The 140,234-nt window shown below is 37.0% G+C and overlaps 15 protein-coding genes and 2 pseudogenes across 22 annotated transcripts in view; 9 read left to right on the forward strand and 8 right to left on the reverse strand.

Annotated features, from left to right (window-relative positions):
- The first annotated feature begins 14,522 nt into the window (after positions 1–14,522).
- Positions 14,523–15,907, forward strand: LOC137727650 (stemmadenine O-acetyltransferase-like). Its single transcript, XM_068466475.1, has one exon. It carries the CDS (start codon positions 14,523–14,525, stop codon positions 15,840–15,842), a length of 1,320 nt encoding a protein of 439 aa, XP_068322576.1. The 3' UTR covers positions 15,843–15,907.
- Positions 15,908–21,752: 5,845 nt separating this feature from the next.
- On the reverse strand, positions 21,753–23,044 carry LOC137728730 (thaumatin-like protein 1). Its single transcript, XM_068467480.1, has 2 exons — positions 22,921–23,044; positions 21,753–22,554 (listed from the first exon to the last, which is right to left on the reverse strand). The coding sequence occupies exons 1-2, from the start codon at positions 22,964–22,966 to the stop codon at positions 21,875–21,877; spliced, it is 726 nt and encodes a 241-aa protein (XP_068323581.1). The 5' UTR covers positions 22,967–23,044; the 3' UTR covers positions 21,753–21,874.
- A 3,742-nt stretch (positions 23,045–26,786) lies between these two features.
- On the forward strand, positions 26,787–32,991 carry LOC137728729 (T-complex protein 1 subunit gamma). The gene is made up of 13 exons (XM_068467479.1): positions 26,787–26,923; positions 27,136–27,197; positions 27,780–27,852; positions 28,324–28,391; positions 28,594–28,663; positions 29,299–29,367; positions 29,511–29,582; positions 30,124–30,197; positions 30,886–31,548; positions 31,652–31,777; positions 31,967–32,071; positions 32,179–32,253; positions 32,486–32,991. Exons 1-13 carry the CDS (start codon positions 26,899–26,901, stop codon positions 32,672–32,674), a joined length of 1,671 nt encoding a protein of 556 aa, XP_068323580.1. The 5' UTR covers positions 26,787–26,898; the 3' UTR covers positions 32,675–32,991.
- Positions 32,992–33,420: 429 nt separating this feature from the next.
- Positions 33,421–34,864, reverse strand: LOC137728432 (putative glycosyltransferase 7; annotated as a pseudogene).
- A 1,521-nt stretch (positions 34,865–36,385) lies between these two features.
- On the reverse strand, positions 36,386–43,340 carry LOC137730238 (galactomannan galactosyltransferase 1-like; annotated as a pseudogene).
- A 3,490-nt stretch (positions 43,341–46,830) lies between these two features.
- On the reverse strand, positions 46,831–48,456 carry LOC137730155 (putative glycosyltransferase 7). Its single transcript, XM_068469221.1, has one exon. It carries the CDS (start codon positions 48,391–48,393, stop codon positions 47,065–47,067), a length of 1,329 nt encoding a protein of 442 aa, XP_068325322.1. The 5' UTR covers positions 48,394–48,456; the 3' UTR covers positions 46,831–47,064.
- A 4,158-nt stretch (positions 48,457–52,614) lies between these two features.
- LOC137727807 (protein PAT1 homolog) lies at positions 52,615–59,662 on the reverse strand. 2 transcript variants are annotated; one of them, XM_068466631.1, is made up of 5 exons: positions 59,142–59,662; positions 58,353–58,483; positions 58,083–58,133; positions 56,305–56,368; positions 52,615–55,801 (listed from the first exon to the last, which is right to left on the reverse strand). In XM_068466631.1, exons 1-5 carry the CDS (start codon positions 59,227–59,229, stop codon positions 53,664–53,666), a joined length of 2,472 nt encoding a protein of 823 aa, XP_068322732.1. In that variant the 5' UTR covers positions 59,230–59,662; the 3' UTR covers positions 52,615–53,663. The 2 variants fall into 2 exon arrangements, with proteins under 2 accessions (XP_068322732.1, XP_068322733.1); XM_068466632.1 differs by lacking the exons at positions 58,353–58,483; positions 59,142–59,662 and adding an exon at positions 56,764–56,803.
- A 2,637-nt stretch (positions 59,663–62,299) lies between these two features.
- On the forward strand, positions 62,300–67,693 carry LOC137729028 (uncharacterized). The gene is made up of 11 exons (XM_068467847.1): positions 62,300–62,591; positions 63,095–63,283; positions 63,399–63,452; positions 64,534–64,644; positions 65,194–65,256; positions 65,400–65,654; positions 65,854–66,000; positions 66,087–66,114; positions 66,385–66,455; positions 66,816–66,875; positions 67,268–67,693. Exons 1-11 carry the CDS (start codon positions 62,379–62,381, stop codon positions 67,334–67,336), a joined length of 1,260 nt encoding a protein of 419 aa, XP_068323948.1. The 5' UTR covers positions 62,300–62,378; the 3' UTR covers positions 67,337–67,693.
- Positions 67,694–69,970: 2,277 nt separating this feature from the next.
- Positions 69,971–70,610, forward strand: LOC137730262 (auxin-responsive protein SAUR78-like). Its single transcript, XM_068469320.1, has one exon. The coding sequence runs from the start codon at positions 70,059–70,061 to the stop codon at positions 70,461–70,463; it is 405 nt and encodes a 134-aa protein (XP_068325421.1). The 5' UTR covers positions 69,971–70,058; the 3' UTR covers positions 70,464–70,610.
- A 1,478-nt stretch (positions 70,611–72,088) lies between these two features.
- LOC137729121 (F-box/kelch-repeat protein At3g06240-like) lies at positions 72,089–74,536 on the forward strand. 6 transcript variants are annotated; one of them, XM_068467954.1, is made up of 3 exons: positions 72,089–72,330; positions 72,418–72,497; positions 73,053–74,536. In XM_068467954.1, the coding sequence occupies exon 3, from the start codon at positions 73,109–73,111 to the stop codon at positions 74,264–74,266; it is 1,158 nt and encodes a 385-aa protein (XP_068324055.1). In that variant the 5' UTR covers positions 72,089–72,330; positions 72,418–72,497; positions 73,053–73,108; the 3' UTR covers positions 74,267–74,536. The 6 variants fall into 6 exon arrangements, with proteins under 6 accessions (XP_068324055.1, XP_068324056.1, XP_068324054.1 ...); XM_068467955.1 differs by having other exon boundaries at positions 73,059–74,536; XM_068467953.1 differs by having other exon boundaries at positions 73,092–74,536.
- Positions 74,537–78,988: 4,452 nt separating this feature from the next.
- On the forward strand, positions 78,989–83,055 carry LOC137728838 (protein NARROW LEAF 1-like). Of its 2 annotated transcripts, none has more exons than XM_068467615.1 (6): positions 78,989–79,260; positions 79,942–80,490; positions 80,633–80,776; positions 81,095–81,335; positions 81,636–82,136; positions 82,323–83,055. In XM_068467615.1, exons 2-6 carry the CDS (start codon positions 79,996–79,998, stop codon positions 82,754–82,756), a joined length of 1,815 nt encoding a protein of 604 aa, XP_068323716.1. In that variant the 5' UTR covers positions 78,989–79,260; positions 79,942–79,995; the 3' UTR covers positions 82,757–83,055. The 2 variants fall into 2 exon arrangements, with proteins under 2 accessions (XP_068323716.1, XP_068323717.1); XM_068467616.1 differs by having other exon boundaries at positions 79,983–80,490.
- A 4,912-nt stretch (positions 83,056–87,967) lies between these two features.
- LOC137730075 (serine/arginine-rich splicing factor SR45-like) lies at positions 87,968–93,679 on the forward strand. Its single transcript, XM_068469140.1, has 13 exons — positions 87,968–88,265; positions 88,849–88,916; positions 89,373–89,470; positions 90,000–90,046; positions 90,127–90,207; positions 90,301–90,460; positions 90,548–90,767; positions 90,865–90,918; positions 91,555–91,668; positions 92,471–92,534; positions 92,615–92,646; positions 92,985–93,048; positions 93,271–93,679. Exons 1-12 carry the CDS (start codon positions 88,056–88,058, stop codon positions 93,046–93,048), a joined length of 1,212 nt encoding a protein of 403 aa, XP_068325241.1. The 5' UTR covers positions 87,968–88,055; the 3' UTR covers positions 93,271–93,679.
- A 1,205-nt stretch (positions 93,680–94,884) lies between these two features.
- On the forward strand, positions 94,885–97,012 carry LOC137728060 (protein Iojap, chloroplastic-like). The gene is made up of 5 exons (XM_068466943.1): positions 94,885–95,142; positions 95,442–95,568; positions 95,714–95,852; positions 95,962–96,050; positions 96,537–97,012. Exons 1-5 carry the CDS (start codon positions 94,894–94,896, stop codon positions 96,656–96,658), a joined length of 726 nt encoding a protein of 241 aa, XP_068323044.1. The 5' UTR covers positions 94,885–94,893; the 3' UTR covers positions 96,659–97,012.
- A 63-nt stretch (positions 97,013–97,075) lies between these two features.
- On the reverse strand, positions 97,076–100,696 carry LOC137728059 (uncharacterized). The gene is made up of 4 exons (XM_068466942.1): positions 100,576–100,696; positions 98,516–99,616; positions 97,684–98,068; positions 97,076–97,572 (listed from the first exon to the last, which is right to left on the reverse strand). The coding sequence occupies exons 2-3, from the start codon at positions 99,558–99,560 to the stop codon at positions 97,716–97,718; spliced, it is 1,398 nt and encodes a 465-aa protein (XP_068323043.1). The 5' UTR covers positions 99,561–99,616; positions 100,576–100,696; the 3' UTR covers positions 97,076–97,572; positions 97,684–97,715.
- A 2,890-nt stretch (positions 100,697–103,586) lies between these two features.
- Positions 103,587–107,017, reverse strand: LOC137727246 (G-type lectin S-receptor-like serine/threonine-protein kinase At4g27290). Its single transcript, XM_068466102.1, has 7 exons — positions 105,709–107,017; positions 105,325–105,477; positions 105,097–105,227; positions 104,765–104,975; positions 104,333–104,570; positions 104,099–104,249; positions 103,587–103,895 (listed from the first exon to the last, which is right to left on the reverse strand). The coding sequence occupies exons 1-7, from the start codon at positions 107,015–107,017 to the stop codon at positions 103,587–103,589; spliced, it is 2,502 nt and encodes an 833-aa protein (XP_068322203.1).
- Positions 107,018–121,184: 14,167 nt separating this feature from the next.
- On the forward strand, positions 121,185–122,822 carry LOC137729163 (probable BOI-related E3 ubiquitin-protein ligase 3). Its single transcript, XM_068468010.1, has 3 exons — positions 121,185–121,498; positions 121,614–121,989; positions 122,123–122,822. Exons 1-3 carry the CDS (start codon positions 121,443–121,445, stop codon positions 122,753–122,755), a joined length of 1,065 nt encoding a protein of 354 aa, XP_068324111.1. The 5' UTR covers positions 121,185–121,442; the 3' UTR covers positions 122,756–122,822.
- Positions 122,823–139,427: 16,605 nt separating this feature from the next.
- LOC137730116 (protein WHAT'S THIS FACTOR 1 homolog, chloroplastic-like) overlaps positions 139,428–140,234 on the reverse strand; it is a 1,539-nt gene continuing 732 nt past the window's right edge. The window contains exon 1 of the mRNA XM_068469180.1: positions 139,428–140,234. This exon is cut by the window's right edge and continues 732 nt beyond it. Within this exon, the coding sequence (XP_068325281.1) occupies positions 139,485–140,234 (750 nt within the window). The 3' untranslated portion in view covers positions 139,428–139,484.

The raw sequence follows: 140,234 nt of genomic DNA on the forward strand, positions 1-140,234 counted from the left end.
ACCCGACCGAAGCCAATATAAGTATTGTCGCCCGTAGGCAGAACAGTGACCACTAGATACGCACAAAACATTGAATATAATATTTCCAAACATACGTACATATATCTCAAAACATCTTTATAGCATATAGTCATCCATCATATATACTACAAAGAACATAAGTTCGATAAAGTATGGTATTCCAAAATATTCTCAATAAAGCATGATAATCACAAAGTGTAAATCTAATTTACTCATAAAACGTTTCATAAAATGTGAATGTATCCATTAAATCTTGTTTTGCATTTCTAACATTAAAATATGCATTTTAGAAGGGGTCTACCCACAAATATTCTATTGTCAAAAAGTCGTACGAAATACGAATGACGGATTCGCCGCTAATAATTGCACCTAAGCACATAAAGAGTGCAATTAATAAAACTATACTCAAACGATTGAATTTCGGAATACGGAAGTCATAAACGAATTCAGGATGTCGAAAAACATAAAGGGGGACCTTGGGTACCTCCACGTGCCCTTACGCACCTCCGTGGGTCGCCGGATAAGTCGTTGGTGCCACCGTGGACTGTGACTCGTGTGTTCCACGAGCCAGCACCGGCAGGCACACACGTGCTGCCCACACACAGGCTCACGTGCGGCTGGGCTTAGGGTTTGGACCAGGTTTTAGCCTGGACTTAGGCTAGGGTCTTGGGTTTAAGTTCCTTGGGCCGAAGGCCCAAGCTACGCACGGCCCGTAGGCTTGGGGTCTAAAGGGTTTTGGATTTCACAAATAGGTTGGGCTCTATCGGGCCTTGGGCTTGAAAGCCCAACCTAAGGGTCTTTGGATTTCAGAAAATAAATAAATAATTTAAATGGGTTTGGGTTTAACAGGCCTAAGGCTCAAGCTCTACACAGTCCAAGGGTCTGCGGTTCTAAAGGGCTTTGGGCTTGAAACCTGGCCTGAGTTCTAATCATGGGTAGCAGGACCCAATAGAAAAAGAAGGTCGAATTCCGGTCGGAAAACTCATCCGAGCTCCGTTCGAGCTCAATTTGCAACCCTAAAGTACGATCTAAGTACCAAAATGAAGATAAAGACAAAATAGAGTGTTTGGTACCTGTCTCTCACCGTGAAGTGGCCAGAGATGGCCGGATTCTTGCTCGAAACCCACAGGTTCACCAGAGGTTCTTAATGTTCCACATAGATGAAGAGGGAGAGAGACTGTGTGTGTGTGTGTGTGCGCGCGCTACCACTGTGGTGAGTGTGGTGGTGTCGTCGCCGATGGTTTTCCTTGGGTGTGGGGGTGTGTGGGATCGGGAATGAAAAAAGGACAAAAGTCTGAGAGAGGAAGAGAGAGATCTGTGAGAGTGAGAAAAAGTGAGAGTTGACTTGGGGAGAAGAGAAAGAATAAGATAGAGATATGGGAATGCCACGTGGCAGATAGAGAGGAGGAAAATCTAGAAAGGGGATCTGGAGTGGGTAGAAAGTAGGGGGTTAATTTCATAATTTCATTAATTTTTTTAATAAAAATTATACAATTGGGGAGGGGTTTTACAACTACTTAGTCCTACAGTTGTGGTATTTTTCTTCACTTGTGAGTGTTTTATGTTCTATTCTCGCCAAAAGCATTCGAACCAAATTATTATGTCTAGCCAACTCCCTCAACAAATTGTGAGGCGTAACTCACTCCCTCTCATTATGAATTCTAGAATGTCTTTGCGCTCGATTTTGCGTCAAGTCTTCGGTTAGATTCAAATATCCATGTTTTTTCTTAGAGTCTCTTTCCAAGTCTTCCTTGGTCTTACTCTATCCCTTTTACTCTAAGTCTATGTCTCATAATTGCATCTCCTAACCGGAGCATTATGTTCCCATATCCACCTTAATCAATTTTCTCTCATAATAGTCTAGATAATATTTTATGTTTTAAATAAACTACCCAAAGGGTATTAATTAGTGCATTGCTAAAGAGGGCATTCGGGCACAAAGGGTCTACGTTTTATTTTATTTTTGGCAAGTAGAGAGAAGGGACGAGCATGGTTGGCCTTGAGAATTTAGAGGCCCTAGACGAGCCTTTGAAGTGGTAGCCCTATAGTTCTCTGATCCCCAACTCCTTGTACATTGATATATATATATATACACACACATATATATATATATATATAAAATAAGGAACTATTATTAGCACTCCAAAAATCTCATTTTACACATCTCTCACAAGTGTATTTTTCTGTCCAATTATAGAAAATTTGGAGTGTAAAATGAGATTTTTGGAGTGTCAATAACAATTTCCTATATATATAAATTTTTCTAAATACATGAAAAAAAAGTCCATTTCTATATCAAATATCATTAAAAATTAGAGTTAATATCAATTTACTACCTTAAGGTTTCTTCATTTTCAACATTTCATGTATCAAATTTTTTTTTTTTTTTTTGATATTTTTGAATTGAGTAAATTGTAGCAATGATCCATTAACTTTAACTCAATTGGAGAAATGATCCCTCAACTAAAAACTATTATTACTGGTCCCTCAACTCGTCAAAACTTGCTACAATTTACTCTTTTGAATTTGTTTAGGCCCGAGTGAACCCTGCAATAAAGGAAGCAATAAGCTGCGAGAGAAAGGAACCCAGCAAGGAGGAGGGTTTTCAATTTTTGAATTTGATGGTGTTGAATTTCGTGGGTTTCCAATTTTTTATGGTTTGAGATGTGGGTTTTTTTTTTTACAGTTTTGGTGAGGTTCTGGAGAAACAGCGGCGGTGGCAGCCACAGAGAACAAGGAGGTTGGCGATGAGGAAATTGGCTAAGGATGATTAGAGGAAGATGGTAAAGAGTTACGGTTTCGAAGCAAGGAAGGAGAGGAGAGAGTTTTAGTTTTTTTAAGTTTAATTTTTAAATTTTTTTAATGTTTTAATGTTTTAATTTTAAATTTTTTAATATTTTTTAATATTTTTTAATTTGCACATAGGTCCAAATTGACTCGTGGCTCCCAATCATTGTCCAGGTGGACACCACATCATAGGTTAACGACTGTTTTAATAGAAAGCTTAATGGATGTATGAAAATGTCACAAAATTATCACTTTAAATACCAGACTACGATGAAAAAAACTTAATGTATGAAATATTGAAAACCAAGAAACTTCATAGTAGTAAACTGAGATTATCAAAATAAGAAAGATATACAAACATTACTTACATATTACCCTTCTCAAGTTTTTAGACGCAAATGCAACAATCAACATTCAACTCAATATTCTGCAAACAACAAATTGACAGAGAAACAAACTGAAAACTCAAATTCCACCCATTACCCATATATAATATGTTAATATAAGCAAAGCAGAAGCAATCAAGCAAACTATATCAAACATTTAGATTCATCAGATTAAAGGATCAAACCACGTTAACCAACCTATTCCACCCATTACGATATTACCTTGAAATTGAATCCATAAACCCCTAAAAGATTGAATCTCTAAATCCCTAAAATATTTCAAATCCTAAATCCATAAAGTAATCCATAAATCCCTAAAATATTTCAAATCCTAAATCCCTAGAAGGAACATTGATTTGAAAACCCTAATTCCATTTACGAACAAGCTTACAAATTCATTACAAGAAAAAGGAAGGACGGAGAAACTAGAGAAGGAATGACCTGACTTGTATGTAGGGAAAGGGCATCGCCTCGCCATGCTCGCCTGCAAGTTGCCGCTAAGCGGGACCAAAAGATGAGCCCTTACCCAGCATGCCAAATTCCAATCATTTTTTAATTGTTACAATATTATTATTATGTTCAATAAATGAATAAACGGTTGGATTAATAGCATCTAATGGCTGGGAAAAATACTAGAGTAAAGAGGACAGTAATTTCGTATACATATAAAACTATAATTATATGTGGGTGGGGGAAAGAAAAAAAGTAAATTTTTTTTTATGAAAATTTATTTTATTGCCTATGATTTTAATTTTTTGATATTTTTATTAAATTTGAATTTTAAAAAAGAAAAAAGAAAGGAAATCTGCACCAATTGCTGCAGTAGTATGGCTCATTTGGATGTGCTTTTAAAAAGTCTGAAAGCACTTTTGGTTAAATTGATTTTGAGTTCCAAAATCACTTTAAGTGATTTTTGGAAGAAGCACCAAATATGTGCTTCTTGCAGGAAGCACTTAAAGTTCTTTTTTAGGATCCACTTGGATTTTTACCAAGGATTGGTATCAAAAACATTTTCACCAAAAGCCCCTTCAATCATTTTAAAAGTGCATCCAAACGAGCCCGTAGAGGCTAGTAGCCGTCAACATCCCCTTTCATAAGGCGTCCATACTATTTGTAAAATTCACTATTGAAATGTTGTGTTTATTTAAAAATTTGTGTTTTGCTGCCACTCAGTATCACGGTCTGGTAGTATTCATCTTCATTTATAAGTGAGAGGTCTTAGGTTCGAATTTCGTGGATGATGAATTCAATACCAAATTAGGTTGTCCATTGTGTAACTTAGCCGAACTCTCCCTCCTCTTAGTGTAAAATATATTGTTGTACTAAAAAAAAAAATTTGTGTTTTGCCATTTAGTACTACGGTCTGATGACATTCCTCTTAAGTGAGAGGTCATTCTCTTTTCTATTTTTTTTTTTTTTTTGTCAAATGATAGATGTTGTTAGAATAGATGTTAGATTAGCCAACGACGGGATTCGAACTCATGCCGTCATGCAATGGCTCAACTCCTTTCTACTACTGTATAAAGGGCCACTTGCATCTTAGGTTTTCTGAGTAACATAGAAGATGATAGTTCTCGAATTTTCCTCGTGCAAAGGAGGGCCTAGACATAAGTGATTATGGACTTTTTTATCCAAGGACGGCATGACACTTGCACAACTTGGGCAGAACCATGAAATGGAGAGTGACATTGTCCGCAACTCAACACAACAAATTGTTTCGATTGTTTTCAACTCATTGATAACTTCGTTCCTTGCCATCTAAAATACCATCACTCCCTGATCAACCCACTGTTGAACAACTCAAATTGTATCAAATCTAGACTGAAAATGATTTTCTCTGCAAGAAATACATCTTAAATGGTGTATGTGATGATTTATATAACTAGCTATTATTCTTCCTGTAGGACTGCTAGAGAGTCGTGGGACGCTCTCCAAATAAATATAATACTGAAGAAGCAGTTTGGTTATTTCTCCTTTCTTCCAGAAGAAATATAATACTGCGGCATGACAGAAACATATGGAATAGGATCGTGCATAAGCAGTTTGGTTGTCTCTTCTTTCTTCCGTTACGTAAGGGGAGCTGAATACATGCGGTTTAACCTTCCATCTTTTTTGGTTTTATGCCCAAAGGAATATCTTCACTCTAAAAAATGGAATCAATTGGTTTACTTTTTTCTTTTATTCTTTGTTAAATATTTAATCAATAGAAAAAAGCAATCATTTTTTTAACAACACAACTTTTTTATATTATGAAAATGGATGAGTTTAGCTTCATAATAGTTTAGTAATAATGTGGTTCAAATTTGTTTTTGACGAAAATCGAATCTAAGATCTTTGACTTACAATTAAAGATAAATATCATCATATCGTAGTACTAAACACACACAATTTTTCCCACGTCAACACATCCTGTGCAATCACGGAAAGTTCGAGTAATTTAGTCTGTTTATCCACTATCATTTCATAATTCATATGCTACCACTAGGCACTAAAAAAATATTATCCGGGATAAGATCTTTAGTGTAAATTAACAATTAGTCAACTTTGAGAATCATCTTGACCGTTAGATCAGTTTTATAAAATGGCACATAAGATTTTCAAAGCAATGATGTCAAGTTCAAGTAATTTATTCAGTTTACTGGATTATCCAATAACATTATTTTAAGTCATGTGGGTAGGTTTTGATACGTAATGGCCGATGGGACGTAGATAGAATCTGCGTATCTATCGGTAATCAATTGACTATGCGCTAAGTGTCCATGTGTTTATTGTTTTTTTTTTCTTTATAGATCTCTAAAGGAGATATAAAAATATCTACATCAACAATAAGTAAAAAAAATAATAATAGTGTTTTTAACCAAAATGTCAATTTTTATGTAGCATGACATTGATTGACAGCAAAAATGGTTAATGTCAAATTTGATAGAAACTTTGAATAATTTTTAATTAATTATTAAATGTTTTTTATTAATTTTGTCATTGGTTTAAAACATTGTCTTTTCATCTTCTTTCATTACCACAATGTTTAAATGTTTTTATATCTTCCGGGTTTATTTCCCTTCATTACCAATGCAAAAAACTAAATATGAATTTTATTTATGTTTGAAATTCGAAATATTAGGTGGAGAGCAAAATCTTAAAAAATGTCAAAGTGCCACATAAGTTATCAAATTTAAATTTATAAGCAAAATTTGAAAGCAGTCAAAGTGACACTTAGTACTACAATCTAGTGGTATTCATAATTACTTGTAAGTAGGAAGTTTTATGTTCATTTCTGGTCAAGAGTAAATTTAAATCACACCATTGTTCAAAAAAAAAAAATTAATAATTTGAAATCTTTCTTGGATATGGTCTTAACAGCCTTTCAGAGTTCAAATTGTATAATTGAATCAATTATTGCGTTTAGTCGTGATTTTAAAAGTGAAGGGAATATTCATCATTACAAATAAATACTTAAATTCAACCCCAAAATTCAATAGACATTAATTAAATCAAATTTATTCAAAGATTTCTCATTTACATTTTTATTTGGGCAAGTGATCATTTACCACAATGATGAAAATGTGTTGAGCCATTGAATGACGGAGTGAGTTCAAATCTCATGAATAACTAATCTAACAAAATCTATTATCTGACAAAAAAAAAAAAAAAAAGGTAAGTTTTCTCATTTCTCAAGATAATAAAAATTAAAAGGGAAATTTCAACTTCTCTACTTCTCATTTTGCTGTTAGAAATTACAGATGGGTGTGGGTGAGGCACCAAATCCTCATCATCAATCAAATCAATCAAGTCAGTTTTTTTAGATATTAAAAATTAAAAAAAAAAATTTTAAAATTTAAAACTTAAAAACCTAAAGAAATTATCCTTCTCGAGATCATCAATCCCGTCCTCATCCAAACTATGCCCAAAATCCAATCCCGACCCTAATCCTAAAAAGAATCAATCAATCAATGATACTCATGTTTGGTCAGTGTGATGTCTTCGCGTTTGGTCACAGTGATGTCTTCGTGTAATTTTACAAAATCAAATTTTGTTATTTTTTATTAAAATTTTACTTATAAGTAATTTTAGCATATATCTCTATTAAAAAATAAAAAATTGAAACAAAAGCCTCTGTTCTGCGTTCTCTCCTCCTTTCTCTTTCTCAATTCAAAAATAAAAATATAAAATATTCATACACACAAAATATGTAGGCATATGCTAGTATAATTTAATCTTATTATCAAGATTTTGGACTAATTTTATGTAAAATTGATCAATAATTTCTCTTACGTTGTCTTCATAGACATCTTCCATATAGTTGATTATACAGCTTAAATTGACATCAACAAGGACATGAAGGTTTGTATATATTCAATTATTCTTGGACGTCTTCCATATAGTTGATTATACACCTTAAATTGACATCAACAAGGACACGAAGGTTTGTCTATATTCAACTAATTATGTACTAGCCTTTATGCACCCGTTCACGTGCATGCAGAATGTATTTTTTGAATCACGGCATGCTGCGAGCGACTTATACGTTTTAAATGTATTTATATGCGTAAATTGACAAAATGAAAGTCAAATATTTGAAGTAAATGAATAATTTTAGATCATGCTTGAAAAAAACCCTTGTAAACCAATTAAAACAGCTGAATTCACATAATAAAATCGGTGTCTATAGAATTTACATTAAGATAAGAGAAAATAATATTTAATAAACAATTGATTGAATCACATTATTGCTAGCCCATTGTGAGGCCCACCCCCGTTCCCCTTAGTGTAGATAATATCGTTTGTTTAAAAAATAACTATCATTTGACAATTAATTTAATTACATTATTATCCGCGTGCGAAATACCCTTTTTATAACCGGCAACGTGGGCACCATCAACTTTCACTCATCCTTCCGTTTTTTTATTCTTTTCTCTCTTCCCACTTATATTTATATATTATATTTTATGATGACCAAATTACCCCTTCGTTATTTGATATATTATATTGGGCTGTTTTTGGATTTTTTGGGTTGAGGGGCAATTTTGTCCTAATATTTTTGTCGAAGCCGCGACACCAAATTGGCACTATTCATTGCCCTATTCGCTTTATATATAATTAGCCTCCATGCATGCACTCATGTGCGTGCATAATGCATTTTTTTAATCATGGCGTGTTATACGCGAATTGCATGTTTTAAATTTATTTATTTATGTAGATGGAAATGAATAATAAATACATTTAATAAAAGCGGTCTTTTAACTAATCAAAGTAGCTGAATCCATATTAATAAAAGCGGTTTTTCAATTTCTATCTACATTTTATTAAATTTACATTAAGATTAGAAAAAATAATATTTAATAAACAACTGATTGCTAGTCCATTGTGAGACTAAACCCACTCCCTCCCCTTAGTGTAGATAACATCGTTTGTTAAAAAATAAAAAAAAAATTATCATTTGACAACTAATTGAATCACATTATTATGTGCGTGCGAGAGACTTTTTTATAACTGGCGCTACATACATCTTAAGTGTTTAAAAATTGATAAATAATATTAATAAACAACCACATGCAAATGGCATTTTTTGAATCACAGCGCTAAACGTAATTTAGACATTTTAAATGTATTTATATGCGTGAATTGCTTCAATATTTTTTTATTTCGTTATTTTCTTTTTTTATCACCGGCACTATGTGACAACCCAATCGTATCGTAGGTGTGAAATGACAGTTTTGCCCCTAGTGATTATGTTTCATTATGTGGTTGTTTTGGGGATTTGGTTGGCTGCATCTGGATCACACACACACACCCACACTTTCATCCTCATCTCCTTCCTTGTCCCGTCTCTCTCTCTCTCTCTCTCTCTCTTTCTCTTCTTCTTCTTCGTATGGACAAGACCCAAACCTGTGAAAACGTTGTAGATCGAGGTGGAAAACTATACCTTTGTGTTTGTTAGGTTCATACAAGTTCAACCATACCCATTTCAGGTAAGAAATCTTTCGATTTCACGTCAAACCATAGAACCCCGATTTTGGTCATTGTTCATGCATACGTGAAATGTTGTTTTTCAGGGAATTTAAAGCTTGTAAGAGCTTAGTGAGGTCCTTAGGAAGCTCGGGGTGGTTCGTTGGAAGGTTTTGGACGTCAGGATCGTGAGTTGCAAGTTTGGCCGGATTTTGTGAAGTTTCTCCGACGTGATTCCGTGAATTTCAGGGCTTGAAAGTGGTAAGATTTGTTCTACTTGTTGTAAGCTTCATTGTGGTGCAAATTTCATGAAATTTGGTTGAAAATTGAGTGAGAAATAAAGGTTTAAAAATTTCCCGATTTTTTGACGACGGCGACGGCACCGGAGGTGTGCCGGAAAAGAAGACGGAATATTCCGTCAGTTTGGACAGAATATTCTTAAAGGCGTTAGGTTAACTTTAACGGAATCTGTCAATTTTAACGGAATATTCCTGACAGCGTTAACTGACGCCGTCAGTGTGCCTGGCACGTGGCCGCGCGTGGCCGGCACGTGGGAGGTCAGAAAATTATTTTAAAAATATGGGGATGTTCGTGAGGTTGAGTAGATCACATTAGTGTATTCATACACTCTATTTGAGTAGGGCTGGAAAAAAATCCCAAAAATCCCAAACCAAACCGAAAAAATCCCGATCCCAAACCAAAATTCCCGAAAATTTCGGTATGTCATCCCGAACCAAACCGAAATTTTCGGTATGGGATTCGGGATTACATCTCCATTTTTTCGGTATTCCCATACCGAATAGAAATAAATATTATATATATATTATTTTTTAATTATAAGAGAATTATTTTTTAATTAATGGTATTGGTAGCCACTAGTGTGATTAATCTTTGTCTCAACTAAATAACTAATGTTTGTTTGTTCAATTTGTTTGTTTTTATATTCCAGTTGTCTCAACTAATGTGATTAATCTTTGGATATTAGTTTCCTGCATACCTAGCCACTAGTGTGATTAATCTTTGGATATTAGTTTACCTAGCCACTAGTGTGATTAATATGTGGATATTAGTTTCCTGCATACCTAGGCAAATCAAGAAAACAAAGGAGCAAAGACCATTATGCATGAATGAACATATCAGTATACATATATTGTATGTATATACACGGACAAGGTGGGTACAGGGCATGCAATTAGTTGAGCTCAAATTTTTTTCTTTTGTTTTCGAGTACACAATATAGTTGTTCTTTCAGACATGGGCGCCGCCAAAATTTTCATTTAATTACAACTATGTGGAGGAGGAATCAAAGTTGGAATGTGGGGTGAGATGGCATTAGCCCAAAAACTTTGTGCACAAATGGGTAGTGGGTAGATTGAAACTTAATTTTAGCCCAAAAACATAATATGTCAAATTTTAGTCCAAAAGCCCAAAAACATTTCGGGATTCCCGATTTGTCCCGAAATCCCGAAATTATTTCGGGATTCCCGAAAATTGGGATTCCCGAAAATTTGGTTTGGGATTGGTATTGAATTTGGGATTCCCAAAAATTTCGGTTTGGGAATCGGGACAAGGGTTTCGGTATGGGATCCCATACCGAACCACCCCTACATTTGAGCATTGTATGAGAAGTTATTACCTAATTTTGGTTATGTGCTTTAAATTAACGTTTTTATAGTTGTTTCGTATATAGGTGAGACCTATCCCGAAGACGAGCGCAGTCACTTGAGACAAGGCAGTTACGACCCTTCCACATACTCTTTTGGTTTTCCATATATACCTATATACTGTGGTTTTTTCCCAGAAAATGAAATGGAATGTTTATATGTTTTAAATGTCATGCATAGCGTTTGCCTATTTATTTATGCATTAGTAGTAGCATATATGTATGTTTGGTGCTGCGGACGCACAGGTAAGTGCCAGGTAAGTTATAGTTTATAGTTGTGACGTAGTGGTTATGTGAGATGCATAGTGAGCTCATAACCTGCACCCCCAGTGTTAGTGCACCCGCCCAAAGTAGGGCACAGTTCTTCACGTGATGTTCACCTCCTGCACCACATGCTCATCTTAGATCCAAGTTAGGTGCACAGTCCTATCGTACAGACCATTATAGGTGGTTCCGACTCGTAGGTGATCCGCGATTATTCGCCTAGTGTTCACATGATCGTAGCACTTGAGCGTATTTATTTACACCCAGTCCTGTCATACAGACCACTTTAGGTGGTTCCGACTCGTGTGCAGGCATAATTAGTGAGTTGGAGATTTGAGTTCTAGATTCAGCCGTACAGGTCACGTTAGGTGACTCCGGCTGACATGTTATTTGCATTGTTTGACATTACCTGAGTTACTTACATTTTATGTGGAGGCATTCGACATGGCATATTTCTGAGCATGTTTTCTATATATGTGTATATTCTATTTTCTGGAAAACTATACAGGTTTTACGGCGAAAGGTTAGAACTTTTGATAAGGAAATGATTTTGAAAAGGTTTGTTTTTGCCCACTCACACTTTCTGTTTTACGCCCTTCCAGGTTCTAGTTTGGATTGCTCTTTTGGTGGCTCACGAGGAATTAACGGCATATCTGACAGATTATCATCAGTGTAGGACCCCCTTTGAGTGTATTTAGTTAGTATTTGTTCCTCTAGACTGCACTAGTTTTTCTGTGCTCTGAATATCGTTTTTTCACACTTACGCTTGCACATGTATGTTAACTACTCTGTGTGTAGTTTGGTTTTTATTTGTTCGTACTTTTATTATTATTCTTAGCTTCTGCACTATGCACATGTTTACGTCACTCTCACGTGGCGGCCAACATGTCCTGATTTCAGTCGGGGTGTGTCACACTACGCATCTCTTAAAATGTTTTGAACACAACATTCATTATTTTTCTTATTTTTTATTATATTTTTCTTTCCCGTGTGCACCATCAACTTTGTCATTTGTTTATTCTTTTCTCTCTTCCTTTTTATTTTTTTATTCTTTTCTCTCTCCTTATTTAGATATATATTTTATTTTATGATGATCAAATTACCAACTTACCCCTGAATGATTTGATATATTATTTTGAGCAGATTTTGAATTTTTTTTATTGAGGGGCAGTTTAGTCCAATTTTTTTGTACATAGATAATAGATAGATATGTACAACAAAGTCATCGGCTTTGATGCAGACTTATATAACTTGAACATTAACTTGGCAAATCAATTTGGTAAGAGCGATCATACAACAGTCACCTTGTTAATATTTCAGATTAGTACGTTGGATTCCATTCCCACTCAAGGAGAGATTTTTCAATGTACCCAAAACATGGGATGCTACATCACATTATACAAGTGATGGGACACCTGAAAAATAAAACTTCCTTCCACATATATAATGACATATGATGTATCACTTTGTATTTCATACACACTTAGAAATTTCGCCAACTAAATAACATAGGGTAGCTTATTCTACATGACGAGTGATTACTACACTCTTCTTCTTATCTTTTACTTAAGGAAAATTAAGAGACATAACTAAATAGAAAGTACATAAAGTCAAAAGTCAAAAGAAAGTGCGAAAATCACTTCCGATTTTATATGTTTGTTCTTACAAAAAAAAATAAAAAATAAAAAAAATAAAAACCTAATTAAATATGTCATATCTAGACAGTCCAATCCAATCCCGACCTTAACCCTAAAAAGAATCAATCTTTGATACTCATGATTTGGTCAGTGTGATGTCTTCACATTTTTCATCTAGGGTGCTGCGGATTCAAACCAAAGAGCTAAATTTCATCAGTCACCATAAAAAATAAAGAACCAACCTCTGTTTGCTCATTGAAACCCCAAGCGATTCAATCCCACCGGCGGTGGACATGGAAGTGGCAGAGGAGCTAGAATTCGGAGGAGGACATGATGAAGTTGTTGGTATAATTATAAAATAATTATAATTAGTACAAACCGCAATACTCACGTGTAATCATATTATCTAAATTACTGATTAATAAAATCTTCTTTGTTAACTAAAAAATGGTGAAAAAATTATTTAGTCTTCTATCACAGGAAAAAAAAAATGACGGTCAATAATGTAATTTTACAAAATCAAAATTTTCTGTTTTTTATTGAATCTTCACTTATGGATGATTTTAGCATATATCTAATATTAGAAAAAATAAAAAATAGAAACACAAACCTCTCTCTACGTTCTCTCTCCTTTTCTCCTTCTCATTTTAAAAACAAAAATAAAAAATACTCACACACACAATGTGTATAGGCATATGCTAGTATAACTTAAAATAGTGCTTATTATCAAACATTTTGGACTAATTTTATGTAAAATTGATCAATAATTTCTATTACGTGGTCCATATAGTTGATTATACACCTTAAATTGACATCGACAAGGACGGTTTGTATATATTCAACTAATTATGTATCTGTAGGATGCAGACTTATATAGCTTGAATATTAACTTAGCTAATCAAAGCTATCATACGACAAAGTCACCTTGTTAATATTCCAGATTAATATATTGGATTCCTCTCCCACTCAAGGAGAAATTTTTCAGTGCACCCATAACGCGGGTTGATACATCACATATTATTATACAAGTAGTAAAACACTTGAAACCACTTCAAAAATAAAACTTCCCTCCACTTATGTAATGACATGTGGTGCACCACCTTGTGTTCCAAACACACTCGGAAATTTTGCCCACTAAAGAACATGGGGTAGCTTACTCTACATGACGAGTGATTACTCCACTCTCTTTTTAATCTCTTACTTCAGGAAAATTAAGAGAGATAACTAAGTAGAGAGTACATAAAGTTAAAAGAGAGTGAAAATCATTTTCGATTCTATATGTTTGTTTTTCTTGAAAAAGAAAACCCTAATTAAATATGTCATATCTAGACAGTCCAATGCCGTTTTTAAACGTTGAAAAGAAATCATGGATTACTGTTCGTTACATTAGTTGTCTTGCTGTTTCGTGCCCGAAGAAGGTTAAGATAGACAAGAAAACCACCACCATGATGTAAAACCAGTTTTTATATTTTATTTCTTCCTTTTTTTCTTATATGAGCCTGAACTAAAAATGTTATGATACAATCTTCAAAATGTAATTCTAAATTAAGTTTTCATAACTAATGATCAACTTAGAATGACTCGTTTGAAATGTCAACAACAGAGCAACGAGGTGCCTACGTGTCCTTGCTCTTACTTGAAGATATAGTTGATTGAGGAAAAAACCCATCACTCGATTTGAGTTTTATGATCCCCATTCAAGACTCACATGAATTGAGGTATATGCTCTTTGTCCGCCCTACCATTTCCTTATAAAAGCAGGATGATTAATTAGGCTCTTATTCCATCGATTCACAACTGTTTGCGAAAATATTCAATATGGCCACAAAAATCGAAGTTCAAATAATAGAGAGCCAAACAGTTAAACCATCCTCCCCAACTCCTCATCAACTTAGAAATTTTAAGCTCTCAGTTTTGGACCAGATGGCTCCTCTAGTTCATGTCCCACTACTTCTCTTCTATCCCAATATTGCTACTACTCATTCCATGGCTATGAATGAAAGATGTCAGCTTCTAAGTCAATCATTAGCCAAAGCTCTCACTCACTTCTACCCCCTTGCCGGAAGATTAGTTGAAGGCAGTTCCACGATTGAATGCAACGATGATGGAGCTGAATTCATCATAGCCCGTGTCAACTGTTCCTTAGCGGAGATTTTGGAACCCCCGGATGTCGTGATGCTAAACCAGTTCCTTCCAACCGAAGGAAAAGGCTCAATGCTTCTTGTGCAAGTCAACTTTTTCGAGTGCGGTGGAATGGCAATCGGATTCAAGATTTCACATATGATTGCTGATGGCTCCACAGTATTCACATTCATCAAATATTTGTCTACAATAGCACTTCAGTCCAGCGACAGTGATCAGGTGGTATTGCCTCCAGAATTTGGTGCTGCATCTCATTTTCCACCACTAGATTTTTTGAACTCATCACAGCCAGCACCAATGCCCAAGAAATTTCACCAAGCACAGAAGTGCATAACAGAGAGGTATGTGTTTGATGCGTCAAAAATTTCTACTCTCCAATCTGATGTAGCCAGTTCAATTGTTCCCCATCCTACGCGTGTAGAAGCGGTTTCAGCACTCATTTGGAAATGTGCAATGGAAGCGTCAAGATCAAACTCGCAGTCCCCAAGGCCATCCATGTTCCATCAAGGTGTGAACTTGCGCAAAAGGTTTGTGCCGCCTTTGCCAGAAAACTTAGCTGGGAACATCGTGGGCCGTTTTACATCGAAGGTTGAAGAGTTTGCGATGATAGATCTAAAAGACTTGGCTGCTAAGTTCAGGAAAGGGATTGAACAAGTGAAAGAAAAGTATGCTGCACAAGTAGTATTTGATTCTAATGAAGCATGTCAGGAGCAAAAAGACTTCTACAAAAACGTGCTAGATAATGATGGGATAGAAAATTATGCCTGCGCCAGTTGGTGTAGGTTTCCTTATTACGAAACTGATTTCGGATGGGGAAAGCCGGCATGGGTGAGCTTAACTAGTTTCTCAGTTGCGAATGTATTTACTTTGTTGGACAAAAGAGATTGCAAGGGATTAGAAGCATGGGTGACTATGAGTGAAGAAACCATGGCCATCCTTGAAAGCAATGTGGAACTGCTTGGATATGCTTCTGTAAATCCAAGTGTCACCTACTGAAAAATATAATTGTAAGAGACTCATTTTTTCCGTTTTTGTGTTCTTACATTAAAATATGTATTGTTTGCCCCCAAGTAGTAGTTCTGGAATTATGGAATCCGTTTTAGTCGATCTTTCAAATCTTATTGAAACTTAAGGTAAATATGCATGGTAGCCATACATATGGATACCAAGATGTTAATTGCTAAATATAAAGGTTAAGTTGTCGTTAATTGGATGGATTGGTGCTAATGTCCGGATACAAACATTTCGGAATGCCATTCCAAATTCATAAAATTTAATAAACAAATGAAAATTTGATACGATGCCATTTGGCATTATCATAATGTGGCAGTTGTAATATTGATTAGTTAGTTTTACAACTAATTAACGGTTAGAAGGTAATTTGGTTGTTATCAAGGAGTCTTTGAAGAAGATTATGATACTTCATTCATTGATAAAACGGCATTACAATTACATATTATAAATAACTCGCCCCAAAAAGGCATTACAAATACAAATTATAAATAGGGATACTTTGGATGCAGTCCATAGTCTCTAACACTTTTTGACTAAAACCTTAATGGTATTCAAAGTTTGATCGAAGTCCCTAGACTTTGTACACCTCATTATATTACTATTAATAATTATATTTTTTTAGTTTCGACATTAATTATTTGATATTTTATGTGATTTATAGTCCTATAAATTTAAAATCCTTCATTATAATACTATTAGAAACAGCTACAATAAAAAAATTCAAACAATTTGATTGAATAAATGGATAAAAACTATGAAACAATAAGAAATAATAAATGGCAAAAGAATGTATCCATAGTGTTAAAAAAATTGGTACATGTTACAAAAAAAAATGGTACATTTCACATATAACAAAGTGGTACGTTAATAAAGAAAAATGGGTACATTATAAATAAATTAGCGTACAAATAAAAGATTAAAAAACTTGGCCCCAAAATGGTCCTTGCAAACTAGATCTAAAAATATTGCAATAAAGCATCACTAATCGCAAAGTCAGGAGTAGACTTCAAGCACTTGTCTGACGAGCTCATCGGGAATGGCACGATTACACAAAGATCAATAAAATTGTTACACTTCATGTTACAGGGAGATCATATGAGGACAAAATCTCAAACAATAAATTGGGATAGGGAGTACGATGCCCATAAGTCGATCACATCACCTAATCACCGCCACGATCCCAGAAAGACCAAATGAAGTAGATCAGTGAATCAAATAGCTCCACCCTTCACACATAGATCCAAATAGGCAGCAAACCAGAATGAATATTAAAATCATGCACTCTTCTAAACAGAGCAATCAAACTAGCAACCTCTCATACGGAGAGAAATCAAACCAAATTCCAGGACAACTTTAGGAAATTATTAAACATAAACAAAATAAAAGGATAAAAACATGCAGCCGCTCCACATCTTCCGAACATCTGTATGTCATATTATTGCACCGGCTAAACCCGAAGTGTCGCACTAACTAAACACGATCCCGACGCAACTCGACATCTTCCATGGCTTCTCGCTTCAATCCTATATCGAATGTGATAATTAGATCCAAAACCTTGTGTTAACTTTGTGTTTGTGGGCTAGAAGACGACGACTACCACGATGACTATAGAGCTCCACGACGCCAATTCAACTCCAAATAAAGCAAACGGAAAGTGAGAGGGAAGAAACAAAGATTGGTTTTCAAGAAGATTGATGCTGATCCCAAAGCCAAAGAGAAGGGCCCACGGTAGAGAATTTGTCATTTGAATTTTCTCTAGATGGCTTATTTTGGAGTCTTAGTAGCTAAGTTGTTATCTACTACTATAAATAGTAATTCTTGCAAAGAAAAAGAGCCATTGTAAAAATTTTATTTTTTTAATAGCCAGTCCTTTGATTCTCCTCGATCCCTTCTCGTGTATGACTCGTCTAGCTTCTAGAACAGCTATAGAGTCAACGGAACCTCAAGATCCTAGCACCCACACCATCTCGGGGAGATGTCCACTAACATTAGAGACATGTTACAAGCCAACCATGACAGTGTACTGTCATCGGTGGCATTGTGGGTAACCAAGGAGGCTCGTATCCTGGAGGTGGGAGACGACCCAAACAACATGTCGTTTGGTCAGGGGACTAGATTTAGTTAAAGGGTCATTCTCCACACATGATATATGCATAGAAACCAATTTCCAGTTATTATTCTTTTAGACTATGAATGACAACGCCCCAAGTTAATTGCATCGCACAACCAACCCTCAGATTTTCCTTATTTCATTGAATTAAATGGATATGTATTACAACCAAATTATCTTTCTCAAGTCCTGTATATGAAACGCATAATAAAGATACATATCAAAAGTCATTAAGTTTTATGAAAATCATAAGCATTGACAAGGCATTCATCACTATGAAATGCATGAGACTCATGCCAAGGATTCACTTAACACGATTTTGACTAGCAACCTAGACTACTTGTGAATATAAGTGAATAACTATTACGTGAAACTCCCTTATACTCTAGCATCAAATTCATGCATGCAAATTAAGTGTCGACCCTCAACCAACATACATAAACAAGTTTTCATTACTTAGATAAGCAAATCACATTCAAGACTCAAGAAACAATAACTGGATGTAATCAATTCATATAAAACATATAATCGTGGCTTTGAATTCACCTCTAACTAAAAAGAAATTAGTTCCACATGTTCATCATAATTGAAAACCAAATTAAAATAAATATCAAACTAAAACTAAGGATAGAAAAAACCAAGAATGTCCCACTCCAATGGCATGCACGACACTCCCTTGGATGGCAGATTGCACAAGTACTCTGCTCCTTCATTCCTTGCTTGCGGCACAAGGGTGATGTGGTGTGAATTATGGTGTTTGATGGCTGAATGTATGAATGAATGAATGAGTGAATGGATGGTTTGAATGGTGCGGCAAACACTTATATTTATAAGACTAGGGAATGCACAATTTCTGAAGGGAAAAGGATTGCACAATCCTTGGAGGAAAGGGTTAATGCTTTCAAAAACCAAGGCGGAAAGGGATAGGGAAATTCGTCAGAAATTAGGACTTCTAGAAACTAGGTATTTTGTGGCAGAAATTGGACTTCTAGAATGGAATAAGGGGTGCAGCACCTATTTAGGAACAGATAGGGTCTTCTAGAACCATATATCTAGGTGTTCTAATGTGAAATTAAGTCTTCTTTGCAGCTGGAATTAAGGTAGCAAAAGCTTAGGATAGAATAAGATAAGATAAGGTTGGATAAGATAAGATTGGATAGGATAAGGTTGGATAATGTTCCTTATTTCTTGCTCTTTCCTTATCTTCTTTGTCTTTGAACTTGTTTCTCCATATTTGTAGCATGTTCTTAGCCTCTCTTGACTTCAATTTCATCCATCCACCTTGCTCCATATACAAGTTATCCATTCCATGCCCAAAACTGCTCCAAATGACTCCAAAATGCACTTTCTTGCCAACTTTACCATTAGGACTTACAAACACACGAAAATAGCTTAAAACACTATAATAAGTAGTAATTAGCTCACTAAATGCAAGGTAACAACATAGCTAAGTAGCATAAATATGCTCCTATCATCGAGCCAGGATTGAAGAAATGAAAGAATGTGCTACAAAATTAGTTGATCCTAATGAGGCAATGCAAGTGTTGACCGAGTACTGCACAAACCTGATGAAAGATCAGGAGATTGAAACTTATAGTTGCACAAGTTGGTGTAGGTTTCCTTTATATGAAGCGGATTTCGGAAGGGGAAAGCCATCATAGGTAAGTTTTGCTGGTTGTTCAGTTAAGAATTTATTTGGTTTCATGGACAAAAGAGATTGCAATGGGATTGAAACATGGTTGACCTTAAGCGAAGAAAGCATGGCATTATTTGAAAGCAACCCGGAGCTACTAGCATATGCTTTTCTGAATCCAAGGGTCACTTAATGAGTTTGGCAAACAATCTTCTCCATGGTTTTTAATTTTTTGTTTTAAGTAAAACGGTGGATACATCACTAGCTTCTGGTGATATCCAACTTATTTTCTAGCCCCATAAGAAATTGATGGAATAAAGGAATGGGAAATGTTAGTTAGAAGTGTAGAAATAACTGTCATGGAGTTTCAATTCTTTAACATGAACATTGTCTTTCTCATTCAATGAATAAATTTGTAGGATAAATATCCATATTTATAGAAGATAATGGAACTATCATTAGTACTTACTTAACGGTACTTGAATAAAGATTACTCGCCAACTAGTAGATTCCAATAAATTTTCTCATCAATTGTACCTTTGCTATGCAGGCACCAAGATCTACCGATTTGAGCTAGTGAGTTTGGAAGGCCTATTTACTATTCTATTTAATATACCACGCTCAGATGCTAAGGCAATTAGTAAAAGTATAAGTATCCAAGTAGGGAGAGCCCCCTAATAATTCCATAAACACCTAGCGGAGACGGTGACAACCTAAATAGGAAGATTACAACTTCGAGACATTCCAATAGAAAAAATATATTCTAGTCATTTATGCGGCTATCAATGGATGATGAAAAAACCAATTAGCTCGGATGCTAAGAAACATCGTATGAGAAGTCGTCTTGACAAACGGTTATTTCATACCTACGTGGAAAGCTTTCGACAAAAAAAGAAAGTAAGGCTCGTGCTGCTAGAGGAATTGATCCAATACGTATTTACAAAATACCATTTCAATTCATCCTATTTCATCAAATTCAGATGTGATATGGTTCTGAAGGATGAATTGGATATGGACAGTTCCAATAAGATTTAATTCTAGAACAAAAATTCATTTTTTTATTTATTTCATCTATTCCATGACCGGAACAAGGGGGATACACGTTACACCATGATTTTGAATCAGAAGAGAGATGTCAAGAAATGGCAGATCTATTCACTCTATCAATAACCGAGCCGTACGTGGTGTATCATAAGGGATTTGCCATTTTCTATTGGATTGGATCAAAAACAATTCTTGAATGAGGTATTCAACTCCAGGGATGAATCGAAAAAGAAATCTTTATTGGTTCTAAATACTATTTTTTTATGAAGAGAATGAATCTTTTTATCAAAGGATCGAAAAAAAAAAAAAGGTCTAGATCTCCTGCGGGAATAATTTGGAAGATCCAAAAAAAATTAAAAAATTAAAAAAAAGTGGTATTTTCTAGAATTAGATGGGGATTCCAATGGAAGTCCTTCCGTTTCGTCTATTTGTGAATTGATTATTGAATGAGAATGGTTCAAAAAAAGAAATAAAATGTTAAAAAAGAACAAAAGTGGTACAGATTCACAAAAACTCCATGGGCAAAAACTCAAAAAGACTAAAAGAGATATTGACGTCGTTCTGCGAATTCAATAATATTATTAATTATTATTTCAATATTGAAATATTTCAATTCGGGGTTCTAGTTAGTTTAAATAGATGAATCTTAGTGATGGAATAAATATCCATATTTATAGAAGATAATGTAACTATTAAAGGTAGCACATAAAGTACAAAATACAGTCAAAATTAAGGAAGAACAAGGAAATACAAGGCAAAGAAATAAACAAGGTATGATGGATGGGGATGAACATGATGAGTGGCACTGGCAATGGAGAGACCACGAACCGTGCTTTTCATCTTGTGTGGTCAACCTGGCCCGACTTTGATAGATGGCCTACTTGACCCAGATCGTATGATGACCACTACGATCTACAGGTAGTTAAGGTGTTTTATAAGCGATATTCTGCATTAATTTTATTTAAAATAAATAAAATTCAAATTTGGATGTAGATAAAAATAAAAAATTAAAAAAAAAAAAAAAAAAAAAAAAAGCTCTTGGCTCAGCCCAAACGTTAGTGGCAAGACGTAAAAAAAGATGTATGATGTAAATGAACTTGATCAATATTAAATAAAAATTTATACCATTAATACACATTGATCATGCTAATTTCATATTGTCCACTTATTCTATATATGGAGTCATGACAAAATATTGATAAATCCCAATAGATGTAAAAACCCTAATCAAGGGCAGAAGGTAATTTCATAGTTAGGGCCACCAAAGCATGTGAAAGTACTAGATTTGTCATCATAAGCATAACTATAAGCCTGGGGACACTGCTTCTTGAAGACCTTTGAAAAGTCAGTAGGAGGGCATGTATCAGGGGTTCCATAAGCGCCAGTGCAACAATATTGGGGCTGATTTAAAGCCAAACATGCACTTTTGCAGCCAATCACACTCCCATCTGATCCTTTGTCAGACAACTCGGCAGGACAAACAGTGTTTATATTGGCCGCGCAGCTTGTGGAGTTGCAATCACCGGAGCCGCCTCTGGGGGCTAACTTAATGGGCAAGTTGAAGCCGTCAACAAGGCTAACATCGTAGAAATCTTGTCCTCCGTTGGTTGCTAGGGTTAACTCCACTAGGGATGCTGGTGGACTTGCACCGGCACCATTGCAGGATATTTGGCCAGAGCCACAATCTCCTGTTGAGCATTTGAACTTTCCGGAGGAGTCTATCGAGCAGTGAGAGCGGCCCCAGAAGCGGCCGGACCACGGAGCTTGGACAGTCAGTGATGTTGAAGCACCGGAGGCTAACTCAAATCCCGTGGAAAGTAATTGTGGGCCACCGCCTCCGGTTAGGGTTCCTGGCCAAACTGTGTTGGGACATTTGTTTGTGAATGTGAACTTGGCCGAGTAAACCCCTGCATGTTCTGACACACAGAGTATAAGATCATCACTAAAGTGCCACACTCATCAAATTATTATTTTTTGTTCACCAAATAATTAATCATCATACTTTTTTCATCAAATAAGACTTCTATTTTAATAAATTAAAGACATATTGTCATATCATTTGATGAACAAATTTGATGAGCGTGATTCATGACGTATTATTTAATATCAATGTTTTGTTGCATTCATATTGCAATAGTGATGGAAACCATGCATCGGATGTCTTGTTAGATATCCAGAAAATCAAATAGAAAAACAAAAACAGATATTGGAAGAACAAACTTCGTGATATTATAATGGATGAAATGACGACATATATTTCGTGAAATTCTTGCCTGAGAGGAAGACTAATACAAGGCCGATTAACGCTTCAAATTTCATGTTGAGCGCTCCGATTGCTTTTTGAGATTTTTCCGTCTGATAAATAATAATTCAGTTATGAACTTAGTCGTGTTTCAAGACGTACATGATGTATATATATAAGTGAAAACTGCAAAAACCAATATAATTTTCAAATGATCATATATGGTAGGGTGACTTAATTTTCAAATGATCACATGAAACTGCTTTCAAAGATTGCTGAATCTAAACGTTTCTTTTCTTTCTTTAAGTGATCCTTACCTATGTAAAAGTGCAGTCTGGAAAAAGTCTCATACCGGAGAACAAACTTAAGAAATAGGGATCTCAAAAATAGCACTTCTCGCACATGTCCATTAAAAAACCTTAATTTCTTTCCTTTTTAGTTTTCTTTGTACAACCCATAGGCATATCCATGCCTCGTCTATCCATCAAAAGAGGAAAGAACGCGTTTTCCTTTCATGACTCTGCTAATATTTCAAACCTATCTACAAACATATACTATGTACCTATTTATTCTTCCAATTTTTTCAAACAATTTTGAAACACCTTGGATATGCTCAACATTTCCACGGAAATGTCCAAAAATTCAGAGAACGATATAGAAAGAGGGGCCACAATATTTCAGGAAATCAGTTAATTTCCTCGATATTTTCAGGAAATATCTGGTGTTAGCAGACAATTTGCAAAAAGTTTGTAGGAAATATCCATGAGTCAATGCATTCTTTATTTTTTTTAATTTCTTTTTTTATGGTATTAGTTTACTTCAATAAAACTTGTGCTACTTTCATGATGGAAATTTTAATTAAGTTATGTATAATTTATTCTTTCTAGTAAAATGCTTTATTTTATTACTTGTCATTATAAGGAAGTTTTTCTTCTCACATATCACATACTTATTGTTAACACTGTATCTAATCATTAATTCTTGATACATACGTGTGTTGTAGCTTCATATGACATTCCCTAAAAAATAATTTTAAATTTTCATTTTTTTGAGCAAATTTCCATCATTTCCATTGAAGGCAATCGATATTGATATGCGATGTCTATCGATATTTCCACTAATTTGTCTATCGATATTTCCACTGATATCGATATTTTAAACATTGAGTGCAATAACATTAATGAGTTAAAAAATTAGTTGTTAGGTGAGAGAGGAATCGAAGTGGTACATAGTTAAAAAATTAATATTTTTTTTAATACAACAATATATTTACATTAAATGATATGAGGTCTGCTTAAACCACACAATGAGCGCTATAAATTCGTATAGCCATCGACGACAATCAAAACTTAAAATTGAAGAGGAATACCACTTTTCCGTAGTAATTAAAGAAAAATTATCAATATTGTTGGTCACAAATTTTATCATCAAATGAATCCTATAAGATATAACTTTCTCATCCTAACCACATCAACATTCCTTCAAAATAGTAACTGTGACATATAAAAAAGGCACATCTGCCTTTTAGCAAACATGTGCAACTTTTTCTACAAGAGCATCTTCAACAGCCTAGCTAAATCAGGAATTTTTTTTATTTTACCTAGCCACAAGAGAAGAGTGGAAGGGCTGGTTTGGTATTACTGTGCTTTGAAAAAAAACTGCTTCTGCTGTGTTGTGAGAATAAGCAGCTGTGAAATAAAGCAGCAGAGTGTTTGGTAAACTTTTTTGTAAAAGTGCTTTTGAAAAGAAAAAAAAAAGTAGTATTAGAGTGTTTGGTAAACTTTTATATAAAACAGATGTGAAAAAAAGCCAGTTTTTCAAAGCTGGGTTTTGCATCTTCTTGTTTTTTGCTTTTTTTTCACCCAAAACTGTGAAAAAAAGATGAAGCTAAGTGTTTACCAAACACAAAAACAGCTCCCAGCTTTTTTTTATAGTAGCTTTTTTCAGAATCAACCAAACCAGGTCGAGTCCAACAGGCTAGCTATCAAGCTAGCTATTGTGGCGAGCATGAAAGAGAATTAACTAGCTAACTAAACTTAAAATACAATATTTGTATTGTACGCTCCATCTCTCTTCAACAGCAAGCAACTGAGATGGTAGTGGACCTAGTGGTGGATTGAATTGCAACGGTTGTGGTGGATCGGACTTGCGACAGAGCTGGTAGATTGGATCAGCGACGAAAAAAAGAGGTGAAAAAGGGCAGAGACGACGGGGAATCGCCACTGATAGCTGTGACGATAAAAACGGATCGATAAGATCTAGGAGGACGGAGTTTCGAATGACCAATGAGATCTGAAGTCGGCGGAGATTGAGTGACAAACGGCGAGGGAGAGAGTCTTAATCGTTTGGATAGATGAAGAAAACGGTGGAAGCGGAGGTCGAGGTCGAAGCTAGAGATGTTCTGCGAAGTTTCGAGAAATCCTGATACAATTGCTAGTGACTTCTTCCCTTGCAAACCAGCAGCAGGCACAAGAGAAAGAAGGGAGAAAGGGACGGAAAAAATGAAGAGAGAGAAGGAAGGGAATGGGGAAATGGACCGAATAACCAAAGAGAAACGAAGAGAGAGAAGGACTGAAAACAAAGGTATATTCAATTGAGATTTTGAAAGATTTTAATTCTTTTAATAAATTTAGGATATTTAATTAGAATTTTAAATAATTTTATGAAATTAAAAGTGTATTCAATCCTGATTTTCAGATAGTTCATTAAATAAAATCCTTATAATTTTGAGAGTATTCAATTAGAATTTTAATGAAATTTATAATGTTCAAGGAGTATTTAATTAGAAATTGATTTTAAATTTTTTAAAAAGTTAAGGAATTCAAAGGAATTTGAGAGATTTCGTAATGTTTTTTAAGCATCCATAACTCTCACATCTCTCAATGAAATTTTAAGGGAGTTAAATCAAAATTTTATATGAAATCTCTATAAATCAATTAAACTCTATAAAAATTCATAGATGTATAAATCCTTTAAATTCTCTCAAAATTCTAATTGAATACACCCCTAGGTTGGGATGTATTTTTGTCAAAATATTAATAATGAAATAAAGGGTTGAGTTGTTAAATAATAAAAAGGATAATGCTAAAGAGATCAAAAATTTTAAACCAAATTTACAAACCAAATGATGTGGTTGAGAATGGTTGGATTATTACTTAAGTGTTGGTTAGCGTACTTATTTCCTATTGGTAATACATCATTTAATTTGCAAACTTGGTTTAAAATTTTGATCTCCCTAACATTATCTATAATAAAATATTGTGGTTTTTGTTAAAATAGGTTAGCAGTGTTGGAAATGCTTCTGTAAATTGGTTAGCAATAATAGCTTTTGGCCATTTGGCCAGCTAAAATAGCAACAATTTAGCTAGCAGTGATAGGGATGCTCTAAAGAGTGGTTTTTTTAACTACTCACCGAACTAATGGTGACCGGCGCTCCTCCCACCTTCAAATCGGCGTGTTTGCAACAACCATTTTTCAGCCACCTGGGGTGGTGCTTTGTTTCTCCAATGCTTTGTGCAATTTGGGTGCGAACTCAGTTTGCTGTTTTGGAGAAGAATGAGGAGAGGCGAAAGAAGAAGAAAGACAGAGTTTGGGAGCGGGTTGAGTGGGATTCACGGTTGAGATGCTTTTGCCAATTTTTAAGTTGGGATGATTTAGAAATATTATAAATTTTACATTGGCGTCCGGAGAATATGTAAATTTAATTATGAGTGTCCAAAGAAAAAAAAAATGGGTGCACAAAGTTTTGTATAACATTTCGGGCCAACCTCGCCCAGCCCAACTCGAAAAAACTTCCAAAGCCCAATTGAGCTTTAGTCCTATTGGACCAGGGTCGCCCCGACCCATTTTTGCAGACCTATTTCGCACTAGCAGGGTTTCAATAAAATCCCGGTATCGGCGTTTCCCTCGCATATAAACCTCTCCAGACTTCTCTACTCTTCTTCTCCCTTCTTCCTTCTTCCTTCTGCCTCCTCGCACTCAACAGTTTCACACAGATCTCGCCATCACCATGCAAGCCCCAGTGCTCGTCCTCAGTAAGCTCCCTTGCCTTCTTTTTTTCGCTCCCTTAACTTGCAGTTACTTCAAAGTTTAGGTTTTGAGTTGGTCTTTCATTTGGGTATCTGCAAAGCTCGAACTTTGTGTTGTTTTCTGCCATTTTTTGGATGAGATTTGTGTTCCTGTGAAAACCCAATTGCTTGTTTTTGCTGATTTTGCTGATTTTGCTTGTTTGAACTGATCTGAGCAGAAGATTCGTTGAAGCGTGAGTCAGGGAGTAAAGTACACCATGGAAATATCCAGGCATCGAAGGTAAGATTACGGGCATTGTGGTTTACGAATCTAAACATTTTATTTTGGATTGAAATGTAAAACCCTAAACGGTTTGGTTCGTAAAGGGAAAATAATGTTTTTATTTTGAAGTCTTGGAGATAAATTTACTGTATAATCTGCTAATTGTTTTATGGGTTTTGCTTTCGTATGGGGATGAAGTACATAAATTGGACAGAGTCTTTAAAAAGAGTTTTTTTTTTTTTGGTTCTGTCTACCTCAGCATTTGGTGAATGACTTACTGAAAAACATGCTGTTGTAATTTCGGGTTTTAAACAAGTTCGGCGGAAACTGAATTGAATTGAGATTCATCTGAAAATGTATGTTTTAGTATTTGTATTGAACGTATTAATTTCTGAATGAGTTGACATGAGTATTAACCTTCTAACTGTGAAAATGTTTAGTATTTTCTTATAAAAGTACTCTTAAGCATCTAGGGTCCTAGTTTTCAATGATTTTTTTTTCAAGAGAATATTTTTATGATTCCTCTGTGTATACTTTGTCAGACTATTAACACTTATTGTCTCATGAACACACAAATTTGAAGCATTTTGATAATTACAGGCTGTTGCTGACATAATCCGGACAACCTTGGGCCCTCGGTCCATGCTCAAGATGCTACTTGACGCTAGTGGAGGTAATCCTTTTCGCGCAGTCTGATAAGTTTTGTTGTTTTATCTGTATTTTTGTTGAAATAGAATGTAATGCTTTATTTTCCCTCAGTTTTTACAACCTAAGTAAGCCCTTATTGTAGGTGACCGCATGTTTATTTCTGTGATTGAATTATTTTGAATCAAAGAAGTTTTTTACTGTTCTATTTGCAATTAAGTAAATTTTAGATTGATGTTACTCGTCATGAACTCTTTCATGCTTCTATTATCCCCATGGCCTACGATGGACATGGTGGTATCCCCTCGTATCCCCGCGTTGTGTCGTGTCGTGTCATATTCCCTTGTGGTCATACAACAATTCTTCTTGTTAATTTGACGTATCTTTGTGTCGTGTCGTATCCCCATGCCTGTGTCCATGCATCGTAGCACATGGCTTTCTTTTGGGTCTTGGTGAGTTTGCAATATGCTAACATAGTTGTTACCCATGTTTCTTATAGGAATTGTAGTGACTAACGACGGAAATGCCATTCTGCGTGAATTGGATCTCGCTCACCCTGCAGCAAAGGCATGATATTTGTCTCAAGTTGTTCCTTTCTGGATTTTATTTTTTTATATCTTTTCGATTCAAAATTTTCTTTATCTTTGATATCAGCTTCTGTTCCCCCATCTTCTTTCTTGTAAATCCTTTGCATTTTTATGACCTCCCCACCTCACTCTCATTTTATTTGTTATTCTTACCTTTGTTCTTTTGAAAATTTTGATGATAGTCAATGATTGAATTAAGTCGCACACAAGATGAAGAAGTAGGCGATGGAACAACATCTGTCATTGTCCTTGGTATGCTTTGAGCATTTTTTACGTACATGCAATTCACTGTTGATTTAAGGGATATATAGTATATATTTGAAACTTCACTTATATTCTCATTCAATCTTTTAATGGAGCAAAATAATTTGGCTTTCAATTAATAAATGGGAGAGACTAGTAAAACCCCTCTAAATTCTTCAAGTTTTAGGGAAAACCCCTTACAAATTCTTGTATTCCTTAGCCTTTAATGGACTTATTGTTAAATATTAGGGCCTAAATTGAGGACTAATTGGCAAAAAAATGTGGGCTTATTGCTAAAAGTTCCAACATATTGAGGACTTAAAAGCTATACAACAACAAAAGTTAACAAAATGGGTAGAATAAAAGTAGGTATTTATTGCTAAGAAGTGTTGTCTTTGGGGGCTTAATGCTAAAAGCCCCATTATATTTGTCAAATGTATTTAGTGCTATACATTGCGTGGTATATAAGTAGATTAAACAGAAATGGGATTAACTTGCATAATAATATATATTATGGAATTTAGTAAAGCTTGAGGAAGGTTGTGTATTTTTCTATATACTGGACATGTTACAACTTACAACATTATTATATGTGCACTTGAAGTTTGTTCTATGTCTTACATTTGGAATGAAATTTGGTGTAGCTGGTGAGATGCTCCATGTTGCAGAAGCATTTATTGACAAGCGCTATCATCCTACTGTTATTTGCCGAGGTAAGTTGAAAGAAATTACGATAACATTTTTCCTTTTGATTTTTCTTTCAAGTCCAGTTTTGGATTTGATTTTGGTTTACAATTTATTCTTTTCCTAATTGTTTTGTTTCAATGTTTTCTAAATTTCTGTTTTTTGGTTGTAGCCTACAACAAAGCTCTGGAGGATGCTATTGCTGTTCTTGACAAAATAGCAATGGACATTGATGTGAAGGATCGTAAGTTTGTTTGGTTTCTTTCTACTCATCATCACATTATAGAATTATTATTTTTGTAATTGGTGCCCAGACTATAGATCCCAAGCACTCTTTCTAATCGAACTTTTGTGAAAATGTGATGGCATGCATAAGACTAGAACATAGAGATAAACTCAGGGCAGTATTCCTTGTGCTCAATCAGATTCATGGGTTTCATGCAGCTTCAGATTTTCCTTAGGAAAAACTGGGGAATGGGCATAGCTTAATTTTCGTTTAGCAATTTTAGCTGTAACCTTTATTACATCTCTATTATGTTACTTTCACTTAGATTGAATTACAAATTCATATGTTGAGTGAGTTAAGAAATCAAAACGGCATAATTGGTGTGGAACATCAGAATTTTAGGTGGCCAGTTCTTGCCAATGATAACACTCATTGTATTGATTGCAAACCTGTCAGTGACTAAATATCCTTTGTAATAATAATTTACCTTGAGTAGCGAATATTTGAAATGAGAAGCTAGCAGTTTTGGGATGTTACTTATGGATGCTTTACATGGCAGGTGCAACAATGTTGGGGCTGGTCAAGAGTTGTATCGGTACAAAGTTCACTAGTCAGTTTGGGGATTTAATTGCTGTAAGTACTTGTATAAATACAGATTTTGCATTAGTTATTTCTTCTTGTTTATTGGTTTCCAAGTCTTAAGGTTCTTCGTTTATGTAGTCTGTAAAGTGGCCGATGAAGGATATAAGATTTTGTCAAGGAAAATATTTTCATGAAACATGCAATACTTATTTTCTGAGCTTTGTAGTTCTGAGAGATGGAAAATATTTTCATGAAACATGCAATACTTATTTTCTGAGCTTTGTAGTTCTGAGAGATAAACATCATCCTTAAATCAAAAGTGAGGTTTAACCATGGATTTCTAACTTCTATTCTTGACTTCAGACGTTTGTGTTTTTTTCCTTATTTTATTATACAATTAAGATAAATTACATTTTGTCTATTATGTTTCCAACACTTTGTCTTTCATGTTACAAGTATTTGATAGATAAACTGTGGCCTCATGCCTGCAAGGTAACTCTGTATGAGTGTATGACTTTGCATCTCTAGGTGGAAAGTTACTGCTTTGATTTCATAGTTTTCAATTTTATTGGTTATATATTATGTCTTGCATTTGAATGATCCACCTTGCAATGAGAATCGACTCAAAAGAATCAATTACTTGGACTATTGGTATTCACTCTTCAGATCTGATTCTAGTGACAAATTACAACAATGAACTCACTCATAACTAACCATATATTGGGTTTTCTTGTTGTAGGATTTAGCACTTGATGCCACCACAATAGTCGGGGTGGACCTTGGCCAAGGTCTGCGAGAAGTGGATATCAAAAAGTACATTAAGGTTGAGAAGGTTCCTGGTGGCCAGTTGGAAGATTCAGTGGTTCTCAAAGGAGTAATGTTTAACAAAGATGTTATTGCACCTGGAAAAATGAGAAGAAAGATTGTCAACCCAAGGATCATTCTTCTTGACTGTCCTCTTGAGTATAAGAAAGGCGAGAACCAAACAAATGCTGAGTTACTTAAAGAAGAAGATTGGGGAGTCCTACTAAAACTGGAAGAAGAATACATCGAGAGCCTCTGCGTGCAGATATTGAAGTTTAAGCCAGATGTGGTTATCACAGAGAAGGGGCTTAGTGACTTGGCATGCCATTACCTGAGCAAGGCTGGCGTCAGTGCAATCAGGAGGTTGCGGAAAACAGATAATAACCGAATTGCTAAGGCCTGTGGAGCTGTCATTGTTAACAGACCAGATGAATTGCAAGAGTCTGATGTTGGTACAGGGGCTGGGCTATTTGAGGTCAAGAAAATTGGTGATGAGTATTTTGCATTCATTGTTGATTGCAAAGATCCCAAAGCCTGTACTATACTCTTAAGAGGTCCTAGTAAGGATCTCTTAAATGAAGTGGAAAGAAACTTGCAGGTATGATGGTTTTATTTTTTATCCCATTACATGGAAGTAAATATAATATGTGAAATTTGTTATTTATCAATTACTTTGTTATTTATCAATTACTTTGTTATAGGATGCTATGTCAGTAGCAAGAAACATCCTCAAAAATCCAAAACTTGTTCCTGGTGGTGGTGCTACAGAGTTAACTGTATCTGCAACATTGAAGCAAAAGAGCTCATCTGTAGAAGGTATCGAAAAGGTAAACTTGCTTCTCCTCATCCAAAAGTTTGGTATTTTCTGGGCAAAACTGGTCCAAGAATCTGGAGAACTCCTCGTGAAATTAGAAAGATGAACACTAAGACTAAGAACAGTTTGTTGCTTTTGACATATAGGAGATTAAGAATTAGCTGTGGCTTTACATTACATTTTTGTTTTGATGGTATAACAGTGGCCATATGAAGCTGCTGCTATAGCTTTTGAGGCTATACCACGAACTTTGGCTCAGAATTGTGGGGTTAATGTGATTAGAACAATGACGGCACTGCAAGGAAAGGTTTGAATCTTTACCGTATGGCTTTGTTCTGTTTTACCATCACTAGATCATTTCTTATATGTTCTGATGCATTTTGTTTATATATTAACTACAATTTGTTTCCGTAGCATGCAAATGGTGAAAATGCATGGATTGGCATAGACGGAAACACTGGTGCGATAACTGACGTGAAGGAGAAAAAGGTAATTGGATCTCCTTCATTTCTTATTTGTGCGTTCCCTTTACTTTGTCAATATTCTACTTCGTTGGGGTATTGGTATATGTTTCAACAGCATCCATGTGAGGGGAACTGCTGTAATCCTGCTTATTACTAAAATAAATGTAGCTACGATTTGAGCATATCCACCAAATCTTGAATATCAAATTCTCTTTTGTATGGGAAAGGCTGTTAATTGCTTATACTTGTCATGTCAGATATGGGATGCATACAATGTCAAGGCTCAGACCTTTAAAACAGCCATAGAATCCGCTTGCCTACTTCTCAGAATCGATGACATTGTGAGTGGTATTAAGAAGAAGCAGCCTCCTGGTTCCAAAGGTCCTTCAAAGCCTCAAGTTGAGACAGAAGGCGACGCTGATAATGAGCAAATGATTCCCGAGTGAGAATGGAGAAGACAATGGGGGTCAGCGTGCTTCTCGATTTGAATTAAGTTTTTCTTTCAAGAAGAAAGAAAAGGAGCATTATGAGTTTGATGAGGATATTTTGTAGGTTATAACGATACCTTTGACATAGGAGGAGTGTGTGTTTGTATCTTCTCTTTATTTCTCTCTTGATGTGGGGAATGTTATGTTAGCCTGCCATGTCGTTTACATGTTAGCTTGCCATATGTGGAATGATGTTTCTTTTGAGCATTGTGAATGACTTTAATTTTTTGGTAGTGACTGAAAAGGGAGAAAGCAAATCTTGGCTTTTGATCTCATTTTGCTCATTGAAACTTAAAATTTGTCATTTTACTTCTTGAAGTTCAAAGTTTGCTCCACAATCAAGAAAAAATCAAAGCAAGAGGCAAAGGCTAATTTGAACCACATATGATGATTGGCTGATTTGTTGGTTCGAGGATCAGTGATAATTTGGATTAGAGCAGTTTGGGGCGCCGCACTGGGTAGGGTGGTGACAGGAGAGGAACAAGGGAAGGGTTTATTTAGGTCTCAGGTTCGATTCTCGTTAAAGACGAATTTAAGGAAGACGTAGGGTCAAATTATAGCTCTCAGGAATTCCGATTTCTTACCATCATTTTTTGGCAGGTTGAAGCTCACAATCTTAGTACCACTTCGTTTTAGTTTTTTTGTTTTATTTTTGGAGGGTATTTGTAGAGATGTAGATTTTAGAGGTTTTGAAAAATGCAATCTATCTTAAACAGTTTATTTCGGATAATATGTTCCAACTGTTTTGTAGGAAAGAGAACATAAATAGGACTAAACCTGCCTTGATGCCCTAATAATTCGATAGTATGGCAAGGGTGCAAATTGCACAACTTACAAATAATTGGTCAAGCCGGGAAGTTAAATTGCAGGGGAGACACATGTGGAGTTGAGTAGGTCGGGATGCACAAAACCAAATCTGCTAAGCACTTGATTATCTGCGATATTTAAAGCCCTCTGCATCCCTTTCCAACAAGCTTCCCAAGTGAAAGCGCGGCTGTGTTGCCCACTGCATGGTTGACACCCACTGAAGTGCGTGACAAAAGGCCTTCTGAGATAATCTTTCCAGTACGTAGCCCTTATCCTTCAGATGGTGCTCTCTCATAGCTCCATAGAACTGGCTCACCTTCTCCGCGTGTCTCCTCGTCAACACGGCCACCTCTATATCCACCTTCATGTGTATTTTGGTGATGTTGTCAAGACCGTTCACTACTGCCAACCAGTATCCGCGTAGGGAGAATTCCTTCTCTAGGTAAGTCTTGTCCGCCCAGGTTTCTTTGTGTGCTATTAGAAGATAAATCAGACCCGATTGATCGTCTGAATTTGTAATTTGCTTGTCCTTCGTCACTGAACTTTGTATTTGTGCCCATCGTTCGTAGTCTGGGCTCTGTGGCCCCATGATGATCCATTCCTCTATGAGGTCCGTGGACCACTGGCAGTTGCGTATCAGGAACACCCCGCTATTGATACTTGTCCTGCTGTGCTTCTCGTATACTTCATGTGACTAGCCATGCACAACTAGGTTATGGTCTTTATATCGCTCTAGAGGGAGCTTGAAGTCCATATCTGTGAAGATTGCGTCCGAGTCAACCCATAAGATCCACTCCGCCTCAGGATGAGCCAACATAGCAGCCCGAAAAGTCGGGCATTTCGCCCAAGAACCAGTCACTTTTGGATGCAACGCCAGATGGTTGTTAAAAATGTCACAACATTGGAGTCTGCAATAGTCTACTTTGTCTTGAAAAACCGTAGCAGCAAATGATCACTAAATGGGTTACTGCATGCTGAGGGCTGAGACCCTGTTACAAGAAGAACCCGATCACCTGCACTATCAGCCAAAAAAGGGTGGCGCTGAAGCCACTCTTTGCGCTTGGCATCCGAGTCTAAGACAGGTTCCCCAATCGAGTGGCTGATGTATCGATCATCATAGAATGTAGGCTCAGCTGGGTCATATCCCGAGTCAAGGTCTTGGGAACTTTTGTTACAGGTGATGTCATCAAAGTTTGTGTCGGGGTTTATGACAGACAAGAGAGCCAAAGCCAAGGACAGTGCCAGAGCTGCTCCTCCGGCAAATAGGAACCCGTGAGCAATTAAACAAGAGACTTTTTGGAGAACTGAACGTCTAGGTGGATGGTATTTTGGTGAACCCATTTCCAAGATAGCTACAAGGTACCTCTGTGCCTGAGTTGTAGCTTTGCTATACGTATAAATGTGTGCGCGCGCGAGCATGCATGCTAGTACTTTGGCTTTGTCTGGATCCTCAACATTGATGGAAGCTACTTAAGAAGTATCGTTTCTTGTACATGAAGACATGGGATTTTGAATGGCAATCTTGCTACATTTACCCAAAGTAAAGCTAAATACAAGCACTGTGAGAAGAAATCACAATTTAGGTGGGCACCAATATGACCTACTCAACAGGTACAACTAAAAAAATAGGAGTTATATCTAAGTTTACAAATCTGTCATTAAGCCATGATTGTTTTGAGGTGGTTCTTCTAAGTTCGTATTTTTTTCTCGTGCAAGAAATAATTCCCTGACAGTTATGGACGAACAATATTAATGTTCCACCTCTCTTTCCTGCAGGTGTCATCATTGCTCTTGAATTGAAATTAGCGTAGCTCGAGTAGGATTGCAGCTCTCCGGAATCAGATATGTGACTATCATTTCTTGGCAGGTTGAAGCTCACAATCTCAGTAACACTGTTTTAGAACCGTTTTGCTCGGTGATTTATTGAAATGTTAGAGGTTCCGAAAACGCAAATTGTCTTGGGCATTTTATTTTCTACAATCTGTGAGTGACTATTGCAACAGAGAACCTCACTCTTGTATTGATAATATAGAGAAACGCAATAAAATACAGATTCAATTAATTCAGTTTAAAATAAACCAGAACAAGCTAACTATTTTAAACACAAATCACTGTTCAAATTGGTTAACAATCATGTCAATTTATCCATATCTTTAGTTATCTCACATAAATATTCTGAATTTTAATCCCGGATTCACTGTCTTCGTATCGAAACTCTGCGATAACGAGGGCCTTCGTAATTCCAGGCCAAGTTACTTTGATGTCAATAGTAATCCTCACATTAATGCCGAGACAGAGTTGCTCTGCTATTACGATGACAAACTTTATATTTGTCTTTGAGAAAATAAGTAGGTTAATTCACTCAGTTTCTCATCAGTTGGTGATATAGGGAAAGAGCTTTGATTTTAGTTGTCATTACTGTTCAAATCTCTGGGGTTGTTTTCTGCTTTCATTTAAAGCATTAGATCCAGTTTGATAAAGTTCTTTTTTGCAACTTTCCGGCTTTTGAGCAATTTGAAGATAGTCATTAGAGTAATCCACTTCAATTAGTAACTTGAAAAAAAAAAATAACCATCTGATTCTTCTTTTACAACCATTGAGAAATTAGGCTCTATATGGTATATATGCTGTCACTTGTGTTTCGCTTTCGCTTGAAATATCAGAATATTTTCCAAATATTTTAGAGCTGTTTTCTCGTTGTGGCTAGCTTTCTTCATTCCTTTGATGTTCTAATAGCCTGAACTATGTGATTTCTCTCCCTTTGCAGAACTGCCTTTGATGATGCTTGCGTGCAAAGTTAACAACCATGAAGAAATAAGATCGTTACAGCTATTCCATAAATGAAGTTGGGTTGTAAAATAAAGACAAGGTATGTTATGAATATCAATGTGCAGTTTATATATTGTCTCAAAGGATGCACATATCACGAACCTAAGTACCATTAAATATCAGGGGCTGATGGTGGAGAAACAAGCATAGACATAGAATTATCAGGGTGGGGAATGGAGAACAGATGGCGTTTGATCCTAATGGACCATACTGGTAAAACTTTAGGAAGGGAAGTCTTGACCATCATGACAGAAGAACGAAGGAAGAAAATATAGGAAAGAGGAAGAAGTAGGACTAAACCTGGCTTGATGCCATAATACTTGTAAGTATGGCAAGGCCGCAAGAGCACAAATTGCAGAACCGGCAACCAATCACTCAGCAACCGGGAAATCAAATGGCACAGGAGACACGAATGAGGAGTTGAGCAGGTCCGGATGCATGAAGCCAAATCTTCTAAGCACTTGATTATTTGCAAAATTTAAAGCCCTCTGCATCCCACGCCAACAAGCTTCCCTAGTGTAAGCAGAGCTGTATTGTCCGTTGCATGGTTGACACCCAGTGAAGTGTGTGGTAAAAGGCCTTCTGAGATAATCTTTCCAGTAGCCCTTATCCTTCACATGTTGCTCCCTCATGGTTCCATAGAACTGGTTCACTTTCTCCGCATGTCTCCTCCTTAACATGTCCACCTCTCTATCAATCTCCATGTATCGTTTGGTGGTGCTGTCAAGATCATCCACAGTTGCCGACCAGTATCCGTGTAGGTAGTAATCATTTTCTACATAAGTCTTGTTTTCCCATCTTTCTTTCTGTGTTATTAGAAGCTAAATCAGACCCGATTGATCGTCTGAATTTGAAATTTGCTTGTCTTTGAGCAATGAATATTGCTTTCGGGCCCATCTTTCATAGTATGGGGTCTGTGGCCCCATGATGACCCATGCCTCTATGAGGTTCATGGACCACTGGCAGTTGCGTATCAAGAACACTCCGCTATTGATACTTGTCCAGCTGTGCTTGTCGTATATCTCATGCCACCAGCCATACACAACTAGGTTATGGTCCTTGTATCTCTCTAGTGGGATCTTGAAGTCCATGTCTGTGTGTAGAAAAAGGTATGTAGGCTAAAAATTATATTTGTTATTGATACATGAATGTGGAAAAATGGAAGAGAATGCTTATGGAAGAGAATGCAAATGGAAGAGAATGCTTAATTTTTCTCATTGTGTTTCTCTACAAGATTACAAGGATATATATACATGATACAAGTGTGTAGGTAGGACAAGGTAGCCGTCCTAGTGTGTAGGTAGGACGGCTGTAGAGGACAAGGTAGTCGTCCTAGTGTGTAGGTAGGACAAGGTAGGACGGCTGTAGGACGGCTTGACGGCTGTAGGACGGCTTGACGGCTGTAGGACGGTTGTAGGACGGCTAGTGTGTAGGTAGGATAAGGTAGGACGGCTGTAGGATGGCTTATTCTTCCAATAATAATATTATATACAATTACACAAGGACTCCAACCATATTCCTTATTTGTCTAACACTCCCCCTCAAGTTGGAGAGTGGATGTCAAGAACTCCCAACTTGCGTAACATACCCGAAAACTTTTCTTTCCCAAGAGGTTTGGTAAACAAGTCTGCCAACTGTTGTGCCGTACCCACATGCTTGGTCTCTATTGTGCCATCTACAATCTTATCTCGTATAAAGTGACAATCCATCTCAATGTGACGAGTTCGTTCATGAAAAACAGGATTGGCAGCTATATGTAACGCTGCTTGATTATCACAAAATAAAATGGAAGGACCATCCAAAGGAATGTTCAAATCCTTCAACAAAAAATGAAGCCAAACTATCTCGCAACAAGCACCTGCCATGGCCATATATTCTGCCTCTGCTGAAGAGAGCGAAACGGTTTTCTGTCGTTTCGTCTGCCAAGAAATCAAAGAACCGCCCAAGAATACACAATACCCAGTAGTCGAACGGCGAGTGATAGGGCAACCTGCCCAATCAGAATCACAAAACGCAGTTAACTTGGTCTGGTTGTCAGAACGAAATAATAAACCTTGACCTGGAGTAGCCTTCAAATAACGAACAATACGAAGCGCAGCATCCATATGAGATATCCTTGGCTCGTGCATAAAACGGCTTAGAACATGCACAGAATAGGTGATATCCGGTCGAGTGATAGTGAGATATATTAACCGACCTACTAATCGTCGATACTTTTCAGGATCCTTGAGAAGTTCTCCTTTATCAAATAATTTTGTGTCATCCATAGGAAAAGCAATGGGTCGTGCTCCCAAAAAACCATAGTCCTTGAGAATATCTAATGCATACTTGCGTTGAGAAATATAAATCCCTTGTTTGGAACGAGAAACCTCAATACCCAAAAAATATTTTAAATCACCAAGGTCTTTTATCCGAAAATGATCACGGAGAAAAGACTTCAGAGAATTAATGGCACTAGCATCATTGCCTGTAATCACAATATCATCCACATAAATGAGCAAAGCTGTGAAAGAAATACCAGACTTTTTAGTGAACAATGAATAGTCAGCTTTGGATTGTTGAAAACCGGCAAAAATGATGGCACTAGTGAATTTGGCAAACCATTGACGAGAAGCCTGCTTAAGACCATAAAGTGACTTGTGAAGGCGACACACAAGATTCTCCCCCTGTCGCCGAAGACCAGGAGGAGGAGACATATAGATTTCTTCATGTAAGTCACCATGTAAGAAAGCATTATTAACATCAAGCTGATGAAGAGACCAAGACTGACTAGCAGCAAGAGCAAGAAGACAACGCACCGTAATCATCTTAGCAGTAGGAGAAAAAGTGTCATGATAATCAATACCTTCAGCCTGAGTGAAGCCTTTAGCAACCAAACGAGCTTTGTAGCGGTCAATAGAGCCGTCAGAATTGTGCTTGAGTTTGTACATCCACTTACAACCAATGGGAATTTTGCCAGGGGGCAAGGAAGTTAAAGTCCAAGTACCATTAGCATGTAAAGCTTGAAGCTCCTCAGTCATAGCACGTTGCCAATTGGGGTCAGTGGCAGCCTCGGCAAAGGAGGAAGGCTCCACAGTCCGACTGACAGAGTTAATGTAAGAAAAATGCCTGGGAGAGTAACGGTGATAAGAAAGAAAATTACAAAGTGGATATCGCGTACCTTGTGTAGAACCGGGTTGCGAAGTCGAAGATGGGTGGGATGGCAGAATCACCTGCGAGCAAACGTAGTCTTTTAAATAGGATGGAGGTTTATGGGCACGGGAAGAGGTGCGGGGAAGGGGAGGAACGGGTAATGGGGCAGCAAGGGAATCTGTGGGAGGCGTGGAAGGGGAGGAAGGTGGAGGAGGGTGAGGCGTCGGGGCAGGAAGGGGTGGGCTATATGTAAAGTCCAGAGGGGGTGGGATGGGTAGGGTAGGCAAAGAGGAAGGGATAGGAAGGTGAGAAACGGCATAAGGGAAAGTAGTTTCGTGAAAGATGACGTCTCGACTAGTGAAAATGCGGTGATTGTCGAGATCGTAAAGGGTATAGGCCTTTTGTCCATGAGGATAACCGAGAAAAATGCAACGATGAGCCCGAGGGGAAAATTTGGTGGTGGGAGTGACAGAGGTGGCATATGCCAGACAACCAAAGACGCGGAAGTGGTCATAAGATGGGGTTTTCGAAAAGAGAACCTCAAATGGGGATTTATGATGGAGAAGACGGGTAGGGAGACGATTGATGAGATAAGTAGCGGTAAGAACACATTCCCCCCAAAACTTGATAGGAAGATGAGATTGAAAACGAAGGGCGCGAGCGGTTTCTAGAAGATGACGATGTTTTCTTTCAACAATGCCATTTTGTTGGGGGGTATAAACACAAGAAGTTTGTAAAAGCACCCCATGATCAGAGAAAAAACTACGAAGAGATAAAAATTCACCACCATTGTCAGTACGAATGCATTGGATGGTAGTGCGGAATTGGGTAGTGACATAAGCAAAAAAATCCTTAATTAATTGTTGAGTGTCAGATTTATGTTTCATGAGGAAGACCCACGTAAAGCGAGAAAAATCATCCACAATGGTTAAGAAATAATGAGCACCAGAAAGAGAAGATTGACGATTCGGGCCCCAAATATCACAATGAATTAAAGCAAAAGGGAAAGTTGATGAAATTGAACTCAAAAGAAAAGGTTGACGAGTTTGTTTTGCCAACGGACAAACATCACAAATATGACTAGAATCAAAAGTACAATTAAGAGAGCTAGATGCTAAAGCTTGCAAACGAGTGGAGGAGGGGTGACCTAGACGCCTATGCCAGAGGGAGGAGGGGATGGTAATGATGTTGCAGAGAGGTTGACGGGTGGGGAGAGAAGAGGTAAGGGCCACAAGGTAATACAGATCGCCACGTCGCTTACCCACACCAATCATCGCCTTCGAAACCAAGTCCTGCAAAACACACCAAGAAGGAAAGAAGGTTATGGAACACGATAATCCATCTGTAAGTTTACCAACCGATAAAAGGTCCACTCGGAAATTAGGGACACATAAAACATCCTTCAAAGTAACTGATGAATTTAAAGGAAGAGTGCCGGTAAAAGTAATGGGAGCGGAAGCACCACTAGGCAAAGAAACAGGCGGCAAATGTGAAGGAGAACGATTAACCAAACATGAAGCGGAAGAAGTAATATGATCCGTAGCTCCACTGTCAAGAATCCATTGACCATGACGAGAGGTGACAGGTAACAAACCTTGGGCAAAATCAGTAGTGAGCACGGCATTGGCCTGAGGAGGGGTGGTGGTGTCACGTAGAGCAGCTAGAACACGGGAGTGCTGCTCGGCAGAGAGGTCAGGCATGGCAAGCTGCAAGTCATGCAAAGTGGGTTGGGCCCCGTGCACTTGGTGGGTCGCTGGAGTAGAAGAGGAGGCGGGGGCCTGGGTGCCTTGCACGTGATGGGCTTGGGTGAAATTATGGGGCCGGGAAGCAGAAAACCGTGGCTGCCGGGGAGGACTGGAAGGTGCATGGCTGCGGGAAGAACTGGAAGCAGTGGCACGGCGCGGTGGTCGCCACGGTTGGCCATGGAGGAGATGGCCAACGGGATAGCCATGAAGTTTATGGCAGGTGTCTCGGGTATGATAATCAAAATTGCAGTAGGTGCAGTGGAGGGGAGGACGAGCAGAGGAGGGACAGGACGGGCCACGAACAGCCATGGCAGCAGGTTGATCGACAGAGCGGAGGACGCCCAGGGAGCGTTGTTTTTCAGCTTGAGACACCGAGGAACAGGCCTGACGAACAGTGGGAAGGGGATTCATTAAAAGAATCTGGTCACGAACAGCAGCAAAGGATTCGTTGAGGCCCATTAAAAATTGCATGAGTTGTTGACGGTCATGCTTGGCGTTGCAAGAGCACGTGCAGCCATCATTATAAGAAGCAAGCTCATCCCAGAGAGCTTTCAGGCGAGTAAAATAGGCGGAGATAGAAGAAGAACCTTGAGAAATTGTAGCAAGTTCCCGGTTGAGTTGGAAGATGCGTGGAGCATTACTCTGAGAGAAGCGTTCGCGAAGATCATCCCATACAGCTTGGACAGAGGTGGAAAAAAGCACAGATTCTTGAAGGTCAGGTTCCAAGGAATGCAGAAGCCAAGAGAGAATCATGTCATTGCAACGACGCCAAGCCGCGTGAGCATCAGGGTCGTCGGAGGAAGAAGGTTCTTGGATATCGCCAGTGATGAAACCAAGTTTATTCTTGGCACTCAAGGAAAGCTGCATGCCACGGGCCCAGGATGTGTAGTTATCACCATTCAACTTCTTGGATACAAGGACAAGATTCGGGTGGTCGGAATGATGAAGGGAAAAAACACCATCGGAAGAAGAAGAGTCAGCCATGGGAACGGCAGAGAAAGCTGCCGAAAAAAAAATTAGGGCTAGGGTTATAAACCTGCTCTGTATACCATGTAGAAAAAGGTATGTAGGCTAAAAATTATATTTGTTATTGATACATGAATGTGGAAAAATGGAAGAGAATGCAAATGGAAGAGAATGCTTATGGAAGAGAATGCAAATGGAAGAGAATGCTTAATTTTTCTCATTGTGTTTCTCTACAAGATTACAAGGATATATATACATGATACAAGTGTGTAGGTAGGACAAGGTAGTCGTCCTAGTGTGTAGGTAGGACGGCTGTAGAGGACAAGGTAGCCGTCCTAGTGTGTAGGTAGGACAAGGTAGGACGGCTGTAGGACAGCTTGACGGCTGTAGGACGGCTGTAGGACGGCTAGTGTGTAGGTAGGATAAGGTAGGACGGCTGTAGGACGGCTTGACAGCTGTAGGACGGCTTGACGGCTGTAGGACGGCTTATTCTTCCAATAATAATATTATATACAATTACACAAGGACTCCAACCATATTCCTTATTTGTCTAACACTGTGACAATCGCATCTGAGTCAACCCACCACATCCACTCCGCCTCAGGATGAGCCAACATGGCAGCACGAAGAGTAGGTAACTTGGCCCAGGCGTCAGTCACTTTTGGATGTAACGCCAGATTATTGTAGAAGATGTCATAGCCGTGGAGTCTGCAATAATCTACTTTGTTCTTAAAAAACCGTAGCAACAAATGATCACCAACTGGGTTACTGCATGATGTTGCCTGAGACCCTGTCACAAGAAGAACCCGATCACCAACACCAGCGGCAAAGGAAGGGTGATGCAGCAGCCACTTCTTACGCTTCTCGTCCCAGTCTTCCATAGGTTGCCCAATCGAGTAGCTGACGTTTGGATCATCATAGAATGTAGGCTCAGCTGGATCATATCCTGGGTCAAGGCCTTGGGTAACTTTGTTCCAGGTGATGAAGTTGTCAAAGTTTGTGTCGGGGTTTATGACGGGCAGGAGAGCCAAACCCAAGGATACAGCCAAAGCTGCTCCTGCGGCAAATAGGAACCCGCAAGCGATTAAACAAGAGGCATTGTGGAGAACTGAACGTCTAGGTGGAGCGTACTTTGATGAACCCATTTCCAAGAAAGCTACAAGGGCATCTATGTGCCTTAGTGGTAGGTTTGCTTATCTGTGTAAAGCTTAAAATTATAAGCACTTATATAGCAGAGACTATCAATACCCGAAAGCTACTGAAGTAGCATCATTTCTTGAACCTGAAGGAATCAAATTTCGAAATGGAAATCTTACTTGATTTACCCAAAGTAGAGGTAAATACAAATTACTATGTATAAGCATTAGGTATCTTTTGCAAGTTACACAAGAAATTTCAATTCAGATGGACACCAGTTTAACCTATCCAACAGGTACGACAAAAAAATTGAAGTTACTTCCAAGTTTCCAAGTGCAGGGTATGCGTACAAAAACAATATCAGGTACCGGACTGACTTATGGTACATCCGCCACCCAACTAATAAGAATAGTAACCTACAAATATACGACTCCCCCAAGTTATCAGGTACACACCTAATCCTTGGTGGGGGCTAGGTCCTTAAGGTAAGAAAGGTAAGGGTGGGCACGGTCCGGTTTTGATCAGTTTTAACCCAATGAACAAGATTAACCGAAGGGAGCCAAGGGTTTCATAATCCCCCCTTCATGGGAGTTTGAAACCCATTGAGATAGCCATCCCTTGAAAGCATTTGCCACACATGGGAATTGAGTTCCATACCCATTCCCAAGCCCCTAGTACGCGAACCAAGCAACCTTTCATGTTTGCACTTCTAGTCCCATGGTTGTTGGGAGGTTAGGTCTGGTCGTGTCTTAGTAGTTAGTACGGCACACTGGAGATTGTTGGGACGTTAGGTCACGTCGTGTCTTAGTAGTTAGTACGGCACACGGGATGTTAAAGTACATGTTAATCCTCTCCGGCTCAACCAGTATGGTCGGCTTTTGGTGAGCCGTAAGTGAGTTATGTATATTCAATCTGCACATGATCTTGTATAGTTTGTGTTCGTTGCGTTGGAAAGACCCTCCCATGGTAGGGTTTGTGCTTTTATTACCACATTTTGTGCCCTAATTTGTTCAATTAAAGGTGATGGTTCATTAAAAAGAAGGGTTAAATTTGGTTAGTATTTAACAACGAATTGAAGTTTCATCGCAATATTGTTGAACTGCATAACTGGTGTGCCAGAGTTGGGTTAATACATGAATGGGGTGAAAATTGTAGTTAAGGAATAGTAGTCAATGTAGGACCCCATAGAGTGTAGGACTGTTGTCCGGGTTGGATCTGTCCCTCGCACAGCTTCTTGGGCCTCTTGTTTGTCGGGTAAGGTTTGCTACTTGGTGTACTGCAATATGAGTTTACTGTTAGTTTGAATGGTGCCTTTGTGGGGCTTTTGTTAGGCCTTGAGGCTCACAATCAAAACTAACAAGGATCTGAGTGTGCCACTGTTATCTTTGTATAACATATTGTTGTTTAGTTGTGAATTGAGTTGATTACTTGCGCCACAAATTCTTTAGACTTCTTGATTATCAATGGATTGTCACAGATGTGTTAAGTCTGTATAAAATTCTTTTTCTTGCCTTGTAAACAAGCACTTTTAACTCATGATATCATATGTTCAAATAAAGGGAGTTCATGCCCCTTTCAACCATTCCTTTTATTACAGTTAACACTAAAGAAACAAGATTGATAAGCTTAACTAGATTAACCATAACTTTGGATGAAGATCAGTTGAAAATGATCAAAAACACAAAGGAATATGCATTGAACAACAGATCTACTCTACATAAACACAAACAAAAGAAACTTGGGCAAGATTATAACCTTGTTGGGCAAGGTTCAACTTCTTGCAACCACTTCTCTTTGTGTTTATAGGGGTTTGTAAACTCTGGAAAATGAAATGTAAATAGGGTTTCCTAACGGGATTCGATACTACAATACTAGGGGAAGGTAGCAGAGCTTCTAAATTTGACAAAAGATGGCTTTCTATGGGGGGATCTACAACTAAAAGGGTAGAGTCTGGACAAAATGCAGCTTTCTGGTTTCTTGCTTGTTTGAGAGCAAAGTTTGGATGTCTTTTGATTGATTGGTTGAGTATCCTTGTCTCTGGTGTCCCTTGCTACTTTTATAGACGTTCCAGCCCGACTATCCAAGCTTTGCCTTTTGCTAATGGCCCTTGGAGGATGGTGAGTCACCATTAATTTACCATTCATGCCCTTGAAAAGTGCTTTTTGCTGGGGTGAGCTGCCCTCTATCACCCATCACCTTTCACATAGGCATGTTGCCTATGCCGTGGCAAAAATTATTTTTAATTCTTCCGGGGCTGTTGGTTTGTCCGAGCCCAATCCTCTCTTTACTTTTGTATTCTTGGGCCTCCATCGTCATAAAGCTCAATGTTAAATATTAACCCAAACAACTATTTGTCTTCAGGTTTGCGAGCGGATGCAAACTAGGACATAAATAAAGCATTGAGTTGAACTCTTTTTTTTATGTCAAGTTAATAGCTATGATTAATATCGACTCCCGTAGAAAGGATAGAAAACATAAAAACTATTATGAATATACAATGTGATTCAACCGGATTATTCTATTCAACCCCAAACCCTAAATCGTCTTACTCCAAGACACATATCGTCCCACTCAATGTGAACTGCCTTAGGTCCTTATGGAAACCATTGTGCGGTTTTGATGTCTTTGGGGGCCTTTGTAAAGGTGGCAATAGATGAGTTGCTTTCACTGGTTGAACCCTAGCGGCTATGCATGGCATGCAGTTCAATGGGTAATGTGTCACGGGTTTGACATGAGGTTGGAGCTTAGTATCATTTTCGTCGCCAATTATGGCTGCTTTAGCGACGGAATTGGTGGTGGGCGGCTCTTCCAGTTTGGAGACCTGGCATGACATTGACAACGAAATTTATAGGGTCCCTCAAATTTATAGTCTTTCGACTCTTAGCATGCATGCGAGCGATGCGAGTGTGTCAATCTCCACTAATTAAGGCCCTTCAAAATATCGTGTTTCATGGGTAACATGTAAAGTATGCCAAAAGAAGAAAAAGGTCTAGTTAAAATTTGGAAGATGGGTTTAAGTCTACTTCTATTCCCAACTTTTTTCTTTTTCCAACTCTAAATATCCAAAAAATTCTTCAGTCCAGATGCTTGTAACAGGTTACTAGACACAAGGGGTGGACCAAAATAAAAGAGAGATAGGGTGTTTTGTGCATACAGGCAGACAGCCGCACCTAAGAATTTATCTCAATATAAGATGAAAATGTGGTTCATGTGATGTTTATTTTTTATTTTTATTTTTTTTTTAAAAGGGGACCAGCTGGGGCAAATTAGACTATTGATTAATTTGGGTGCTAATTATACTTTTAAGCATTTAGTTGCAAATTAGACTCCTAATTTGGTGCAGTCTTGGAAATGGTTTTGCAGCACTAGTTCTCACCATAATTTACACTTTAAAATTCTTTACTCGCATATCCATCTTAAAGAGAGAAGAAAAAAGAAGAGAAATATTATATGATAAATTTCAAGAGTTTTCTGTTTATTCTAAAACTGTGCTCAAAATCCAACCTTTCAACATAATTCAGGAGAGCATGCAATCAGACACACAAAGAGGAAAGAGACTTTCCTACATCCCGGGCCATGCCTTGGGCCAAAAGCGCGATGTCTGGCATACCGCTGGTATAGGTAAGTCCTCCACAAAGAGGCTCTCTTCTTACATATTTACTCATTCTATTAAAAACCCAAAGCACAAACCGCAGAATTACAAACTAAGTAAACAAATGAAAACCAATAAACTCAAGCATCTGGGAAATCAAATGGCAAAGGAGAAACCAAAGATGAATTGAGTAGGTCTGGATGAACAAACCCAAATCTCCTAAGCACTTGATTATCTGCAAAATTCAAAGCTTTTTGCATCCCATTCCAACAAGCCTCCCAAGTGTACATTCCATTGTGCTCTCCACTGCACGGCTCACACCCTGTGAAATGTGTCACAAATGGCCTCCTCTTATTCTCTCTCCAAATCCCTCTCTCTCTCATGTACTTCTCTCTCATTTGACCATAAAACAAGCTGACCTTCTCAGCATGCCTCCTCCTCAGCAAATCCACCTCCCTGTCAATCTCCATGTACCCCTTGCTTATCCCATCAAGCCCGTCCACTATCCCCAGCCAGTATCCATGCAAGTTGTACTCGCTCTCTAAGTAAATCTTAGCCGCCCATCTCGACTTCTCCTTGATCAGGAGATAAACCAGAGCCGACTGATCGTCAGAGCCCGGATACGCCTTGTCCTTGATCAGGGACTTTTGGATCTTCCCCCATTTTTCAGGATTCGGACCCTGTGGACCCATGCTGGCCCACTTATCCAGCAAGCTCAATGACCACTGACAGTTTCTTATCAACAAAACCCCAGCGTTGAGGCTCGTCCAGCTCTTCTGCTCATACACCATGTTCCACCACCCATGCACGACCAAGTTATGGTCTTTGTACCTCTCCAACGGAAGCTTGAACTCCATGTCGGTGAGAACCGCGTCTGAGTCGACCCACCAGATCCACTCGGACTCGGGATGAGCCAACATAGCCGCTCTCAATAGCGGGTATTTGGCCCAAAATCCAGTACCCTTGGGATCCAACAAAACACTGTTGTAAAATATGTCATGCCCATGAATCCTACAGTAATCAACTTTGTTCTTGAAGAACCTCAGCTGTAAGTGGTCACCAACTGGGTTTTTGCACACGGTGGGCTGGGACCCAGTTACCAGAAGAACCCTGTTATCCGCCTCGGCTCCGGCGGCGAATGAAGGGTGCAGCTTCAGCCACTCTCTGCGCTTCGAGTCCCAATCCTTCACTGGCTCCCCAAACGCGTAGCTGAGATTTTCCTCGTCGTAGAACGTGGGCTCCGGCGGGTCGGAGCTCAAGTCGGGTCCGCATGGACCCGCGTTCCAGGCGAGGATGCTGTCGAAGCTTATGGTGGTGGGGTTGATGAAGGTGAGGAAAGCCCAGACCACAGAGAGAGCCAATGATGCACCGCCGACGAAGAGAAAGCCATCTGCTATTAGGGAAGGGGCTTTGTGGAAAGCGGATCGTTTTGGTGATTGTTGGAAGAGAGAGAATTCTGAGGAACCCATTTTTGAAGAGGGAGTAGTGAAAGTAGTGGGGAAGTGGTAGCTTGCCTAAATCTGTTTTGTACGCTTGGAGCAGTTTAAGTAGGAAGAAGCATTAATACCAAAGTCTTTGTTAATTGGGTGCTAAAGGAGAGATTTTTCATTGTGATCGGTATAAGAGGTGGTACATCATATGACACTATATAAATGATGGGATATATGTGCTAAAAAGTTAATAACTTAAAAAATAAAATTTTCTATCATTTCTATTAAAACACAAGGTGTATCACTTGTGTTTCCATCACAATAAAAAATTTCTCCAAATTACTCTAGATTGAGAAAATTATTATCTTCTACTAGAAGATAGTGACTCACATGGCATAGCCAATCCAGATGTATTATAACATGCAAATTAGTTATTATTATTGCATCGTAAAGTACTAACTTATTGTCTATTCGTATTGTAATATGTGTTTCAATTATAATTCAGACCATTTTTTTGTGTTCTAGTATCGTACAATAATTTTCGTTTGAGAACACAAACAAATTGAACTGATTACGAATTTTTAATAAAAAAAAAATGAACTAGATGGTCATTATACAGACAATACATGAGTACTAACGTGTGATTTATACACATATTATTGTATGTTTAGTATCTCTGAAGCCAATTGTTTATTGTAAGTCTGTAACATGAGTGGATATTAGCCTTCTCCTTTTGTAATTTAAATGAGTTACTTTTGTACGTGTCAGAACACATAAAGAGTACCTAGACCAATTTTTTAAACTAAATTTACAAATCAAGTGATGTGTCACCAATAGGAAATAAGAACGTTAATCAACATTTAATCCAATCATCAGCAACCACATCATATAATTTACAAAATTAGTCTAAATAATTGATCTTCGTAACACTATTATATCCCCTTCTTTTTTTTAGATTGGTCTTAACACGTGAGAGAATTCAATTACTGATTTTCATAAATTAACAATCTTTAATCTAAAGTTGAATAAGCTTGGGTGGAGCAGTCTAATTAATTAATAGATTTGCATACTTTGTTAGCTTAATTGCTCAATCTTTTTTTACGCCTGAGTGTCGGCTTTACTTTAATTGACCACCGAGACAACTTGATGCCCCTTTATCTGCTTAAAAGGTGGCCGGATCAACATTGTTAGCGGGGAAAATTTACAGAGCCAAAGAAATGCAGAATTTGATTGGTTTTTGAGGTATTAAAAATGGAATTGAGATCCCCAATATGTTGAAGATAGCATGGACTATTCTTGCTCGAATTAATTTCTTGTTTCTTGGAAGCATGGCCCGTTATTTTATTTAACATATTTTTACATCTATTTAGCATGTCACGTATTCAAATTTATTGTTTTCTTTGCATTTCTTGTGGACTTGCACATGGCCGCTTATAAATGCAATGTGTCTCTTTCCTTTTTTGTTTGAGAAAATTAAAATTGAGTTTTGGTCCTTGAAAATAAAAATCCGTGGTATTGGTACATGAGTTTGTCAGTTGTCACAATGTGGACATTGTAGTAATAGTTCTTTTAGTAACTTGTTATTATATATCTTACTTGCCTGTCAAAACTTTTTATTTTTTGCATAAGTTCTAACGATGTTAGTGAAAAGCACTATTGCTTCACATTGTGATGAGTTCAGACGGATTTTTTATTTATTTATTCAAGAACCAAAGCTGCAGTTGAATCAAAATTTAAAATCCACTACTCCAATTTTCTCTTTTCTTTTTCCCTTTTCCTATTTTATTTTTCAATTGTAGTAGCAGATTCTTAGTGTTGTGTTTAGTACAAATTTGAGTGCTTCAAATTTCCAAAAGAAGGAAAAAGGAAAAAAGAAAGGTGGATTGGGATTGTATGCTTTGCAGAATGTACAAGTTATTCAACAATTGGTTTGCTTTTAGCATAATATATATTCATGGGGCCTTTTAGAAAAGCAAATTTGGAGAACTTGTTATGCTTAAGTTCACTTGAAAGTTTCCTAGAAGAAATAGGACGTTGAGTTGTGAATTGCTTACATATTTAGGTTCATTTATTGGGAAAGATGGCAGATCATCCATTTCATTTTAGGAAACACAAGATAAATCTATAAATTACCTTGTGATTTGAAGTTTGTGACGGCTTGATCCGTATCTTTTTAAAACTTCACGAAATAATTATAGGGTTAAAAATTGTTGCACTATTGAGCTCTCTTTCAGCCTACCATCAAGTCATTGTTCTTTTTTGACCTAGACCTCGATGAACCTATTTTTTCTAATGTAGGATGCATGCTCGAGTCTATACGAAAGACAACAAATGACAATTTTTCAATGAAATTCCAAACCTTTTTGATGTAGGAAGAGATGAAAATGATCCATTCAACGTCAATTTGGCGTTCATATGGGCAACGGTGGGTAATTATCGAGTGTTACATTAAAAAGGTAACATTTGACATTAAAAAAATAAATAAATAAATATATATATATATATGTATATATAGATTGCTTAAGGGGAGGGATCCCCATCTTTCTAAAAAAATGGGGACACGCTCCCCACCGTTAGATTTAACTTTAATGAAATTGTGTGGTTGAGATTGTATGGTCTGCGTTTTAATCTCAACCACACAATTTCATTAAAATCAATTTAACGGTGGGGAGCGTGTCCCCATTTTTTTGAAAAAATGGGGATCCCTCCCCTTAAGCTATATATATATATATATATATATATATTATTAAGAAGGGGAAGAGCATTTGAAACTATTACAATAATTTAGGAGATGTGGAAATTTCGAACTCGGAATGTATGCGTAAAAACTCAACACCTTATCCATTAAGAAATTAGACCATATGCAAGTAACAGTTCACTTGATAGTTAAACAAGAGAGGCCAATGGAGCAACGATTTCAAACATTATAGTTGTTTTTACACGTTTTAAAAGATAGGGACCTTCAAAATTCTAACTTCGAAGAGTGCAAGTAATTGTTTGCTCCAAAGTCTTGTTACAAATATTAAAAGGTCTTTTTGGCCTCGAGCATTTGGTCGACACGAACACACCAAGTGTAAAAAACTTGAAAAATGAGTGCATCGATTTGGAACTACCTTTCGAGTGAATTGGTGACTGTTTTTCAGCCAATTGATCTTCTGATAACGACATCTAAACCTTCTTGTTTTCAGCGGTGGTAATTTATGTGCAGTGTGATTACGACATCACACTCGACACTCTCAAGTTCCTCCAAAACCCCCAAGACTGAAGGTGAAAGCATCTTTCACGTGAAACCCTAGCAGCAACTCAACAGCAAACGTTCGTCTTCGCAGCCTCCTTGTTTTTATTCATGCGAAATTGATGTCAAGCCAACATGCATGTCGGTCTCCACCGACGTTGAACTACTTAAAGAGCATCAATCATAGCCAAACGACATGAGCCAAGTTCTTCGTAATTTCGTTTTTAGTTCTCCCTTTTATTTTTATTTTATTTTTATTTTTTTATGTGTTATGAAGAAATGGTGGTTGAATGAAGGAAATTATATGACAACAAAAATTTTAAAGTTAAAATCAGAAACAATTATCGGTTTTTGGTTTTTGGTTTGTGTACCATTCCATATATAAATTCTTTCACATTTGTTCTGTTGAGGGATCCCTTGTATATTTTATTTTTATTTGAAAGACACCTTGTGATGCTTATTCCGTTACTTTTCTCAACGATCCAAACTGTCTATATTTTAGTACATCATTAATAAATCATTATTGCAAAAAATTAGAAAAATTCAAAACCACTAAAACATCTAATTCTAATGAAGAAAATAAATGGATACGATTTTTCAGAAGAAGCACTAATATGGCTACCACTTAACATATCAATCAATTGGTTCCGGATTTAGATGATTTTTAGTAAAGATGATCTTTGAAGAAAGACTTAAAATATAGACGGTTCGATCTTTGAAATGCAATATAGAGTAGACCTAAACAGAAGAAGATTGCTATTTGTAAAATGAAAAACGAAAACTAAAATTTATATAATTACCAAACTCACCATGAAAGTTTCAGGCTTCAACAAAAACTTTGCATGTTGACCGAAAAAACACAGCAAAGTCACCGATTTTTGGTTTTGGTCAAACAGCAAAGGCAGTGATTATATTCACAAGGATCATGACAACTGATGAATTATTAAAATCACAAGGCTCATGGTATTTTCTTGTAAGAAGGCCCTTTTTCCTCTTTCTTCGGATAAATGGTATAGACACAAACGTAACATCCAACAAACAGTAAACTAGCAGCTCCAAATTTGGGGAGATTCGTGGATGTATCCAACGAAGAAAGTACAAGAAGACGGAGATATATAACCCGGTTGTAGGATAGAATCTCCCGAAATTAGGCCGCCCAGTCTAATAAGATATCACAATTTAACAGTCAACTGAAACAATATGGTGATAAAGGGCGTCTATACAGACAGCACCAGCCAAATGGAACATACTATTTCAAGTTTCAAACCCAACCAGCACAGAATGAACAAACTACTGCATGTCTAAAAGACGAGAACCTGTATGATATCTGAACGGCCCCCTGTTGAAATTACTGAAGAATCCAACACACATAACCAAAACAAGGACTTCCATCCGACCTCCTCGAATATTATTCAGTAACGAGCCTTCACAAAAGTACTGTCCTCAAACAACCTATTAATTGTCGCTTCAGGTCACAAAGCAATCTTCCGGAATGACCGTTGTGCTGCATCCGTCTGCCTTCCCTAGACCAGCATCAGTAAAAGTTGCTTGCAGCCGGTCACACCCTTTTCCTTACAAGAACGCGGGAGATCAACTGCACTGAACACTGTACATACCCCCGTCCTACATTGCTATTTTAAGGATCCCACAACAGAGCATCAAAGTAAAAGCCCTCCTACATCTCCATCTTAAGAATTCCACAACAGAGCATCAAAATAAGCTCCTAAGTCGAGGAAACATATCTACTCCACCAATTTCCCCTCCTAAAATATAACAAAAGGAAGGACCGTCCCACAAGATTTGAAGGGATTACAAAGAGACGCTTGATTACAAGTTTTTCAAGAGAAGCATGAAATTAACGAAAATGAAAACATGTGACACTAAACTACTAAACTTACCCGAACCATATATATGCCCTTAAAACACCCACTTTATTCGCTTAAGATGTTGCATTTTGCTCACAAGTAAAAGCACGAGTAGAAAGAACCCAATAATTTCGCAATCCAATAGAATGTCCTGTCACATCAGTTTCCTTCTCAAAATTCTGCTTCTCAGATCCCCACATGGTTTAGCATCAGCTCAGCACAGACTCTGAATTCATGTGAGCACCATTTCCCCCATCATGACTGTTAGATGCTCCTATGGGCATAGACCGCTGCGTGAAGTCCATCAACAGCTGTCTCTGATGCTCATCAGTGTGAGGAAGGCTAGCACGCAACAGCTCAACTGGCATTTCACGACCAATAGCTCTGGCAGCATCTGAGCCAATAACAGCCACATTTGGAGGGGCCTGCATTAGCAGTGACTGCATAACAGTATCATATTTATTTACACAATACTTGGTCAGAAGGCCAAAGAATTCATCAAAGGAGGCCTGCCAAAGTTGGCGATTGGTCATATTGTAGTTGCTTGCAGCATGAGGATCAGTTAAGAGTTCAGTTGCCCTCTCAAGAACTGAATTGAGGATAAGAGAGGCCCCATCTCCTGCAGGGCTTCCAAGGGGGCGAAGGGGGGGTTGCTCTGAGGAACAAACCACTGCTGCAAGACAGGCACTAAGTGCACCAAGGTCCATACCTCGAGCACATGATGAAACAACCCTTGCAAGAACACTTGTAGTTTCTGCAGCCCCTGGATCAGTAGGGTAGCTACCAAACAAGAACCTTAAATGACGAAAGATGGCCATACAGACTACTCGCATGAGCTCACCACCTGTAAATAAAAGCTGCAGGTACTTTGCCAGGAGCTTCTGGCCCTTGGGAAGTGAGACCAACCTTAGAAATACAAGATCATCCTTATGAAGCCCAACTGTGGGGCCATTGTTGCCGAGTGGGTCAACCAATTGAAGAGATCCTGCAAGTCCTTCAAGCAAGGCCTGCCGCCTACACCTCAACTGGGTTCCACCATCTTGGAGTTGACTGAATTGGAGAAAACGATCAATGTCATCCACATCCAGGAGAAGACAAAGCCCATCCTCAATTGCAACCCTAGCACCAAGCATTGGCTCCTGTTCTAGCGGCTTCTCAGAAACCTTTTGTTCAGTGTTGCCAGGGCTAGATGAATTTGGAGGCTCAACTTCAAGAAGAGGGCGAGGCCTACGTATTGAGGAAAAGGGGACCCTCCCAAGAGCATCAACCTGGAGAAAAGCATGTGGTTCAGTATTAGCTCGTGCTCGAGGAGGAAGATCCCTTAATTGAGTTGGGCAGAAATGGTGTTTCAACTTGGCCCCAGCAGATTTTCTTGCAAGGCAAAACTGGTGGTAGTAATCATCCACATATGGGTCATTGCTGTGTGTCGCGGCTAGCTGCATTCGGAGTATATTTTCAATTTCTTCAGCTGTCATATACTTGGACCTAAATTGCGGCCACCCACCTTCTCTCCTGTGGCTACCTGTATCAAATCCATGTTGAGAAAAACGCATATTTGGTCTACCTTTCTGAGCTGATTTTGGCCTTTGATCTCCAAGATCACCCATACCGAGCATTGCTTCAAACTTGCTCATCAAGGGCGGGGATGCAGAGAGATGGGGGTTAAATAGTTGAGACTGCATTGCCGGCAAATGATTAAATGGTGGCTGAACTGGATGATGCAGTCTAGGGTCCTGTGGTTGTGACTGTTGCTGATGCATCAATTGTGGAGGCATTAAACCATTCTGATGAGCTAGCTGTTGTTGCAACAAATTGTTCAGAAGACCAGGATGATCTCCATATACACCACTTTGATTGGCCCATTGCTTTTGGGGTAGGCTATTAGAGAGACCAGGGTTAAGCTGAGGCAAATTTCCCCCAAAATGTGGTCCATGAGGTAATCCATTCAGTTGAAGTTGAGAACTAGAGTAAGGAGATAGGTTTGGTGAAGATAATCCCCCCTGGGGTCCACCAGAAAGATATGGGTTCAGGTGGCTTGCTTGGCGGTTCGGCGAAGCCTGCTGAGGTCTGCCACCTGGAGGCGGATAAGAAGTGAAAGCTGATTTCGGCACCAGAATTGGTTCACTGGAAAAATGTTGATGGTGCTGCTGCTGCTGCTGCAGCTGCTGTTGTTGGGGCTCAGGATATGAAGAAGTTCTGTACAAAGGCAGCATCGACTCTGCAGGACGAGCTGAAGAATATGGGTGTGAAGACCATCGTTTCCCGTCCTCGGTACTTTCAGCATCAACTATCTCTTCATCAATCCAGTTAGGGAAATGCTCCTGCACCCACTCAGCAGCAGATGAACCTGGAAGAAACATGTTAACATTAGAAGATCCTATGGACATCAACGTATCAGATATATACACACACATATAAATATATATTATCAGTCCTCAAAGACACAACAGTGAACTCAATTCAGTGAGTCATCACTATTGGACATCAACTGATTCCAAAACACAGCATGCCTCTAGTTCAATTTTCATCAAAGCTTAAACAGAACGAAGAAAAACTTTTTGCGTCATATATAACAAAGACCCAACTTAAAAGGAACTTCTTCAATATCCTACCTATGGTTATGGCTATACTTTACAAAGTTTCAGCACAAAACCATTAAATAAGAATAAATTAATTGCGGCTGGGTTAGCACTAGCAGAAACCATTAAATAAGAATAATGTTGCTGAGTTAGCATAAAAACAAATGAAGGCTTTGCAGTCAACTGAAAAGATATTCAGTCTACAAAGAACCAGGCTTGAAGCAGGGTTTCAGCAAATTAGAAAAAAGGGATAAGCGACATATGCACTCACTTTCCCTGGATCCTCTATCACCAAAAACTCCAGCACCCCTAGGTCCACTAACATCCTTGTGTAACTGCAACCAAAAAGGTGAATTAGAACACAAACCCAAAAGTTACCTCAAAACAGTAACAACAATGGAAATGCAGCCACGAGCCATGAAACAGCTGATGAAACTTTACAGCTCAAACTTCAAACAGTACGTTGTAAGCTAGCATGGAATTAGAATGCTTAGACTAATATTAGCTGCCAATTTCAAATTATCTACATAACTTATAAATCCACAAAAAAATTTGACAAAAAAAAAAAACACTGTTAGTTCCTACTACCAGGTACGTAAATAGCCTGTGTTATTGGTATATCGGAATATAAGCACAGGCTACTTACATACTTGGTTATAGGTAATCTAAAGACAATAAGTTCAAAAATTTAACAAAAGGCTTATGAGTCGCTGGTTTGAAACTAAAATACCATGCATCCATGCTTCCTACCAAGCAAAATTTAAAAGTACCTATAAGCACAACAGAAACAACACATTTTCAGGAACCAGCATGCCCCAACTCACAGTGCAATAAATTTTGCCCAAAACATATGACAACTGAAAAAGAATAAACCTAATGATAGAGAAACAGGTTTGGACGAAGATAAATGCTGCAGTACAAAAGAAATATCCAAGGTCAACCACAGGCAGTGCATTCCATTCATATGGCTACACTTCTGTTGATCATAAATTCATGATAAGCTAAGCTCCAGATAAACTGACTCCGCTACTTCTCGTCATGATACTATTAATCCCAATTACTAGACACAGTTCACTAAAGTAAATATAAAGGCCATATGGTACAAAATCGTAATATTAAATTATCAAATGAATGATTTTTTCATGTATCAACATTATTAAATCAAACATCTTAAAGGGGCAGGAATTCAATTGCAAGAATTGAAAGACTGAGAACAAATGCAAGATGGAGGCATGCCATCTCTTCTGAGGAGCAACACACTTTTATCTTGTAGAAGAAGAAATGAGCATGCAGCTGATCATCCAGATTAAAAAAGAAAATATATCATCAAAAGGGTCCCTATATTCAGCTGCCATGATGCGCATGGAAAACCCAAAATGTAACACCATCTCCCCAAGTTCTCCCTAGCAGCCACCTTATGATCTTCAAAATCAATTCTGCTCTACCATAAAACCCAAATTCATTTTTTTTTTCAGTAGGGCTATACTCCGACCACCCTCAATGAGAGCAGTCTCCACCACCAAAGATTCATCTTTTTATCAGTAGGGCTATACTCCGTCCACCGTCAGTGAGAGCTGTGTTATTGGAACCGTCCAAACTACTCACCGAACCCACCTTTAACTCCTCCTTCCCCAAACATAAAAAGAACTAATAAATAATAAGAACATTTTATCCCTACTTAGATGAAGGAAACAGTAGCACCACTCTTCATGTTACATTGCATCTGAAGTTAAACATAAATTACGCATAATTCTAATCCCTGTTTTACCAAATGAACAACTGACTTGTCATAATGTTTTTAAAACTTAAATTGAAGCAGGCACTTAAGAGATGTTGAACACAGTTTTCCCACATTTCTCTTGGTTCCCAACTGAATTGTCAGAATTTTCTGCTTCACAATGCCCTCGCCCATTGTGAAACAGAAAACTAAACAGAATGAAAAAAACTAATACTAAACATCAAAACTAGTTTACACGCTTCATGTTGATCAAGAGTATTAAACAAAATGCATCTTTACCACCTGCTTCATTAAGTTTGCAGTAAACTAACCTTTTCAAAGGTTAATGATAGGTCATCAATATCAGACAGAGATATGTCACCCTGCCAATAAGAAAAAAACAGTTAGTTCCACCCATTGCAATTTTGTCTTCTGCCATTTAACACCTACGACAGAGAAAACTTAGAAATAAAAAAGAGTTTATAAATATATATATATATATGAGGGGAGGAAAGAGGTAGAGAGAGATAAGTCATGCACCAAACAGGTTGCACATGTATACTGAAGGATTATCACAAAAATCAGTGAACAAAAGGTTCAACCTCTTGTCTATTATATAGAAACTCCTCCTCATCGACTGGAGCCTCCTCTTCTTCATCTAAACCTCCCAACTCAACTTCCTCAACAGAATCTTTACCAAAAAATGCATACTGTGATGCGTCAAACACCTCTCCTGCATAAAATGAAGAACTGAAAATCAAAAGAAGAATCAAATGATACTCCAAATAATTACATCATGAAGAAGAAAAGAGCACCTTCCAATAAAGCACCATGCATCTATTTATTCAATAAGCCAAATAACTCGTGAAAAAACTTTGTATACATTTATGTATGAATTGAAACTTTTATGAAATTAATTACATAATTAACCAAGTTAGAGCTTTCTTATTTTTAAACAGTAAATATTATTAAGTATGGGGACCTCTGGATGACTGCAGAACATTCTTTTATCTGAAAGACACACCAAGACCATATTTATATTGGCTGCCAAAAAGTATAGGCGAGCACGAGATTAGATCTTATCTTTGTCCAACAATTATTCAAATACTAAGCTGAACCACAAAGTAGTTAATGACTACATTCAAACATCGAACCGATCATACACCAAAGTGAACAGCACAGCAATCCAAACACTGTTCCATTTGGTTTCCAGTAAACAGTATCAAATTCTCGAATTCGAATTCACAGTTTAAATTTGCCATTTTTATTGTCAGTTTTCTCGGCAGCCAAACAGAACCCAGATCCAAAAACAATACGACATAACCAAAACAGTAAAGTAAATCATGAAAAACCAATAACAGAAGAATCCCAGAAAGCTAAGAGAAACGAACCTGAGGAATTAAGCTGCAAATGGTTGAGATCTTGAGGGATAGAAGAGGCAGCCTCTTGATTACTATCCCTACTCTCAAACCCCTCCATTTCCTACACTCTTCTTCTATATGCCCAGTATATATATATGTGTGTGTATATATATAGGTATAGATATTCAAATGTAATCAAAGAAGGCGAAAACTGAACAGAACCCAGTAAACTAAAACGCTAAAAAATAATCAGATACTGAATCTCCGAAGCAAAATTTGAATCTAAAAACAGAGGAGCAAAAACCCTTTTAAGCTGAAATCTGTGTGAGCTTTTTCTGCTAAGATGGTGATTGAAAAACTGGTGAGAAGATCTTTACAGTGGTTGGGGTACACGAATCCACCATGGTTTCGGCAAAGCAGCGGTCTTTGGGATGGATTTGTGAGACGATAAATAACCCTAGAGAGGCAGGCAGTTTGAGCCCCCTTTTTATTTTTGATAGGAATTTTTTGGTTTATTAAAACTGGAAATGGATCGACAGACTTGATAAAATAAAAAAAAGGGCGGTGAGGTGACAATATTGTTCTATAGATTTTTTTTTTTCTGAAAAAGCTTAAAAAATATAATAAAATTGAAAATTAAAAGGTGGTTGTTGAAGTTGGTAGTGGAAATGCTTATCAAAATAAAGATAATAATTGGTTTGGAATAAAAAAAGGAGGATGGAATGAAGACTCTTAGATCGCGTTAATGAAGTTGTTCTCGGTTTTTTATGTGTACTTTTGCAATGTGATAATGATTATTTTTCTTAATGGTTATGATTCATATCTGAAATGTAACATCATAATTCTAGATTGAAAAAATTAAATATATGTATCAAATAAGCGTTTAACGAACAATCATGCAATCAATTAGACCAAAAACACAAATTGATAGAATTTCAACACTTTAGAGTACAATATGAGAAAATTAACACTTGGTGGCATATTTTAAAAGTCACCCTAGGGTATAAAATAACACGATAAATTAATAGTGCTTATGAGTCTAAAAGTGATCTATGAAGTGCTTTTTCATAAAAAACTTGGACGGTTAACAAAAGCTTTGATGTTTTATAATAAAGTGCTTCTAACAACAGCACTTGTAAATATAACTACGGTAAGATCTCACATCGTTCAGGAGAGTGATCCTTATATGTATATTCTCATCTCTACCTAGCACGAGGCCTTTTGGGAGCTCATTGGCTTCGGGTTCCATGGGAACTCCAAAGTTAAGCGAGTAGTGCGCGAGAGCACTCCCATGATGGGTGACCCACTGAGAAGTTCTCGTGTGAGTTCCCATAAACAAAACCGTGAGGACGTGGTCGGGGCCCAAAGTGGACAATATCGTGCTACGTTGGAGTCGAGCCCGGAATGTGATGGGGGCCCGGACCAAATTGAAGCGGTGCAACATGCCTAGTCATTTGGAGGTGCTTTATGGCAAATTGCTCTAAAGAGTAAACCTATCACATAGAAGTAAGATTAGAGACAAATCAATCAATTATTTAATAATGTGTTCACTCACCTAGCAGGGTTATTATAGCAATTCCACCCCTAAAGACTTTGTGTCAGCACCGAGCGCATTTATCCACTCAGTGAACAGTGATAGACCTCAATGAACAGTAATAGGCCAAGAGCATCTTCACTCCTAAAACTAAATAGCCTAGTCAATTTTATTAAAATATTATTAATTTTTATTATAAAATAATAAAATTTAATAATTTGATTTTTAATTTCTGAGTTTCTCCCCAAAAATGCTTCTCAAAACAGAGCATGCCTACCCCACACCCCCCCCCCCATCTCCACCCTCCATCAAATCCCCACCTCCCCTTCATTCTCCGCTTCCTTTCCACCTCCCTCTGCGGTCCGACCCGCCCCAAACTGGTTGACATCGGCGCACAGGCTCGCCAGCTCCAAACCCGCCACCTCTGGACCTACGCCCTGACCTTCAGCTGCATCGCCGAATTTGTATGTCATCGTCCTCAATAGCTTCCATGACCAGTTCATCCTCAACAGCAAGTTCCGAGTCAACAGCCTCGTCCTTGAAGGTAGCGTCGTCCAGCTGTCTTCCTCACCGGAGATGGAGTTCATCGTCACTTATTTCAAATCATGACGTCAGCCTGACGTCATTTAGGCCAATCCCAAGGTCTGTCAATTTTGGGTTGGCCTGGGTGCCAGGCAATCCCGTGGGCTTGAGAGACTTCCCTAGGTGCCGAGCCATTTTTTTAGCTATGTGCCGGCCTATCCCATCCCCAATGGAAGTGCTCTTAGAATTGTTTGATTCATAAATTCACTGTTAACACATACAAAATTCAAAAGCATATTTGTGTCATATTACAATATATAATTCAATGAGAAGTCGAAAGCTAGATTTACTAGGGGTAATTGATCCCATAGTCAATCTGTTCTTTACTCTATTCATGACTCATTTCATGATTTCTGCCGTTCTAGGTATAAACATGTCAAGTGTAGTTCTTTGGTTAAACTTGCTTATTGCCAAGAATAATTAACTTATTTGAAATTGCTTATTGAGGACTAAAAATATTTTAGGACAACCAATATCGCTTTCGACTATATTTAACAAAAAAGCTCAAAAGTTCTTTGTAGGAAAACACTTTAATTTTTAATAAAAATTTCAACACATTGATAATAAAAATGCTTTTATATAATTAACTTCTACATAAGTAGTTTCAAATCAGCCCTGGATACTTGGAAAGATTGTGATATAAAGCAATGGACAAGAGGTTTTTTTGGAAAGATTGTGATATAAAGCAATGGACAAGAGGTTTTTTTTTTTTTTCACGGAGGCAGATTCTCTGTCCTCTCACTTCTCGTGCCCTCCTATTTCCACGTCAACATTTTATATTACTATTCATTTTTATCTTATTATTTCTAGAAAAAAATAATATAAAATATTGACATAACTTAACTGTAATCATACAAAATAGGAGGACACAGAAGATGGAAGACCAGAGAATCTGGCTCCTTTTTTCACTGGAACCCATCTAATTGTTGGAGGTTTGATTTTCTGATATATGGGCTCTAAAATTAAAATATATGAGGATTTTCTCGATTTTTTTTAAAATAAAGATATATAAAAAAATAAAAATAAATAAAACAATTTCCGTCTCAATACACACAACACAGCGACACACAATTCCCCGCAAACAGATAAATTGAACTCTCTCTCTCTCTCTCTCTCTCTCTCTGTGGTTTTGTGGTTGCTTCGAAGCTCCAATGGCTCGAATAGGACTATGCAGTCAGCTGCTTCCGTCTCTGCTCGTTCCTCTGAAGCAGAGGAACCATCAACAGCTGATGGGCGTCATAGCCACGGGTTTCGGCAGAAGGCGGCGCTTCTCTGCTGGGTCCTCATCAAAAATTAGCATGAGCCTCAAAGCCGGCATCGTTGGCCTCCCCAATGTCGGCAAGTCCACTCTCTTCAACGCCGTCGTATGCCCCACCCAACCCTCTCTCTCTCTCTCTCTCTCTCTCTATATATATATATATATTATTTTTGTGTTTGGTTGCTGAGATAATGCAAGCAAGGATAAGCCATCTTTCCATTTGAATTTCTTATTTTTATCAATTTATCTGTTTGTTTGTGCACAGGAAGATTGTATTTTAATTTCACTCAGAAGAAAAGATTGTATTTTCAATTTTAGGCTTTTAAAGACCATATTTTTAATTTCACTCAGAAAATATACTGTATATTTATTTTTTACTCAGAAGAAAAGATCATATTTTTTATTTGTGACTGCATAGTTTGCATCAGTAGTTACTTTCCCATTTCTTCTTTTTCAGCCACATAAGAGAAAGGAGTGTTAATTTTTCGTATAAATGTATTGGCCGAATTGTCGGATGGCTGTTATATTGTGAATCTGGAATTTTGTCTGCTGTGTATTATCATAAGCAATACACAGTGTTGAAACGAAAATGGTTTTTTGTGTCTGTAGGTTGAGAATGGAAAGGCTCAAGCTGCCAACTTTCCTTTTTGTACTATAGAGCCGAATGTAGGAATTGTCGCAGTTCCAGATCCCCGTCTCAGTGTGCTTTCGGATCTCAGCAAATCTCAGCGGGCAGTTCCAGCATCTATAGAACTTGTAGATATTGCTGGCCTTGTCAAGGGTGCCAGTCAAGGGGAGGTGACATTGCATGGCTATTGCTTATTCTCTTTCCATTATCATGTTCTGATTTTAAGTTATGTTGCCAATATGTTAGAATGCATCAGCTGAATTTTGCTATTTTCATTACTTGCAGGGGTTGGGGAATAAATTTTTATCAAATATTCGTGAGGTGGACTCCATACTTCAGGTTTCAATCTCTTACTATTTGGTCATGTTCGTCTGTGATTACCATCTTTCTATCATTACTCAAAATCCCATGTTTCTTAATGGTTAGTTGCTCTTTGAGAAGAGACCATTTTGTACTTATTTGTTAAAACTCATGGCAAACAACAGTAAAGTTTACCTGAAACATTCTTATGCTCATGGATTATTATTTTATGATATTTGTATGTAAAGGGTAGCATGCAAACCAACGACTTTCAGGCCTAATGGTGCTCTCCTTAATAACAAAACAAGTTTTAAGCACAAGAGCCTAGGTTCCATACAACGACGGACGTGAGAGATTACTATCCATAAAATGGGTTGGGGATGGGGAATGACATGCTGGTGCATATCAGTATGATCTAAAATCTTCTTTGCCTAGGGTGAGAAAGAAAACTAAGTCGGGACCCGAACCTGGCTGCATAATCACAAGCAATAATCTAATCTTTCAAGCACTTGTATTTTTTTATTTTATATTTGGAATTTGCTTGTCTTCTGTTTTTCATTCTGTTACTTTTTTTTTTACCTGCTTGACTGGCTCCTCTATCTATGGTACTGCAAAAAAAAAAAAACAAAATCAGTTTAATAAAACCCTGTACTTTTGATTAAAAAAACTAGAAGAAAGGAAACATTGTACTGAGCTCAAGTAAAGTTGTTATTGTTTAGAGGTTTTGAAGCCTTCCCCAATTTGAATTGCAAAAACACTTTATGAGTTCGTTTTAATAAAATTGTTTTTTTTCATGTCGATACTTTGGGGACCAGCTTCTTCTTTGTGCTTTGTTTTGTATAATCATTGCATGCACTGTCATTGTTTTTTAGCATTCTCCTTTGCCAGTCTGATGGATATTGATCTTATAGAACAAAATTTGATTTGAATTTAAGATAACATTTTTTTTTTCTGTAAAGAACAACCATTAAAATGTAAAGTCTTTCACAATCCTGATTTTAGTTTAGAGAAGAACCAGTTTATGGAAATCATTCATATCTTTTTATCAACTGCGCAGTAGTGCTTTTCATCAGTAATTTTAAGCTCCACAATATTATTGACATGTTGATTGTTGTTTCAGGTCGTTCGCTGTTTTGAAGATAATGACGTTGTTCATGTGAGTGGCAAAGTTGATCCTAAGGCAGATATTGATGTTATCAACTTGGAGCTTATTTTCTCAGATCTGGACCAGGTTTGCTAATTAACATTCCTCTATAAGCTTACCATTATTCTCAAACCTTCTGATGTGGTAGATCCTGATTCCTTGTCTGTCACTTCCTTTCTGGGAACTTTCTGGTTTGCTTGTAAAATAAACCAGTTGGTCTAAAACCAATTTGATTTGAAATTGGGCATAAATGACAAGTGCCAGGACTTAAAATCGATTCATGAGCTTTTCAATTGATGATTTATGGGAAGTATTTAGGCAGTGAACTAATCGCAGTGCCTTATCCTAGCTGTATGAATAAGACAACCCTCTACACACCCACCCATATATATGTATGCATGTATTTAATGCAAACTATATTGTTAAATGCTAATGCCATTTTCTGGTTTAAAGTTGATGATGTAGATAATTATTTTTTATGAGAACGCTGTCTTGAGAATTCCTTGTCTTAACATCTTGAACTTTTTTCTTAGGGGGCCTCTATCATCTGCTATTTGTGTTTAATATTAATACCACCAGCTTGGTAAGATGGTATGAGCTGATTGAACTAAATTGTCTTATTCACAAGAAATGCAGATTGAGAAGAGAATGGAGAAGCTGAAAAAAGGAAAGGCAAAAGACTCACAAACCAAAGCTAAGGTATAGTTTTGTCCAATGCTAACTTACTGTACAGTGCACAAATATGTGCTATCATCACGCTATATCCCCTCAATATTTTTTCTCCTTTATTTCCCAAAGTGTTAAGGTTGTACAAAATCATAGACTCAGAGTTCTAATTTCAGGAGGAAACAGAAAGGTCCACCTTAGACAAAATTCAGAATGCACTGATGGATGGAAAACCAGCACGATCAGTCACTTTAACAGATTTGGAAAAAGATGCTGTGAAGCATCTTTGCTTGCTTACAATGAAACCTATTATATATGTTGCTAATGTTGCAGAATCTGATCTAGCTGAACCTGAGCTTAATCCTCACGTCAAAGAAGTGATGAATCTTGCTCCCGAGTTGCAATCTGGAGTTGTGACTATTTCTGCACAGGTTTGGTGATACATGAGAACCATAAGTATTATTGTTTGAAATTGAGCAAATTATCACAACATACCTTTCTCTCTGTTTAAAATGTTTGATAGGAATCTAGTGATGCTTTGTCTGAGACTAGCAGATCTGTGTTCGTACGTTTTTGTTTGCCTTCAATTATTATACTCAAACATGTGAACTAGGTAGTTTGCATTTGCAGGTTGAGTCTGAGCTCACTGAATTACCATATGAAGAAAGAACGGAATTTTTGGAATCTCTTGGTGTTGGTGAAAGTGGTCTCGGAAACCTTATCAGAGCAACATATAGTGTTTTGGGGCTACGTACTTACTTTACATCCGGAGAGAAGGTTATAAGAATGAGCTTGTGAATTTTTCTGATTGTGGTTAACATTTTTCATTTTTGTTAAGAAGGGTGTTGCTATGTTGTTTACAGGAAACAAAAGCATGGACCATACTTGCAGGTGAGCTTTAGTTTTGCTAAAATGTAATTTGTGTACTAAACGCATATAATTAAATACATCTGACAGGACCTTGAATGCTTCAACCAAGTGCTAGCATAGGCTATATTGTTATCTATATCATTTTTGGAAACTTGAATTGCCGTTGCCATCTTTTTTTCTTTGTATTGAAAATAAGGTCCCTTGCTGCCAGTACTTAGATAGGTTAGGAAGTTCGATGAACAAGTTCATCATATAATGTTGTTCTCTGATTCTTGTATTTGGTTGATTTAGGAATGACTGCACCTCAAGCTGCTGGGGTCATACACTCTGACTTTGAGAAAGGTTTCATTCGAGCTGAGACGGTAAGAATCATAGATAGAGGTTGTAACTCTTTCATCCACTATAGGTAATAGCTATTTTTAAATTTGATTGAACAATTGGTTTGAATCACTTAATTTGAAGTGAGCTTCAAACCATTCAATTCTACGTAAGTTTTGTTTAATGTTTAAGACAGCATATAGCAGTTAATATTCATAAACTCTTTAATCTAAATTCAAATAATGGAGTGCTAATTTTATAATTTCTTTATAAAACAGTTTAGCTATTTAGTAAGTTTTTAATACTGTTACTAGAACAATGAAACTAAGAGATCATGTCCTTGCACATTAAAATGATCCATGGGAAATATGAAAATAATAACAATTTTTGTTCTTTATTGTTAGGTGGCTTATGATGATTTTGTCGCTGCTGGTTCGCTTGCTGCAGCAAGGGAAAGAGGAGTTGTAAGTTTTCTGCTTGTTATTAGGTTTTAATTCTCTTGTTTGCTAGTAGCAACACATATAATGCTTTCCAACTTTGGTCAAGATTATAGAGCCGTGGATTTATTTCTGGGCACTATCACTATCACACCGGTGCGAAGCAATTACAACTTGATTTACTTAAGTAAAATCCTAAACAACGTTAATAGGTCAACTCGTCCCACCCTCTATGTTTCCTACAACCAGTGCCCTTATGAGAAATGTGAATTTCTGTTTTTGACTTTTAAATTTAAGGGTTGCAGTAAGGCCAGCAAGGTATAGACACACGTTAGAAACTGTTGTCGGTGAAATGTCTCTTGTCCGTAAATATTGTTCTAGATCAAACTGAGTCACCCAATCTACTCTGATGTTTGCAGTTGAGATCTGAGGGCAAAGAGTACATTGTACAGGAAGGTGACGTGATGCTGTTTCGTTTTAACGTCTAACAAGCTCATATGGTTTCACAGAAACAGCTTATCTTCCTAAGTCGGGGGACCAACTAGATGCAGCTTACTTCACAAGATGGACGACATTGATTTACATTCAAGTCCTGAGTTTGGTATGATGAAGTATTCTTTTGTTATACGTCGAGAGTACCAAATTTTGCTTGAAGGGTAAATAGCTCAATCGACTGTTGATGTTTTGGAAACTAAGATTTTGAAATCCTACTTATTCAAGAAAGAATATGGAAATTCAACAATTAAGGGTGAATTGAATTTACTGGACTTCATTGTATTTTAGTAAACATCATTGCATTCGTAATCTTTATATAAATAGGTGATTCGGAGAACGCTTGGAGGCAATTTTTCATGCCCTGTCATGCTTCGTATCGTGTTTATAGTCTCATCTTTGAGTCCCATAGGATTTCACCTGATTCCTTATGATGTCGCAAGTGAACTTATGCTCGGTTTTTTCCCCGGAGTTTAAATCAATTTTGGGGTGGGAGGCATTTTCAAAATGACATTAAAATGTACTGCAAAATAAATGAATTCTTAAGCAGTAAGCGACGAAGATCAGACGTCCCCATCAACAACTAAGAATAATTTGTCTTTAAGTTCGGTTTCAAGGGGACAAGATTTAGTGATTTGGCCAAAAAGAGGAGACATTGATTTATCACTTGGCCCTGCTGCTTTAAGTACTTTTGATTATTCGATTAATGATGTTTTTGCTTCTAAGCAAGTGAAGATCCCCTTGTTGCTGCTGTATATATCCAGACTTGGAACACAAGGCTGGAGAATAAACCATTCATTATTTTCCAAAACACACACCTTGTCTGAGCAGAATTTTATGTGATTTGGTCCCACTTGCTTTAATTATTTGATTATGACAAAGTGGTTATGTTTACGTGTGATGAATGACATGACACCACGACTGGAAACTAACACAAAATTGACGGATTAGTGCTAAATACAAAGAATGTGTTTGGGTTATGGTAATGTCGGTCGAAATACTCATGGTTGCTAATCCATAAGTGATCCGTGTCTAAGAGAAGAACTTGCGTGCAAATGGGGCATGCACCTGTTGTTCTTGTCTCACTTCTTCACTTGACGCATCACATAATAAGAGAGATAGAACAAAGAAGTTTTTCTGTATCTAGGATTTATACATCTAATTTGAAAATGACGTGGATTAAATTGTTGTTGGTTTAGTTAGCCGAAATACATGCCTCTCAAATCAAACAAGGTTGATATACAATTTATGCCGGAGGTTTACTACCACTATTACTAAGATCTTTTATGATGTTAATGGTGAGCCATGTTAGACTTAATCTGAAAACTACGCGGATTAAATTTGTGTTGATTTAATTAGTCGAAAAACATGCACCTCAAATCAAAACGAGGATGACATGTCAATCTAAATAGGAGGAGATGGAGTCATTTCAACTGGACCATGATGAGATGCTCTCAACATATTTGGTGAGTGGCCGAGCATGTTTCCGGTGTTTGTCAAGACTCTCAGCAACAACAAGCAGTTTACTGCCACTTCACACAACAATACATGACTGGTGGAATCCAGCTAGCTTATTAGGAGAAAATGAAAACAGATGTATCTGCATTTTTCATTCGTAATCAACACTTTGTCCATCCTAATTGCATTTTTAACTCCAAGGGTCCCATGCAATCATCAATTTTTCTTGCATTAATTTTATTTAAATTACGAAAGAGGGATTCGAACTGGAGTCCATAAGGGGTTCGATAAACCTTCTTTCATATAAGTAATTGATTGCTGCCCCGAAAAGGGTTTTCTCGACGGGAATGGATTGTTGCAAAAGCGTTTCATTTAGCATTTTAATTATATTGTTGTTTAATCTTTATCCAAGGGAAATTTCTTCAATGATACGTAGTATTAAATGATACCAAAAACGAATGACTAAGATTGAAACAGAAAATCTAATAGTTATAGAAATCGAATTTAAAGGTTAAAACACTCGTAACATTGAATGCTTATGTCATTGAAGTCGGACTCTTAAGTGAGTTTTAGTTGTGTCCGCTATTGCTTGTGATTTATTATAGTTATCTTTGAAGTGACCAACTGAGATGATGCTTGATTAACACTTAAATTCCTCAGCCTAGTTGAGTTTTGGTAGGTAGACTATTAGATAATTAAAATTTGGAGTAGGGTTCTCTTTCCTCTAAATTCCCTCCCCTCCAATTCTCTCCTCTCACATTTTTTTTCACTCTCTCTATAAAAAAAAAGTCACACCAAATGTTGGCGTGGACTTAATTGTGACCTTCAAATAGGAAGAGATTGGAGGGAAACGAAATTTAGAGAGAAGAAAATCTTACTCTGAGCTTGTGCTTGCTTGTCTGTCTATTGTACCTAGGTGTGTAAAAGAAGCCCCCCCGCACCAGGCACAACATATGCATTCAGCAAAACAGATGACTTGTTTTGGTCGCCCAAAAAATGTTCGGTTGCACATTTTATAGACCCCACTTGTTTTTCCAGCAGCGGAAAACAACGACTTTGCACCAACTCAACCCAATCCTCACATCTTAACTCCTACTTTTGTGATTTCATGAGTGTCTTCCAAGCCTCCTATATATTTCCCATCACCCTAATTACTTCTCCATCCAAATTAACACCCCATCTCTCTCTCTCTCTCTCTCTCTCTCTCTCTCTCTCTCTCTCTCTCTCTCATCGATCATAAAAAAATAAGGGTCTTTAAGGATGAAGAAGATGAATATTCTGCTAAGGAAGTGCAAGAGCTTGTCAAGGCAGCTAGGGAGATCGTCGTCGTATAGTAGCCTAAGGTCGAAATCTACGAGGGAAGCTATATTCAGGCATGAAAATCATGAGCTTCATCCTCATCATCATCACCAAACTATAATATATGTAGGAAGCACGAGGAAACGTTACGTGATTAGCTCAAAGTACCTCAATCATCCGTTGTTAAATGCCTTGATCGACAAGTCATCGAAGCAAAAGCGAGGAGAGGAGGATGATATATTTGTCAACTGTGAGGTGGTTTTGTTTGATCACTTGTTGTGGATGCTGGAGAATAATGCAGAAGATCCCAGCTTTGGTAGCACTTCAGAGTCATTGGAGGAATTGGCTGCCCTCTATGTGTTCTGAATAATTAGGGCTGTTGGTGTTTGATCTGCTAATTCAAAGATCATTCCTTTGCTGCTATTGATGATTATGTTTTATTTATTTATTTTTTGTTGTAACCACAATGGCGTTTAATTTGATGGATCGTGCTACTATGATTTTATTTGTGCTTGTCATGGGGTTATGATGTTGTACTCTATCAATATTCTTGAAATTCTCTCATATAAAATTAAAATAAATGTCCCTAAGTCTATTTGAAGCATGTTAAAATGATTTGTATATGCTTTTGATACTTGGGGAGTGCCCAATAGTAATAATTTGGTGCTGTTATTAGAGTGTATAATCTTTTTTTTTTAAATGCTTATAACAGTTTTCAAACAAATACTAAAGACCAACTCAAACGGAGATATATTAAAACTTTGATTTTTTTTTTTTAATTTTGTTCTTCATCCAATAGATCAAATTTAAACTATTATTTATTACATTATTTACTTTTCATGATTGCAATAAGTATTTTTAAAATAAAAAATTAATAAAATGATGAAAAACAATTATTAATCACTAAAGAAAACAGAAGGTATATCAAACTAGTATCGAAAAATATCATGCCATAAAGGAATTGACATTTCGGTTGAAAAACATTAATGCTGTATTTTTCACTATTTTGCTTATGTGGACCTTTTGACTTCTCTTTTAGAGATGCTACAATGAGTCTCCATGCTTCTTACCATTAAGTAAGCCCTAGTGTTTTGTGTTTATTGCCCTATTAACTAAGTGGTAATGCCAGAGCCTATAAATGATGGGTGAGATATCTACATACCCTTTTTTACTTCTCATATACGGATCAGATAAATTGAAGAAGATCAAATGACAGAATTTAATAAATGATGTGTAAAAAGTAAAAAAGAGTGTGTTGATGGCATACCCCTAAATAAAACCCTTTCTCTCTCATTTTCTTCGCCCTCGTCTCACACTCCACTTTCTCCTGCGATCATCCTCTCTACTCCTCCACTTTAAGTGTTTTTCTTATTGTCCAAATAAAGGTCATGTGGTGGAACTTTGAATTTTTCTATTATGCATATAGATTTGAACTCATACAACGATTCAATTGAGTTGTTGTGTTTTAGAATGTAGAAGTCAAGATATATACACACACATTGCTGCATCGGTTTGAGAGCTTTGCCAAACTACTGAGGGCTTGATTCTCTTTAAATAGAACAAGATACTTGCATTTTAATCCAATTGTCTACATACTTTTTGAAAGATAAATCAAACCAAACTGAGAACGAAATTTCTTTTGTTTTGGGTCAAAACCCCAAACCAAACCTAACTAGAACCAAGCCAGTCCAATTAATCAGGTTGTTCATGCTGGGCCGAGATCCCAAATTCACATAGTTTTGGCTCTACGAAGCTCGAAATAGAAGGTTTCTTTTTCTTCCCCGTCTGTTTTATTTTCTCGAAGGGAGATTGTCTGCCCTCCTGTGTGTTTGGTGCTCTTCTCACTCTTTTATATTTTGTGCTGTTACGATTTAAAGTACGTTATCATTTTATATTAATTTTTTTATTAAGATAATAAAATAAAAAATAATAAAAATATAAATTATTGACGTCATTTAATCGTGCACAAATATAGATGGAAGGGTAAACAATATGCCTCCTTTGCGGAACAAACGTGTCAGCGGACCACAAAACTAGCGGAAGAAGATCAGCACGCAAAATATTCTTTTAGTAAAAAAATTCCCTTTATACGATCCCCTTATGAATACCAAACTTGCTGACAAAATTAAAAATTCGAACTTTCAACTCCCCATAGCTTCTCCGTTAAGCTACTCGCGATGGCCGAAGAGACAAGAGAGTATGATTTTTGAAGTTCTTGGAGCCCATTTCTAGGGTTTGCCTAATTTCCCCTTTTAAATTTGCAGGACTCCATTTTTTTTTCTTTCTATTTTTGTTGACTCGTTTTTTACTTGTGTTCCAGTGCTGATTAAGATAGACGAAGAGAGACAAGTCGGAGCTGTCTGTCGATTCACTTCCCCGCCGTCGCGCTCGTGTTTCTGGGTATTTTTTCGTTTTAGCTGTGTATTTTTTTATTTTTTTGCCAACTTTTGCTTATTTTCTTTATTAAAGTGGGTTTGTTTTGGATTTTGTCTATGTGGGTTGCCATTGCTTTGTTTGATAAGGGTTTTTAATTTCTTAAATATATGGGTTTTTATTAGAATTTTTTCATTTAGTATAAACCCATGTTTAGTTTTTTACTCAAATTTTGTGCAGTATTTGCCGTAATTTATCACATTTAATGGCCAATTGTGAACATGGGATTATTGCTTTTGCTGTAAAAACTATTCCTTTGATAATTATTTTTCATTAGTGTAAAGAATTGAGAAGGTGAAAGATTTTGGAAATTTAGGGTAAATCCTCTGATTTGCATGTGGGGAATCTTCGAAGAGATGATTTGTTTATGCATGAACCAGAATGTGAGGGAATTATTTGTTGTTTATGGAATATATTGCTTAATTAAACCAAAAGCATATAATGTTGTGGATGAAAATCTATTAGTTAATTTTTGAACTATTGATTTTGCTTACTTGTGATGTGGGCTTTGGTGCAAACAAGATTTAGGTGGCTCAAAGTTACTTACGTCTGTTATCTCAGTGTCAAGTGAAGTAGACATGCCAGACCTTTCAATGGATATCATTGCCGATATACTCTCTCGACTTCCTCTCAAGTCAGTGTGCCGATTCAGGTGCATATCAAAGTCGTGGCTCCGTCTAACCAGTGAACCCCACTTCACCAAAACCCATCTAGATCGGTTCCAGAAGCAGAAAATCATTTTCAGTTCTAAAAATTCGTTATTCTCCTTGGACCCTGAAGCACCATTAGATGATGATATGTTGCCCTTGGAGATTGATTTTCCGCTCAAGAACCACCCCAACACTGAGTGGGTTCATGTGTTTGGTACTTCCAATGGTTTGGTCTGCATCATGCCTCAGCCGGAAACCTTCTTTATATTCAATCCTACCACTAGAGAGTCCTTGAGAGTGCCAGATTGCCCCATTCCAAGTCATAAATGTCCTCCACAACCTCAAGAAGTAGGGTTAAATCATGCATATGGTTTTGGTTATGCTCATTCTGTTGATGATTACAAGTTTGTCACGATTGCTTATGGGTGCATGATTCTCATTTTTTCGTTGAGAAGCAATTCGTGGAAAGGGGTTCAAGACTTTCCTTACAAACATCATTTGGAGGGTTCAGGGACGTTTCTCAATGGAGCTGTCCACTGGTTATGCGGAAGGCTTGAAAATGGTGGTAACTGTATCATTGCTGCTCTTGATTTAGCGGAGGAGAAGTTCTCAGACTTGCCCACACCTACTTCTGTCACTGATTATCAGACGTTTACAACTGGCGTTCTGGGAGGGAGTCTTTGTTTACTTTACCAGCATAATAGAGAATACTCATTTTGGGTTATGAACGATTATGGTGTGAAGGAGTCGTGGACTAGAATTTTTATAGCTGAACCATATTCATCTACTTCTTTGAAGCCATTATGTTACTGGAAGGATAACAAGATCTTACTGGCGAGGAGTTGGAAACAGTTACTTCTGTGCAATCCAAATGACGGGACTTGCAAAAATTTCTTGGCAAATGGCCTTCCAGATAAATTCTGTGCTGGTGTGTATGTGGAGAGCCTCATCTCTCCGAGTTATCACAAGAATTTGCAGTTGCGTCTAATTCCAATTACATTCTACACGTTTTTACTCCTAGTGAATATGAACTACTTGCTTCTTGTAACTGAGCTGGGCAAGGTTCTGACCAAGACAAGTAACTGAGCAAGTCGATCCAGTGGTTTATGAAGTCGCTCCTTGTTGACCCTTTCACTTAGTTTTGATGTAAATTCTGTGATGATTTGATCGCGGAGTCATAAAGCAGGTCATTGTTATGTTTTCAGTTAGTCTGTTAACGACATTGTAGTTTTCGAGGTTAACGAATGACTATGACTACGACTACGATTTTATGAAGCATAAAGTCTAGATCTAGTGGTTTATGAAGTTGTTCTTTGTGTCTTGACTTTTCAATAGGGAATTCATGCCAGGTTTTGTGTCTCTTTTTGTTTGATATTGTCATTCTCCAGCCTCTACTCTTCATACATTTTATTTTCCCAGCATTTAAACTAAATAAATTAGAGGAGAATCAACGATTAGAAAGTAGGCTTAATTTTTACCTTTTCTCCAAATATTCTACATAAAATCACACTTTTGCCTATCTCACTTTGCCTACGATGCTCATCATTTTGGTTTCATTTTGCTTCATTTGAAGGAGGCGTTGGTTTTGCTCTTTCGTATTTTCTGTACCTTTTTTCTCTCAGAGCCAGGGAGATGATCGTCCTTCGTCCAAAACTCCAAACAGAATGAGTTGAGTTCCCAGTGCACTATAAATAAAGATAGAAATACCAAGGCACGAGCACACAGAGAGAGAGAGAGAGAGAGAGAGAGAGAGAGAGAGAGAGAGAGAGAGAGAGAGAGATTGATTTTCCACTGTATTTGCAGAAGAACCCCTCGCATCAGCGCTGATAATTCCCTATATTCCTTGGGCAATCTAGCCCCTGTAGATGATGATGGAGATGTTTTGCCTTTGGAGCTTGATTTTCCACTAAAGGACAACCCCGATATCGATTGGATCAAAATGTTTGGTTCCTGTAATGGGTTGGCCTGCATTGTGCCTCAGCCAAAATCCTTCTTCGTTTTCAATCCCTGCACTGCAGTGTCCTTCAAAATGCCAGATTGCCCCATCCCAATTCATGTTTGTCCTGAACCGGTAACGGGCTCGCGTCCTCATCCTCATGTCCACAGTTTTGGTCACACTCCGTCCACCGATGATTACAAGTTCGTGAAGGTTGCTTATGGAGGCACGGTGCTTGTGTTGTCACTGAAAACCAATTCATGGACAAGGGTTCAAGACTTTCCTTCCATCTTCTGGATAGTTACGGAGGGACATTTGTCAATGGAGCTCTCCATCTGTCATTGTTGCTTTTGATTTAGCAGAGGAGAAGTTCTTATAGTTGGAACCACCGGATTCTATCACAGATTTTAAGAGATTTTCGACTGACGTTTTGTTTACTACACCTGAAAGAGAGATGGTAAAAGAATTCACAAACTGCTGAAAACCAAAATCTCATTAATCATGAGGATCCAATTTACAATATTTTCCAAAAACAATGTGGCTTGACATCTATAAAATACTTTTTTTCACCAAACGTGAGACAAACAAGTATTTTATTTTTATTTTAGGAATGTATCTCAAAATGAGATAATTTCTTAATCTTGGAACAAAAATAGGACATTTCGAATATGCACATGGCATGCACTTGCCATGCACAACAATCGGACGGAAATATGATTTTTCCTACACCTCGAAATAACCAAATTGTCCTTTCATACAAATGGGTTATCGACGAATTCCAATCTTTATTTATCATTTTGTAAAGAGAGAAACAGAGGGGAGAGAGAGAAAAGAATTTCTCTCGCCCAACTCCAATTTGAAGAACCCTAACCCATCCATCTTCTTCATCCAAGAGCTCTCTCTCTAACCCACCCATTTTCTTCATCCAAGCTCTCTCTCTCTCTTTCTTTCTCTCTCTCCTCTCTCTCTCTAAATTTCGAATATGCACAAGAGCTATTTCTCTAACATTCCCATCTTCTTCGATTTTTACCTTTTCATTTGTAGGTTTTGTGAACTGAGTTTGCTTAATTTTGCTTTTTGATTGATGGATTTTCGAAGTTGAAGTGATTAGTTTGGTGTTTCTTAGAGGAGACCCAAATCCTTCATTTTTTTATTTTTATTTTTATTTTTTATCATTTATCTTATTTATATTTTGGTTTTCATTTATTCTGTCTTCTTCCTCCCTCTACTCCCTCTCTCAATCCAAATCTACAAGCACTAAAATAGGGTTTGGCTTTTGGTGCAGTTAAACGGAAAAACGTATTAAAGGTCAATTGCCTTTTGAAGAAGAGATAAATTTGAGGGAAAAGAGAGAAATCAGAGTGGAAAGAAGGAAGAGAGAAGGATATGGATGAAATTATTTCGCGTACTCATTTGCTCTTTTCGCATTAAACTCGCTTATGCAGTGTATGTACATGACATGCACATGTTATGCTCACATATCTGAGCTCAACCCAAAAATTAGTGAAATTTGTGAAAATTTTTCCATAATGTGCATGGCTACATCTTAATATGAGAAGCGGTAATGTTCACTAGTTATGATGCACATATGTTGTGCCCCGGAATTTAGCAAGTATGAACACAACCTAGTTGGCTTCGGCGAAAAAAATTAAGAAAAAGCTTAGAGGACGTTAAGGATCATGCGTGTCCATGAAATAACGACAACGAGTATCATGTTTTCCACGTGCAAGGTTAAGCGATGATTGATGTACGTAACAAGACTTTTCAAACTACCACTGTAAACTTATATATGTAAGAATTATGTTTTAATTGTATCCAATGTACCAATAGGTTGTCATTAAAATTTCTTATTAATGCGAAAAATAGCTCATTGCTTGGTCTCCAGTTTTGTGCATATCATGTGCATGTGTTGTACATATGATGTGCACGTGGTGTGCATATAGGCCCTGTTTGGCAGATCGGATATGATTAGTTATACAGACTTGGGTGTTTGGCGTTCACTCGTACTAAATAAGCGTCGGATTAATTTAACCAGTCGGATAGGATAACACGGTATACACCCGCTTAATAAAACCAACCAAAACGCCCGGATTATTTAGTCGGGGAAGAAGAATATGGGAGAGAAAGGGAGGGAGTTTGGGGGGTGTGGCGGAGAGAGCTGAGGAACAATTATTTGGGATTCTTCTGCAGTCGGGGAAGAAGAAGGGAGAGAGAGGGAGGGTGTTTGGGGGGTGCAGAGAGATCTGGGAACAAAAAAATGATTTCACTTTTTAATTTTTTTTTTTTTTTTTTTTTTAAGTTTGATTCCTCCTATCTAGTATAATACCAAACACAGTATAAATAATACGGTACTAGTCCGATACTGCACCAAACACCCGACTAATTTAGTCAGTACTATCCGGTGGCTATTTATCCTATCCGACAGAAATAGTCAGTACAGTCCGAGCTGCCAAACGAGGCCATAGTGTATATGGTGGTGACATCACAAGTGATGACATCATTTTTCTGATTAAAAAAAAAAGAAAAAAGAAAAAAGAAAAGCTGTGAGCTCTAGATTTTATGTTGGCTCAAATATGTGAGCATATTATGTGCATGTCGTGTACATACAATGAGGAAATCCTGAAAAATTCATCCAACAAATCACCAACATTTAATGACTGGACTTTGTTCCCACCCTCGATGCGAGTCCAGTGTTGGTGGTCTCGAGCCTCGGTTGTTTGCCATGTTGCCAAAAAACTCGTGGCCTACTTAAGTTTCGATCCCAACGATCGGTAATGAGATTTGTGACAAGGTTAGGTGTTTTGGACTCGTGAGGACGAGATGAAATTGATGGTGGCTTCGATTTGGACGATGTTGCTCAGGGCAATAGTGCACCATGTGTGCATAGTGAGAAGGGGATAGTGGATGTGTGAGGGAGAAAATGAAAGAAGGGAAAGAGAGTAGAGAGAAAGAAATCATAAAATGAGAGGAAATAACCCGTTTATATGTAAGTATTTTAGTAATTTCGATTTTGTGCATAGCCAATTTGTCCTACTTTTGTCTCAAGATTAAAAAATTGTTACATTTTGAAGTATTTCCCTTTATTTTATTCGTAGGCATAGATATGATGCTCTATACAAGGAGTTGGTAACTTAAGTAGTTAAAAAAATATCTTCTTTATAGTGTTCTGTATTCATTTCTCCTCCTCCTCAAATACAAATGCGCTGCCCTATGTACATATACGAGCTGTAACTCGAAGTGCGGTTAAAAGTACTATCTCTTGACGATGTTCTGTATTCGATTCTTCACCTCTAATGCGAATGTGATGCTCTACGTACGGATTGGATTCTTCTTCCAAACTATAGAATCAGTTTTCCAAGTTTAAGGAGCCAAAGCCATACAAATCAGACAGATCCAAGACCCATGAATTGGCAAAGAGCCCCCTCTACTATCCTCAATTTCCCACTCCACTCCACTCATTCTCTCTCTCTTTTCTTATAAAAATATAGATAATGTTAAGGTGACTAAATTTCTAAATCAAATTTTATAAAACAAATGATGTAACCGTTAATGATTGAATTATTATTTAAGTGTTAATTAACGTGCTTATTTCATATTGATGACACAACATTTAATTTGCAAATATAATTTAAAATTTTTATTTCCTATAATTACCCCTTACCCCTAAAAATATGGGAGTTTTAACGAAATGCTCACGGTACTGTTCAATTTAACGAAAAACTATATTTTTACACTAAAAAGTCAATCTTGTTATTATTCACTTTACCCTTTATTTTATCTTTATCATTAAAACTCAAAGTTTCCTAATCATTTTCATTAATTTTCTTTAAAAATATTGATACTCCATTCCACTCTGTCTCTCTTCCCCATAAAAATATTGATTAAAGCTCATTAAAATAAGCGCACAAGCTGGTCACTTTACCAGCTTTAATTTCATGGGTTTCTTCTGTAGCAGCAGCAAACACTTTGCTGCAAACAACCAAACTGGCAATCTCAGAAGCTTTTGACCCGATTCTTGCTCCAAAATCCGGCTGAATTGTTATCTGGGTCTTTTTCTCTGAGGTGTTCTATGATTCTGAGGTTCCTGCAAGAAGAATCCATATCATATTTTTGTGTTCTGCAGCAGCTCCGCCATTGCTGATCAGTGAGCTTTCTTCTTTTAACTCAGTTTATGTGTTTGAGTTTTTGTTCATGTTGTTGTATTTAGTGGGTGAGTTAGTGATTGCAGTACTCATGACTGAAAAAAGTTTGCTTTTCTGGTTTCTGCTGGGTTTGCTTTTTTCTTTTTTGATTACATGAGCTTGATAAATTGCTTGTTGTATGTTGCCTTTGTGATTGGATGTTACCGTTTAACAGCGATCCAAAATGATTTTTTCTACTCCTTGTGTAAAATTTGGAACTTTTTGGTCATATAGTCTTTCTGCAAGCTTCTTTGCTACCCTCCACAGCTTGCGCTGTGCGGTTGGTGAGGCAGAAGATCATGGAATGTGAAAGTTCTTATTTTTCATATTCTTCGAGTTAAAAAGCGAAGGTCGAAGTCAGTCTTCGCTTGATATGATTTTTAGAGCTAGAAAGCAGAAGATTTTACTTTATTATACTCTTCATTTCTTCCGTTTTCTAGGAAACAAGCCATAATTGGGGAGGAAAATCATTTCTTTGTCAAATCTCATTACTTGATTTTAGGAACTTTTTTGTATTAATCTCCGATTTGGGTGGTGCTCAAAAGTCGGATGGTGCTCTTAAAGTTGTTTCGGGGCGTATAGCATGCTTTTCTTGTATGTGTAGTGGAAAACATCATCATTATATGTAATGTTGAAACTTTTAGGTACCGTCCCTCCAGTTTTTTTCACTCTGTTATCGTGTTAGGCAAACCGGAAAGATGGAGCGGAGTAGATTTAATATGAGGATGCGTTGTTCGGGTTCAACGCTATCAGATGAGTCAGCCTTGGATCTTGAGAGAAACTGTTGCAGTCATTCTAATTTACCTTCGTTAAGTCCACCAACACTTCAACCCTTTGCATCAGCTGGACAGCATTCTGAGACTAGCGCTGCTTACTTCTCGTGGCCTACCTCAAGCCGATTGAGTGATGCTGCTGAAGAGAGGGCAAACTATTTCACTAATCTACAGAAAGGGGTCCTGCCTGAAACTCTTGGTCAGTTGCCAAAAGGGCAGCAAGCGAATACATTGCTTGAACTGATGACTATAAGGGCATTTCATAGCAAGATTTTGCGATGTTATAGTCTTGGAACAGCAATTGGGTTTCGTATTCGACGGGGTGTGTTAACTGACATACCAGCTATTCTTGTCTTTGTTTCAAGAAAAGTTCACAAGCAATGGCTCAGCCCAATACAGTGTTTACCCACTGCCCTAGAGGTCAGGGAAGAATGTTAAGAACGGTTTGATTGTTCATTCTTTTGTTAGTTGTCAAGTTTGTTTTGGGTTATCGATGCCTATTCCATCTGAATTTACTTTTGTTTAGAAGTTTAGTTCAAATAACTCTTTCTAATTTAATCAGGGACCTGGAGGTGTATGGTGTGATGTGGACGTTGTGGAATTCTCATATTTTGGTGCACCCGAGCCAGCTCCCAAAGAACAATTGTACACAGAAATTGTAGATGATTTGCGTGGAGGTGATCCGTGCATTGGCTCAGGTTCTCAGGTATGTTTAGGTTGCCTATTGAGGTTGTCATGTTTCATAGTGTAATCTAGTAAACCAAAACAAATGGGGGGCCCAAGTGAGGAGCAATACCTTGAAATGACAACAACTAAATATTAATTAGCTTTCCCCTGTTACAACAACAACAACAACAAAGCTTGAATGCCAGTAAAGTGTTGTACTCTTAAAATGTGATACACGAGTATTAAAGTGCATTTTTATTCTAATACTGTCTACTGCACCACAGTTATCCCATCTTTATCCTGGCAATCTTTTAATTCTGAATGCCGGTAAGTACATTGTTTGTTTGCTTGTACTCAGGTGGCAAGCCAGGAAACTTATGGAACATTGGGTGCAATAGTAAGGAGCCAAACAGGCAATCGGCAAGTTGGTTTTCTCACAAATCGGCATGTTGCAGTTGACTTAGATTACCCAAATCAGAAGATGTTTCATCCCCTGCCTCCTTCGCTTGGACCTGGGGTATATCTCGGTGCAGTGGAGAGAGCTACCTCATTTATCACAGATGAGCTTTGGTATGGCATCTTTGCCGGAATTAACCCAGGTAATTATGGACTTAAAAGTTGGTACTACAACTTATATTGCTTTTGGAGATGGATTTAATAATATTTTCTCTCTAGAGTGCTCATCAATCCAAATTTAAGTAGCTTGACTTTGTTTTTTTGACCGTTCTGTCAAGTTCCAAGTGGATATCTACTTAGCTTAAGTTGAGCAAGCTCTGGTAAAGAAATTCACAGTTTAAATATAAAGATTACAAGCACAATATTGAATAGTGATACATAACGAACAAAGGAAAGGGAGAAGGAAGAGAAACACTTATTAATCATGATTCATGTTATTGCAGAGACGTTTGTGAGAGCAGATGGGGCATTCATTCCTTTTGCTGATGATTTTGACATGTGTACTGTTATTACATCCATGAAAGGAGTCGGAGAGATTGGTGACGTTAAGATTATTGACTTGCAGTCTCCGATCAGTACCCTTATTGGAAAGCAGGTGATGAAGGTTGGACGAAGTTCTGGTTTGACTGCTGGAACAGTGTTGGCCTATGCTCTTGAGTACAATGACGAGAAAGGCATATGCTTCTTAACTGATTTTCTTGTTGTTGGTGAGAACCAACAAACATTTGACCTTGAAGGAGACAGCGGGAGCCTCATAGTACTCAAAGGTGTGAATGGTGAGAAGCCACGTCCAATTGGGATCATATGGGGCGGTACTGCTAACCGAGGACGACTTAAATTAAAAATTGGCCAACCTCCTGAGAATTGGACAAGCGGGGTTGATCTTGGACGTCTTCTGAAGCTCCTTGAACTTGACATTATTACAACTGATGAAGGCCTTAGAGGTTTGTGCTTCGGAAATTGCCCTTTTTGCTGGTTTCCACCATGATTAATGCATTGCATTTGTCTATCTTCAGCTTTTTATTTGTAGTTAGTCTGCATATCTCTGATTGATTCGCTTATTTTCCTTGCATATAATTCATAGATTGTAGCATGAATTAATTACAAATTTGTGTAAATGTTACCTGCAGTGGCTGTACAAGAACAAAGGACTGCTTCAGCAACGGCAATTGGATCCACTGTTGGCGACTCTTCCCCTCCATATGCGATGCTTCGAAAGGAAACCTCTGAGGAGAAGTTTGAGTCACTGGGTCTTCAAATTCAGCATCTTCCTTTAGAAGTGGAACCCAGCAGCCCACCCAGGAATCCGTCCTTAGTGGAAACAGACTTTCATCTGGAAGATGGGATCAAGACAGTCCCCAGTGTCGAACATCAGTTTATACCAAGCTTCATCAGAGGCTCCCCACTACATAAAAAGTACCAGATTGATAGAGCAGCTTCTGAGAATCTTTCGTCGCTAAGGAATGGCTGCGACGAAGATATTTGTTTTTCACTGCAGTTGGGCGACAAGGAGGCCAAGAGAAGGCGTTCAGATGCTTCAACCAGTGCTGAAGAACGAAAATGAACTAGATTACTAGCTTAAGCTTGGGGAACCAAGCCGTTTTTCATGGTAGGAACGCTATTTTGAGGCAATTATGATGGAGTGAGCTACAATGAAGTTTGGATCCAAGTTAACATTTCTTGTGCTGTTGATTTCTCCTAGATCAAAGTTGAAGATAATTAGTGTGCACAACTAGAGTTCTATGAGGTTTACCAATGCATACTCCTTTGTGTCACTTTATTTCCTTCTGTTTTGTGCCAATGTGCCCCTCTAAACTTCAACTTTGTGTTTTAAAGTTTCATGCCATCATCTCCTTTGTGCCACTTTATTTCCTTCTATTGATCTCTCCTAGCTGGTAAGTTGTTTATACTGTTAATTTTATTTAATTAGCTATTTTAATTAATTTTTTTACAAAAATACAATTTTTACCATTTTTTTGTATTATCTCTGTAATACAAATGGGACCACATGTATTGGTGAGCCTTATCTTTATTAGAGAGATGATATAAATGATGATAATTTACTCTTTTACATCTTATTCTTTATTTATAATTTTTATTCTTTATTTATTTTTGTTTAAAATATAATTTTTTTTTAAAATTTAAAGAAACTAAGCCTTTCACGTGCACGCGAGAGGCCTGTTTTAAATCGCGCAACACGTTTCCAAAGACGTCTTGCATTAGTTCTATTTCATTGTAATTGTCAAAATGCCTTGCTAAACAATAAAACAACTAACAAACCTCTGCCTATGACTATGTGCCATTTCCCTCCCCCAAAGTAAAGCGTTGAAGCCTCTGAACCCTCATCTGCCGTCGGCCTCCTGCTCCGGCTTGAGGTTGGCGGCAGCCTAGCCCTTCCCTCCTTGCCCTCCTCTCTCTTCCTCTCTCGTCCACCCACTATTTTCATCACTATCTCCCATCTCTCCCTGTTTTTCGCCCTTCTTTCCTTTCTCCTTTTTCCACCTTACTTTCCTTTCTTCCTCCCTTTCTCTCCATCTCTTTCCTCCTGATTTCCCCATCTCTCCATTTCCTCCTGATTTGCCCTTCTCTCCCTTTTCCTCCAACTCCACTACAACTTTTCCCTCTCCAAGCCACCATGGTTGGAGATTTAGTTTATTTGTATTTGCATTTAGCTTTCGTTTGTTTTCTGTCTGAGCATTTTGTGTCTCAGGTTGCTTTGAGCATGGTCTCAGTCTTTCCTAAGTTTATCTCAGATCTGTTTTCTTTGTCTTGTTCCTCTCCAAACATCGCTCCTCATTGTAAATCTTCTACCAGCTACCCTTTTAAAGTGCATTTTGCACTATTTTAGTAGGATTATAGGAGCGCTCCCAGCGCGGGTGGCTTGTCTACCCCTATTTTCCGTTCATCCATTTGGTTCTTTGGCCCTTCAGGGTGGTGGTGATGGATCTGCGGTGGCGGTGCGGCTATTTTGGTAGAGGTGGCTGTCTAGGTTTTTCGGTTTGGTTGCTGCTATGGGCTGTTCACTTTGGGCCCTTCTCTTTGTAGTTTTTGTTTATGGAGTTGGTCTTTTGCTTGGTTATTTTGGACTCTCTTTTAGGGTTGTCCTTATCTTGTATTAGCTTTCTCTTTAAATGAAATTTACTTTGTTTGTCCACAAAACAAAAAAAAAAACAATAAAACAATTAATGCAAGACATCTTTAGTTGTTTTTCATTGTATTGCATGAAGATTTGATGTGTCTATTGCTTGATAATTACACACTCAAGGGGAAGTGTTGTAATTAATATTTAATATAGTGTGATTGTGTAAATCCTAAATAGAGATAAATTAGGAATCTTTCAACATCTTGAAGATCTTCCTATTAAACCTTGTATTACCTGGAGAGCAAGTTAATCTCTCCGCATTACTATAAATAAAGGCACAAGGTCTACGAATAAAACACATAAGTCTTCAAGACCATTCTTCAATTCTCTCTTTTTGTCTATATCACACACTCTCCTTCTCTTATATAAATAGGTCACAACAAAATTTTGATATTGGATCTTTGATAACAAATTTAACGACATGAGAATTAAACCACAAATACTTAGTGTTAGCCCTTCAGTCATATCCTAATTCTTAATCCAAAATCAATCCAATCCTAATCACCCAATATAACTTGTAGGTTATAATAGACTATCTATGATGTCTTTCGTTTGGAATTTGGAGCATAAAAGCGGATGGGTACCCAAATTTTGTGACAATGTACGTGTTTCTATGCAATTCGTATTTCTCCTTAAGGTGGAGCCCACTTTTGAATTTTAAAGTTAGGCTAGAAGTCATAGTTTGTTATAATACTAATTTTTGGAGGTCTATAAGTGGAATAAGCTGATTGACAAAATAATATGATAAATGGTAATGGATAATGTCACCCTTGCGACTAAGGTTTTCATAATTGATTGACAAAATAAAGGATAATAGGAGGGAAAACTGTTGAGTATTTCGATACTCTTTTTGATAATTTTGCTATTTGAGTTTATAGTTTATAGTTTAAGGTGTAGGGTTTAGGGTTTATGGTTTGAGCTTTGTGTGTTGGGTTTAAGGTTGGGGTTTTAGAATTTAGGGTTTAGGATTTGGATTTGGAGTTAATGGTGGGGTTTAGGGTCTAGAGTCTAGGGTTAGGGTTTAGGGTTTAGGGTTTAGGGTTATGATTAGGGTTAGGGGTTTAGGGTCTACGGTTTAAGGTTTAGGGTTTAGGGTTTAGGGTTAAGGATTTGAGGTTTGAGGTTTAGGGTTTAGGGTCATGTTTGGCGTTTGTAGGGTTAGTGTTTGAGTTTAGGGTTAAGGTAAGGGTTAGGGTTTAGGGTTAGGATTTAGGCATTAAGGTTTAAGATTAGGGTTAGGGTTAGGGTTTAGGATCAGGCGTAGGGTTATAATTTGGGATCTAAGGTTAGTGTTTAGGGTTTAGAGTTGGGGTTTTGGGTTTAGGGTTAGGTTTTAGGGTTTATGTTTAGAGTTTAGGGTTAGGTTTAGGGTTGAGGATTAGGGTTTAGGGTTAGGAATAGGTTTTTGGGTTTAGGTTTAGGGTTTAGAGTTAGGTTTAGGGTTTAAGGTTTGGGGTTTAGGGTTTGGGTTAGGGTTTTGGGTTTTGGGTTTGGGTTTGGGTTTGGGTTTGGGTTTGGGTTAAGGTTTGGGTTTAGGGTTTAGGGTTTAGGGTTTATGGTTAAGGTTAGAGTTAGGTTTAGGGTTAGGGTTAAGGTTTAGAGTTTAAGGTTTAGGGTTTAGGGTTTGGGATAAGGTTTAGTGTTTAGGGTTTAAGGTTAGGTGTTAAGGTTTAGAGTTTAGTATTTAGAGTTAGGGTTTAGGGTTTAGTGTTAGGTTTAGGGTTTAAGGTTTATGGTTAGGGTTAGGGTTAGGGTTTAGATTTTAGGGTTTAGGGTTTAAAGTTTATGGTTAGAGTTTAGGTTTAGGTTTAGGTTTTAGGGTTTAGGGTTAGGATTATGGTATAGGGTTTAGGTTTAGGTTTTAGGGTTAGGTTTAGGGTATAGGGTTTATGATTAGGGTTTAGGGTTTAGGGTTAGGGTTAGAGTTTAAGGTTAAGGTTAGGGTTTCTGGTTTTGGGTTTGCATTAGGGTTTAGGGTTTGTGTTTCGGTTAGGGTTCAAGTTAGGGTTAGGGTTTAAGGTTTATGGTTAGGGTTAGGGTTAGGATTAGGGTTTAGAGTTTATGGTTTGGGGGTTTAGTGTTTAAGTTTAGAATTTAGGGTTTAGGATTTAGCATTTAGGGTTTAGTGTTAAGTTTAGGGTTTATGGTTAGGGTTAAGGTTTAGGGTTTAGGTTTAGGTTTTAGGTTTAGGGTTTAGGTTTTATGGTTTAGGGTTAGGTTTAGGGTTAGGGTAGGGTTTAGGATTTGGGTTTAGGATCAGGGTTTAGAGTTTAGGTTAGGGTTTAGGGTTTAGGGTTAGGGCTAGGGATAGGGTTAGGATTACTAATTTTATGCCTATATATTAGTGAGGTGATGCTATGAGAACACGAACTTGGCTTGTGTTTCAATGGGTAAGCTGCCTATCTTTGTTTTCAATGGTTTTGATTTGATCCCCGCCCTAAACCCTAAATTCAATTGTTTATTTTTATAAACTTCTAGTTCCTTGCTACACACTCATGTGTGTGACAATTCTTTTACATCGATGTTTTTTTGTGTTTTCAAATTTTTAACCTTTTTATGAATAACATAATATTTTAAGTGTTAAATGTTTTAATATTTTATGAAATATTATTATTTGTCCATAACAATATATTTATATACTTTTCAAAAACACGTTTCTCTATGAAAGCTTTCTCTTTGAAACACCAACTCAGTTTCAACTTCATTGCTGGCCCTAGCCTTTGGCTTAGCCGATGGGAGCCACCCTTATTTTCTTCTCCTTCCCTCTTTCTTACAGCCCTTTACACCTTCCCACTCCTCCTTCTCCTTCCCTTCATCTACTTTGCATTTCTCTTTTTTCCTCCCTTCCCTTGTCTTCTGCCCTTTCCGTTTTTCCTCATCTCTCATCTCCTCTGCCTCTTCCTTCTTACAACTTCACATCACCTCTCCCTTCCCACTACCATATTGACTTTGGTCTCAATAACCTTGAGTTTGTCTCAGGTTTGGGCTTCAAGCCCCTTATCCGGCGTTTTTCGCGCTATTTTTACTGTTCTTTGTTTGTTACCTTTCATTTTTTTTCCTCTTCTTTATCCATGATATTTCATCCCTACTCCATCATGTGCTCGGATTTGGGGGCTCTAATTCAAATTAGATATCATATCCATTTTCCTCCTTCTTTCAATCAGCATGTCGAATCCCCATCAAGACCAAGTGTTTTGTGGCCTTCGTCACAGTGAGGGTATTTCACATACCCCTTAGCCTCACCTTCTATCCATATGGTACTTTGTTTGGATATGTTTGCAGGAGTTCATGAAGGGAATTTGGATCTTGTGTCTACTTTCTCAGTTTGGAGTTTGGTGTCTTTTAAGGACAAGGCAACAACAACGATTTGGTTTATGCTACTCCATATTAGGGTCTTTTATTGGTTGTTTTTTCTGCCTACGAATCTAAGTTTATGTGGACATCCCGATGTATCTTGAGTTGCAGCTTTCATCTTGTTTGGGTTTTTACCTTCCTTATTGTTTTTTATGGGAGGCCTTTTGGTCTCTCTTGTGTACTAGGTGTTTTTTTTTTTTTTTTTTTTTTGGTCGAATCTTGCACTAGTTTACTAATGAAAGTAACGTTTGCTAGAAAACAGATTTGAGATAGTAAATGATGATAACACAGTAAACCACCTTCACCTTCTCCCTCTCTCTGGACACTTTACCAGCGGGGTTTATCTAGGATTTCGTCTCTGTCGGCCATGGCGAAGCCAACCCGAGCCCGTCGCTCGCCGTCAGGCTCCGCATCCGGCTCATCCTCCCGCTCCCGCTCGCGTTCCCGCTCCTTCTCCGGCTCCGACTCCCACTCCAGCTCGCTTTCTCGCTCTCGTTCTCGCTCCAGGTCCTTCACCGCTTCCTCCTCTCCGTCTCGGAGTGGCAGCTCTCGCAGCCGTAGCCCTGCCTCCAAAAAAAAGGTTTGATTTCCTTTTCGCGCTTCTAATTTGACATTCGAGGGTTTGTATGTGCTGTTTTGTTGCTTAGAAAATTCGGAATAAATTCGCAAAGGAAATATTAAACAATTTTAGACGAACAAAGACACTGAATTGAATGGACTGCCGAACAACCAAAACCCTAACTACAATCATCATAGAAAAGAAACAAGCCGCACCTATAAAACACTGGCGAATGCAATATATGAGCAGTAAGCTAAGTAAAAAAATTGAAATTGAATGTAAAGAATGTTGATTCGACATTCATCTTTGTTGGGTAGAAAATTTTCAATCGACGTTAAGCATTCAGCCTTACATCGCAAAAAGTAGGAAGGATGAAGTATTAAAAGTGGAGCAACTCAAACGAACAGTTATGAGTCGATTAATTGATGAGGCTAGAGCAGTCAAACGATAATGTATATGTATTGTTTAGATTTTAAATCATGCACCTTCACTTTTCGTTATTTGGTTTTTTTGTTGTTGTCGTGCTTTAATGTGATTATGGATTTGGTTAATTCAGGTTTTCGTAAAGCCGTATTGCTAATTAAACTGATTTGTTTTTCACAGTCCTGAAGTTGCTAAACGAGGTCGTTCTCCACCACCACAATCTAAAAGGGCGTCTCCACCCCCAAGGTATTAATGGTTTTCTTCTATGAATTTGTGGGGGTTTCTTAATGGTTTTTGTGCTTATCAATTTTTTTGGGGCACATTGAGAAGTAGAACTTGTTAGTCAATTTGAAGTAGACTTTGATTGGGATCAAGTGACTGTTCATGTACATACGTATTCTATGAGTATGAACAGCATCCTGTTTGTAATTTAGTTTTGGTAATCCAAAAAGTTTCTAACTCAAATTATGTTGATGTAGATATTCTGTTTCTCCTTTTTTTACTGCAATTGACATTTGGATATGAGTTTTCTCTTAGAAACCTTATTTTCCGCTTGCTACCTGGAGTCTCCTAGATATTGAGTTCTCGCTGGTCTTTATTAAATTTGATAGATTTCTTTTGAGTAGATCCACTAAGTTTTACTTTCTCGACCACCATAAATTCCAATCCATATCTTTCATTTGATAACATGTCACATTTCAGGAAAGTTTCTCCAGTTCATGCAGTTCATGAGTCACTTGTTCTTCACATTGATGCACTAACAAGGAATGTGCATGAAGGCCATTTACGAGAAATATTCTGTATGTTTTTGTTTTGTATCTATACTATTTGACTTCTTTTTGCATCATGAGATTATGTTGGTGATTAATATACCTAATTCTGGAGGAGTTGATCTAAGCGAATTCCGTATAAATTTCTTTATTTACATAATAGCCTATAGTGCAACTAATTTAAAATCTTGCCTGAGGAGTCCACGTATATTTTTAGATGTCAGTAAGTGTCGCTCTTCTCCTCAGCCTCTGGGAAAATTTTAATTTATATTTGATTTAAACTTTTATTCTTTTAAAGTTTCATTCTCTTTGGTTTTTTTGTTATCTTTATGCAAAATTGTAAAAGGATCTATTCCATGTAACCTTAAAGTAACTACTAATGACTCCATGTTTAGGCAATTACATGTGTCTGGTGCTCTGTAGCACCGATCCTCAGATTTGATAACCATATGTATGAAAGTGCTCACATCTTTAGCTCGTATATTTTTTTTCTTCGCCAAATGTTCAGATTAACTGGGTCACAGGAAGTGTCTCTCATTCCATTTTGCATACTTTGTAGGTAACTTTGGTGAAGTTGTCAATGTGGAGCTGGCAATGGATTGTACTGTGAGTTCATGCTAGATTTAATTCTTGATTTTGAAGTATCTTGCTGTGTAACAAGCTTGTTAATCTGCCTTCTTCTGCAGGTTAATCTTCCAAAAGGATTTGGATATGTTGAGTTCAAAATACGAGCAGATGCTGAAAAAGCACAATTATACATGGACGGCGTAAGTTTTCTCGAAGAGTGGGAGTATAACAGTTGCTATAACTATAAGACCATTACATATTTTGAATTGATGTGGTGAAATTCCTTGTTTCAGGCTCAAATTGATGGTAATGTCGTTCGAGCAAAGTTTACATTACCTCAACGTCAGAAGGTGTCTTCTCCCCCTAAGCCTGTTGCCACTGCTCCAAAGAGAGACGCTGTGAAAACTGATGGTGTCAGTGCTGACAAAGATGCACCAAAACGACTGAGGGAAGGTATAATCTTTGTATTTATTCTTTTTATAGCATCATATATGTTTTTTCTACAATGTTAGTTATCTATCTTTTACTTAATAATATCAGCTTCTCCTCGCCGGAGAGGTGCTCTCTCACCACGAAGGAGATCACCTGTATCTCGAAGAGGTGAATCTCCAAGACGACCATTAGATTCTCCACCGCGTCGTCGTGCTGCCTCACCTGTGCGTCCCTACCGCCGTGGTGGTTCACCTCCAAGGAGGAGGCTTGCATCTCCATCCAGAGGTCGTTCTGGATCACCGCCACCAAGGCGACGTTCCCCTATTAGGTATATTGAGGCAATTTTGCATTTTTGTATCCTAAATTTTTTGAGTTATTTTTAATGATGTTTGAGTAATCATCTTCTTGAATATGACCTCTCCAAGAAGGATACGAGGAAGTCCCATTCGTAGACGCTCTCCAGGACCCCCGAGGCACGGGTAAATTTCTAATTTTGTACCTAAAATTCTTCACAAATCGTGTGCTTACAAAAATAAATCAAGATATGGATTTTTCATAGACCATGGATTTCTGTTGAATGGAAAGAGATCTCGTGCTAATCCTGGTTGATTTTACTGGTTTTGCGTGTTCTTCCAACAGTTAGTGAATCTTTATCACCATGCAGATTTGTTTAATTACGTGTATATATGTGCTTACTTGTTGTGGACCTGTGATATATAAGTACTGTGCATGTAATTTCTGCAAAGAAAGCTGAAGCCAGGCTATTAATTTCAATTATAAAAGTTTATTTCTTTCTAGAAACATACAAGTCCTGGAATATATTTAGCAAATGTGCTTGATAGATGCATAGCAGAGATGACCCAAAAGGCCTCGGGTGTTTTGATAATCAGGATGCATCGTATAAACCAATGGTATTATCACGGAATTTACATGCTCCTTCGTGCACCTTTTTTAATAAGATCTCAGTTGTTAGGCATGTATTGGAGCAAAAAGGTTGATGTCACTGTACCAAATGTGCTTAGAAATATGAGCTGTCAAGCTATTTTTTTCTCTTCGGTTTAGTTACTTTGAGTTTATATTTTGGTTTGATCTCTTGTACGAATTTAATTCTTCAGTTCACCTACTAGACGGTTTCGTAGCCCCCCCAGAAGGTCTCCAATTCCTAGGCGGACCCGTTCTCCCATTCGTAGGCCTGGTCGATCACGTTCAAGGTCAATCTCGCCGCGGAGGTAATATCAATATCCATGTCTGAAGAAGTCTTTTGCTTTATGCTTGAAGTGGATCACGTTTCTTGATATTTCATGTTCTCAATTCAGTGAAGTTGGGTGGAATTGCATTTACTAGTGCATTGAGTTTGGAGTTTGTGATGTTTATTCATACCTTGATGAAAATAAGGGTTTGAACTCATGTGCTGTAGTCTAGCTTTTGGCATAGTTCTGTTGTTTGAAATAAAGTTTCTTCTCCACCCAAAAAAAAAAACTCGTGTTGATGTATCTGTGTGCTTGAGGAGGGAGTGGTTTGTGTTGTGAACACAAAGTTGTTATGTTGGACAAAGAAGGAATGCATGAAATAAATCTGGCCACTGATGTGGTCATCTAACATCGAACTTGCCATTGATTATTATTTTCCTTTAGGATGCTACTTGTTTTTGTTCTTTTCCACTTCAGTATGTTCCAATGTATGCGGTGGAATATATGTTTGCGTACATCTCATTACTTGACCTGTCAAAGTTTTTTTTTCCCCTCCAAGTGATATATGGTGGTACTATCTTTGAGAACCTATTTTTTTTAACTCTTGGTATGTTGATACCGTATTAGTTACTACATATGTTTTTGGGTGATTATGGATAAAGTACTATCTTTTCTTCCCCTTTTTAGATGAGATGATTTCATTACGTAGTAGGTTCCTAGTTCCTACTCTGCATATTGCCAAAATATACCTTTCAAAGTTCTTATTTTGTCATATTTATTTTGAAAGAGTAGTATGCTAGCTAATATGCCTTATACCTTCTGTGTTGCTTGTATTCAACAGGGGTCGAGCACCAGCTACTAGACGTGGGAGGTCAACGTCATCTGGATCACCTAGTCCACGAAAGGTAGCTTTTACTAGTTTGTTTACATTAAAAACATGGCTTATGGGATACCTTACATGGATTAACTCTCTGCTGTCTAACAGGTACCCCGAAAAATCTCTCGTAGTCCAAGAAGGTAATTTTGTAATTAATTAACTTTTACTTTTAACCTTGATCTGAATGAACTTCATTCCAGGCCATTTGTATCTGTTTTAGAATCTCACATTCGTTTAAGTTTGTTTTCATCTGCAATTTATCCTTTCGGCTTTACTATTTGTCTTTTTGGTAATCAGTTTATGTCTGATCATTTTTCTATAAGTTCACAGCATACGTATTTATTAATCGCAGATTAAAAGCCCAATTGAGATACAAAACTTGGGCTTAGTACTTGTGTAGTAACTTAAACAAATTCTCATGTTTTTGTGGACCGGGGTTGCTTGTTTTTTAACAGATTTGGTACTTGGTTTTATGTAGGCCTTTGAGGGGAAGAAGCAGTAGCAAGAGCAGCAGCAGCAGTTCACCTCCTCGTAAGCCATAGGTAATACTTTCTCTCGCTCTCTCATGGATTTTCATTTAGTGGTTCTAATCATTGGAATGCAATTGGGCTAATGTTATTTAGAGTTAATACTTGTTCTTTTGCAGTAGCTTAAATAAGATTATTCATGATTTTCTGCGGGTTAGGCGGATTGATTGATTTTTGACGCTTTGGTATTTGGCCTATATAGCTTTAGCTTGTTCTGATGGCGGGCACTTCATGTAGGTCTTTAAGGGAAGCAGCAGCAGTTCACCCTCATAGGCCATAGGTAACACCTGCATCTCCCTCCTCTCGCCCTCACCCCCGCTCCTGTCCTCTCTTTCCCTTCCCCACCCTCTTTTACTTAGTTGCCATGAGTATGAAGCACAAAATTCTCAAGAGTGACGGACATACTCGGAGTTGATATTACCATTTGGGTTGCTTATGAGTAGACAGGATCAAGTTGTGTTATTTTGAGCTTTTAAAACTTTTTCCGGTGCTTCACTTTTTTAATTCCATGACTAACACAACAATGTGGGAACGAAGGATGTTGCTTGATATTGCACATTTGGTCAATCTATTGTAAAAACAAGCGTATGATATGGTTTTCTTTTTAGCCAGGTGGTGCAATGGATCGAGTTGTACGGTTAACTTCTGTAAAGTTCTACCCCGACCGTAAAATTGAGACAATAATTCTTCCCACAGATTATGATACAAACATTTGCTCATATCATCTAATAAATCTTGCTTTCGGTCGCATCCTTTTTCTTTTTCTTCTTTTGTCAAACAATAGATTTTATTAGATTAGTCGTTAGACTAGCCATAGACGGAGTTTGAACCCACGTCATTATGCAAGGGCACATTTTCACCACTGTGGTAAAGGGTCATTCGCTGTATCCTTCTTCATATATTGAGGCTGCAAATCTTGTTTGACCAGAACCTCTTGGTGGCCGTGACCTTCAAAACATGAATCGGATTGTTGTCGGATTCTTTCACCATGCGCATGGGATAGGGATTTTCTATGCTGCTGTAGAGTATGGGGTGTTAAACTGTTAGATCTTTCGTCAAAAATACAATGACCATGAGCTCACGGTTAAAGAATCTGAATTACAGTATACTCCTAAGCACCCCTAGAACTTTTGGAATGGACCAGAAGTTATATCCACTTGTCTTTGTACCACTAGTAATTTCAAAGGCCATTGTTCTATTGTTCAACCGGAAAAGAATTCTTGCTTTGATTTGGCCCAGCTTTTTAATAAGTTGCTTTTGAAAAAAAAAATTCCGCAGCCCCAAGTCCCCTGGTAGTGTACTTTCAGTTTTGTAGAATGATAATAAAACTGGTCATGGAAATAGGATGGTGGTGGTTTAACAGAAAGAAAAAAAAAAAAAAAAAAAAAAAAAGTTAGTACCAAGGTACGCAAAACACAAGATTTACTTGCAAATGACGTGGGTCGAGAAGTTTTGTGCAAACGAGAACGGAAATTTGTATGTATAAGATTGAATCAATTCAATTTCTACAAATGATTATTGCTCCTCGACTTTCAAGGAATCCGTCAACCGTTGTTGTGAATGACTGGTTTTTCTCAATCTTCTCGACCTTGGTTTATAAGTCACCTCTTTAGCTACAAGCCTCTTGCAAACTCCGACATTTTTTGTAAACAAAGAAAGGAAAAACAAATTCACCAAAAAGAAATAAAGAAAGAAAAAAGACTGGGCCAGACAGGATGTAGACAGACCGAGCCCAAAAACCCGAATATATGATTTGATGACCATTGCTTGCTGCTGGTGATATCCATCTCGTGAGTATATTCTCTCTCATCTTCAAATATCTTTGCAACCGTACCAAACCAAAACACCAAAACACCAAAAATGGCGGTTCTCATTACTCTGTCTCCTGCCGGAGCTGGCGTCGGATACCGGTTCTCCGACGACCTCCAGAAGCTAGGTCGTCTTCAACCTAAGCTCTATCAAAGTCCCACCGCGCTTTTTCCTCATAAGTGCTTGCACTGCAAGTGCTTTTGGCAAGTGCCCAGAAGCAAGAACTTAACTTTGAAGTCAAGGGAATTGCCAAGATTACGTTTGGCTCGCGCCAAGGAAGCTGAAGATAGTTTCACTCCGGTATGAAATTTCGTTTTTCGGATTTGTCCAGATCCATGGGAGCTACGTTTTGGGTTTTGAATTTTGTATGATTCTTGCTAATAAATTAACATATTTATGAAAAAGTTTTGATTTTTTTGAAGCTTATCTTCTAAATGTTCAAACTTTTCATATGATTTTTTCCCTTGTATTGTTTTGTATATTGTCATGTTTTGATGAGAAAGGAGGTAAAAATTGTAAGGATATTTGTAAATATTTGTGATTTATGTTCGTGTCATTTTGAACCTTGAATGCTTAGCTGAATCAATGGCACATTGCAGAATGTAAGCGAAGATACGGACGATATGCTTGATGACATGTTTGAAAAATATGGAAAGGTGGTATATAGTAGCAATGACAGGAAGTCTCCTAGCACAGAGCTTGATGATGATGCTGAAAGCTTGTCATGTAAGCTCACATCACATTCAATCTGAGCTAGATTCTTTGGTTTGGCCTTAATGTTACACCGGCGCCTGATATAAAGATTATTTCTTCATGTATTATAATCTCTCGCGTTATTAAACTTATGAGTGATTTCCTGCAATCTATCTAGTTGCTGTTGCAATGGCCAATGTTGCAAATGACGTAAAAGCAGGAGATATAAAGGTCCTATTTGTGAAGCCTCTTGTATATTGGACTCGGTTTTTTATCATTGCCACGGCATTTTCTTGTCCGCAAAGTGATGCAATTGCGTATGTGCTTCGAAGTTTAAATTTATGAATGTTTATGTTTGATTTGCATGATAAATTATCAGACAAGCTTGGAAGAAATATTTGATATGCATTTTATGCTGCAATTTAGGTCCAGGATAAGAGATATGGCTGAGGAAAAGTATGGAAGAGTTCCATCTGGGGACTCAAAACCCAACTCATGGACCCTGTTGGACTTTGGTGAGTATCGTTCCCTCACATTGTAGTGAAAGCCGGCTATAGCTTTCTTTGACTTGTTCAGATGAAACTTGATATCAATATTGGTTTGTAGTCCGTGAAAGTTTTTTCCTAAAGTGTGTAATTCAAGTAGTTTTTAGATTAAGTTTGTGAAAACTTTCTTCAAATTCCTTCAAATGTTCCTCCGATTTGTGAATTTCAACCTCATTCTTCTGAAGTTCTTTTTCTTGCATCTGTATTTGTAGTGTCAGTCTGTTGGAAGCTTAATTTTGTAGTCATAAGACACCAGAAAGGTTGTTTTCTGGTCATTATTTTGGCGTCTTGAGACGTATTTGCACAATTATGGGACTAACCATTAGGGGTCTCGCGATTCAGTTGGAAACGCGGGAGTGGTTGCAGTGTCTTCCTTGAAATTGTTAATTTGCTGCCAAATTCTTCTTTAAGGAGTCTTGATCTAACACAGAAGGCTTCACTCATGTCTTAATTCAGGTGATGTTGTTATTCATATATTTCTTCCACCACAGCGAGCTTTCTACAACTTGGAAGAATTCTACGCCAACGCGACACCCGTTGAATTGCCTTTTGAGAACCAGTCACCCTTTCGAGGCTGAGAAGGGCCTTGAATTTACGCTGCAAATTCAAACTTAGTGCTGTGGATGCATCGGATGGCTACTGCAGATCTCGAAACCGCTGCCAGGTTTGGGCTCTTGATCTACCATCTCGCTTGCAGAGTACTGAAGGTTACTGAACAAGGTTTCCCGGCTAAGCCTGGTTACTTGGATCCCAATTAATGCAACTTTACGTTCAAGTTAGGGTTCTAGGAAGTGCTTCTGTTTCCTCGGGGCATAAAAAGGACCCGACGCTTGTATATGTACCCGCCATGAGCGATTATGTTTAGAATCTTGAAAAACTGTTAGGTGTCTGTATTATTAACTGCGAAATATAAGTTGCGTCGTCATCTGTTCTTCCTTACGCGGCACACAACTGTATAAACTAATGAAAACTTGGTTTGGTTTTCATAAACCATATGAAGAAAAGGCGTGCCTTAAATATTCATCAGCACAACAGCATAAAAGAGTACAAGATTAATTAATGAACATCTGCAACAAGATTCTGGTGCTCCCTCTCTTCATTAGTCTATAACTCAGCAGCGGAAAGCATTCGAAATTCGATAACAAGTGTATTACAGCATCAAAACTTACACCAAATGGGAGGTGCGACTATCTTACCAAAATTCACTCGCCTATCCATGTTTCATTCAGCTCTTTTCCGATCCTGTTGCTCCCGATACCCGTCTCAGAGTTCAGTACAAATGATACAAAAAGGAGATGAAGGTTCCAAATCCATGGCGTTCACTTTGTCAACTACTGAAATGAAGGACAAACTTTTCTCAAAAATGTCAATACAAACCGAAAACTAAGTATGGGAAGTATTGAGTCATGATTGTCATCCTATGAGCATCGCATGCGAAGTTGGACCACACGCTTCCGGGTGGTCATGTATTGAAGTTAGCACCATACGAGTCCTGCAGAAAAAAAAAAAGAAAAATAAAAAGCCCAAACGACCCATAAATATGCAAGTATGCTTGGTTATTCAGATACGAAATTATTTACTTGATTACTTAAATTGGACTTACAATTACAATTAACTGAGTGTTGACTGGCCGGCTTATCCAGGTTCAGTTAGACTTGACTCCATATCATGAGTAGCAGTCCAACCAGGTTCATACGCTTCAAGGAAACCGATCTTTGCCTTGTTCGGGAGATCATGGGGATGAACAAATGGCACTCCATGTGGCCACCCGATCTCCAGTCTTATATTGGCACATGGGCTATCAAGTGTCTGAATGTGACTTTCACACTCCTTCAGGTTGCAGAACCTCAGCTTGATTCCCTTCTTGTCTGCAATGTCTTGAACCCTTTCCTTCAGGACTCTCTGGGCCTCGACCCGTAATCTCTTGGAAGGTGGCAGAGGTTTGGTTCTTTCACTCTTTCTCTTCCTCAACAAAGACTTCACAGATCCTGTACCAGCATTTCATCGATCCAAGGACCTGCTGTTAAAAACTTCTCACTAAGAGATACTCACACATAGAACACGTGCAATCCAATGCACAAACTATTAGGTAGTTTTAGAAGATAATTCTAGATTGCAGATCCTTGTTTACGACAACAGAAATGCAAAAACTATTGAGCAGTTGATGATTTTCTCAATCAAATGAAAACAGAGCCTATCAAATTATGCAGAGTTTCACTTAATTTAGCATATACATTCAGTGAATCTTGATCATACAACAACGTAAGAGTAAGCCAAATTCACTTCTTAAACTTATTTTTGGTGTCTGCATGTGCTTCACTCAGTAAAACCAATCCTAGTCATAGTAAGCTGTCATTAAAAAACCTGAATTCATGAAATCAATTTACAGTATGTAAACAAGCAAACAATGGTAAAGAAGATTAAATGCAGCATACCATCTTGTGCTGCATGAAAATTGAAACTTTGAAAACTGAGTCTGTTAAAGAGTTGATCGGTGGGGTGAGATCTCTGCATAAAGTCATCAACCGCTACTGGAAGCTGGAACTGAGGTTCAACCCCATGACCAGCGGCTCTCATCTCTGAACAATTGAGATGGGTCATGGATTTAGGCATGAGTTTAAAAGACAAAGAACATCGCCCAAACAAGTTACTCTGTGTATTAGTAGGCTCTGTTCTCTGCAGTGCTGGGTTGACATATCCTGCAGTTGCCTGATAGAGTGCAAGTCCAGGGTAAACAATAGCTTCTTGAGGACCAAGATTTTCGTCCACAAGAACCCAACGACCATGAAAGTCCTTTACGTGTAGACCGGCCTTGTCTGACTTGACAAGAGATATCAAGCTTTTGTCAATTTGATGCTCATGGTCAGAATACATAACCAACTGGCCATCCCCTTGGGTTGTAAAATTATGGTGTTGTGCGCCCTGAAATGAAGGCCTTGCATGACAGCAGACAGATAATACTGAAGAAGATATTTCCTGATTTCTTAAGGGAACATTATCAAGTACTTCAGTAAATGCAGAGCTCCTCAAGTTCAAATAGAAGCTGATAGCGTCCAATATATCCCGAGCTGCCTTTGCAAGCATTGAAAATATATCTGGTAAACCTGCTGGAGGAAATTCCATTGTGTTGTTGGGCTCTAAAGGAGTGAGTCCAGGTCTGTAATCATAGGTTTCTAGCCACAATTGAGGATCTGCATTATAACCGGAAGTCTTGCACCAGTCACGAGGGTCATTGTTATTAACCATATCGGCAGCTGGGTATGATGCTTTCTGGTGGAAGTAGAGGTGACATGAATCTAAACCCGACCTCAAAAGAGCCCCATCACTCACTGGAAACTGAATGATGGCAGCAGAATGCTGAGCTAGTGATTGTGACAAAGTTGAAACAGACAGTTTGTAAGAATCTGATGGAAGGCCTTCAGCAGGAGTCAAATCAGCTAACTTCACACGACCTAGAGATTGCAGGCCATTAACTGCCATGAAACCTTTTGGGTATACTTGCTTCCTGATTTTGAAGAGACGTATGTAGCAATCCACTGCACAGGTTACCATTGCCATAACTCAATTAATAAACTGAAACCAGCATAATCATTCATAAAAAATGAACCATCTACGTATTGTAAAGAACGCACATTTACTAAATAAATACATACAAATACATAAGCGCGTAGTACTGCATACATGCACAAACATTTTGTAAAGAAAAAGTGCTCTCTAAAAGTCCTTAAAAATAATAGTGATGGTGACCAACTATTGATCGTAAATGTACACTTGAAATGCAAATCAACGGTAAGTTGCATGCCGAGGGGACATTTGATCTATCTATAAACAAACCGAACTTTTTCCAATTACTGGTATGAGCAAACAACACATAAATTTCTTTTTAATTTACGTTTTCAAATGTTTACATATATGCATGCGAGGGTGCTAATAAGCTCAATAGTCAGAAAAATGAAGTGTATCCAACATCAGCTACAATGTTCATCTATGCTCAACACAAACTAACAGTGTGGTAAAGGCAAATGACTGTCTGATATGAAAAATTTTAAATTGCGTAAAGTGCTGCAAAATAAAGCCTATTTCTTTTGAGCACCCTCGACCGGAAACACCCTTTCAAGCACTAGAACAACCTTGCAACCACATTTCTTTTGAGCATATTGTCCAAAAAGATAGTCTTTGTTCATATACAAGAGTCAAAACCTTCAAAAGCACTCGGTGCAACGACGAAAAATTACTGTCTCCATTAAGATTTATCCAACTGTTAAAAGTTGAGTCTGTTTCAAAAATTTGTTTTGCTTTGCTCCCCAATTTTCAAACAAACAAATCATAAGCGAAGAGAGCCCATAAGACCAATTGGCAACAATTTGCAATTCAAATTTAGCTTCAATTAGAGTTACCCATCAACTAATTCAATCCAAAAAGTGCGCAAAAGTGCACCACTTTGTTTCCTTTAATTCTCAAAACAAATACACAGAGAGAGAGAGAGAGAACTGACCTGTATTGGTAGGAAATGGTGCAGAAGCCAGGCAACCCTGAAAGTTAAATTCAGGAGAAGATTAGGGTTTTACAAAAGGGAAAGCGAAGAGAGGAACACACAACACAGTGCTGTTTTTTTTCACTACTACACATTGATGATGGTGGATTGCCCCATTTACCCTTGATGGGGAAGAATCCTCCTGATAATGAAATCTGGACCGTTCAATTTTAATCCAACGGCTCTAAATAAGGGGTTCCTTAAAAATTATAATAATTGCAACCGTTGGATTAAATTTGAACGGTCCGGATTGCGTGATCAGGAGGATCTCCATCCTATGCTCAGGAGAGGATCCTCTTCCCCTTGATGGAGGACGATAACCAAATCTTGGTGATGATGTGGAAATTTTGGATATACAACTGACAGAAAGACAAAGAGTTTGTCGAAGAATAATATTACTCTTACTACCTATTTGTATTATCACTTTAATAGAGATAAAAGTAGCATTTTTGTTTGTCAAATGTCTTCTCACCAAGTGGCGATGCTACTATTTACCAACTTGTTTGGATGTGTTTCTACAATGGCTAATGAAAATGCAAGTGAATTATAAAAATATTTTTGGAATTAATTCTTAATAAAAATTTAAGCGAATTATGAATAAATTTTTGGGACTAATCAGTAGTAAAAATTTAAGCGAATTATGAAAAGCACTTGAAGTGCTTTCTAGTATTTCTTGCATGAAGCACTTCAAGTATTTTTAAAACTCAACCCAAATGTGTGAGATTATATTCACCCACCCCAAATTACTTTCCTCGCACCCTTTTAATTTTTTAATATTTTTCTATCAAGTGTTAATGGTGTGTAGAAAATATTAAAAAAATTAAAATGTGTGGAAGAAATAATTTAAGGTATGTGAATATAATCTCTCGTATGCCATTTCCAAAAACATTTTCAATTATTTTAAAAACGTTTCCAAACGAGCTCACTAATATCTTATGTCTTTCCCAAAACACTTTTGGATCAAAAGTTGGAGAAATTTATGGAAAATGCTTGCTTTGTTTTTCTTTGCAGGATGGAAAATGCTTTGTTAGGATTAAGTCTTATGTCTTTCCGATAAGTATTAGCGAAACTGCCATCTGCCTTTTTGCTGAAAAAAAAAGGGATTAAAATTTGATTCATTTATTTATTTATTTATTTCTCAAAATTTCAGACCTTTTTGTTAATGTAGTACTTTATGAACAGTATTAAGAAGTTCTGTGTACAATTCTATATTATTTGTGTTCCATTCTAACAAGTTGTTTGCATCAACCCCTACTATAATTTGGAGAAGTGATTTCCGCACTTTTTTTTAACTATTTCTACATACTCAAGTTTATTTCTTGTCTTCCCAAAGTTATAAGAAATCAATGAATAAAAATAAAGAGGGCTAAATGTGCATAAATCAGTTCCCATATTTTATCGAGCCTTCAGTGGTGAAATAATGAAGAATGACCGATTTCGAGTTCAATCAGATCCCTTTCATTGTAAAAACTAGGTTTAGAGGTTGAGGAAATGCACCTTTACCACCCAACATTAGAATTGCAGCTAACATGCTCGACCTATCTTCCGAATTCAACTACATGCATAAAATACCCATTTGAGTTGTTCGTACGACCTCATGCAAAGTGATGGATTCCTCTACCGATGTATCAAGTAGTTCGAGAGGCATGCCTTATGTGTGTAGTATCCATGCCTAAAGCACGAAAACTAGCCTGCTCTATACAAGTACCATAATCGAGAGATAAGAGGTTTTAACTTGACATCTAATACTGTCATACTTACATGTCCGAGAAGGTTGAGGTTGTGGTCTGGATGCGAGAATCCTCTATTTCTACTCCCAATCACTATCTCTAGCACCAAAACACCAAAGCTAAAGACGTCGAACTTTATAGAGCAAAAACCATCAATTGCATATTCTGAAAACATGTAACCGCTGCAAATCAATGTGTCAAAAAATCATTTTTATACGCTAAGAATCTAGACTTTCTATTACTGTTTTAGGATACTTAAGTGAAGTAATGTGTAAGGTTCTCCAACGTGAAACTGAGAAAACTGTCTTCAATCAGAAGTAGGTTTGGATTCAGTCAAAGAACGATGTTCGTCAAGTAGAAAAATTCATATGCGGTCATCTAGTTCCCTCAGCTCAAAGGAAACTTACATGCTCTGATTGGTTGTGTTGTAAGTATCAGTATCGTTTTCTCTCCGCTTCAATTCTTGTAATTCAAGTTAATTGTGAGTTGGAAAATTAGAGGAAGAGAAGAACCCCCACATTTGACTTTAATATACAAATATCAAAAAACGAAGTATCAACATGAGTATCTCGGGTGGGAGAGAATATGTCTTGTAACTGGTTGTATGTCCCATTGCGTCTAGCTCTCTCTTCACGTGATTTTTTGATTGCATGTCAGTACGTAACTACGTACAGATGTAATGGATTAATTTGGTACCCTCTCATTGACTTTTTGTTTGCATTGCGGCAGAAATTTTCAGAATGATTCCAGGGATGCTACTTGCATTTTTTATGCCATTGTGTCTACCGTTCCCTGCAGACTTTCTTTGTCGATGTTTAGGTTTCCTGCAGGTAACAACGAAGTTCTGCTTTCTCGTTGTTCTTGGTTGCTGAGTGTGGTGGTTTTTTGCTACCTTGTTTCCCTTGCTGTCAGTTTGCCTCAGTTTTTTTCATGCTGTAGGTTGTTTTTCAGCGTGTTTAATTAAGTTGTACCAAAGAAAAAAAAAGCTCAATCTTTTATTTTAGTAAACAGTAGAACGCAGTAAACCTGTCGAATCTGAATCAGTGGTTCAAATATATGATCTGATCCAATCGAAATCTATAAACGATAACTAATTTGCATCTACAATTCAAATTCAAATGAGTCGCCGCCTATATCAGAGTAAAGCTTATGTAAAGCAAGAAGTTGTATGATCAGAGAATACTCAAGAAACTCAAATTAATAGGACATTTTAAGATGATACAAACAGAACATGAATAATAACTATCGAGCCTCGAATAGTGAATAACTGACGTCATTAGCTGAAAATGTAGCCTCGTTTGCACAAGGATCAACATTGTTGTCATCTAGAACCCTTTCACTATAAAAACCAGGTTTTTGAGGTTGAGGCAATGCACTTTCACCACTCAACATCAGAACTGCAGCTGGCATACTTGGCCTATTTGCCGGATTTCGTTGCACGCATAAAAGACCCACGTGGATGGATCGCAGAACTTCGTGTTGATTACTGGAGTCTCCTACTGATGTATCAAGCAGTTCAATGGACATGCCTTCTGTGTATAAATTCCATGCCTGAAAGATCACAACCATCAATTTTACTGAATAAATAGAAGCATACAGAACAAGTAAAGACATAAAATAATGCTAGACGAACCAAGTTTTACATTTTTAAGTGGAATCGGATCCACTTTTTACATCAATTATTGTCATTAATTGTTAATAGACAGTTCAGTGTCACATTCAACGAAATACTACAAATTGATATTGACACTTACATGTCCTAGCAGGTTGAGGTTGTGGCCTGGATGAGAAAATCCTCTGTTCCTCTTCCCATTCACTATCTCGAGCACCATAACACCAAAGCTATAGACGTCGGATTTTATCGAGTAGCACCCATCAATGGCGTATTCTGGGGACATGTAACCACTGCAAACCATTATGTCCAAAACTACCCTTTATAAGCAAGGTATGTACTATGTAGACTGTAATAGATCTTTTACAATACTTACTATGTTCCAACCACTTTCTTCGTCTTAGCCCTAGTTTCATTTCCTCCAAAACTTCTTGCCAGGCCAAAGTCTGAAATTTTTGCATTAAACTCACCATCCAATAGAATGTTACCGGCTTTGAGATCTCGATGAATTACTCTCAATCTAGAATCTTGATGAAGGTAGAGGAGCCCCCGAGCAATCCCATTAATAATTTCAAAACGTTTAGGCCAATCTAGTAAGGTGTTTTTTCTTTGATCTGCAAAATAGCATAGTTCACCAGTGTTAAAAACATTCGTTATTCTAACAAAATCAACTTTGTGATCTTGCACTTCCCTTTCCCTTCCCTTCCCTTACACAGCCAACCGACGAAGGATCAGACGTAAGTTTTCAAAGTATGAGGTGAATAGAAACTTAAGTCAAGTGATGTATAAGGTTCTTGAGTAGTCATACCGAAAATAAAGAAGTCTAAGCTTTTGTTAGGCATGAACTCGTAGATCAGCATCATCTCGTCTTCTTGAATGCAGCATCCTAGAAGCTTCACTAGATTCCGGTGCTGAAGTTTGGCAATATGTGTAACCTCATTCTTTAGCTCATTGAATCCTTGTCTCGAATGTTTGGAGAGCCTTTTCACAGCTATTTCTTGTCCATCTTTCAATGTACCCTGAAATTCATCAGACCGTATCAGATCAAAATCCATTCTACTCCCTGCTTGTATCTGTTACTCCTGACCAAAGCGACATGCTGAAATGTCAAAACAATTGTAGCGAGGACTGTGATTTCACCTTATAGACAGATCCGAAACCACCTTCACCAAGCTTATTGTGGTTTGAAAAATCACTTGTAGCACAAACGACATCACTTAAGTCAAATAATGGTAACTCTAGGTCTTCCTTTTGGTTGGACCTCACTTTTCCTGCAAAGTACGTAGTGAAGTAAATCATTTAACATGGAACTATACTACCTAGCTTAGAAAACTGAGGGGCAGAAGAGTAGAAAGTCAAATAGCTTACCATCTTTTTGGCGCTTCTTCTTCCAGACATAGAGCAGGGCAAGGCCCAGGATCAGCAGTCCAGTAGACAACACAGTACTGGTTACTATGATCCTCATTTTCTTCACATTGGATTCAGAGTATTGAGCGTTGATCTTTGTATCGTCTACATGATCTAAGAATGATGATTTTGATGACAGAAAAATTATGAGTCGGAGAGTAATAAATAAAAAAGATTATATTGTCTATCATCCAACGAATCATTGCTAAGAGAAGAATTTGCTAATTGTGTCAAAATTCAAAGTTCTAATTGTTGGAATTAGTACAACATTTCACTTCGTTATATCTTGACTTTCTTTCGAGCATATGATAAATGCATAATCACCACCAGGTGTTTTTTCCATACCTAGTTCTGAAGCGGCCATTCTTATATAAATGTCTTGCCCGTTTTCAGCGAAGTATCTTATATCAATCAGATCACCGTACCACATCAAGCACCCGCTTCCCCCATCCCGGAAATCCAAATTTGTATAAGCTGTGCAGGAGCAGTTCTTTGCGCACACCATCTCACATTCCTTGAGGTTCATGCTTATGTTATGCCAGGACTGTTCTGTGCTAGGCAATTTGATCCCCGAGTACTGTTTGAACACGTCTCCACTGCAATTCAGCGGAGCATTTCTCACACAGCCATTAGACCAATCCACCAAATCCCATTCTTTAGGATACTTTGGTTTAAATCCTTTCAAGCAGCTACATACCGGGGCCTTTTCAATGTTACATGCACCATAGACACCACATAATGCATAGTTGTCACAGTTATCAATTTGTGCTATTAGTTGAAGCAGCCAACCTTTGGTTCTATCAATCCACGTGTAGCGCCGCACAATTCCATCTGAAGTTAACACCACCCTCGAAAGGATTGAGTTGTTGTGAAGCTTGTAACTATAGTAAATTTCATCAGGCTCAGAAACAAGACTGTATGTATATATGGGGCTTGTATTTAGCTGAGGCGTTCCACTGAACTGGAAATGGACTCCAGTCCATGGTCCAGACCGAAATTTTATGACTGAACCTTCCCTCACAAATTTTTCTGCATATCCTTTGGGACCAAGTTGATATGTATAATTTCCATGAGAAGGATCCTGAGGACTTTTCCATGATCTAAAATGCCAATTGAAGCCTGTAACTGTGTTCCTACCAAGCTTTGCACCTGGTAAGAATGTATCGCCAGGGTAGTCAAAACTTTGCCACAGATAATTCTCAGGGTCAACATCACTCCCATCCATGACGACAAGATTACCCGAATCCAAAAGACGTGCCACTGGATTCTGTGCAGTTCTCGATGTGTTGGAGGACCAAACTGTGCTCATATTGTGGCTGAGAAGGACAAGAAGTCCGGGGTTGGTGACCTTCAGAACGCCGGATGAATCAGTGAGGGGTGTGTCTCTGTTGGCAACCCATACAATGGTTGTAACAGATATCTTCTTGTACCATATCCCAACGTAGCGGTTTTTCAAAGCACCGGGACTGAAAAAACCAAGCTCAAAGGTGCCACCATCTGAGACTATGGTCTGACCATCTGCAATGGACTGGAATGTGCTTGTGGCGTCATCGGCTGTGGAGAATACCGCTGCGATGATGAGCAGCAAAGAAGAGTAGAAAAGAAGCAAGCACATCTTAGTTGAAGCTTTCAATGGATTTTCCATTAAATTCATGGGAAATCACTGAATATTAAAGATCTAATTGTCCCTCTATACCCTTCCTCGTACATGTGTGATATGCATTTTTGTCTGTCATTTGAAGGCCTTATTCAAATAACGTGAATACCTTTTCCTGCAAGCAATCAATTATTTTAGACTTCCTTCAATATTGTCGAATAATTATTTTTGACTTTCTTCAATATTGTTGAATACTTGGGCGTATTCCGAAGGAAGACAAATTGTTCTCCAACGTGAAACTGATGTCGAATTAGGTTTGGATTCAGTCAAATAATTATGTTACCGTAGCCCGACAGTTCCGTGTCCATGCATCACAACATTTCCCGAATCCAAAAGTCGTGCCGCTGGATTCTGTGCAGGTCTTGATGTGTTGGAGGACTAAACTGTGTTGTTCTGGTTGACAAGGACAAGAATTTTGGGGTTGGTGAACTTCAGAACGGCGATGAATAAGCGAGGGGGGCGTCCTTGTTAGCTACACAAACGACGGTCATAACTGGTATTTCTTGTACCATATCCCAACGTATCGGTTTTACAAAGCACCGCGACTTAATAAACCAAGCTCAAAGGTGCCACCATCTGAGACAATGGTCTCACCATCTCCATGGACGGAAATGTTCTTGTTGTATTGACCTTATATGCCGTGGAAAATGTTGCAGCACTAGTGATGAGGATGAGCAGCAGAAGATGTAAGCACATCTTAATTGAGATTTTTGTTTGTCTACATGTGATGTGAATTAACTGGAATTAAGTCCCATTCACGTTTGCTCAAACATAAGACTAATATTTCTACACAATTCCTATTACTTTTTAGCAGAGCGATAGCGTTAGTGGAATAAATAGTTAGTTATTAGATAAAAGATAAATCAGTAGAATCGAGCTTTTATGAATTCTCCGGGAATGCATATGCATGATTGCTTATTACTTTTCAACACTACGTCAAAACGTCATATGCAATTCCTATTCATATGGTGATACAAAAAGGAAAAGGATTTGGCCTTTGATCGCGACCGTTCATCGTACATTGTGCGGTCTGTTTTCGTTATATACTATTTATATTTAATTTTAAATTTTAAAATAATTTCTAACCTCATGATATACGATGAACGATCTCAATCACAGAATCCGTAAGATCCTCAGAAAAACGATCCAACTAGCATCTTTTTCCATACAAAAAATATATAGTATGTATTATACGCATGTGTGTCTCTGTGGACGGCTTGACTTGTATTTGTTAAAAAGTCCACGAAAGCATAAACGCACTAATCAACCATACCAAATTTGCCATTTTGTTTAGGGTTGACTAACTATTTGACTTTCAGTAATGCTTTGAAGATAATTGTAGCATTAATCTATTATATATAAAGCCGAAAGGCTGATGAACAGTGGAGAGCAGTGTGATGAACAGTGGAATTTGGGTTCGTGCATGAGACAAAAATTTTGGTTTCACCCCACTTCAACAAAAAGAATTGGAACAAACTGTCCCTCAACCAAAAAAATTCAAAACCTGTTCAAAATAATATATCAAATTATACAGGGGTAAGTTGGTAATTTGATCATCATAAAATATAATATAAATATAAATGGTAAGAGAGAAAAGAATAAAACAAATGAAAGGGAAGAGAAAAAATAATAAACAAATGACAAAGTTGATGATGTCCACCGCCCACGTGATGGGGAAGAAAAATATAATAAAAAATAAGAAAAATCATGAATGTTGTGTTTAAAACATCTTAAAAGGCACATAGCACCGGTGATAAAAAAAATAACGAAATCAAAAAATATTGAAGCAATTCATGTATATAAATACATTTAAAATGTCTAATTCGCGCTTAGCGTGCTGCGATTCAAAAAAATACCTTTTGCACCTGGTTATTTATTAAATATTATTTCTCAATTTTTAAACACTTAAGAGGTGTGTAGTGCCAATTATAAAAAAGTCTCTCGCACTCATATAATAATGTGATTCAATTAGTTGTGAAATGATCTTTTTTTTTTTTTTTACCAAACGATGTTATCTACACTAAGGGAAGGGTGTGAGCTTAATCTCACAATAGGCTAGCAATCAGTTGTTTATTAAATATTATTTTTTCTAATCTTAATGTAAATTCAATAAAATGTAGATGGAAATTGAAAGACAGCTTTTATTAAATGTATTTATTATTCATTTCCATCTACATTAATAAATACATTTAAAACATGTAAAATGCGTGTAACACGTCGTGATTCAAAAAATGTCTTCTGCAAGCATGTGAGCGCGTGCATGGAAGCTAGTTTGGTAATACTATGTTTTTAAGTGCTTTAAAACTCAAAAATACTTTTTCTATGTTTTTAGTTATTTTAAATGTACTTTCAAATAAGTCCATAATATGCATTACACACATTTTGACTGCGGTTAAGATTACTTGTACACCTTTATCCAATTTCCAATTAGTTAAGGACCCATTTCATAAGTATATCATTTGGGCCCGAGGGAAGAATAGTTGAGGTAAAGTTAATTGGACGGAATTACGCCGGTCATGGGTTGGTCATGGGCTATTGCCAACTTCCTCACTTGTAACTTTTCCGAATACGGATCATGGGCTCAATAGTTTCCATAGAACATTGGCCCTTCAAGATTCGTGGTTGGATCCTCCTTTAGCAAGAGTGGATTAAGAGCCCAATAGCGTCTGTTGGAAAGTGAGCAGAAAGCAAAAAGAACGACCAGAAATCAAAGTACCAAACCATGAATCAGGTAGTCTGGGAGCTACTTATGCGACGATCCAGGGGTATTACCAACTTCCTCATCAGAAATCAAAGTAGTAAACCATGAACCACATTATTAATAGCTCATTGTAAAGTTAAGTCCACCCGTCTCCCTTAGTGTTGACACTATTCTAAAAGTCCCCGCCTAGCGCCACCTAAGCCCAGCCTAGATGTTAGACGGCTGGTCGCTGCCCCGATTAATGCTTAGGCGTTTGAAAATTAAGAAATGACACCTAGACCTGCTGAGAGACCTGCTGAGACACCCGCGTAGACTGGCTAGGCACCTGCCTAGCCCGTCCAAATCCGCCTAGATTACAACTCACTTAGACAGAAAATAGATAACTTTCATTTGTATTTTATTTTTTTCAATAAATTATAAGAGACTTGTTGAATACTTTAAATGAACACATATTATATGCTTGTTCTCCATATTTTCATTATGTTTCAATATTTCATAATATATATATATATATATCATTCTATTTTGTAGTTTATGATGAAATTATATATACTTTAAGTATAAACAAGCACTTTTTACATGACATATAATATATTTACTTAAATCCGCCTAGTCCACTTAGGCGCTAAGCCCCAGCCGCTATGCCCCAGCTCATCGCCCGACTAGCACCTAAAGTCTTTTGGAACCTTGAGTGTAGATAATATTGTTTGTAAAAAATAAATAAATAAAATTGGGAAATTAACCATAAAGCCTCGTTTGTTACAAATAATTATGGATAGTCCTCTAAAGCTAGGTAGATTAGAAATGAAAAATGCTAAATAGACTCGTTTAAAGTGGGACTCTCGATAGATTCTCTATCATCTCACAATCAAACGTTAATTTTTGTGTCAACATTATAAAATATTGTGGCAAAACTCTTACTGTAATTTGTGAGGTGTTGGGATTTGGGGATTTTGATTTCTAGGTCGATTAAACCCTAGTTTTGATTTGTGATTTGGTGGTGCAGGGTTTCACATCTCGAAGAACATGGAGGAGTACCCAAATCGATACAATGTACAAAATTTAATAAATAATTATAAAATTAAAAAAAACAAATCGATCCTGGAGGCAATCTTGGGACTGATATGTCCTTGGCACGATTCTTCCGCATTTTGACTTTTTATTTTTTATTTTTAGATTCTCTTATTATTTGTCACTCGGTACTACAATCAGGCGATATTTCTCTTTATTTAGAAGTGTGAGATCTTAAGTTCGAATATCATGGATGACGAATTTGATACCAAATTAGGTTGCTCATTGTGTGGCTTAGTCAAACTCTCACTCTCCTTAGTGTAAAAATATCGATGTATTAAAAAAAAAAAAAATCTCTTATTATTTTATTTTCCAATTGTTTTAAATTTTAAAATTCTTTTCTAATATATTTTGCGTGTCACTATATTATTAGAACCGCTGGTTCTACCAACAAAAGTCTAAGAAATGACCAAATTGATGAGGAGCGGTAAATTTCAAAGACTAAATTAATTGATATAGAAAATATATGCAATAAAAACCCTATATTATGGCTGGCTGTTGGTGGTGAGGTAGTTTCGATCGGGACAAATATCTCTCTCTCTCTCTCGTCTGTCGATTGAATTGTGAATTATTATATTATACATATAGGAAATTAAATGTGAAATGGACTTGTCCCAAAGTGTTAGTAGTATTGAAATGCACATGTTAAGCCTGCAGGCAGACACCCACCTATGACCAAAAACACACACAGAGCCAGAGTGAGATGGAAAGAGGGAGAGATGCATGCATGCATTGGGAAATATGCTCATTTCTGATCGATCCAAGCATTACTTTTGTTTATTTTCTTTTGTCATCACAAGTATACATCACTTTCCCTTTCCATATCCAAATTAAAAAGTTCCCAAACCCCATTCCAAATCCCTCACTTACTCTCTTTCTTTTGCATTTGTGTTATCATTCAATGTTCCGAGTTTCGTACTTTGTTGTGGGGGTAATTTCAGTTCATGGCAAAAACCCCATTAAATTTTGTTCAATAATTAGAAAGAGAGAGATTTTTTTTTCTTTATTAAAAAACGATAGAGTTGTATTTTATTGTCATTACAAATAAATACAGATTACAAAGGTGCGAATTGGGTAGAATACGTAGCTTAAGTGACTAAGAAATTAATTTGGAGTGGATTTGCACAAACAACGAACAAGAGTAAACACCTACACGACTACGACATGCACAAAACTACAAATGACACCACTACAAAATTGTCACAAAACACTATAAAAACATATTCAAATCATTAATTGTCACGTAATTAGAAATAAAATTATTATTAACACTTCAAAAATTTCATCTTACATTCTTTATATGTGTATATTTTTTTTATTTTAAAAATTTTAAAATGTAAAATAAAAATTTTAGAATATTAATAACAATCCTTTTTAGAAAAATCAATTATCATTCAAGAGAGACTTATCACTTGATAAATCGGTGAGAAGAAAGTATCTCTCGACTAACTTATTCCAGTTTTGTTCTCAGAAGTTACTGGATATTGATAGATGACTACAGAATCATGTGGCTAGAGTGGGTCCAGGGATGCTCTGCAAAGGAGCCGACCCCGCCATGCAGGCCCCATGAATGAATGCCACTTCTCCCTCACTTTCCCCAACCAAACGGTCAAATTTTACTTTCGCAAATGGAAAGAGTGAGGAGAAAAAAGATTGCATACATATAAAGCAGACATATATATTTTCCAAATTCCAAGCATCCTGCGCACAAGTAAGGTATGTTTCCAATACAAGAAATAATGATAGCCCCATCACACCAGGCCCCATCAGAAAGCTGCAGCAGCAGCAGTAAGCATCACACTTGGTTGTCATAACAATTCTAGCACAGTATTAATTCAAAGCCAAATGGAAAAGTCTCCTTTCATTATCTTAGATCATTTTCAACCGAAGGCTGGTCAGAGGGTTCGTTTTAATTCTCTGATTTTTCAAGATATTAATATTTTAATGAACAGTACATGATCATATTTACCTCCATCTCCAACCGAGGGCCAAATGGCTCATTTTAGCCTTGTCACAAAAAACCGTCTCCAACTGAGGACCTTAGAACCAAACATAATTTATTATTTAAATTTAAAAATTACTACAACTTAAATTCAAATCCAATGGCTAAATGACGTAAAAAAAAAAATATGAACCAAATTTTGTAAAATAGAAGTTATAGGGAAAAAAAAATAGAATTTAAAAAAATATATGAAACAAATTTTGTAAAATAGAAGTTATAGAAAAAAATAGAAGTTATAGGAAAATTTTTGTAAATGAAAAAAAATTAAATAAAAATGTAAAAAAAAAAAAATCAAAATTAACAGCTAGCTGACATCAGCTAGTTGTTAGATTTAAAATTTTGTTTAAGGATTCTTGTTGGATATAACTGACAGGAACATATTTATATTAAATGTATTCCTGTCGGATATAACCGACAGGAAATCCGACACAAAAAAAAAATTCTGGCCAGCCCGAGGCTAGTTGGTTGGCTGGAAGGGGCCAGCCCTTTGAGATTCTGTCGGGCCCACGAGCCCTCTAGCCTAGCCCTCGGTTGGAGACGATTTTCGAGCTATTTTTGGCCATTTGGCCCTCTGGACCCTTCGGTTGGAGATGGCCTTAGCTTCTGCAATGAGACACAACCATGTTCATTATCTACTTATACAACACAAATATATTGTTTTTGTACTATTTCGTGTCAATAATATAACGTTAACGTGAAAAATTTGTCACAGTAAAGATGTAACGGTGTCATGGAATAGTCATATCCTCCTCTATCTCATGCATGCATTAGCAAATGTGAGTTTGGTTTTATGTATTGATGGAAGAGATGAATGGAAGGAAGACATATTCAAAGGGTTGGTTTTATATGTTTGTTGGGGTGATGAGGGAGAGATTCCCGAAAAGGGAAAAACAAAGGTGTAAAGATGGAGAGAGAGAGACAGAGAGAGAGATTCTGCGTAATGTGGGGGTTAAAAAGGGTGGAGATCACATGTAGAATATAAACACCGACTTTAAGTTGAATGAAAGAAAGAAAAGAAAAAGGAAAAAATAAAGATAAAGAAAACTTCCATCTCCACAAGTCAAGGTTGCAAAACAATTAGCTCAATAAAAGGTGGTGAAGCACAAGCACACATGATTCCCAACGTACGTATCTTTCTTTTTTTTTCTTTCCGTCCTTTTAAACTAATTTGTATCTAATTTGTATCGAATCCTTATCATGATAGCATGCCTCAAGTAATCTTGGCCCTCAAACCTAGATTTTGTTTTTTTTTTAATATTGGAGGGTCGAACTTTGAATCTAGTCTACGCCTACTCATCATCATATGCATCCTTACCATTAGAGCAAGTCCACCTCAAGAACATTGTTTGGGCAATTGGGCAATCAAATCCCCTAAAATCCAAAAACCCCTCCTCCGCATCTCAATCAACTGGACTATTGGGAAGCTCGATTGAGCACACGGGTTAGAATTGCCCGAACTTGTGACTGAGAGAATTTGACGTCATGCAGACGTCAGCCTAGCGTTAGCCACCTAAATATTTGTTTTGCGCCAGGCCCATGGATTACACACGCCGAGAACAGCGAGTGGATCAACAAAAAATGTAGTTGGGGCCCGAGCTGCAAGCGCACTTAACCCTTCAAAATTGGGGATGACGTGAGTCATTTCCTGGCCGTTGAATTTCCAACAGCTATATTTCTAGGCAGTTAGATTTTGTATATCTTTTCTTACAAGGGAAAGCAATCAAAATGTAATATTATTGGTTGTAGTGTTTTTGTTATAACTTTTTATTACTTTTGATGCATGCTTTTTGGATTTCGGTAGTGGTTAAGCCAAATAATGGTTGATGCGGTTGGGTCGGCAATAATAGAGCTACAATGAAAGAGAAAGATGATGAAAGGTGGAGAGGTGGAGAGGGAATCACTCATGCTTCATTTCTCTTGTTCATGACATGGTATCTTTTTCTCTCTCTTTCATGAAGTTTCGAACCGATTGTTTAATTGTATGATCGAATTCGAGGCTAATAGGGTAGGACTATTACCTAACTTTAGCATTTTTCTTTTTAAATATCATATAATGACGGGATTAATATAATAAGTAGTAGATCAAGCTATATTTTCCAAATTAATTAGTAAGAGTAAAATGGAGATAGATGTTCAAAAAAAAAAAAAAAAAAATTGTTGCCAGAGAATTTGTATCAGATCATTGATTATATAGTTGTTTAAATACATAATTTAGATTGAAAACATAAGATACAAGACTATATAGTAATAGAACATTTTACCTAATTTCTATTTGAATATATGGTTTGTTCAGTAAACTTTGTCTCTCAATTTATGCGGCAAACCAAAATTTGATGAACGCATCTGCTCAGGTAACGGTTATCCTGAATAAACAATCTTCAATCAATAGGGAGGACAACACTTCCCTCATAAAGGGCAGTTAGAAGCTGGTTTTGAGTCTCCTCCACACACATTTATCTCTGTAGATTCTTTATTAGTAGTCTGAAGAAGATAATCTCTAGTGGCATTATATCATCCATGGTCGCATTTTCAAACTTCATGTACCAACCAAAAACGAGATTTTAATATCGTCTCTCTTGATTATTCGTTACTCAACCATCAAAGTTGATTTTGATTTGCTATTGTGTGCCTTAGCCTTGTCTTATATTCTTCTCATTAGTCTTTAATTGAAAAGAAAAGAAAACAAACTAGTGTCTATTTGTGGTCCAACGTTTTTAATTAAAACTAAACTATCGTGATTAAGCAGCCTGAATTATGCCGAAGAAAACTCGAGAAGATCGAAGATTAGGATGCCATGCTGGATATGCCTTGTGACTCTGTCTGTACGGCATGCCCTGCTAGATCATGCAACATTATATCATACCAAAGAGATAATAACATTAACCATGTGGGTTTGTGTAAAATTACTATTTAATTAGGGAATTGTTATTAGCACTCAAAAAATCTCATTTTGCACTTCAAACTTTCTATAATTAGAAAGAAAAATACAGTTATGAGGAGTGTACAATGAAATTTTTGGAGTGCTAATAACAGTTCCTTTTAATTAAGTCTCTGAATAATATTATATTTGTACTAAACAAGGATAATTGTTGTTAATACAGTGTACTCATTAAAAAAACCAACAGATTAATGAAAAGTTGTTAATAATGTCAGATTATGCCTCCTCAAATCTTCCGCAAATGAGAGATTATGTGCAGGATCAAAGTTGCGGAACCCTAGCTTGTTGGCTACTTTAATTGATTAACTTAGTGGCAAAGCTTTTGGTCACTAATTAAATGACAGATCTGTTTGTTATTTTGTCTCCTTGATTGAAGTTACTTTTTCCTCCCCTTTGCATAAGTACTTGGAAAATGTTGCAAACTATTTTTTTAGAGTCATGTTCTCTTGACCTTCTGACGGTCAATGATTTATAATCACTTCCCGTTTGATTTGATATTAAGAATAGAGACTCAAACACTAAATACATATTCATTTATCCGTCATTTTATGTGAATCTAAATAACTTTAATTCTTTTAGACGATATCGAATCGAAAAATGGCCATGTATCAATTGATTACCGAGTGACTAAAATAACATTTCTAATTTAATTAAATAAAAGAAAACTATAGTTGCTTAACCGTGATGCAATTTGCCTTGACAATATCGTTGTATTCAATAATTATGGGTGGCAATAATGAATGCCATTGTCACCCCGTTGTCTTGCTTTTAAAAAAAATATTATTTACATATTTTTATGGGAAAGGTACATCTTCGATGTCTTGGTACGATGATTTGATAGCATCGAATTATTAAGGAGGGAGAGCGGTAGGGCATGGCCGTATGGGGTTTATATACATCAAGAGGGTATATATTATGGTACATGAATATTTCCTAGCTATATATTTTATATTCATTTTTCTTATATGCATATCGACCACACAGGCTAGTGGGTATCTCCTTGCATATGTTAGCATGCTGGGGTTTCGTAACATTTACACATTTTTCTTTGCCTAACTAATTAAGAAGAAACGTGCCATGATCTAGGTGATGTGGAGGAAGAGTAGGGCGTGAGACAGATTGGTAAGCGAAAGCCAATTTTGAATGAGAGTTCATCTTTTTATTATAAACTGTGTAACTAGGGATTCTCTCTTGCAACTATTTTATAAATCTACTTGTGACATTCACAATAGCGATTTTAGGAGGAGTGAGAGGTTCAATTGAATGGAATCCTAAAATATTTTCGCCATCTAACTATATATATATATATATATATAGTTAAAATCCGGGAACATACATTTGACACCTATTTTTTAAGGACCACTTTGTAATTTAATTCAGCTATCTGAACAATCTATATTTTAGTACATTATTCAAAGACCATCCTTGCAAAAAGTTAGACAAATCCAAAATCATGAAGACATTTATTTGTCATGAAAAAAATGGACCAATGCAGTTCGTAAAAAACACTAGATTTAATCAAATGTTTACCTGGTTTCGAATTTGAGTGATTTTTTATAACTATAATCTTTGAGGTAAGACATAAAAGATGGATGGTTCGGATCATTGAAATATTACAGAGTAACCCCACAAAAACATGTGTCAAATGTGGCACAGAGCCTCCGAAATCTTAAAGACGACCTTAGTCATTCGTTTCATAAAAACTTGTCACATGATTACATAATTAAAAAAGATAACATCTCCTTTTCTTGGGTACTTACTTTATGGTTGTAGTTTGAAGAAAAAAGCAGTAGAATTTGTCATGTCATGTAGCAGGGTGACTAATTAAGAATTAAACTTATGACGTGTTATATATATAATTCGAAAGACTGATTCATACATAAATACTAGATACTCATAAACTCAATAAAGGAAATAAGCTACTTTTTGTAAGATATGGTATGTTTTATCCACATATCTTGTGACTTGAAATGAGATTTCTTACTGTAAAATTTCTCCTCAATTTAGTGTAAAAATGTAAGAACGTAACATAGGAGACTAAATTATAACATAACTACTGAGTATTTCCCTTTATATCGCTTATGAGCATCCATCAACTATTATTGGTATCTTCATGCTTTTATTTAGGGTCAACATCGTGACCACCTACAAAGTTGCATCCTTATTAATCCAATCTTAGCAGCAACGTTTTTCCTAAATTAACAAAACTTGATTACTAATTCACAATTATGCGGAAATAACACCAAGCAATCTCAAGGAATTAAAGCGCAACTGGATAACTCCGAAATGGAACAAATTTTATTCACTAGGTTCTACATTTTATACTAATTTAATCAGATGAAGCTTGAACTTTAAAAATTCAGAAAAATTAGTTGGGATTGATTGGCATGCTGTCAAATGTAGATTTGGTCAAGATGCATGCTTAAAATGGAAGGAAATATTTTAGATGCAAAAAGTATGGCTCTAATATGGGAAGCAATAAATTAATTCTAATTGATTTGTAATATTTTCTTTAAGTTTTAGAAAATAGTAGATTAGAAAATGTCCAAGTCAGCAGTTCCGTTCTTCTAGACTCGATAATTCAAGAAAATTGTAGTCACATATCGTGCCAATTCTAACCAACGGTGAATGATAAAGTAAAACAACAAAAGTTAAATGAACATTTATTCTCATCCATTGTCCACCGCTAAATTAAGATAAGCTCAGACATTATGTCACGTGAAAACATAAAGGATGCGAGGTATATTATGCAACAAAATATTCGGTTGTTTTTGTCTAAGGAACCAATATTTGATGCACTAACATTTGTAGAAAATGAACATTCGAAACACCAATAACATTTGCAGAAAATGAACCCTTATCCTCAAACGGCTAAAAGTTTTCACAAAAGCGATGGAATTATATTTATCAAGTAGATGTGGTACCAATAAATATTTAATAAAAAAATAAAGTATTTTTATTGGTTGTTGTCAAATTTGGAAAATTAAAGCTTAAATTGTAGCCTATAGAGACGTGATCATTATGATTTTCTTATACGTAGCATTCTTCTTTTGTCAAATTTTATTAAACTTTTTTTTTTTGTCAAACAAATTTATTATACACTTGAAGGTATTTGAATCCGAATGTGTGACACTTTAATATAAAGGTTTGTGTGAAACAAATTGTTTTTGGACTATGTGCCGTTTAATTTCCGATACATGTACGTAAACATGTCATGTTATGCAACTTTCACTTCACATTGATTTCTAGAGACTCGGAATAACATTTTACGTGCCGTATATTGACAAAGATAAAAGGATTCGGATGTACCCCTAATTTTAATTGAATAGGCAAACAGAATTTTAGAAATAGCGGTAAATATTAAAAATTGTTGCCCACACATGTGCGACTGTTAGTTAAGATCTCACGTGCATGCACAACACACGTGGACATGTATGACGAATGAAAATAAAACGTCTTTACCGTTGCATGTATATATTTTTGGAAACTTTAATGAAAAACTCTCAGTATTGTTTATTTTAACGAAAAATCACATTTTTATATTAAAAAGTTAATCATGGTACTATTCACTTTACCCTTTATTTTGTCATTATCGTTAAAATTCAAAGTTTTCAAACCATTTTTATTAGTTTTTCTTATATTTTATGATAACCTAGACATGCATCAATACAAATTAAAATGAATTTGATTAATTCACATGCTAACGGCTGACAACTATCGCATGTGCGTTGATAACATAAACATTATTTAATGAAAACTAAAATTTACTTTATACGAATTTAGATAAATTCGATTCACATACATTAACATTTGACAATTACCGCATGTGCGTAGACAACTATGCATGACCTACTAAAGACTAAGATCAATCGAATGGGTGTGATGATTTGATTGGGAGAGTGAGTGTGGAGCGACAAGCAGCTAGCAAAAGCCTCTTTTTCTTTTTTCGGTTGCCATGGCTCCAAAAAAAAAAAAAAAAAAAAATCCAACTGAAAGAACAATTTCACATGGAGAGCGAACATGGAGCCGTGGGATAGAAACTGAAAGGAGAATTCAATGAATTGTTGATTGTGAATTAAGTAGAATTATCAGAAAGATGAGTAAATGACCTACTTCTAACAACATCGATATTGTCCCAAACTTAATAATTAACGCTTACACAATCGTCAAGTGTGAAATTTTATCATAAAAAATCTCGATGTTAGTTGAAGTACGGTTAGAATATTTAAACTATTATTTTTTTTTTTGTGGAGCCAATGTGGAAGTCAACAAATTGTTGCTCTCAGTTCGTCTATTTATCGCATCAAGTTTGGTTTAATAGAGAAAAAATGACAAATTTATGAAGACTTTGATTCATTGTTGCTCTGATTTGGTTGGAATTCAAGTTTGTTCTTGGTTTAGATTGAACTAGCAAGTTTTGGCAACCACATCAATAAGAAAATGGAAATGGTGTCCACGTGGCAGATACAGTCCAAAGCTGAACCAAACAAAGCGAAACGTACCATGCTATGCGCATGAGTAAAAATAGAAACTGCCAAATGGGCCCACCCTCCAGGCGTACCACCCGTACTCCCCCAACGTCCCCCTTTAATTAATTTAATCACACAGGCCTCTGTATATGGTAATTGACCTTTTTTGATATTTTACTTATTTATGTATTATTATTTTAGAATATTAAAAAATATTAGAATATTATTTATTTAGTTTTAGCCTTGTGATTGACAAAAGTCAGTTCGGTGGTCCCCGCAAGTCCACGCTGGCCCCTCGCACGTGTTCGGAGGGATGAGTGTTCGTCGTGTTCCCTGCCCACCCGGCCCCACACTTGCTGCAGCTGCGGTTGTGAATTCACTGAATTTTTTATGGGCAAAAACAGAGAGGCAGGCGGGCTCCGTAGGGTGACTTGGCGCTTTGGAGTATAGCTGTGCCTACGTGGCGGCCCCTGGCATTCCCTCCCGTGGCGGGCCCCAGTGGGCAAAGTACTGCGTGGCAGATGCCCTGCCCACAATGTCAGTTATCGACATCACTTTCTCTATTTTTCATTTGATTAATCACCGACGTAAAAAGTAATAAATTATTTCTGCGAGGAGGACCGGAAAACAGATACGGGCAAGACGAGGCGTTGGCGTTCCGGATACGCCCCTCAGTTATCGCTGAAATTACGGACTGACCGGATCTCTGTTACTGTGTTGGTTGCGAATTAGGAGTCAAGTAAAACAAGCACAATACGGAAGGGTCTTTCTGGTAACTGCATCCCAATATAGACAAAACGGTCAAAATCCATATATATATCTCTGATTCTCTCGCTCTCTCTCTCTCTCTCCACCTTTTTAACCTTTACTCTCACACTGCACTCATTTTTTTTTTTTTTTTTTGGGTTTATCTTTTTAATTTTTTAATTTAATTTTCTCCCTTTTTTTTTATAAACCAAAGCAAGCCCTAAATAAAACCCCCCATCCATCCTCGCCACCTCTATTGCATGCCCTTTTGTTCATTTCCTCCTCACACTTGTTCCCTCCCTCTCCTCTACTCTCCTCTCTCCTCTCTCTTAAAAAGCACCAAAAACCCATTAAACCAAATCCAAACAAGAACCACTGCCAAACTCCATAACGCTTCTCTCTCTCTCTATACATATCGCCACACCAATTTGCAAAACCGAAGAAAACGCTTCCTTTGCTTCCGCTGCTTTCTTCTCCTTTCACCATAAAAATCCATGGCTGTTGAAGCCCGGCATCTCAATCTTTTTCCATCCCAACTCATACCCAACAGGTACTTTTCACAATCTCTCATCTTTTTCTCTGTATTTTATCATCTGGGTCTGTTAATATTGATGTTTCGGGGCAAAAATTTGATTGCTTTGGTGTTATTTTTTTGTCGTTTTCAGGGAAATGATGAACCAGATTCAAGGGAACTCGAATCTTTACAATACTCAGATTGGGTACGGAGTGCCGTTATCCACCGGAGGAGTGGCGGGGGAGGCTCTGCCGCCGACGTACAACTCCGTGATCGCCGATTCTATAATGCCGCCGAAGACTTCCGCCATGAAATCCGACAGCGGCCTCACCTACAACGTTCCGATCACTCTCCCGAGAAAGCGGTCCAGAGACTCGATTGGCAACGGCATCAGCCCTTCGTTTTCGCACCCGACTCCACCGTTAACCAACTACAAGAACTGCGGGGCTTTCTCTTTTCTCGGCGAGGACATTTCTCTGCACGTGCAGCAGCAGCAGTTCGACGTCGACCGTCTCATTTCCCAACATGTAAGTACCAAAATACAGAGCTTAGAAATTCGACGGATTCGGACGGATTTGGTGTTTGGTGTTTTGATTATTTGATGGGTATTTTGTATCCGGTTATATTGATCTGGGATGTGTTTATTTTTCGATTTTGCAGATGGAGAAGGTGAGATTGGAGGTCGAGGAGAAGAGGAATCGGCAGGCGCGGCGGATAATAGATGCCATTGAGGTGGGGGTGGTGAAACGGCTGAGGGCAAAAGAGGAAGAAATTCAGAAAATTGGGAAGCTGAACTGGGCGCTGGAAGAGCGGGTCAAGTCGTTGTGCATGGAGAATCAAATATGGCGCGACCTCGCTCAGACCAACGAGGCCACCGCCAATGCCCTCCGCACCAACCTCGAGCAGGTCCTGGCACACCAGGCCAAGGACGACGACAACAACCAAAACGACGCCAACGCCACCGCGCTCATGGACGACGCCCAGTCATGCTGCGGAAGCAGCGGAGGCGACGAAGGCCGAAACGACGGAGTCGTGGGGTTAGATGGGTGGCGCACGGTGAAGGGTACTACTAGTACAAATGGTACGGAGGGTCCTGGCGGGGAGGAAGGTACAAGCGGGGGATGCAGGTCGAGTACAAGTAGGTGGTGCAGGAGTTGCGGGACGGAGGAGGCCTGCGTGTTGCTTTTGCCCTGTAGGCACCTTTGTTTGTGTACGGTGTGCGGATCATCGCTGCACACTTGCCCCATCTGTAAATCCCCCAAGAACGCTAGTGTGCATGTTAACATGTCTTAGATCAAATTAATTCACCTCCCAAAAAAAATACAAATTTTCATCAATACAAATCTGTTCTTCTTCCTAATTTTCTCTTAATTTCTTTATTATTTTTCTTGTGAGTAATTAATAATTAATTTTTTAGGTTCATGGGTTGGCTTCAAATCCTTGGATTAATTCACATTTACCTCACTTCAGAACTCAATTGACACCACAGCAGTTGCAACTTTATGAGTTAAAAAACCGCAGAAAACAATTTAATTTTCATGGGATAAAAAAACCCACCAAAAAATTCTGCTGTCCTGAAAAACAGAATCGATTACAATATTTACATGAATGTAATATAAATATTATTTGAACGTTAGTTATAATTTATGTGAATACCTAGTGGATTGCAAATTTCAACCCTTCCAATTTTTTGTTTGCATTGTTTATTGTTTTCCTAAATTGTATAGTTTTAGTTTTGGATAGAAAAATGGATAATGAGGCGCATTTTAACCAGGCAGATGCGATGCGCATGTTAGCGAGCGGTGGCTCAGAGTTGTATGTGGGGACCGCTGACGTGAGGGACGTGATACGTTCGTTGTATTTCGTTGTTTGTTTTAATCCGCTGCCGCTGTTCTATCGAGACCAACTAGGTAACCGGAAACGGTGGGGCGTCGCGGGCACGCGCGACTTCCGAAACGTGGGGTCAACGAGAGAGGGGGCGAGGAAAGGGACAGGTGAGAGGCAAAAGCTGACACGTCGGACGTGCGCGCGCAAATGTTGCTGTGGCAATAGCACTCATCACTGCCCGCAACGGCAACTACTTCTGAAAAGTATTAAAATAATAAATAGATTATAATAAATTAATTAATTAAAAAATGGAAACTATAGAAAAAAGGACAAAATCTGGGGAAAAGTAGGAAAAAGTCCAAAAGAGTGGCAACATCATGGGCACACTCCAATTACTAATAGCACAATTTGGTGCGTAACCGAGACGACGACGTATAAGCAGAAATATCGTGGATACTGGGGCACAATAAAAACTGTTGGGATTCCCGAAGCCTGGTGGTGGTTGAACGAGGCGTGTCCTACGCACGTTGCTATGTGCCTCTCTTTGGTCGCTTTCATATGCTGACAACAAGATAATCACATTGCCCTCTGCCCCTCCCCTATTGTTTTCCTATTTCCTTTTAATTATTTAATGCTTTTTTTTTAATGGTTTAATTTTAGAGTGAATTTGGAATTACACCTACGACTTTTAGGGTAACGCTAAAGAAAGAAGAGGTGGGGGTGTCCTAGTGAAGGGTGGCCCTGACTTGTATTGGAAGGTGAGGGCAGTGGAAGAGAAATGAATGTGGTTTGTGCTGAATTTGGCAATGCAGGCTAATGGGTTTTGGGTAAATTGGTAACCATAAGTGGTCCACCCTAGTGTAAGTTGGTACAATCGTCCTACTAGATGTTAAGTCTCTATGGTACGATAGGACTCGATTTGATCTGATTTGATCATTACGATTGTCAGTCATGCGTATTATTAGAATTCTACTGATTCAATAAATTTAATAGTTTTCTATGTTATAAGTGTTAGAATTCCTTTGTTCCACATCGGTTTAAGACCAAATCCTTTAAATAGAATTACTCAATTCTAACTAATACCGAGATCTTTTGTATTAAAACCCTACACCTGACGAATTGAACAGATGGCCAAGTGAGGACAGTATCAGCCCGTCTACCTGAAATTTAACAATAAACATTTCGATTTTTCTTTGCTAAATTGTCTTACGTTGTAGTGATATAACATAGTTGAGCATTGGACCATTACCCTAAAATTGGGTTATGCCAAAATTAGAAAATATTAATTAAGAATTAGGTTGTACTAGGACATGGGGGTTTTGATGAACGTGAGGGGCACGTGACATGTAGGTGGTATTTTCCTTTTCAAGATCTAGGGAAAATAAAGTCAATGATAAGATAAGCAGTGTTTTGGGATAAAAAAAAAAGAAAGTGAATTATTCATTTCCAGTCAGTCACCACCCTTTGTGGGACTCTTGGAAATTATGCTGCCCAAATATTTAGACAATTATTTTTTTTTTTTTATGCAAGTTATAAAATGGGGTTTGATGACATTATGCTTTGCCGTGTTTAACATGTTTGCATATTTTCATGCAAAGCAAAATTAGTGGTTAATTACTTAAGGGTAATGCTTTTCAAAATATTATTTAAGAAATTTTCACTTATAAAAGATTATAAAATAAAATTTAAGACTTTTTTTATGTGGAATAATGAAAACGTGGAGTCAATAATAACATAAAAGTTTCAATCATCTGACATCTGTGGCTAAAATAAAGGTCCGAAACGGCAAGCAAAAGAAAAGTCAATAATGTATTAAAGAAAATTAATTGTGTTTTACTTTTATTTTTTTATTTATTTTTTAATGTGGCACAAGCCCGAAAGAAAATGAAAAATTACATACAAATATCACGATGTTACCAGATTCTAGTTATATCTATAACTAACAATCGACAACCAGAAAGGGAAGCTTGCTAAAAATGATTTGACCAAAACTGCACGACAAATCCAAACAAGCCAAATTATCATCAATTACAAAAAAAAAATTTCACGGTAAATATGATGAATTTTATATTATCAACTTTGATACATGAGTGCACGACAATCTAGTACTAAACTTCCCATATAATGACTATTTATTTTTGCAATCAAAATCAATTTTATTGCAAGTGCAAATTCGATAACACCATAATCTTCTTAATTGTGTGTTTACTTTCTTGTTGCTAGTACCGACCTTTGGAGTATGAATCTTGACAATAGGGAAAAGGAGAAAGGCGGAGAAGACAAGTTTGAAACAAGCATCGTATAACCCTTGATTTTATTTCTTCTTTTTAATGTCAGACATTGTATAAAGTGGAGAAAAGTCAGAATAAAGAGGCACTAGAGTTACAAAACGAATAATACTCCATTATTATTTGTTGAACTTTGTTATTTTGTTTTTTGTTTTTGTTTGACAACGGAACTAAACGCCCAACATCAAAATTTTAAGTAAAACAGATTCAAAGCTTCCAGCAACGTCCGTCACTAAGAGATGTCGACAAGAGGTAGAAGCACATTAAAGAACAATGCAACACAAATAGCCGTAATCAATTTGAACGAAAGAGGGCGAAAGTAGTCGTGCGGATAAACTTCCCAACCTCGGTATCTTTGTCTCTCTTTCACAAGATAAGTTACGTTATGAGAGTGAAGAGAATAATGAGTCAATAACCAAGGTACGAAGTCTTTTTTTCTTCTTGTGGATGTGAAGTATATGAGGATTTAGGATATTGAAGGTTGCAACCTAGCTATACCCTTTTATACTACTGAGATTCGATTCCTTGGTTTGAGGTAGACCAGTAAACAGGTTGAATTCGAATTGGACCAATCTTAATCCATATCCAAATTCACTTATAATCGAATTAACGGATTTGGTATCTCTTCATATCATCACATCTTACTTGTTGATCCAGATTAAATTAGCATCAGATTTGGATCGGATTAGATACTTATCAAAGTTAATTGAAAACTTAGAAAAATTTGAAGAACATTGCCACTTAGTACTACGGTCTAGTGGTATTCATTTTCACTTGTAAGTGAGAGGTCTTAGGTTCGATTCTCGCTAAAGACGAATTTGAGTCACATTATTGTTAGCCAATTGTGAGGCTAAACCCATTCCCTCCCCCTTGGTGCATATGATATTGTTTGTTAAAAAAAAAAAGATTAAATATCATTAGTAACCTCATTCATTTACTTTTTTTTTTTTTTTAATCAAAAGTTCCATGTTGAATAATAAGAAGGGATATAAGTCTATTTTTATTGCATAAAAAACTTAAACTACCATTACATAAAAGTATAAATAGTATAAAAATCAAATAATATGTTATATTAAGTTGGATTGAATTACTTGCATAAGATCAGCATTGATCCATATACAGATTCATTTATAATCGAATTCTAATCCATATACAGATCCATTATAATCGAACTTGAATTTTATTCGGACAATTGGATTGAAAGTCGTGATCTATGTCCTATTAATTACATTAAATTTGGATCGAATATGTGTCACAAGTCAATCCAGTGACAAGTCTAGTTTGAGGTTTGAGTACATATAAAGTTTTTCCAAATTATAACACGTGTACAATTATTAATATCTACGCTCTATACACGTATACTATCTTAATAAACTCAAAACACTATACGCATGTACGTAATAACTTGTCACACATGAAAAATCTTAGTTAAGTCACGAACGAACCCTAATATTTCATACATTGGTATGATCGATAAAATAATTGGCGTAAATTTAGGGTGAAAGTGGATATAAATCTTCTCCAATAATGTTAGCCACCCTTCGCTTTTATTTTAGGGTTAGTTACCTCATACAACACGCGAGAATCACCCAGCCTGTCTGTTCCTTTGCTATTACTTAATACCAATAATCATCCTTCACTTTGGTAATTGGGTTGGCCGTCTTATATTAGGTTTATATACTAATAAATAAATTATGTTTAGGGAAAATCGAATATACCATAGACTCATAGTGTGTAAACCAAAAGCAGGAATCCTATTAGACCTAGAAGATCATTTTTATACAACTTGTAGTGCAAATGTCCCCCTCTCACCCAATTTTTTATACCATAGACTCATAGGATTCCTAGTGGCAAATGTCCCCCTCTCACCCAATTTTTTTCATTAAAAAGCCTTGTATTAATCATATTAAAATAGTGAAAAATCTTTTTTACCTCCTTTTTTTTTTTTTCCCTCTCTCACACACTCATGCTTGAACCTCAATGAGGTGCATATATTTGGTTAATTAGTACGAATGGACATTATATTATTAATACAACAATTGGAGATAAAATTAGACAATAGAGTAGTAAAATTAGGCATTTTGTAACTAATTTTTTAAGTATTAGTAAAAAATTTTGATTTATTGTCACATAAAAAAGTATAAAGTTTTTAAGCCCCCTCCTAGTTTTTGGCTTCGACCCTATCTTCATGGACTATTTGTCAGCTCACAATTTTACGTGAGTTTTCGTGCCAATATTATAAAATATTATGTAAAAAAAATAAGGCGGCAAATAATCTATAGAGAGTCCCACTTTTATTTTTAACAATTTAAAGCAGGAATTCAACGATCATGTATCATATCATGTGATTTGCAAGATATGGTAAAAAATAATCTCTCTACTACCACCAAAATATAAATCATATAATTTTGGGGAATTATTTCAATTTTTATCACTTTCATCTAATATGTTAATATTTCAATGCACTTAAAATCATGATGTGACTCTTAATACTACGGTCTAGTAATATTCCTCTTCACTTGTAAATGAGGTTTTAGGTTTGATTTTTATCAAAGACAAATTTGAACCATATTATTACTAACTTATTGTAAAGTTAAGTTTATTCCCTCATTCTTAGTATTGTTAATATCATTTGTTAAAAAAAAAAAAAAAATCACGAAGTATTTGTAGCCGCATCTTAAATAATGATAGCTCAAGAATAATACTGGTCAGGCCAAAATTAAAGGCTATTATTAAAAGGTGAATGGTCTTTTTTCCGGTCCAATTAAGGCAACCAAATCAACTTCAAATTTGTCCTACTAAATGGTCCAATTAAGAACCATATGTCCTATTTGAGAGACACAAATTATCAAAAAATAAAGAAAGAAATAAAAAAAGGTGTTGGGCCCCACGAAAAACAGGTGCAAACAGCCAAAATTAGCATTTAATTGTGGAGACGGTAACAAAAGACATCACAAAAATATTGGGAGATATTGTTTGTGGGATTTGGATACGGGGGCCCACATTGTAGGACCCCACTTATATCGGGACCATCTGTCTCGTTATGACCAGCATGCCCTCCCCTACACGCGGGTCGGATTCCCACCCAGTTCGGTCACCATTTTTCTTTCCCTTTCCTTTATTTCTAAAGAACTTTAACAAAATACTTTACGTACTGTTTATTTTAATAAAAAATTATATTTTTATATTAAAAAGATATTATTTATTTTATCTTTTATTTTATTCTTATAGTTAAAATTCAAAGTTTTTAAACTCTTTTCATTAGTTTTTATTTATTTATATACTTTAATAATTTGCTTTATCACTATCCTTGTTTACCTTGTCTATCATAATTAATCAATTAAATAAATAATTAATTATTCGATTAAGTGTTGATGATGATGATTTAGTTGGGTTCTCTGCCAGCATAAACTATTAATTATTTATTTATTGCCATCATAAGTTGGACATTTTTCTATTGATTGGCTAGTGTAGTGTTATTATTTACACGGTAAAAAAAATTATTTTGTACTCTTTAAAAATCTTTTTTTTTTTTTTTTAAATATGAAAATTTTGAAGCGCATATGAAACTGTTGGAATGCTAATAACAATTCTTTAAGTGAGAGATCTTACATTATATTCTCGTCAAAGACGAATTTGAATCATATAATTGTTAGTCTATTATGAAGTTTATCATACTCTACATTTTTTCTTAACGTAGATAATATTGTTTGATAAAAAAAATAATAATGAAAGACGTTTTTAATTGTTTGTTTAATGGGCCAAATTGGACTTAAGCCAAATTTTAAAAAGGTGTTTCTGCCTAGGAATCTACTCAAAAGTAATGGAACGTTGTACCTAAAGAAAGGGAAATGATTCTCTATTTGGTGTGTATTCTAAAAAGATTTATGTCCTTGTGACTTGCCACTTGTGGTGACAAAAACCACCATTACTATGGCCACTACTGGACGCAATTTTGGATATAAATTTGTGCTATGTTGTTGATTAATTACTTAGAGCATTCTTAGATAAGGTGTCAAAATTTTATATAGATTGACATTCTATATTTTACTATCAAATTTGAAGGTAATTTTTTTTTTATTTTGTTTTTGTTTTATTTTAATGTTGGCCCATATATTTCTTTATTTTTCTTTCACTCATTGATAATTTTATTATTAATTTCTGACCCACTCGATTTTATAAATAATCAAAAAAAGCATTTTAATTTGACATCTTGGTTGGAATAAGAGACTATATAAAATGATATCTTGCCACATGAGCTATAAAATTGAAATTTGACATCTCTATTGAAGATGATCTTAAAGCTTATCTTCAGTGTAGAATTATATTCTTACAATATAATTTTTATATATGGACATAAAGTGATGATGAGTTTAACGAGTTGTGTACGTATAATGGAGATGGTTTGAAGCAAAACACTAACTTTACTATTCTTGTTTGAGTAACATCTTTACTTGACATGAGCTCTATTTTAGACTGAAATGTTATATGTCACTAATTATACAACGTATCCTTGCTTATACATTTGATCAATTTTTTGAGTTGACAACTATTTCCAATGTCACTAATAATGAAAAATTAGCCCAATGACAAGAACATAAACCTAATTTAACATTTAAAACAAGTTTATGTTTCTTCTTGTAGTTTTGTTGGTATGCTCAAGTTGTATTCGAAAAGGTATCTAGACTTGGGCAACTACACGTTACTTGCGCCCAAATTTTTGTTGACCTTATTAATCCAAAAATTAATCGAAACCCTAGTCATCATATGAGTTCTTCTTGTCTCTTCCACCTTTGTATTATTTTTCTTGTTAGGCAAAGTTTGTCTTGTACTCAAATCGAACATATAGATTGTACTTGAAATGCATTCATAAATAAACATTTGGTTGTACTTGTATATGATTATTGCGTGCTAGTATACTTTTCGTGCCATCCACATGCAAATATCTTATGGCAAGAAATTGAGAGAGGATCTTGCAGGATCCTTTTTGGGAGGATTTTGGGAATTTTCCAATTACATCTGTTTATTGTATATCGTGCGGTTAGTTTTCGTCAGGTACTGTTTATATTCATTTTAAATAAAAAAATTTACAATGATTTATGATCGCACGATGTACAATGAACGGATGTGATTTGAGAATTCCTGAGATTCTCACAAAGAGGATCCGGCAAGGATCCTCACTCCAAGAAATTGACCAATTTGTTGGATATGACGATCCCTTTTGTCCCATATTTAAAATATAGACCGTTCAAAAGTCAACCAGTTAGTAATTTACGACGTTGCTAATCATTAATATATGTTTATTGTACAATATTTTTTTATCAACTGAACCATCATTTTCTAGGCTATGATTAAAGTATAAAAAAACTCACTTATATCAAAAGCCATTTAGTTATGTAATTGTGACTTGATTAATAGATAAACATAGTGGCTCTCGCTATATATAATTCCATTTGGAAGTAATTGATGTATCGTATGCATTTGTAATTTGTCCAAAGGATCCGGATTCCGGAGCTACGATACAAAGATTATTAGCTAAGTAGTTGTCATTTGGTGAAATTTCAATGGCAATGCCAGTTGGGGTTTCAGTTTTGATCAAGAAAAACAATTAGGTCACTCTCAAGCTAATGTCAGATGCCCATCCTTTCGTTGCCGTTGGGAAGACAAATGAAAAATGTCACAGAAAACTTGAATAAAGAAGAAATAGAGATAGAGAAGGTTGCCCTTGCTTGAATCATGGGAAGATGGAAGATAGGAGATGGGTAGAGGGCAACTAACATATTGGCAAACTCAATAAGTTTTCAGCTGGTTTTCTTGGACTGTTGGGAACCAGCTGAAAGTGGGGGAGAATTAACAATGAAATTTAATTAATGGGTTGAACAAATATTATTGGTATAGGGGTTGAGAAGTGTATTGAAAGTGCAGGTTAACTCTCTTAGCTTAATATTGGGTTAATTCAAGCTTAAGTAATTCAGTCATGTTGCTTCAACTGGCAGGCTAATTGTCGGAAATCTAGTTCCTTTTTTGAGTTTTTTTCTTCATTGCGAAGGAGGTGCAAACGAGAGACGATATTCTGGTCTCGAATACGGAAGTACAGCTCTCTACACCATTAAAGGGACCATCTGGTCCCAAGACCCTCCGAAAGATAGGAGAATGGATTGGTAGGTCCCTTTCCCTACTAATTGTTTGATGAAATGCATGCTCGATGGATCTCGATAAGTGATGCTTGGTCAGCTTCAACAACATTGCTTGATTAATGGCAACATGGCTCACCATATGTCGATCGGCCATGCAACATAGCTTGATATATGTTTACGTGCCAACCAAAATGCTTGGCAAAATGCCTCAATGCTATAACTCGACATAAATCTTATGAGCTAAAATTTTTTTTCCATACACCAAGACCTCATGAGGTATGTGTGGATCCGCCACTAAAAATTAATGTCAATTAAGCTTTACATAAAAAAAGAAAAAATGGACACACTTTCAAAACATAGGGTTTAAAACAAAAGGCAGAGAGTTGATTTTACTACAAGTTTCATCATTCAAAATATTGTTCTGTGAATTAATTGTCACCCTTGATCATATTGTATATGCTTTTAGCAAACCATGGCCATATGCATCTCGCTCAAATTCATTGATTAAAGAATTAAATAATAAATAAATATTTTTCCAATATATAAAGGCATAAAAATGTAACACATGATCAGGAATGATAATTATAATTAAATCACGGGTTTAATTAGGTATTGAAAAAGATTGGTTTATATATGGATTACACGGATGAAGCATCATGGTGGAGTGGGACAACCTTTGTTGTGTTGTAGCATCAATTAGATTTATTCGATAGCGACTAACCACCATGTGAAACCTTTGATTCAATATTTTTAATCATTAGGATTATAAAATGGTATTATCTTAGGGATAATTGGGATTGTCAAAGCCAAATTAAGTACTAATAAATTTTTGTCAAAAGGGCACATCTCATGGCCATGATTCGTGAAGTGTTTTGCTTTTGGTTGAGTGCTGAAAATGCACATTGGACCAAAACCTTGATTTTTTAAACCAATATTTTGTTTTAATTAAAGAAATGGTATCTGGCTCGTATTCTATAATACGTTTTGGATTTGATTTTTGGAGCTGATGGAGTGTCTATGGAGAGTTTGAAATGTCTTCCTTTTGACCTCTAAAAAGATGAACTGTCATAACGAAGTTACCTACTAGTCACATTTTTAAAGAACAAAATTTGTAATGTAATGTATCAATTAGATTAGATTAATGGGTGTTACCTATATTAGAAGGAAGTGGTCCACAATATAATACAAATAATTTGATTACCCAAATGATCAACTAGGTGACTAGTAGGGCACATATATTTTATATGTGACAAAAAACACATATTTTTCCTTCCAATGAAAAAGATTTGTGAAAAAAAAGTAAACCTAAACACTTGGTTGGTCCCCAATTCCTATAGAATCACACATCAATTCCATGTGGGTCATGATCCATCCCATCCTTACCTTGTTCTTCTCCCCTCTATTATTCATTGATGTAAATGCGTACCTGATTGTTGCATCTTCTGTTTGTGTAGGAATTGAAAATCAAATATGGAGGGCATGCTTAACCAAAACTCATGGTCACGTACACACCACCCACAAAGCCATCGAATATGCCGACGATGAGGACAATGACACTTGACCCAATGGAATTGAATTCTTTTCTGAGGACTTCAAATTTTGAAAAATCACAATCGCTCCCAGCGGGGGAAGGTGTTGGAACCCCCAGTCCCACATCGGACAGAGGGAGAAGAGAAGAGTGCTTTAAATAGAAATATCCCTCTCTAATTAACATTGAGGCCTTTTGTGATAAAACCCCACACCTGAGGATTGTGCAGGTGATTAAGTGAGGACAATATCGGTGTTGTTGGAGTGGGCCCTCGGCCCGTCGACCTGAAAATTTCCACAGAAGGTAGGCTGTTGAAGCAAATCGACGACCGAGTTCTAAAGAGTGATTCGGCTCGCTTAATCTTTTATGACCTATGTCGTTTCACTTTTACCCCAAGAAATAATTAAAAGTGCTTATGAGTTATGTAAGCAGTAGTTCTTATGCTTATGAGCAAAAGTAATTCGATAGAAGTAATTTTTATGCTTATATGTAGATGTAGTTCTAACATGAGTCGTTTCGGCAGAAGCACTGGCAAAGATCTAACAAGAATCTACCAGACCCATGCTTTGTGCTTGTTTTTAAATCTTTTACGTCGTTAGGAGTGAGACTTGATGTAAAGGGGATGGTGATGTGTGTGTCTCACAGAAGTTGTCCACTTTAGTGATATAAACCATATTCCAAGTTCAAGTTGATGAGGATTGAGGAGGGGTGGGGCTGGTAAGTAATGGACGGCATAGCATATGGATCCAATTAAGAGAGGGGGCATGGGGGCCATGACGCAACCCCAAAACTTTCGTCCCTCGTGAAAAGGGACACTCATCATGTATGTAAATTGTACCACACCACTCCATCATCTTGGAATTATGTTGCTTTTGCTATTTCCTTTCTTCTGTTCTTTCATTCTAACATATATATTTTTGATATTAACTTGGCTCTTCAGTTGTTGATGAGGAATTCCTCCTATTTGCTTCGTGATCGATTAATGGAACTTTGGGCTTATGATCAGAATAATTAATATTATAAATTACTTTGAAAAAATTAATAAAATAAGAGATCATTTAATCATCAAACTGTAAAAAAACAAATGCACAAACATGGTAAAAACATTATGAACCATCTATTTATTTTCTACCACTGATTGATTAAACGACCTTAGTTTTACTTAACTTTTTTAAGATGATATTTGCAAATTGATTTGTAATATAAATGATTCTGATTATAATGTGAATCGAACACTAAGTAATTAAGAAGGAACTCCTCTTCAATCTTAAGGAGCCAACCTCCTCTCTATAGTTTTTTTTTTTTTTTTTTTTTTTCAAGCTTAGGACAATTAGGGACCCCACAGGGTCACTCACATATTATACAATCACTTAGGAAATTTGATAGGACCTTGGAGTCAAATTAGAATTTGAGGTGCATGGTCCCAATTTAGCATTTCGTAATAAGCATGGAACACAAGTCTAAAAGAGGAACCGAACCCTAATGAATCCCCCACCCCAAATACATAAGTCTTCAGATTAAAGTGTACATTTAATTATTTACTCAGATGGGGGCAAGATTTGAAAACTGCAAAGGGACATTGGTAAAAAAAGAAGCATTTAGGATTTACCTAAATGCGTGACAGGCTTGTTTTGAATTTTACCATGCAAAGAGTAATGGGTTAAACGTTATGTTTTGAAAGGTGGGGTGTTTAAAGAGAAAAGGCATGCATAAAACAGTGACCTAGAAATCATATATTTCTTTTTATGTGGGGAATATCAATGATCTGCCAACGGCATGGCCCATGAATCTACTTTAATTTGCAAGGTTTGATCGATGGGTGGATGGATGGAGTAAATCTAAAGACATAGACATTATTTATTGCACATTTGAATCCAGAAAAGAAAACCCCACTATGAAAAAAAACAAGTTAAAAAGCAAGAAAAAAGAGCAAATAGTTGCAAAAACTAATCTTTTCTTTTTCTTTTTGTTTACAGAGTTGGATTTTGACATGACAGACAGGGTTGGTGCCTGTGTGCAAGTGTAAACAAACATCAGCTTCTTCCACTAGCTAGCATAATATGTATCCAATCCATGACAGACAGACAGACCTAGGACTCAGTCTTCTTTTCTCACCCCCGGCCCCATGGATGATATAATATATCTAGGTCATGGAGATTATGGTTGCAAACCAAACCCTAGCTCCCCAATCCCCATCTTCGGTTAAATCATTATGTCCTCTCTCTCTCTCTCAGAGTGTTGGTGCTGGTGTGTGCCCACTCAGTACTCACATCAAGCAAAATCATGGATCATTTTACTGGTGAGAACCTTTGCAGTGGTGCCCTAGTTTAGACAACAAGGATTACATGCTTACTTTAGACAAAGTACCCACTAATGGGGGGAGAGAGGGAGAGAGAGAGAGAGAGAGAGAGAGAGAGAGAGAGAGAGAGAGAGAGAGAGAGATGAATTTTCTATGTGAAAGGACATAATGGAGGCAGGGGATATAGATAGATACATAGATAGGTTGGTTTTGGAGTCTTCGGAGGACTAAATGTATATAAAGTGATTCTACAGAAGTATGATCGCTATCATGAACCAAAAGAAAGATATCAATGTACTATGATTTTATCATCTTTCTTTTTCACTCCTACTTTTTCCTATACATATCAATCTCATTCTCTTGGACTTTATAATTTAATAAAATTATGGTTACTCACCGTTTAATCTTAATATAATAATTCGTGACTATTTATTTTTTGTAGTTATATTTTCTCATCTACTACTGAATTAAAATTAAACGATGAATTATCATAATTTTTCTTTACCATGAGTTCTAACCAATATATATATTGATATATAGATATATAGATAGATATACTTCCCCTCTCCTGCTTTATGAAAGTTGCAGAATTAACAGTACTGAAGTAGACATGAAACTTGGAGTTGAAGGTGACAATTCGAGAAGAATACCTATAAGTGGAGTGGAGAGGATAGAGAGAGGGGGGAGAGATTTGGTATTATTGTCACCAATGTGGTAGTGCATGCACAGCAGAGCCATCGACTTGTCGACACCTTATGGGGTGCATGACGTCCGGCGATAATATATTTGGACCCATTCATCATGGAGCTGGCTAGCAGTAGCAGCCTAGCACAATAACATTAGTTTTTCATCGGAATTCAAACCTCTCCAATTGGATCACCATTTGTCCTTTTCCACCTAAAATCACATTCTTTGGTTTATATTAGTATACAGTTAAAATGCACTAAACTTGCCAAGTAATGTAGATCAATGTGAGTGTAAGCACTTTTCTGGCATATTATATGGTTCCCAAGAGCTTTGAGGAAAAAACGAAGCAATGGTGTATTGTTAATCGATTTCAAATTGTAAAGATAAAAATGTTTTGACTGTTGTTAATGAATCTCATATTGACGGGAGAATGGACCTTAAGTGAGCTTAAAAATAAGTTGGGCTACTTCTTATATTGTCAATTGATTTTATGATGGAATCTCAATATTTTTCTTGGCATTAAGGCATGTTGTTCCATATGTGAATCCCAACAGCTACATGTGCTCCACGTCACTAAGTTTGTGTTGTCTACATGTTTGGCTTGAAAAAATTTGTCACACGTGATTAAGTGTGTTGAGAATGACTACCACAATGATGAGAGAAGAAACTTTCCATGAACTTATCAATAAGTTGAAATACTCCCCATTGCCAATTCATTTTATAGTAGAAGCTCGACTTTCTTCGTTAAGGTTTCAAGTATTATGGTTCCAGGATACAGCCCGGGATTTAAATTTTGGAGTTGGGGAAACATCATTAGCACCAAGGAGTGCGTAGTTGCTTGTTAATCCAATATTTTGTGGCGGCAAAAACATCATTAGCATCAAGGAGTGCGTAGTTTTACTTCGGTATTTTACTTTTCATTCATTGCGATTTAACTCATGTAGTTTACTAATACGATGAACTTTTAAAAGTACACACATGACCTTGTAGGTCTATTTATTTTTTCTTTTCAAAATGAAAGAAGCAAATAAATTATTGTCTTTAAATTAATACTATTAATCTATCATAAGGGTAAATAGTGACAATTAATATCATATAGACGTAGGTGAAAGGGATGTGCTATTTACACATATTTTTTTACTTTTCACACACTGCTTGTTAATTTATATTTTTTAATTTTCTTTAATTCATTTAATCCGATAGTCGCAAATTAAAAAAATATGCGAGAAGTAAAAAAAAATGTGCAGATAACACATCGCTAAGTGAAATTGAGCCAAACTAGAGGACCAAAATCATTATTTCGACTCATTTCAAGTTGCACGCAGTGGCAGTGCACCATAAGTACCATAAATACCAATTGATTGTCAGCTACCAACCTTTTTGGTGGATTGGAACCGGAAGCTTTGCCTTATTTAACAAAACAAATATGGGCCCATAAACAACAGATCCAGACTCTGAGTTAAGATGTTGGGCCTATTATTGGGCTCCACAATGAACCCTGCCGCAAGTAATCAACAATCGAAAGAAAATGATAAAAAAAAAAAAAAAAAATCTGGCTTTCCACTTTTAAAATAAATGGAAAGTGACTTGACAGGAAATACATGTCACACCACGTCATCGTATCCCAAACGAAACACGAATGATCTCTGCAGAATGCACTTGACACTCTGGTCGACACAGACATTTCAGTAGAGCATCGTATATTATTAACAGCAAAATATACAAAATACTTTTTTGGTTTTTTTGTTTTTTTGTTTTTTACTTTGTACAATTGATGATGATGAACAGATACAAATGAGCAAACAGAAAATCAAAAACAAAAAGGAGACTTTAAATCAAGCTTCCCATGTGTCTCTGTGTTATTGAAGTTCATTTGAAGAATTTTCTACCAATGTCATTTTCATGATTTAGATCATGCGAAACATGCACAATCTGCTTGTAGGAACTAAAATCATATAATTATCGTTTCTAGTCATAAATTTGAAATTGTAAAGAACAAGATATGCTGATAATTTATATAGGTTTTTATAACTTAAAATGAGATTTTGGAGGAAACTTAAACGTAAATTGAAAGAAACTCGTTGGTTATTAGTTTGAGAACATATAAGAGTTCGAAGAGTTCCTTTGATCCTCAAAACACCAACTTATACAAAATGCACTCGTTACGCATGAAAACAAACTTACCTTGAAGATATATGACATCTCTACAAACATCTAAACCGCGTAAACAACATTAATATACCTTTTAAAAAGATGCAAACTGATTATTTCGGGTGTTTGAATAGAATTAGCACAGATCCATCAGTATCAATTATCAAAGTACCCAACACCAACATCAAAGAAGGAGCTAGCATGCTATATTGGTATACATGAATTCTTTTGTTCTGAAAGAGAAAACAACTGGAAGGAAATACACTCACGTTTTTGAGGAAAAAGATATATAACAAGTTTGCTTAGACAATCTAAGGATCACTAAACAGATGATTAAATGTTGTCATCTGATTCATCAGATATCTTAAAAAGAAAAGAACATCATCAGCTGAAATCTATATATCCCTGCGAGCTGATGGGACCATAGCCATCCTAAGCCTGGACATAACATTTGCGATGATATTACTGAAATCTAATAGAGCTGAACTAATATTAGCTTATTAAAAATAGTCACAGCCACAAGCTAAAATTTCAGAGATAAGGAACTTGGTTGCTACTACTTTTTTCTGAGTTTTACTTCTATAGTTCAATCTTTTAACATAACATATGTTAAATGTGCAGTAGGAAGAAAGCTTGTGCAAAGTTTTGTACTCCGTGGGCCTTAGTTGCAGGGGTTTCAAAGATTCACATACACGAACTCTCATTTGAGATGCAATTATCCAATGTCTACTTGTTATGTCCATCATTCAAAACACAACCAACTAGAAAGGGTATTTGATATTTCAAAGCACTCTAATTTGTTCTATAGCGCAAACCAACTACTTAACCTGGAAGGACATTGTGAGGATCGAGAGATGATATGATTAAAATGATTCTGGATCAACAAACTTTGTAGCTTGACTAGGACAAAATCCAAACAGTTTTGTAAGTAACAAGTAGGTGTCTAATGAATTCAGATTTTCAGTCATTGTAGAACCATGCTGTGAACTATACACTTCTGGAATAAATTTCATTTCGCTGTTCTCTTAAATGTAGAGATACCGTGCATGAAATTTTCAGTCACATATATAACGTAAGAATCCAAATTTACATTTAAAAAATCAATCTATGAAGAATGCATCACGTTACATGGATTGGTCTCTCTCCTACCGCTAAGCGCTACGAATTTATCATAAAATGACAACAGGGGACATTTGTTTATCAAATTCAATCCATCATAAGCTTCTTTAAGAAAAACAGTGCTCCTTGCACCTTTATTAGTTATGTAAAAGATACCAGGATGCTTTATCAGACAAAGGAGCAATTTAGAGGGTAAGAAATACTCTGAATGAAATGCTTCCAGTTGAGCAGATGTCATCCTCTTCTGCATTGTCAAGCTGAGTAGCTCATGAAGCACCGCCACCACCCGCTTCCTCGATTTGGGATCAGCAATGTCAAATCTCCTGGCATTCAAATATGGAGAAGGGAATTCCATTTTCTGCCACCTTTCAAGTTGCTCAAGATAACTAGTGTTTGGCCTAAAACCAGCAGGAAAATTCATTCGAAACGCATGTGGACCTAGAAAATTACCATCTTTGGATATCCTAACCTTCTTCCCCAATCCATAAGCGGCAGAAATTCCTTCATTGGCTAAATTTTCCTCACGATCCGTGATTGCTAGTGAAGAATCCCAATTCTCCAAATGCAGAAAATCTTTTTCATTGACATCCTTAACCGAAAAGAATTCAGGGTACTTCGGAATCAATGATTTCTTGAAATCATACGGCAAACCCAATTCGGATTCGATGAATTCAATGTTTTCAAGTGGAACCCGGCAATCAACTGACAACATCAACAACTTCCTCAAGTTTTTAAC

This window comes from Pyrus communis, chromosome 3 (genome assembly GCF_963583255.1).
Source record: "Pyrus communis chromosome 3, drPyrComm1.1, whole genome shotgun sequence".
Lineage (NCBI taxonomy): Eukaryota > Viridiplantae > Streptophyta > Magnoliopsida > Rosales > Rosaceae > Pyrus > Pyrus communis.

What these genes read in the sequence shown, in the direction of transcription:
- LOC137727650 (XM_068466475.1), top strand. Translation starts at nt 14,523, where the DNA reads ATGGCCACAAAAATCGAAGTTCAAATAATAGAGAGCCAAACAGTTAAA.
- LOC137728730 (XM_068467480.1), bottom strand. Translation starts at nt 22,966, where the DNA reads ATGAAATTTGAAGCGTTAATCGGCCTTGTATTAGTCTTCCTCTCAG. An exon ending in TGTATTAGTCTTCCTCTCAG is followed by an intron (nt 22,555 to 22,920) that starts GCAAGAATTTCA and finishes CAGAACATGCAG; the next exon opens with GGGTTTACTCGGCCAAGTTC.
- LOC137728729 (XM_068467479.1), top strand. Translation starts at nt 26,899, where the DNA reads ATGCAAGCCCCAGTGCTCGTCCTCA. An exon ending in GAAATATCCAGGCATCGAAG is followed by an intron (nt 27,198 to 27,779) that starts GTAAGATTACGG and finishes TGATAATTACAG; the next exon opens with GCTGTTGCTGACATAATCCG. An exon ending in AGTTTGGGGATTTAATTGCT is followed by an intron (nt 30,198 to 30,885) that starts GTAAGTACTTGT and finishes TTCTTGTTGTAG; the next exon opens with GATTTAGCACTTGATGCCAC.
- LOC137730155 (XM_068469221.1), bottom strand. Translation starts at nt 48,393, where the DNA reads ATGGGTTCCTCAGAATTCTCTCTCTTCCAACAATCACCAAAACGATCC.
- LOC137727807 (XM_068466631.1), bottom strand. Translation starts at nt 59,229, where the DNA reads ATGGAGGGGTTTGAGAGTAGGGATAGTAATCAAGAGGCTGCCTCTTCT. An exon ending in TTTGCAGCTTAATTCCTCAG is followed by an intron (nt 58,484 to 59,141) that starts GTTCGTTTCTCT and finishes CATTTTATGCAG; the next exon opens with GAGAGGTGTTTGACGCATCA. An exon ending in TGATAGAGGATCCAGGGAAA is followed by an intron (nt 55,802 to 56,304) that starts GTGAGTGCATAT and finishes TGTTTCTTCCAG; the next exon opens with GTTCATCTGCTGCTGAGTGG.
- LOC137729028 (XM_068467847.1), top strand. Translation starts at nt 62,379, where the DNA reads ATGGCTCGAATAGGACTATGCAGTCAGCTGCTTCCGTCTCTGCTCGTT. An exon ending in AGGGTGCCAGTCAAGGGGAG is followed by an intron (nt 63,284 to 63,398) that starts GTGACATTGCAT and finishes CATTACTTGCAG; the next exon opens with GGGTTGGGGAATAAATTTTT. An exon ending in CAGCAAGGGAAAGAGGAGTT is followed by an intron (nt 66,876 to 67,267) that starts GTAAGTTTTCTG and finishes TGATGTTTGCAG; the next exon opens with TTGAGATCTGAGGGCAAAGA.
- LOC137730262 (XM_068469320.1), top strand. Translation starts at nt 70,059, where the DNA reads ATGAAGAAGATGAATATTCTGCTAAGGAAGTGCAAGAGCTTGTCAAGG.
- LOC137729121 (XM_068467954.1), top strand. Translation starts at nt 73,109, where the DNA reads ATGCCAGACCTTTCAATGGATATCATTGCCGATATACTCTCTCGACTT.
- LOC137728838 (XM_068467615.1), top strand. Translation starts at nt 79,996, where the DNA reads ATGGAGCGGAGTAGATTTAATATGAGGATGCGTTGTTCGGGTTCAACG. An exon ending in GTTTACCCACTGCCCTAGAG is followed by an intron (nt 80,491 to 80,632) that starts GTCAGGGAAGAA and finishes TAATTTAATCAG; the next exon opens with GGACCTGGAGGTGTATGGTG. An exon ending in GCATTGGCTCAGGTTCTCAG is followed by an intron (nt 80,777 to 81,094) that starts GTATGTTTAGGT and finishes GCTTGTACTCAG; the next exon opens with GTGGCAAGCCAGGAAACTTA.
- LOC137730075 (XM_068469140.1), top strand. Translation starts at nt 88,056, where the DNA reads ATGGCGAAGCCAACCCGAGCCCGTCGCTCGCCGTCAGGCTCCGCATCC. An exon ending in GTAGCCCTGCCTCCAAAAAA is followed by an intron (nt 88,266 to 88,848) that starts AAGGTTTGATTT and finishes TTTGTTTTTCAC; the next exon opens with AGTCCTGAAGTTGCTAAACG. An exon ending in CCAGGACCCCCGAGGCACGG is followed by an intron (nt 90,919 to 91,554) that starts GTAAATTTCTAA and finishes TTAATTCTTCAG; the next exon opens with TTCACCTACTAGACGGTTTC.
- LOC137728060 (XM_068466943.1), top strand. Translation starts at nt 94,894, where the DNA reads ATGGCGGTTCTCATTACTCTGTCTCCTGCCGGAGCTGGCGTCGGATAC. An exon ending in CTGAAGATAGTTTCACTCCG is followed by an intron (nt 95,143 to 95,441) that starts GTATGAAATTTC and finishes GGCACATTGCAG; the next exon opens with AATGTAAGCGAAGATACGGA. An exon ending in CCGCAAAGTGATGCAATTGC is followed by an intron (nt 95,853 to 95,961) that starts GTATGTGCTTCG and finishes GCTGCAATTTAG; the next exon opens with GTCCAGGATAAGAGATATGG.
- LOC137728059 (XM_068466942.1), bottom strand. Translation starts at nt 99,560, where the DNA reads ATGGCAGTTAATGGCCTGCAATCTCTAGGTCGTGTGAAGTTAGCTGAT. An exon ending in TTTTCATGCAGCACAAGATG is followed by an intron (nt 98,069 to 98,515) that starts GTATGCTGCATT and finishes ATGCTGGTACAG; the next exon opens with GATCTGTGAAGTCTTTGTTG.
- LOC137727246 (XM_068466102.1), bottom strand. Translation starts at nt 107,017, where the DNA reads ATGAATTTAATGGAAAATCCATTGAAAGCTTCAACTAAGATGTGCTTG. An exon ending in AAGAAAGTGGTTGGAACATA is followed by an intron (nt 104,250 to 104,332) that starts GTAAGTATTGTA and finishes AATGGTTTGCAG; the next exon opens with TGGTTACATGTCCCCAGAAT. An exon ending in ACCTCAACCTGCTAGGACAT is followed by an intron (nt 103,896 to 104,098) that starts GTAAGTGTCAAT and finishes GTGATCTTTCAG; the next exon opens with GCATGGAATTTATACACAGA.
- LOC137729163 (XM_068468010.1), top strand. Translation starts at nt 121,443, where the DNA reads ATGGCTGTTGAAGCCCGGCATCTCAATCTTTTTCCATCCCAACTCATA. An exon ending in TCCCAACTCATACCCAACAG is followed by an intron (nt 121,499 to 121,613) that starts GTACTTTTCACA and finishes TGTCGTTTTCAG; the next exon opens with GGAAATGATGAACCAGATTC. An exon ending in ACCGTCTCATTTCCCAACAT is followed by an intron (nt 121,990 to 122,122) that starts GTAAGTACCAAA and finishes TCGATTTTGCAG; the next exon opens with ATGGAGAAGGTGAGATTGGA.